Here is a 144,179-nt window from a genome sequence, read left to right on the forward strand (position 1 = left end):
TTCCGAAGAACGTGACGATGTTTGCCTAAGCATTGTTTCTGGTGTTTGGACAAAGGGATCGTGCCTTTCAAAACGTTCAAACAGCATTCGCACACGGTATCGATGACCTCTTTGGAGGCCGTTTGAATGAGTTTTTTTCGTAGGGGTGGAGAAGCTTTGGACAGGACAGATAACATGTCCCCATGTTTGGCTAAACGTGGTGGCAGTCCTTTCCTTTTCTTTCCTTGGGGTTTTCTGGAGGGTGACATTTTTGCTTGTGGGTTCCAGGACATTCACCGAACAGACACTAACGTCGATGACTTAACGCACACCCTTTTATCTTTTTTTTTGGGACTATCGCTTTGTCATAAAGGTGACAATATTTTTCCCAAAATCGCCAAGGAATCCTCCCCTTTGTTGACGCCTCTTTTTCTTGGAACGACTGTGTCTTTTCTTAGGGTAATGTCGATGCTTGGCTAAGCGCTTTGTCGGATGACGCGTCTGCCTTTGTCTCTTTCTTTTGTGGCTTCTTGGAGGTGACATCTTTTACAAGTTCACTGATACCCCGACTTGGTCACAGGTCTTTTTATACTGGAACGCGTCGCCACTGATTGTCTTTACGTCGTATCAGTTTGAGGACAGGCATGACACGTCGTGCAGGGGTACGCAACGGACTAAATCGAGCCAGTTCTTGCTTGGACAAATCCAGTAAACTTTGTAACATGCCCGATCTTTCATGGACTTTGATTTTGGGAGAAGGTACTTTGTGAGCAGCAGCCACTGCCGCTAAATTGGAAGGTCCTGCCACTGGGGAAGTTCTTTTGGGGGTCATCAACGGAGAAGTTCTTGGTGTGATCAACGTCTCCAAGTATTCTTCAGTTCCTGGTGACATCAACGGAGAAGTGGATAAACGTGAGGCTGCCGGAGACGCAGTCACCGCTGTGGCAGGTCGTGGTTTGCGAGTGTAAGGTTGCGTCCTGGCCGAAGTGCCTCTCTTGCGACTAGTTTTCTTCTGTGGACTTTTCTTTTTCTGGGGACTTTTTTCTGTTTCTTTTTCTGGGGGCTTCTTTTCTTTTTCCGGGGTGGTGTCTGGTAAGAGGAGGGTCCCGCCACTGGAGAAGTTCTTTTTGGGGACCTGGTCTTTTTCTTTTTCTTCTTGGGCCTTCGTTGGACTTTTGTCTTGGGGATAACTTTGGGGGCATTAGGATCCCATCTTAAGAGAGAGCGAATGATGACCCCTCCTAGAGTACCGCTCCCTCCAGGTTTCAAAATGATTTGTTTTTTGGTTTGAGTGTCGATGCGGGGATCGGCCAGTTGGACCAAAGCGACTTTGTTTCGATCGAAAAAGCGTTTGGTTTGATGAGGAATCTGAATGATTCCTTGGAGTAATTGACGTGCCGTCACCGTGAACCATCGTAAGACTTCTCTGAGACTAGCTTCTAAGACACGAGCTCGTGTTTGTGGATTTTTTTCTGGACTGATGCCATACAAGGCACGAATCAATTTGACGGGAAGATGCGACTGAAGGGACGTCATGTTCACACTGTGTGAGACAGACGAAAAAGGGTCTGAGGTTTTTATAGATTTTTTTTTATGGGGAGTGAAATGAAGTCGAGGACGGAGACGTGTACAGGACAGGCCCTCCGTCTTGGCACCAGTGGTGAAACAAGTGGGTACGAAATCGCAAATCCTCGGGGGTCGTAGGTTTCAAATCAACGAGTAAATAGGCGTGTGGCGTTTGAGTGGCATCGTCGTACGCCTGAGTCAGCCAAGGCGTTCCTAACTGTTTGGCTAAGACTTGCACTTGCGATTTATCTCGAGGGCTTTTAAACAAGACCACGCATTGAGACTGATGGTGCGATGGGCTTTACTTTGTTGAAACAAATTTTGGGTGATGTAAACGACACTGGCATTACGGTGATGCCCTTTGCGCGTGAACCACAATTTAATTTCTTCTTCGTCTTCTCCTAACATGTCGTCGAAAATGACCAAATGGGTTTGACGGGAGTCAGAAACGATGCCGTCGTCTTCTTTAGGAATGCCTTCCACAAACACGATGGAATCGCCTTGACTTTCTCGCAAGAGGCTGTACGCCGATTGCCACTCTTTGTAACACCACACGATTCGTTGAGGTGGCCGATCGATCAAATGATGTTTATGTTCGATCAAACGTTTGACGAATTCGGTTTTGCCTGAACCGCTAGGTCCAGCAATGAGCATGTTAAAGGGATGGCGAAGATACAAAGCCTCCCAACTGGCACGATCTAAGTGTTCGTCGATGACTTTGACAGTAGAGGAAGAGGGAGCAGAGACAGCAGAGGTAGCCATGGTGTGAGAAATGTCACTTGTGACACGAAAAACAAACAAGACAAGAGTTTATATACTTTTTTTCAGAACACGTTTATTGAATGTTTTTTTTTTCAAACATGAATACGAAAGACAAAAATACATAAAAGCCAAAGGCCTAAGTACAAGGATAAAAGGCACATGATAACTATGAACGTGGAATAAACACAAGTGTCTGTACAACATGTTTTGGGTAATGTTCTAACCAGTTCTATAGTAGGGGGTAAGGTCACACAAGTGTCCTCCCGAAAGGGTCTTTCAGGTCTGTCCACGACAGTCCTGTTCTGGGTGACGGGTTCTTCTGGCACCGTCACTAACACGGGTTGAAAAGTAACTTTTTTCCTTGAACAACTCTCGTGCATACTGGGCCACTTCTTGGGTCCAAGCCTCAAAACCCCATTCTTTCCAGGCACGGACATCTGTCCAATGGGGATGTAAGTCACAAGCTACACACACATCGTCATACACGTCTTGGGTAGCTAAAAGTTGACGAATCTTTTTTTCCTGTTGAGGTCGAGAAGTATCCAGATGAAAACGCAAGGCTTTGAGCAAAAGGAGTTTTTCGTGACCATTTAAGGCCATGGAGGTATGGTAAGTACTGATCGTAAAGAGTCCACAAAGAATCGGCTGGTAAACGAAATCCCAGAAAACAAGTCACTAAGACACACACCACTTGTCGTCCCAAATTGAATGGATAAAATTCTTGTAATAATCGATGGTAATGATCCACGGTTTGAATATGGTCATTGAGTTCCTTCCACGGAATCTGTTGAATGATATGTGACATAATCCGTGGCATGGCAACTTGATTTGATAGTGTCTTTGTTTCGGAAGCAATAAAGGTAATTTCTAACCAAACACGTTCGTTCTCCAGTAGGGAATTTAATTGTTACATACTGTAACTGAAACGTCAGAGTTTGTCTAGATGTTTCGTCTTTTTCTAAGCAAATTCCATGTAACAAATGTTGGTAATCCTTTAACTCGTCTTCCTCAATACGTTGCAGTAAGTGAATCTCGAAGTAACCAAAATTACGAACGTCTGGCCCATCATCATCATTCATATACTGAAAGTGTTCAACAAGGTCTGACCAGTGAAAAAATTTCTGACGAATCAGTCCTCTTATACCATTCAGGTACCAGTGGTTAAAGATCTGGTGACGTAACGGATGCAATTGTTCTTTACGTTTCGCTTGTATTTTCACCAGCTCTCGGTAAATCCTTTCTCTCAACTCCTCAGGCAAGCCCAAAATGTTCTCTTGTAAAGTATCCATAAGTATATACACTGTTTTTGGAATCGTTGGGTGGTGGCCAATAGCCTCGTTTAACTTTGTGCCTAATGTAATATCCACTCATAATCAGTCTTCTTGTACTTTGGAACATAGCATAATTTAAAAACGGACGAATCACTTTGAGTTTGCGTTTCACTTGTATTTTGATCAGTTCTCGGTAAATGCGTTCTCTCAACTCCACAGGCAAAGCACGAATGTTCTCTAGCAAAGTATCCATGAATAGGTCATACTAAATCCTCTTTGGTCTGACACAAGACATGTACTCTTTGCACAAACATGGTTTTACTTCAGTGTCGAATTTAAATCGTTGAGTCACTAATCTACACATTACAATTCGTTCAGAAGTTTCCTCTTTCACCAAGTTGACATTGTGTTCAAGATGTTGGTAATTCGTTAACTCTTCCTCTGGAATTCGATGCAGTACGTTTACAATGATGTAGGTAGAATCGTCCATACCAAACCAATCCTTTTTAAAACTAGAGGATCGTTCATCAATGTCTGTCCGATGGAACACTTTCAATTGAATCAATCCTTGTATAGCCTTCAGGTACCAGTGGTTCAAACACCGGTGACGTAACGGATGCAATTGTTCTTTACGTTTCACTTGTATTTTGACCAGCTCTCGGTAAATGCGTTCTCTCAACTCCACAGGCAAAGCACGAATGTTCTCTTGTAAAGTATCCATGAACAGATTATTATGGTAAGAAGTTACTTCAATGTCTCGGTCCCACTAAAGGTAAGTAATGACAATTCGGTGACCATCGAGCATGTTCTACGTAGGCCGAATCTTGCGGTTCCCAGTGGTGAAGTGACACACCGCAACTGAAGCACTTGACTTTATCTCCTTCGCCCAAGTAGAAAAATCCGGCTCTGGCTAATTCTTCGGGGGTCGGTCCTCCCAGATACTTAGGCCATTTTCCTTTGAACGATTGAAGACGATTTTCAAAGTCGCAGTATTCCGACAGGAAACGAATATTCGTTTTTCACAGGTTCGTTTCGATGAGGGTTGGGTGACAGGAACAGGAGTTTGCTCAGGGCTGAATGACATCCGTAGGGAGGTAAACGTGAAGGTGAACATTCCCCTTTAAAACGAAACCCAGTAAAATGTCCAAGAGGACGAGCGGCATCACTTTCGCATCCCTCAGGTTTGACACGCACAGCATCACTTTCCATGATAGGGGTAGGGACACTAAAGTTCCCATGATGCTTTACGGCATCGCTCAGGTCACAACGTACAGCATCGGTCCCATCGCAAGGCTCACAATCGCACTCGTCTGCAAACTCCGTTACGCAATTACAAAGGTAACCACATGGACAATCGCAGTTTCCTTCCGGACATTTTCCGTCGCAATGCCTGGGTCTTATCCATCCAGTATTAGTCACACTAGAGGAAGATACAACTTTTTTACAATCCCCAAACTGGAACGATGTCTCTTTCAAAGTATTCATCTTGTTCGCTCGGTCTTGGTAGTCCCAATGAACTATCGATCTTGCCTAGGGTTCCTTTTTATATACAGACCAATACCGACGTGACCGTACGGCAACGTAAAGTGATTGGGAAGTCGCACTCGCTTCTGGTATACAATTTGATAGACTTTTTCCAAGGGTCGACTGACGATGTGGTGAGTGGGTAAACGTACAATCTTGTTCGGTTGATAGGTCGTCACTTTAAAGTTTCCATCCTCTCCCGATTGCAAGGCTTCTTTCAATACCCCAAAATTGACCACTCGACTGGTACGATAATTCAGAGTCAGTCCTTTCACTTTGCACGTCGTGTGCACTTCTCCTTGTTTGTCCCGGTATTCGTAGCCGTAATTTTTGGGACCACCACTGACGAAACTTAGAATCTTGTCGTCGGGATGCTCGTCTGTCCAGGCTCCTAAACGGTCTCCTTCGATGTTAGGGTGATGTTGAATCGGGTGATGGATGTAAATGCAACTGTCCGTGTCAAAGTACAGGACGCGTTCCCCTAACAGTTCTAAAGCTTCATACAATTTTAAGCGAGCATGGGCTGTCACGTAAGCCGCAATGATGACATTTCCAAAAGGGTCGTCTTGTACAAAGTCCAGATCTTCTTCGTAATTGACCAAGATCAAATTCTCTCGAACGACGTCCACGTGTTTCATGTATTTGGTTTTATCGTGAATCATCTGGAAGTAGCGGGAAGGTTCTGTCAAATATTCCGTCTTGGGTAAACACGGTCGTTGTGCCATTTTACCCCACAAGCAATTTAACATCACTTTGGCAAACGATCGCCTGCCTTCGTTTTTCTCGATGTGGTCTAAAGTGATGCCTTCTTGTTCGTAGTATTTCTCTTTGAATTTTATTTGGTCTTGGGGAGTGTGACACCAGGAAGGATAGCCGCTGGCTTCTTGCTTCAGTTTCAAAAAGGCATCCACGTAGTCTGCGAAAATGCCTTTCTGAGTAGGGTCACCCTTGCGATATTGTTGTGTCTTGGGAAAGTGGCAAATTTCGTACACTTCTAACAGTTGGTATCCCATGTCCAGAGCTTTGAACAATTCTACGCTGACCCAGGTTCCCGTCAAGGCCCGTTCTTCCTGGCTGTGCTGACAAGGTTGGTCTTGGTTGCACGTTTCGGCACAAGTACGGCACAAGGGAAACATCAGTTTGCCTTGACAATGGTGAGGTAAGACGGGATGGTATAGGTTCGTGGGAGGCAAAACTTTGCACTTGATCAAGCCTTCGTATTGTCGAATGTTGACCAGGTCGATGTGTTCCGTCAGCAATTGCGGGTGCCCTACAGGAAAGCGACAATATTTGCACACGTAGGGATACAGCGAACACACGTCCAAGTATTTGATTTCTTCTCCTTTCTCTTCGTCGGCTTGGTACAGCAAACAGGTGGCATTGGTCCTTCCTCCGTACAAACTATCCCTCGGGTTCAGCGGGTCCATGAACTGGTAACTTTCCACGAGGTGTTTAAACTCGGGATCGGTTTTCATACGGTGATCGTACTCGTGTTCCCACATTTCCACCACTTGGTATCCTTGCTGTTCTAACTTTAGGCGCCGCTGACAAGTGTCCTGGTACAAGTCCTCCATGGTTCGTTGCAAAAACTGATTTTTAGTGCCACGGTCAGGGTAACAGACGGGACATCCGTGAAATAAGCAACCGTTAAACTCGTACACGATCTTGGGGTTTTCTAAGTCCCAGCCATCGACCGAATACGTTCCGATGGTCTTTTCACCCCCTCCGTTGCGGGCATGCTGAATCCACTTGTCTTCCTTGTCGCACAAGTAATGTAACCAACGTAGGGCTTTGACCGAGTATTGACGTTTGACATAGTGGGTCGTTTGAGGACTGATGACAGCCACGGTGTTTTCAGGCATGAATCGTTGTCGATACACTAAGGAACACGCTTTGGCAATGGTGCAAGCTTCTTTCAAAGGATCGACCCCTCCGTGTTCCATGAACAGTTGTCGAAATTTTCCACAACAACGCCGTAAAATGTCCACGTCGGAACGACAATACTTTAGCATTTCTTCCTGAAAGTGGAAAGGGTCCGAGGCGTGAGCCTGGTACCAAGCGTAGAAAGCTTCTCGTTGTTCGGTACGCATGTTGTCGGGGTCGTAATAGTGAGCCTCAGGTAAATGGGGTAGAACGACGTGTTGATTGGCTTCCGTATTGAAAAAGTGTGGAAAGTACCCTTTAGCCATTTCTGTCATTCCAAACGTTTTAGGCATTCGACTCAAAGGCATGGCCAAATAGCTCATCGAATCTTTAAACTGCACTTGTCCCACATGCATGAAAATGATTTTGGCTCCGTTCAAAGTCACTTTAGGACGCTCGGTGCCTTGTTCCGTATAGTATCTGAGAAGAAACTGTCCATCGTATCCGGAGAAATTGTGAGCCATCACCGTGGCATGACGATGACAATCTCCGTAACGTTCGATATCCTCTTGGCTCCACGTCTTGTCGACGGGGTCTAAAACCCATTGGGCAAAATCGGCTAACGTGTTCGGTCCTCGAAAGATTTTTTCACGCCCTCCGGGAATCTTGCTGCAGTGAGGGCAATGACTGGAGATAGGTTCTTGAATGCACTTCTCGCACGCTCGATGAGCCACGCAGAAATTAGGAATGTGAATGCCGGTCTCTTGCATGCATTCGAAATCGAAAAAGATGAAATTGCCTTTCTTCTTGTGACCGTCCTCTTTCTCTGGTGGGGGTTGGTATTTTTGCACGTAACATTGGTGTTCCAAGTCCACGATGTGGTGACAAATGTGACATTTTTTCTTTCCTGAACATACGTGTGCCTTGGTATTATTGGTACGTATGACTTGTTCACACGTAGAGCACAATCTCAGCAGTTGACAAGCGCATTTCTTCTGTGAACCTTGCGTTTTCAGATGTTGTTGGTAACAGGTAGGGCTGACAAACGTGCGCAGACAAGTTGAACAAGGCACTGGTTCTTCGCTCAGACAGGGTGAAGAGGCCAAACATCCTGTGCATTTCGATCCACAATGCTTGTGTTGCTCTCGATTGTTATAACCATGGTCACATTTCTCACAGTAATAACTGTATCCCAGGAATCCGGTGATACTGGTAATGGTATCGAAATGGTCATCGTGATAATAGACATGAATGTATTTTCCGTCCTTAAAGTCTTGCCCTCGAAACAACAGAGGTCCGCGCACTTCTTGAGGGTGCACTTTCAAGGTGTATCGTGGAGCTAGGACATCTTGCAATTTTTTCATTTCAGGAATGCCACAGGGTGTGTCTTTGGACAGGCCAGCTTGTTGCAACAGGAGTTCTGCTTCGTTTCGTTGTTTGGCTCGGTCCGATTGTTGAATAGTTTTCCAGGCTCTTTTCCATTCTGCCGTGTCGTTCTTGTTGGCATAGGTTCGTCCCACCACGATGGCTCGGGCTAAGCACATCTGGTCTTGAGGGTTGTTAATTTGGACGAGACTCTTTTTGGTGCTGCGAAGGTCGTTCACCAATAACATCTTTTTGTATCCAGTTCCTTGAGGAGGAGAGACGTGGGTCATGTCCAGTGTGGCTTTACCATCGGTGATGTCAAACTGATCATTAGATTGTTGTACGTGTTGAATCTTGTCCATGACTTTGGAAGCGGTCAATTCTGCAGGGGTGCTAAACTCGATCCAAACAGGGGATTTCAAACCGTCGTGTTGTATGGAAAGTCTCAAGCGATCGTCTTCTTTGGGTTGACATTGTTGCTTGAGTGCAGTGAGCAAAGAATCCCACACCCCAGTGATAAACACTTCTGCTTTCTCTAACGGCACTTCAGCCTTGAAATCTTTAAACTTCACCGTGTATTTGTAAGCCGTGGTTCTAAATTTTCTAGAGGAGCGCTTTTCCGTCTCTCGAATGGAATAGTATTTTTCAGGGTTGACTAAGGGTGGTGAACTTGGTTTAGAGGTTTCAAATTCTGGTTCACTCATGTCCTCTTCAAAATCACTGGCATGAATTTGTGCCAAGATTTCAGCCCTGGTACGAGGCGATAGATCACGTTTCTGCCTCTTACTTTCTTCTTCTTCTTTCTTCTCGAATGAATAGAATCGTTTCATCTTTAGTGAAAAACGTCAAATGACTCAAGTTTAAACACCATAGACTAATTTATAGTCATGGCAGACCAGCGTATATAAAAGGGTGTGTGTCTTGTCCTTTCACTATTCATTTCAGTCTCAAGCCGAGCACAACGATGGAAGAGACTAACCAGATGGAACGTTTCGTCAGAGCTTTGCGAGGGGTCATTAGAAAATTCTCTTCAGACCAGCCTACGGACTACTCTCCTTCCTTTAGAGATAAAAGACAGGATACTTGCTATATCTGTCAGAAGAAAGGGCATTGGTCTTCAGAATGTCCAGACCGTCAAAAAAGAAAAAAAAACAGGGGATAAAAAAGACAAAAGTCAAGATACCTGTTATTATTGTAAAGAAAAAGGACATTGGTCTCCTGATTGCCCAAAAAAGAAACAAGAGGAGTCAGAAGAAAAGAGGGATTCTTCAGAAGAAGAGAGGGATTCTTCGGAAGAAGAGAGGGATTCTTCAGAGGAAGAAGAGGAAGAAAGAAGACAATTCTATTTACAAGAGGCAAACAAACAGGAGAAGAAGAAAAGAAGAAGGGAAGAAAATGAGGAAAAGACGGTGAAGAAATGTAAAAAACAGAGAGACTAAACAGGGAGACAGAAGAAGTCAATGAACTTTTTTAAAATGTGTTGTGTTGTGAATTGTGAATTGGATTGTAAAAAATGGAGAAAAGAATAAATTAATGATAAAAGGTAAGTGTCTTTGAGCTGTGATTTTAAAATAAGAAGCTACACTCACGCAGTCATACAAAAAGACACGTACTATAAGGGTAAAATGGGTGGGGTTTTTTTTTTTTTGAGTTATTGGCAAATTGAAATTGTATTTCTTTTCGAGAAATGTGGGTGGCCCTGAAAAGGGCCTTTTTTCTTTATGGTGTAGGGGTGAGTTTAAGCAATCAACTTTAACTGCCTTAAGCCTTTGCCACGGCCAAGGCCTACTTCTGGACTGCGTAATGATGATTGGGTTGAAATCACTAAGGGTGGTACGGTAGGCTTAGTCACAGGGTTGACGTGTTTAGCTCGGGAAGGTCGTATTCTCTTCGGTCGTAATAAAGAAGTCTGATACATTTGTTTCAGACTTCTTAACTCCGCTAAAATGTCCAACAGTACCGTGACCATTTGATTTTCACCCTCTTGTTTCTTTGCTGCTACTTCTTCTTGCTGTTGTTTTTTTCTTACCTCTTCTTCTTGCTGCTGTTGCTGTAGGAGAAAAGCTTATTCCGCTTCCTTTTGTCGTTGCATAAATTTCTCCAATTCTTCTTTCTGTCTCTGTCTAAAATTCTCCACTTGCGGTAATGAAAAAGGTAACGAAGGTTCCGGAACAAATTCTTGCGAGGAGAGAAAATCCACAAAATCCCAATTCACCTCTTCTGAAAGTAAGTCCGGGTTCCCTTGGGCGGTCTCCCCTGTTGGTGCACCCCACTGAATCGTTTTCTGAGTTTCCGTCATGTTGAATCACTGTCGCATAGATTGACTGCACACAAGCGCTAGCGAATCTATATAGACTACGTGACGTCACAGACTGCTCTCTTCGGATTGGATGCGGGCTGACTGAATTTTGTAACGCGTGTTCGCATTGGTGAATGAACTCAATCCGTTTCAATCCTTCCTGTACCTATAAATAAGCGCAGTTCACTGCATTGATTCACCTGTTCTCGGCGCCTCAACATGTGGACCGATGTGCACTCTTCAACACTTGTGTCAACGATGATGTTCAGGACGGACATGCTCATGTATGTCCGATCGAAGTGGACCATTGTCCACAGGACAAACACCAGCCTGTGGATACGTAGGATCTACGTTGAAAGACAAGGATGCCTGAAAAGAGTGCTAATTTACGGGCCAACAGTGAGACGCAGCCTAAGGACAAGAAGAAGACCAATGCTGTGCCCTTTATGTTAATGAATACATTAACATAAACCCAAAGGCCCTTTTCAGGGCCAGCCATATTTCTCGAAAAGAGATAGCCTTTCAATTGCCTACCCCTTTTTTTTAAAAAAAAATTTTTTTTTAAAAAAAAATCCCATGTTCAATTTCCCTTGTACGTATATTAACCCACGATTTATTCCCATGTTAAATTTCCCTTGACGCTAATCTGACCCACGATTTTTTCTCCATGTTCAATTTCCCTTGACGCTAATCTGACCCACGATTTTTCTCCATGTTAAATTTCCCTTGACGCTAATCTGACCCAAGGGGGTCTGTAATGCTAATTCCCATTGACGCTAATCTCCCCCCCCCCTTCACTACTCGCGGAGCCCCCACGCATCATGATCAACTACGAACTTAAGATAGTCAGCCAGTTCACGTACCTCGGCTCTACCATCACCAACAACCTATCGCTCGATGCTGAGTTCAACAAGTGGATTGGAAAGTCATCAACAACTCTCTCCTCGTTGTCGTAGAGAATGTGGAACAAAAGCATCTCGACCCTGAACACTAAGATCTCCTTGTATCGTGCCTGCGTGTTAAGCACTTTCCTCTATGTCAGTCAAACCTGGACTCGGTATGCCTCCCAAGAGAAAAGACTAAGCGTCTTTCACATGCGATGTCTCTGACGCATACTTGGGATCACCTGGAGCGATCGAGTAACAAACAACGAGGTTCTTGAACGTGCCAAGATTCTCAGCAGGGCCACACTTCTCCGCCAATGTCGCATCAGATGGCTGGGCCATGTACGTCGAATGAGTGACGGACGGATCCCCAAAGACCTTCTTTATTCGGAACTTGCCTATGGCAAAAGGTCGATCGGACGCTCCACATCTCCGCTTCAAGATGTCTTCAAGCGCGACATGAAAGCCCTTGACATCGATGTCAAACCTGAGTATAGCTCGCTCTAGACAGGCCCAGCTGGAGACACGCCCTGATTACTGGTTTGAAAGCCGGCAAGGAAAAGCTACGCTTGCTAGCTGACGAAAGGCGATCTCAGAGGAAGAAGCAGCAGCTCCAACACACACCAGACCCAACCTTGAAGTACAGTAAGGACTGCCTCTCCCATGTTGGGCTACATAGTCACAACAGACGCTGGGCAACCACCAACCGGGACATCTCTCATGGGCGCACTTCCATCGTCTTTCGAGACTAACGGATGCCAGCACACAAGGAATGTTATTGTATCTTGAAGTGTTACGAGTTCGTGCCTGATGTATCTCAACAGAGGTTGAGAATAGCAAAATGGAAACTGGACCCATGTTGAATTTGCAGGAGAAAAAGAATAAATACTGGATTGGTGGTGATCGGCAAAGGTTAATTAACATTACGAGAATGGTGTCCATAGTGATGTCACGACCTACATTGTCGAGTAAAAGGTGGAAACTTTAGAAAATGCTTATACAGATGACAATTATTCCTCAACTCAGAAAGTTTCATTTGTCAATAAGACTTCCTCTCGGCAGTTTTCTGGTAAAAATCTTTTCAGTCTCGTATCAGTATTTTCAAGCCTCAATATGGCACATGATTTAGGAATCATACTTCTGACAAGACCAATCAGGAATCTTTATCTCATCCTATGTGCACTTATTGTAACAAGAAAAGGCATATTATTTCTGATTGCTACAGATTGAAAAATAAACAACATAACAGACCTGCCAACCCTGACGAGTTTGTCTCAGTAAGACAAGACGAATTTTTCCCTTAAGTTTGACCAGTTTTCAGTAAGGTTAACAAAATATCATAAAATCCTACTGTAAAGCTGGAAAATGAAACTAAAAGTTTGGTATTTGACACATGCAGCTCAATGGTTTGTTGATGTCTCTCAACTTGACGTAATTCTTTGAAATTCTTTTTTTCCATTTAACATGACGGTAATCACATCTCCTGCCACGAGTCATACTCAGATTGGCACGTGATGTCCAAGAAACGTAACTGTGTCCCTTCCGGCTTTTATTCACAACAATCTGAATACTTTATTCTTCTCTGTTGATTATTAACATTTTCAATAAGCTTATTTTTCTTTTGTCTTAAACATGCATCCCTTGCTGGACGCCATTGAACAAAAGTTATATAATCAACAGTTTGATCATGCAGACACTTTGCATTAGCAAATAGGTGCAATTTAAAGTATCTGAGGAACTGCTATAAAGTTAGTCTGGTTCCCTGACTAATTTCACTAATTCTAACATGAAACCCGGATCTTAATCAAACAAGGATAAACACAATTTCCGGATTTTTCTTTTATGCATAAGTCAGTATTTCATGGGTAATTTTCGTAAGACTTATGGCAAAATCGTAAGGGTTGGCAGGTCTGACATAATAAAGACAGACTTTTCAAATGCTCATATTTTAAGAGGTCAAAGTCACAGACCTGTATTGAAAGCAATAAATTTGTTGACTTTAACAAACCACTCTGATATTTTAATTGAAAATTATAAACCATTCATGTTGAAAGGTTCTATATCTCCTGTGGCAATTCTGATATGGCCACCTACCCAATCATGAAACCAAAGCATTAAAAGAAACAACAGTTTGAGAAGAAAAAGAAAACATTAAATATTTAAATTGCATTATAATTTAATTAAGCCTTCCAGATAAGCATGCATGAAAATGACACATATTTCACTTCATATAGTTAATGGCTGTATAATCATCTCCACAAAAATGTTTAATGTAAACAATGCAACCCAAAGAAAGTCATTTCAGTCAATTTGTATGTCATTATTGAATAAATACATGAAGTTGGCCACAGTCTGCATGTTGAATCCACTCATGAACTGTATTCAAAATGCTGGATACAATGGTATCAAAGTGAAAGAAGCACACAAAAGACTTTACCAATGAAGGTAATCTATGGCGTTGACAAATGAGCAAAAGGACTTAATCTTCCATTCAAGGGGGGCGGGTCATGACGAAAATGGCATCACAGGAACACATATGCAATACTAATGCGTTGTTACATGAAAACATAATCGTAGTTTGCATGAACAATCTCAATTATAATCAGACATGTTAGTTACTTCCAAATCTGATGAAATGTCAAATTGTCAATTTGTTTTTTGGAAGGAACATCAAGAAGTGAGACAATTTCATTTGTAAAGTATCAATGTATTTAAGTAATTCAAATAATTTCATCTTTACTTATTCAGTGAAAGAAGCAAACAAAATTTAAGTTAGCTGTACCATAATTCCAGTTAGATTTTTCGCTCAAGTCCAAACAGTGCAAAATACTAATAATAAATGAGCAGTGGGCAGCAGACTTTTGATTACACTCAAAACAGGTGCTAAAATGCAAGTCAAAAATGTAGATGTGGCATAATCTCATTGACTGACAAATACAACCGTTACATAAACAAATTCATCTGAAAGATGTTTAATAAGTTTTGCATTCAGAAAATTCAGACAAACTTAAGTTGGAGAAAAGAAATTTTACTGTACTTGCATTTACGGGATACAATATCCCATTTCAAAGTTGCTGTATATTTCTTACCAAAGTATACATGTCTCAACATAATGTGAGTAAAGAAGTTAAAATCCAAACTCCTTTAAAACTAATATGAAAAATATATACATAAAGAGCATATTTGTAATAAAAAAGCAAATTTTAACATCATGTTAAGAAACCACAATGAATAATTATACTGAAGTAATCATGACATCAGAGACAACACTATATTTACTGGGGCAATATTCAAATTTATATTTTTGAAACATGGTAACACTTTCAATGTTTTTTTTTAATTAGTGACAAAAATCAAAGAACTTCACAGCCTGGAAAATATACTTGCTTAAGAAAAATATAAAATATGCAAATAACAAAACTATAAATCTGAACACCAATTTAAACTTTCATGGCCTGGATGCAAATTAATCAAATGACCAAATTGAAATCTAAGAACACACTGTAAACACAACTGGAGAATCTACCCTATTTGTTGGCCTATGAGTCAGTGTGGAGTTAAGTCAAATTTGCAAATTTTGTACTGTTTCTATCCTTCATCCATATATAAGTAGATGCCAAGTATAAGACAAGGCCAGAGCAATACCTCAACTTTGTCTTTCTTACTACTGTTTGATACACACATCATGAATTTTATCATATCTATAACTCCATAAATTTACAGGTCAACACAATTAAATGTAGCTAAAAGTACCTAATTTGTTTCACACAAAATATCTAAAACAAATTAGGTACTTTAAGCCACAAATGACCTGAAAATTTACTGAGTTACAGATAGGATAAAATGTGTGATGCTGTGTGAAATGCACTATAGCAACTTCCATTTTCAGGAATATTAATGGCATTACTGTATGTATTTCAGATTATGGTAATAGGGAAATTGCATCATTGATGTTATAAAGCCTTTTCCAGAGTTTTGTTTGGAAGATATAGAGGCGTGTGCATTTCATCACATTTCATACTATTTCATACCTTACTGCCCTGTTCATCTGAAGTTTTCTTGAAAGAGGAAACAGTAATAAACTAAACAGTCAATGTAAATTTAAAAATACAAACCATAATCCTTCAGTTTCAGAGTTTAAATATTCACAATATTTATATTCATAAAAACTCAATTTCAATCCCGAAATGACCATTTAATCATATTGTGTAATTTTCTTTGTTTGCATAATGACCTCTCCATTCCCAACAAATAAGAGTATGTGCATGTACACTTCCTGTAGTTAGGCAGCATGTGGTTTTTATATTTGCTCATGTTAGTTGTTACTCTAAATGACACTTCTGTACAAAATGCGTCACTAGTTGAGAAACCTATGTGATTAAGCACCTGGCATTACATGGTACCATTTTCACAATACCCTATGGGTAGCCTCATTTCCCAATATGATCTGGTCTGCTGAACATTATGCTCAAACTGGTTTTAACTAGAATGACCTGACCCAAGCATTAGTGTATTTAATTAGCATGTGAATAACACTGCAAAGTGATTTTGTTTTTGAGACAATGTATATATAATTAAGACTGGAATGAATTGATGACATAATGATATCAATTGATAATGGAATGGTGCATTGCCTTTGTACAGGAGTATGATCACTATTGTCAACTAACCTAATAATACAGATTACAATTGCCCGGAAACCTCTCATATCAGGGCATATTATATCTGATCACCGGGTGCTTTTGTTGTTGTTGTTGTTGTATGGTTTAACGCCATTTTTCAGCACACAATAGGCTATACATGGTGGCCAGTATTAATGGTGAGGAAGAACTCGGGGAAAACCCCAGAAAGAACCACCAATCCACGAGAAGCTACTGGCAAGCTTTCTCACATACCCACATTGGCCGATCACCGGGCGCAAGAATAAAAATGGATGGAATACCTGTCTTTGTCATGGTTATTCATTTTCTAACTTCTCTATTCTAATGCACAAATATATAATCAAATTTAAACAACATATATTACTAGTACATGCTGCTTTAGAGCAATTACATATGATGCACATGAATTTAATACTGAAAATCATGTATATATTTCAAAATCCTTCTCAATGGCAGGTTCTAACTTTTTTGCAGATGACCTGTTCCCAAAATGATAATTATTTGTACACATATTTTGTATGTTTGGAAAAAAATACTTTTTATATAACAAAATATTAAACAATGAATGATAAAATGATTTGAAATTGTATGGCATATTCCATATACAAGTAGACTCATAGTATAAGACATAGCCCAGACTTTATGATCCAACAGTTTTGACTTATAGGCCAGCAAATATTTATTATCTGTATGAAATTTTTAGGCAACTGTTTTAGGTTTTAGTTTTAACATAGAAGATTTATATTTTGAATATTTTATAAAAAGTTTGATCTGGATCCATGGACACTTTGCCAGAATAGCCTCCTTTCTCTTTACCTCTTCACATGCTACTTTTCCTGGCAGTGAAGCTGTTCTGATGAATTGTCAAAGTTGTCTTTCTACAGATGCCTTCTCCTCCTTTGACCATGGTACTCTTGTTGTTTTCTTCTTCTCTGCTTTAACAATTAATTTGCAGCTTTTACCTATAAAAAATATTCCCTCTTACTTTCGGATGTTATATTCACCAAACACTGATACCATTTTAACTAGGAATTAGTGAACTGTTTATCTTGTAAGCAATGCAAAGAAACCAATACTGGCAATAGGAAACATTAAAATTAGGATCTGAAGTTCACACTGACAAATATATTATTTTAACATACTATTTAAGTTACTTGAACAGCAAAAGTGAATATCATCTACAAACATTAAGCAAACTTTTTAACCTCAGCATCATGGCAGTATAGTATATTAACTGTAGCCAGTAAAAGAAAGAAACAAGTTTAATTGTTAACATTCTCTAGGTACACATCAAAATCACAAAAGAATTACTGTGCCATTAACAAAATATTAATAAGATATACTGATACAATAAGTTTAGACATAAAATTACCAAAGTTAAATGTTCTGGGATCACCGATTTTATTAAACAATCTTTGCAGTACAGATATTAGCATTAACAATAATTTCTTTTATTTTCATACAAAAAACTTGTGATATTGTAAAAATATATTTCTGTCAGTGCTCTAATGCTCTGAAATATAGTTATTTTGATACCGCAAAAGGTCCAAGCAATCTAGTATGATACATTTAGATAACATGTTACACTCGTGTAATTTCAACTTATAGATATTACATAAGTGGATATCCTTAATATGCGAGCTCTATTGTTTCCCAATATGGACCACCACGGGATCTTGAAATTAGTTGTTTGTGGCAACCATAAAGACAGTGAATTCGTGGTCTTAGTGGATTTTCAGGATCACATCTGTTGTTTTTTGTTTGGTAAGCATTGCACATCGATTTATTTCCAGTGCTAAATTCCAAGGGTTACTCAAATGTAATACATTACCTTCACAAAATTCTGCCTTTTCTTTTTCTTCCTGCTCCTCCTCCCCTGAACAATCATCTTGAAGATCTTCGATAACATATGTAAAAATAATGTTCAAATATATTTTATATTACATGAAATATATGAACTGGATACTTGCCAATTGTTTTCATGAATAAAAATATTATAACAAGGTAACCAACCCTCGTATGTGTCTTATAGCTTACTATCTTCTGACCTTTAAACCTGGAACCTATCAAATATGTGACAATGTCCAGCTATCATTTACATTTGCGAATAGTTTCATCAGAATTCCTGAAGTTACGAAAGCTACATATCAAATACATGTACATATAATACATTACACAGACAATGTTTGCTCTACATGACATACTGTCTAGCTACGATATATATCTGGGTTAAATATCAGCAAAGGGACAAATCAATGGACAAACAACACTGCAGAATATTAGGACAGACTTTGGATAGCACATTGACAACATCATCCTTCCAGCTGTTTGTAATGATAATGACAAATACTGGATTGCAAAGGGAAGAGAAAATTAACGATTCATATGCAAAATTAGGTCAGTAAAATTAAAGTTATTATATTTAACCACTTATCTGGAAATTTAACAAGCTGAATGTCATCTATACGTAAACTTTTCGCTTTACGTCATTACATTATTATGAGGACTATTTATCAAGTCCAATGTTGAGAGGAGTCGTGATAATCAGTCTTTGGTTCTATCAACAACCCATTCACGATTTTACTATGCAACAGAAATTAGAAGCATTATAAAATAGCCCCACAACTACCGAAGTCCATCATACTAATTACACATAAAATATCAGGTGACAGAAATATTCCTTCTGAGTTATAGTTCAGGTGTATGTACAGAAGAGTCGTCGACTTTCTTTACATGTTTTGCAAAGTTTTGGTCACTGAATTACTGTAATATACAACTATTCACACTTGAAAAAATTCACAGTGACCTACCATCATTATCAATCTGTATCTCGTCTAGACTTTTTCCTCTGTATGCTTGGATGTTACCACTTTCCAGTTCCAGGAGAATCTTGCTAACTTTGTCTACCTGAATGGTGTCCTCAGGCAATCTATAGTATTGTCGATGAATTTGTTATGTCATGACCTAAGAATGATGCTAATGAATCTAGCTCATTTTCTTTCAGATTCAAGATCTGTGAAATAGTTGTGATATGCATCCTCAGTGAAGTTGATGTCAAAAACTCTGGCTGCGATGCATTACATTCTCCTGCATACTTTCTGAGTACATCAGAGCTGCGTAATGGTGTCAGTGCATTTCCTATTCTTGCAAATAAATAATCGTTTCCTTCACTGACTCCAACTGTATTCCTATATCTATTTAGACAGTCTATTCTTTTTCTGTGGCTTTCAGTCAAAATCACTGGTACACGTTGCCCTCTTTTTCCACGCATCTCCACCCAACCTAACTTTCTGGCCAATTTTTTATCAAAAGGGGTTAATGAGAGCACCACATCTTCCTGCATTGTTTTCCCAGAGTTGATTCCCTCAACATACTGGGAAATCTCCATTCTCTCAGTCTCTCCACCTCTTCTTTGGTTGAATAAGACAATCTTGGCCAAGACTACTTCAACCAATTCTCTCCATATAGTTGGATCAGGACTTTCCTCCGATGATTGATGAAGAAGAGAAGCTTTTCTCTCAAGATGTTGATTTAGTTTCTTTATATCTTCTGCCAGTGGAATCCTTTTTGGCTTGCTGAAAGTACTTGAATGAAGTGTCTGCATTGCAAACGTTGAAACTTCGCTGTTTGATTCTGTGGTATAAAGCTCAATGAAATCTAATACATTTTGTTTTATGACAGGGTCTTCTGCTTGTATGGCATGAGATTTAAGTAGTCCTGCACACTTCTTAAGTGAATGCCCAAGCTTCAGGGCCAAAGATGGCACTCCATATGTTCCATCCATTCCATCAAATTTGCATGTTTCTCTAGCGGCCTTAATGACATCTTTAAAAACTGAGGGATTGATACAGTCCTTCAGGCAGATGATACTTGTGTTAGTATCCCTTGCTACCAAAAGAAAACGTGCAAGTTCTCTCATTTTTTATTGAATATACTGGGATTGGTGGGGCTGTTTGGCACATTTTGCAAACATCTTTTCACCAAAATTTACTACTGTATCGTCCATCCTTGCAATAAATGAGATTGTATTGTGGGCCATGCTGCTAAGGATGCTAACTTTAAAGTTTTCCTGTGCCTCAAATGAAACTGGCAAGAGTAATGCACTAGCTGCTTGGTGCCTATGATGCCGAGACTTGCTTTCATCTGGTGAAGACTTTGCCCTCAGAGTGGAATTTTTAGCATGTCTCCAAAGATCAGTCTTCAGAAAGAATCCAAAACAGTGCTCACATGGTATATAACTGGTGGCATCAGCTTCTGTTGATGGCCTTTTGTATGGTATTAAAGTGCCAGTTCCTTCATTAAGAACCTGTCTGTTGTAATGGTAGTCCCCTCTATTCAAGAGTTCTTGCCAAATAGCTTTTCTGGCAGTTGATTTTTTGGGTAAACTCAATGCCTTTGAAACATCCAGTTCATCTTTATGCTTTTGTTCAAAATGACGAGCCAATTTTGGGGTATAGTTTTCCACAAAAGACACAGCTGTGTCGTTTGTCCCATATTATCTTTCCACAGTGCTTTTTTGACTTCATTACTTTCATACTTTTCTGGTCTTCTTTTGCTGCTGCTGCTGTTGGGTTGCTACTACTAGCAATAACTGCGATATCATTTATTTTATTAATACACATTTGATCATGCTGTTCTGACTTTGGAGAGAATGTAAATCTGCCTCCATTGGGATGAAATTGGAGGCACAACTGTCACTCCAGACACGTGCTCTTCTGCTTGAAGTGATAATAAATGTTGACTATGTGGTACCTGCAAAGCTGAATATTCATTTTCTGACATATTATCAGACTGACTGAATACATCTGACTCATGGGGGGAAAAATCTTGGTCATTTGGATCTTCAACATCAGCTTCATAGTCAGTTCTGTCTGACTCGGTCAGTTCAGTCCTGATACTCACTTGGACATCATTTTCATCTGTGTCATTAAAGCTCACATTCTCATCTTTTGTGGTAGCTTCTGTGACAGTACTGACTAGTCCATCAACAGCACTGAGGTCTTTTGCATGACCCTCTACAGCTAGTTAAACAAAAAAGTATGATCAGTATCAAATATATTCACGTCTTCAAATGAAGTAATTAGGCATCCACATTTTTTATGTCTATTCCATATAATATATGAAAAACTACCAGTAAAATCTTTCGTTTACCCATACAAGACTGCCTAATGAAAGTTTTTGACTCACAATTTGTTGCAGATTAAAACAAAGTAAGTAACAAAACAACTTTACAATCATAAAATACTTGGATGCATAAAGATCTGCAAACAAATTAATAACTTTTCTCCTCCAGAAAAACCTAGATACTTCATTTTAAAAAAAACTAAATGGAATCCATCTAAAACAAATCATGATATGTTTATTTTTGATCTGCCAAACTCATTACCATACCTTGCAATCCTAGGCTGCAATCTGAACCTTTGTTGTCATCTACTAATCTTCCTAAAATGTCTTACCACATATAATCACCCTCACTAATGAGTGTCAATGGAACTGATGTTACAAGGTGTCCGTACTACATATGACCCTTTATGCCTCATACCCACTGAGCTGCAACCAGGATCCTTTTGTTGTCATCTACTTGTCATCATAAATCATCATGCAGATGGCATGCACATTACAAGGATAACAAAGAAATGGACAAATGGATACAGTCCAGTAATTTTCCTCATTATATTGTATGGAGATTAGCCAAATGAAACATGAAAAACAGTTTACTATTGGATAAAATGACATGTATAGAGCTAGCTACTCTTCAGGACATGATTGTATGCTGTATATATGTGACTTCAAGATGGCTGTCCTAACCAGACTATAAGCACATGTTATGTGTCATTGCTTTTCGTGCTTAAACATACTTGATTGTGTGTCCTTAGCCTGTTCAAACTAACAATAATGGAACATGTGATGAAGCAGGAAAAATATAAATTGTGCAGTCCCCCCCCCCAAAAAAAAAAATGTAAAAATGTCAATTGTACAAAAATTACACCCACACCCACCACACCCATATATATATATATATATATATATATATATATATATATATATATATATATATATATATATATATATATATACATACATACATACATACATACACACACACTGATGTCGGGCATTTCTGCAAACCTAAGGTTTTCGTTTCCAATACTGAAGCAAAACGCATACCGAATTCGAGCGATTGACAAAAATAAAATACAGCTATGCTTACCATTTGAAAAGATGCATTTGTCACCAGAATATTCTGTTCAAAATAATTTTAATTTTGGACACAGGGGATACCACCGCCCTGTTTTCCTGACTCACGATATATCGGACTATTCTGCGCATAGCTTTCAAAAGATGTCATGTTTATCCATCTTGCTACAGAAATCAAATATATTACTTTGGACTGTTTCTGTCAGCAGTTCAGTCGAGTAATTAGGTCAGGTTTATAGCTAGTTTTACAAAATTCAACGTAAAAAAGCCAACAAATGGCAAGAGATATTAAACAAACCAAACCGATCTTGTAAAAAAGTTAGTAAAGTTCAACATTTTATGAAAAATAAGCTATTATGTGGAAGAGAAGCAACATTGAATAGGATGTAATGTCTTTACAACATCTTCTTGATGGGGAAAATTTACTACATAATTTAGAAACATACTATACGCCGGGGAATTTGTTGAGAATTTATATTCTAGAGGCAAGTAGACACGTTGGGTAGCAGACGATATTGTACGTGTGGGACAACTTCTTGCAAAATTGGAAACTTGGATTAACATTCAGTTTTGTTTTAAGGTACACATTTCCATCTTTTATGCAAAGTATTTATTTGTATGATTCTAAAAGATGCACAGTAAATCGAATTTTCTGGGTTACAGGTTCAAGAAGGTCATGGAGTGGGTCTTCACGTTGCCATTTAGAAATCACACTTTTATGTGCATTTCGAGTCTAAATGTAGGATATTTTTGTACACTTTATGAATATCACTTTTCTTAATTAATGTACGATTCTTCTTTCTGGATACAAAATGGATTTTTGACCCAAAATAGAACGTGATCAAATGTTTACAGAAATGACGTATCGTTGCGCAGAATTACCCGACACGCAGAATAGGCCCATATGGCCGGTTTATATATATATATATATATATATATATATATATATATATATATATATATATATACAGTGCCGTCTTAAGGCATGCACACTGGGCAGTTGCCCAGGGCCTCACGCTTCTAGGGGCATCATGCTGTCCATATTGTTAATGAATATTGAAAGATCTTTTGGCAATTTAATTTGCTTTAAAAGTGCAGTGGGAAACACGTTTCCTAATTTTATAAAATAGTGACATCTAGCGGAATTCCTGTGGGTGGGTAGGGCCGGTAGGGGGCCCTAGTGCATTGCTTTGCCCAGAGCCTACAATGTTAAGACGGCCCTCTATATATATATATATATATATATATATATATATATATATATATATATATATATATATATTCAAATTTTACCATTTTACTATTTGTCAGAACTGGACAACTCGACAATTAAATATGGAAAAGCATTAAATACATGCACACACGTATCTGAGAGAGAGAGAGAGAGCTCCTAAGGGAAACAACTGCTAAGTAAACAAATGCAACCTTTATGATACCTAATTCCTGCATGTATAGTGTGATCCGGAGTCCAACAATGTGAGAAACTGGGACATGATTTTTCGGGAAAGACTATTTTCTCTTTTGAGGATTCAACTACGAAAGGCAGAAAAATACACAACAATGGCCACACAGAAGGCGTATGTGCAAGGTTTGTACACGTTTATTAAAATGCAATGGTGATACGGCTAAATGTTTCCTATAAATAATACGTCCTATTCAGGTCGACTCTGTAGCAGTTTTTACCTGTCTGTATATAAATACATACGGTATAAATTTAGCATCAATCATCACTTTAATGTGCGTAAAACTGCGATGGAATTGTCGCGGTTCATGAACAACAGTAGTCCAGATCTTTGTTTCAATAAATCTGATCTTTCTCACCTTATTTCTATTCCGTCCTAAATCTTGACCTTTAGATGTGTACGGTTTAAGGACTTGTCGGAAACGTCTTAATACGGTGTTCTGGATAAGCACACCAGAGGATTTTCCCCTCCATCACAGGGTTATCAGAGTTTTCAAAATCGTCAGCTTAGTGCGACTAGTACGATAAAAAGACTGATTTATCAGATATTTAAAAAAAAAATTAACTTCTCATTTTAGCATGTGATTTACAATTTTTTATTTTTCATGCATTTTCTGTCAGAAAGAAATCAACTAGTCGTCAACTAAATAACTTGACAACAACATGTATTTAAAGAAATCTGGAAATTAAGGCGACATTATAATATTTCATAATATTTCTCGAAACGTTTGTGTTTGAGAATGTTCTTTCGTTCATATATTGCAAATACCCAGATTCTTCAGTAATATATCCTAAAGGGAAAAGTGAATTTGTCCCGATTATGAGGACGTAAAATTAAACACACATAAATATAACTACTCGATACCACAAGATTTGTACACAAAAGTGTAAAAATATAAGTACAGACTGATTTTATCTTTTGAATGAATGATAAACGCTATCTGTTGAGTCGTCGCTTTTAGCCATATAAAACATCTGTATAATTACATGTATTCTTCGTGATGCATTATTTTGTAATGTCAAGTAGTCATTCCATTAATCTTTACGCCTCGTCACTAATGTTCTACTATATTTTTCAGGTAGTAAATTTGTGGAACTGGAGCCCGGTACATTACGCTTGTACAGTATGCGTTTCTGTCCGTACGCTCAGCGTACCAGACTAGTACTGGAACACAAACGAATCCCGTATGTAATATTTTGACTGTCAGAAGTTATTTTATATATTTCATGTTATTGTACTGATTTTTAGTCTGACAAATATTATTTTCCCATGTACAGCGAACGTGCTGATGTATACAGTATCTGGAGTTAGTATGTAGATCTTCCATTCGGAAACGAGCGACTGCAGGTAGCTTTGGCTGCTTTGTGCTCTTTAATTACCCGTCGAACCTATATGGCAAGGCATCCAACAACACGTTTTCTAGATTGTATGAGAACATGTTTGTGTAATATCTAGAATATGAACGGGTTGTCAGAGTCAAGAATCCGCGTCAAAAAATGTTCGATTCTCAACGACTCTTCTTGCGCAAGTTCATTGGTAAGGCATAGGCTTGATCCCCCTCCCCCCGGGATTCCCCAAGATAATGTGATTATGTTATATACAGAATAATAAACTGTTTTCAGTTGTATCACCAGGAGCAATATTTAGAGGGGGGGGGGTGTCCGGAGCTTCTTCCTATAAAGCATTTTCTGGGCATGGCATATATTTAAATATATAATTGTAAAAAAAACTGCATCATGGAAAGGTACTGTTTTGTATTTTTCTTTACAGATATGAGACCGTAAACATTCACCTCAGAAAGAAGCCAGATTGGTTCCTTCAGAGAAATCCAATAGGACTTGTTCCCGTTCTAGAAAAGGATGACAAGATTGTGTACGAATCTGCGGTTTGCAACGACTATCTGGATGACGTATATCCGCAAAACAAGTTAAACCCCACCGACCCCTACCAAAAGGCCAGGGATAGACAACTTTATGAGACTTTTAGCAACGTAAGATCGTTTTGTTCTAGTTTGCATTCTAGTGTTTTTCGTGCGATTTATTTGAGGAAACATGTTGAGAATACAGATGACTCGCTATCCCATTACATTCTTACGCTGTGTAAAATATAAAACACGGAAGATGTTGATTGACAAGACCAATAATTTTTTTATTTATATCCACCGTGAAAGAAATGTGTTTCACTATGATATTTATTATATATATATATATATATATATATATATATATATATATATATATATATATATATATATATATATATTTTTTTTTAAATATTCCTCAAAACATTTGAAGAATGGACAGCGTGTCACTCAATCTCTCCATGCAAACTAGAGTTTGTGCGCACTTTAAATTGATCATTAGAGAGGATTCAATATTTAGTGGAGGTCAGGAGCGACGCAACTGCACTTCCCAACGCTGTAAATTTGGCGGTAAAATGTCACCTGGAGAAAACTGCACGCCTTAATAGCTGCATCGCACTCAATTTAAACTACATTTGCTGCGGTATTTCTCCGCAGTGGTTGTAGTACGCAATGGGAAGATGCAGCCAATTACACAGGAGGAAAAAGTAAGGAATTCTTTACTTGCAGTGATGGAGCACACAATTTATGATGTTACAAGGTATCACGCGGAGGGCGTCACAATATACAGATGACGTCGCAATAAAGCACAATGGACCGACTATACAAAGTCTGGTTCGTTTACGGTTGTTTATGGTTCGAAAAGAGAAGTAAGGTAAAATACAGTCTGTGTATTTATGTTCTAATGCGCGGAGACGATGTACCAAGGTTGGTTGACCAAGAGGCCAAAGCAGCCTTATGAAAGTGATATATTGTGAAAGGGTACGAGCTGTAATGAGCGTGGTCATATCGAAGTGCGGCTTTGTCGCCATAAATAGTCTGGTTACGATTCCTTCTTTTATGATTAGATTTTTGTTTTGAACATATTTTATTATCGCAATAGGATACATTGGGATTGGGCACAAGTTCTAACAACTTAAAATACGAACTATGATGAATATTGTCAGATCGAAGCACGCCTTGGCCGCCATAAATAATGTGGTTACATTTTCTTCGATTTTGTTTGGATTTTAATATGTATGAGAGAAGTAAGGAACGATTCAGTCAAATTGTTATTGTACAAATCGAGTTGGTGGACTAAGGCTTCGATGACTCAAGAGTCAGAACAGTCGTATTATAGCGATATCATCTCCAAGGAGATTAGCAGTAACCGCCTTAGCAAATGCGGGGCCCGATTCTGATCATTTTGGCGGGTTTCCCTTGGATTTACGCTCAGGGTCCCCTGTGAGCACGGCATTTGGAAATAAACTTTTAAGCAAGTTTTATATGATATTGAACGTAAAATTTTCTTTCATAGCTTTAAAATTACTTATTCTCTATTAATATATTTTTAAAAATTAATAACGCGTGGGCCCGTTTGAGCGCGGGGCATGATTGGGCCAAATCGGCCCAATCGGCCTAAGGCCGACCCTGGATATGAGGTTTGAGACACGTGCCTTTTTACTTGTTCCTAGCTGGATTTGAATTTATGATTAGTGAAGATAGGATAAAGCCACTGTGCTCGTGCACTAATACGCAGTGACTAAGGACTATGGTTTGGTTGAACCTGGGGTAAAACAAAAGTCTTCATGCAGCCATAATATCTGAAATAATATCGGCTAAGGGAAGGATTATTCATTGTCTGCCCACGATTTTACTCTCCCTACCGCCCAACTCCACAGCCCTCACCTTCCTCAGTGAATATTAACAATTTTATATTGTTTATAATCCGGGCTTGGAATTTGAAGTTATGTTGTACATCTCGCAACATCTCAAATATTTTCAGTGATGATGACGGAATACCTTTCTAATAAAAAATAATCAGTCTCCTTCATCTATGTTCGTCTTTGTGTGGGATCAAACATTTTGTTTCGTAAATTACTTTTGAAGAATTTTTAAATATAGTTGTGGCATTTATTTTACATTTTTTTGTTGTTGGAATTTTCAGGTAACATCTTTGTTCATGAAAATTGCAGTGACGCACGGGGAGAATCCAAAAGTCATCCAAAGGTTCCTTAAGGAACTCGATCGCTACGAAGTAGAACTAAAGAAACGAGGAAAATTCTTCGGAGGTAAAATACGCATCTGTATTTATTTAAAAAGCTTCGTCTGTTATCCCTTTTTTTCCACCGATGTCATTTATATTTTTTATTTATGTAAACTGTATCATGTTAGCAATAGTTCCTTCAATAAATACTTAATTTCTATCCAATTGTGTATCATCTAAATCAACCAAGAAAGGGGGCCCCGAGTGGCGGTGTGGTCTAAAACGCTCACCGTTACGGATCGCTGCCATCTCACCTCTGTCTGCGTGGGTTCGAGTCTCGGGCTGGGTCACTGTGGGTATGCGAGAAAGCTTGCCAGCAGCTTCTCGTGGGTCTTTGATTCTTTCTGGGCTTTTTCACAGGTTCTTCCTCCACCATTTATACTGGTCGCCATATATATAGCCTATATTGTGCTGAAAAATGGCGTTAAACACTACAATAAAAATAACACCCAAGAAAGATCAGTATTTTCTTTATTCTTTTTGTAAGATGTTAGCGGATTATTTAAATTCTAATAACGGAAGTAGAGCAAAGGGGATTATGTCAGTGTGTCGTCCTCATCGATTTCCAAAATTGACATATGTTCTGATTGACACCCTTAAAACTAAAGAAAAGTAAGAACTTTTGGAATACTAAGAATAATATTAATTGTACTACAAACTATTGTTTGCAGAGGAAACATTCCATTAATTATACCGTTTTAATAGCTTCGAAATTGCCATGTTATGCTTGATTATCATCTTCTTGTAATTTGTGTAGATTTACCGCTGTTCGAAAACTTAGTCTAACAAAATTTTGGGCAACTGCTTCATAAATCATTTCAACTGAATTTTGGAGTGATGGTCTTTCATATAGCATTTCTCTATGATGGAAGCTGTAAACATTGTATGCATTTCGAAGGATGAAAATTGTTTTAATCAAATCTTATTTCTCTTTTTGACAGGAGATAAAGTATGCATGGTGGATTTTATGATCTGGCCTTGGTTTGAGAGATTGCCTCTCCTCAATCAGGTCTTGCCAGAAACCCGTCTTTCTCAGGACCGCTTTCCCTCATTGCTGGCATGGACTCGGGAAATGTACCTCCTTCCAGCCGTCAAATCCACGATGTATGACTTTAAGACTCATCGCGCATTCATGGATGGTATTCGAGACGGAAACCCAGATTATGATTATGGACTGGCAGACTCTGCTTCATCTAAGTTGTAACGTTTCCTTTGCTTATCATCAGGAGTGGACGGTACCAGTGACCGAATCTATAGCCAGAGTCTACTGTTATGCTGAGAATTGGGAGTTGGGTGGGCATTTCTCACACCATTATACGGGGGGTGGGGGGGGTGGGGGGGTCTGAGCGTTCGTTCTCCGGACAAAAGTATTTCCATAAAATTGCCGCCGCATGTAGTTCCTCCAGTTGAAGCGCAGTACTTGCGACTATATTTCCTCAGTAAAAATTGTTTTGCTTACCTCTTATCACTCAGAACTTTGATATACATTAATTTCTTCTAAACACATGCCTATTTCGTATGAGTACAGATACATGCAACGACCTTGTACAGGCTTGTGTGAACGATATCAATTTGTCATTTGTATTATTGATAAGTTAATGCTATGAAAGAATAAATGTCATGTGCTCTCCTCTTTAGCAAAATTTGCGATTTCCTCAACATATACAACTATCTTAATGTACGGGTTCTGTACTGGCCACTCAATGGTTGCAATGTTGCTGCTCTGTTTATGTTGGACCATTTATCTAGAGTGGTAGGAGGACATTATCGTCCTGAAATATCCATGTGACCTGCGGAAATACCCTCGCGACAATGGGGCACAATTACTTACGCAAAACACTACGTATTTATTTATTATTATATATATATATATATATATATATATATATATATATATATATATATATATATATATATATATATATATATATATATATATATATATATATGTATGCATGGATCTTTCCGAGACATCGTGGGTCTCTGCACCAAATATACACCTTTTGTCTTTACCAACTACTGTGTGAGTTTTGTCTGAGAATATTAACTGTCTCCACCAATTACCCATACTTATATACAATTTAAATCGACACCAGTCCCTCTTAAGAATTTAATTTTACTTGTTATTACAATTGTCATATAGTTGCTATAATTCGTCTGTATTCATGAAATTGCAAACATGAATCGACAGTTTATTCAGATAATTTCAAATGTGTACTTCATTTAAAGGTATTCATAGTGACTTTGAAAGATATCCTGTGGTTGTCTGAAACAGCTGGCAGTCCGCTCTAACATCAGCTGTCCGAGGTCTCCCACTCTGTGATATATTTTCTGTTAAATTATTAGTGTTATACCTACTTAGAAATGTTGCCACATTCATCAGATTATATTCGCACAATTCTTGGCCGCTATTTCTCTCCCTGGATAACTGAACTATCCTTTCTTGAGCTCGTTGCTCAGTTCCTTTCCCTTTTTACCCTTGTTCGTAAAAATACAACATGCAAACAGAATGTACCTAATTCAAGTTCCTTTTTGCCAAGGGAAATCTGCCTGTAAAAAGCTGTCCAGGATTTTCATTTCCAGATATGTTTTTAATCGCCCGTAGAAAGTGCACATTGCTGAAACCATAAATTAAAGCCATTTTGTGGAAATATTTTTGACTTCCTGGTGTTTTAGGTTATTTAATGAGGAAATAAGGTTAGGGCTTCAAAATACGATAAACGATTTTTGCTCATTCGGTTGATTTTTCAGCATAATTATTTTTAAAAAAATTAAACTGGAATATCGCAATTGCGCAGTCTAGAATATCCATTGTTCAGTGTTTTTTAAATGACGAGCTGACCATTATGTTAAAGTTCGTTCTGGCTTTCAAATCCTACTTTAATTTCAACTACATATGAACGTGGATGTTCTAAATAGTTCTGTCTTATTTAAATCAGGCATTTCAGAGCCAAGACCAATCTTACACAAAATCACTAATAGTTTTTAGGGGTACCTTTCTGGACTAATATTCGTCTATTTTACATATTGCATTCTTTCACACGAATGTTTAACTTGCTTTTGAAGAATATAAGAAATAACGTCATAATGAAACTATATTCATAATGATCTATGGGTTATGAATGCTTGTTAATTGTTGCCAATTAAATATTACTAAAATAATATTTATCTGTATCGTTTGATCAGAATGAATTTGATTGGTTGCTACTACTTTACTAAAATGGTATGCTCTTTGTCTTATTTTACGCATTAAAGTAGAAGTATCCTTATAAATTGTCGACCAGTTTACGGAAGATTTTTACGAAAGTAATGAAATGAACTCATATACGTTGTGTAACCTTTAATTGCTGACAGAAAATAATTACACATCGGATCCAATCAAGAAATGTAACATTAACCTCTGTCAAACGTGATTCTAAGCGACCATGTCATTTTACTATATATGGACGAATTAGCCCACGTCTTCGTGTCTTTGAAATCAACGTGTCATTTTGGCACAAAAAGATGTCTATACGCAATTAAATTGAGGTAATACTTAGGAATATATCAAAATATGAGCAGCCTTCTGCCTTAGTTATTTGGGGGCTTTTCCTGTAAAAAGATGCATCGTGCGACCTAAAAGTAAGGCTGTAAAAAGATGCATCGTAAGACCTAAAAGTAAGGCTGTAAAAAGATGCATCGTATGACCTAAAAGTAAGGTTGTAAAAAGATGCATCGTAAGACCTAAAAGTAAGGCTGTAAAAAGATGCATCGTAAGACCTAAAAGTAAGGCTGTAAAAAGATGCAACGTAAGACCTAAAAGTAAGGCTGGTTTTTGCAAATTGTGTTTAGTTTCATTATATATGGTGAAAACGAATAAAGACGGAGCAATGAATCCAGCTGTAAATTCTTTGATACATATCACGAATTGTAATAAAATCAGTAATGAAGTGGGCAACTGCTAGAATAGCTATCACCTAAGCATGCCTCCAATGTATGAAGTATGGATTACTTCTCGACATCCTTGGAGGTCAGTATTGGAGGCTTCACATTTTGATACCATGATAGCAAGGACTTAGAGAGTTTGTTTAAGGGCTGTGAAACTAAGAGGTGATGGTGGGGTGGGGTGGAAGAAGCAGAATTACTATAGATGCCAATATAGTATTGTGTTGCTCCGACAGGAATCACTGCATCTGCCGATTATTCTGCTGTAAATCCTGCTATTAATACCGATGCATCAATGCTGTATTTATTTTTGAAATAAAATAGAATTAGTTAATAAACATGTGATTCTAAGCTATTTTGTCTTTTTCTTCTGTCTCTTCATTTTCCTGTTTGCCAGATGTTTGTAACAGCAACATGGTCATGCATATTTGTAAAACATGCACACACAGAGACATAATTAAATGCATCTTGGCTGAGGATGCTGCAGCTCAAAAGTAGATGTATCTCATTATCCATAACATTGATGGGTATCATTTACTTCAAAGAGGCACTATTCATATGTTACGACTTAGTGAATATTATTTACCTCAAAGGGTCACTATTCATAAGTTTCGACTTAGTGAATATAATTTACTTCAAAAAGGCACTGTTCATATGTTTCGACCGAATAAAGAGAAACCTTTGCATACTGTCTTTTCCTTCTTGACACGTTTTGAACTTCGAGCATTATCAAAAAAAAAAACAAAAGCACTATGTTTCATATAATTAGAATGTAACAACAACAGCAAATAAATACATGCAAATAGTTTTATTCAATGCGCACCGAAATATTCGTTTTTCTTCATCCTTGATATGATAACTTCTCATGCAGCACGTAGATACACTTTCGGCTGCCTGATACAAAGCGAAACGGCTCCAAGCCTGCAAGGCGTACAGCTTTTTGGAAGAAAGAGAGAGAGAGAGAGAGAGCATTCTCGCGAAGATGGTGTGTGAATGCGTAAAAAGGGTAAGATCTAAGAACTGCAAAAGGAAGTCAAATTCTAAATATAAATTGCGTTAAAAAAAACAATACTAAATAGAAAATAGTATATTTGAAGTTACACATTTTAGATAAAGGAATACACGCAAAATTATTCTACTTATTCTAAGCTTTCCGATTTCATACAATTCCTAAATTTCTGTCTTTTTAAACTATGACGTAAATAATTAAATATGAAATGAACAAAAAGATAGTCAAAATATACTTAAAATATGGTAATAATTCAATATTTCTAACTATTAACGAAATCATTTTATGGTAAAATAACAAATTATTTCATGTTAAACTTTAAATACCGAAATATAATTTTTTGTAACTAAAATGTATTTTATTTCTAAACTAATTACCACAGAGCATTAAGTTGGCAGCCAAGTCGTTTTAACAATAATGAAAAACTACCGTCACAGTACATATAAAGTCAAAGTGAAGTTCAATCAATCCATAAACACTTTCATGTTTTTCATAACTAATAGAATAATAACAAACACGTTTCAGGAAAGAATAAAATATTTCCAACAATAGTAAATGCGTTGAGGGACTAAGAGAAATCCTTAAACTATAATAATATGCATTTCTCTTACACAAAGGAGGAAGTCATCATTCAAATTTTTTATGGCGTAGCAATATTTGAACAAACTCACGGTGTGTGTGTGTGTGTGTGTGTGCTCTATATAAAGCTACAGCATAAGATACATAGTCTCAACCCCGTGCTCTGGAGTTGAGAAAGCTTCCGAGATCGCTACATAATGCATTCTTTTATCAACTATGGATTGCTTATTAGGTGAATCTCACGTCACTTGATTTCAGAGTTCATGACCTTGCTAACAATAACGTATGTTTTCAAGCTACATAACAGTGTGGAGAAATTTGCTAACGTATCTAATTTTCCTGAATTCTAATGTTGCTTACCTATCGTAGAATATAGCAGGAATCAATAAAGATTGCATTTTATGAAAATTCCTAGAAAATTCAATCTTAATATATATATATATATATATATATATATATATATATATATATATATATATATATATAATATCATATTATTCATATAAATGTTTGAATTTTACGAAGGTATTCTGTATGTATTTACATAAATTCTAATTCATATGTCATTTGATCTTTTTTCTGTATGTCTTAACCAGTGTTATGTATATTTGATTTAATTTATATTTGATTTCATTTAATTGTTTGTATGTTAGTTTTACATTTTTTTAATTCCATTACATGCTATTGTAATATAACTTTCTTTACCGGACTGGATATTGTCCAGAAAAGAGTTCAGTTCTGACTGATTTTTTTGTTATTTTTGACCTAAACAGCTAATAATAGAGACATTTTATCTAATTCTGACCTAGTTCCTGACTTTGATTCAGAAACAATGGCAGTTCTAGTAAACAACTTTTTAAAAACTCTTTCCAAGAGTAAGAAAATTGATTTCAGTTAAGGTCATACTGGGAGTACGTGATGTTAGGCATGTAAAAAGTTTTTTTTTTCTTTTTCTGGAAGGGTGACCATGTGACCCTCATACGGGAATCTGTTTTGACCCTCATACGGGAATCTGTTTTTCGTCTTAAATTAGTGCATAACTGTTTTCTGATTAGAATTTGGGCATTCGGGGTCTAAACCATTGACACTTAAAGGTGTTTTGTTGTGACCAGTTTGAGCTGACATTTTATTTTTTGAAATACAAGTTATTCTTTTCGCTGGAAATATACAAGTGCTCATACAGAAGTTTTGGACGAAGCTATTCGTTGAAATTTATTCGGAATTGAAAACTGGATAATTTTTTATGTGATTCAACAAGGAACTGTTGACACAACAGCACTTTGAAGGTTGCAACAGACATCATCACCTTCCATATGGATTTCATCAGGGCTCGAACGCAGGTTCATTTAGGAATTTTTAATTATAGGAACTTCTATTTCTTAATTCTTGGATTAATTTTAAATTTGATTCGTAAAACAGTAAGTTCTTTTTCTCATTTTTACCTTGTTTTTCGTTGGAAATAAAGAATTTGTTAATTTTACAAAGCTTGTTGTTTTCGCTCTTTTCTGTTACCTTTTGTAAGAACCCAGATACATAACACCAGTATTACGGTATTTTGAAATGGTAGCTATCATCGTCATAATTTGGTGTGAAAGGTGTGTCATTCGTGTGAACAGTGTTGAGTAAGTTGGCTATGCCACCAACAAAAGCGACATTTTCTAACAATTTGGCATCTTACCCATTCTTAATGAAGTTAAATATTGCATGTCTTGGTTATATAAAAAAATTTTAAAAAAGTATGCAGTGATTTAGCGCCAGAGTTTATGAAATCCTATACAGTTGAAGATCATGTTCCAATGGAAAACCATCAACCAGTTAGTCAAGAGTCGAAATAAGGAATGCCATTTGAAAAGAATTTGTAGACAAATTACTTCTTCAGACAGCTGGATGTCAAAATTTTGTACTATTTCTGTTGAAAACTTAAATAGCAATCAGTAATTCTAATCTACTGCATTTGTACCACCAACTAACATCCCACGGATATCAAGTTACAATTTTTATTTTGGTTTTGTTCTCTAGTTTTATTTTCTATCCAGTTTATGTCTTGTATGCAGTCTGTTTTTCTTTCTGTGAATCTGATATCTCGTGTGTACACTGTTATTATTTCTATGAATCATATATCTTGATGCATGGCAATTCATTTGACAGGACAAGTTTAAATGTTCGATATCTCTGTAGAAGGTTGATAATGTTTATCCATTTATTACCGACCAGTGTTTGTGTGCTTATTTGCAGGTACATGGGATGTGTGTGACTTTGGCTGTGCGTACATGAGTGTGTGTGTGTGTGTGTGAGAGAGAGAGAGAGAGAGAGCGAGAGAGAGAGAGATTTTACGTGTAATTTATTTTCCATACATACATGAATTATTACATTTTATATTGACTTATGAAATTGTCATCAATATAAACCTTGAATTTTTCCACCTAATATTCTCTCTCTCTCTCAAGTTAGCCTCGCGATCTCTCCCTCTCTCTCTCTCTCTCTCTCAAGTTAGCCTCGCGATCTATAGAATGCCAAGAATCCCCTTGGTAGGAAATGTCAGATTATTAAGGTTGATATTGGTGACTGACTCAGAATAGCATGGCGACCAGTTCTGGGCTGCGACACATGGGTTACGAACCACTGTTGTAGAAGAACACTGGCGATAGTGTCCCATCATTCTTTTGAAAACTGTTCAATATGTTGGTTTTAGATCTAAATATGTTATTTTTCTTATTTTGGCATCAGTTGGCTTATTATGTGCATTTTTTACATTAAAAAGTGTAATGAAAGCATCCAAAACGAATTTCTTTTTAAAATGCTCGTAAATTCATTGAAACGCAGTAAATAGCTTCTCCAGCAAAAAATATTAAAAATATAATTTCATTGCTTCTTTATGACGGCTCTAAATTGCCACGAGTCGTCTAAATGTCCTTAAATCGAATCACATTAGTAAATTTGACAGTAGGAATATTCTCATCACAATCCTTATTTTCTGCAGCATTTTTATTGACTCTGCCTTCTTTTTTTGTGTCGTTTGTACATGTATTGCTCAAGTGCCCATGGAGTATCACTAACAATGGATGCATTGGTATTAACAGCTTGATTTAAATCTAGTGCAAACGAGATTTCTTAAAAGTGTTGCTATATCTTAACATGTCACGTGGTAACAAGGGCATCCCCATCCAGACTCTGGTGGGCATTACATTTTTTTTCTTCAGATCTAGATTATTCGTATCTGTGTTATTGATTTTTTATTTGAATGTACCATTATCGGGTAAATATATTTTGCATTCAGAGAAGAGCTTTCGCATCTGCACCAACATATACAATTTCACTACTACGGGTATATTTAGGTCTAATAAATGCAAGTAGAAAAAGCGTCAACCAGACGTTGTCATCTAACGCACACTGCCCAGTTTAATGGATTCAGCCAAAATCGCATGTAGCACTGTATCCTGTATCTGATCACAGAGTGAATATTCTCAAATTATAAAGCATGGTAACCATGACTACAGAATAGCTTGTGTGTGAATAAAATTTCAGTTTGGTAATTTTTTCTTCTTAAATACATTTGCTATGCAAACTTTTTCATGGTGCGTTAGCCAAGTTAACTTAACAGTTTGAATGGCGGCTTAAAAACAAGGTTCTGTACATGTCTTCTGTTCCCGTTATCTACGTACAAAAGGTAGATATGTATTTCGCACGGTGTTTGAAGCTCGTCAACTACAGATGAAATGTGAACTCCAATCCTGACATAATATGCACAAATGAATTCATAATAGTTTGGCAATTCCATGATTGCAGGCTCGCTCGTGTCATGTATGACAGTGAGTCATCTGAATCAATCCCATTCACCAATGGAGTCATGCAAGGCTCTACGTGTTGGCCCAAACCTTCTTCGGTATGATATTCTTTGCCATGCTTACTGAGTCCTTTCATGACTATGACGCTAAGATTTATATCAGAGACCAGATTGACAGCAAGCTTTTCAATCTGAGGAGACTACAGGCAAAGATTAAATTACAGGAAGTGACTTTGTGCTCTCCTGTTTGCTGGTGACGGTTCCCTGGATGCCAAATCTGAGTCTGTCATGCAACAGTGTACAGGCCCTTTCTCTTCTACTTGTGACAATTATGGTCTCACAATGATGAAACCAATACCAGAATTTCAAAAGCAATTGTGATCTTTGGCAGACTATGTGCAAATGTGAGGGAATGCAGAGGCATCAGTCTGCAGACAAAACTGAAGATCTGCAACGTAATTGTGTTGACAACCCTACTGTATGCATGCAAGATATCAAAAAGATGAACCATTTGTATTTTCACATAGGCTGCCTGAAGAAGTTGATGAGGATATAATGACAGGATAGGGTCCCAGACATCGAGGATCTCACACAGGCAGGCATTCCAAGTACCCTCATTCTGCTGATGAAATCACAAATGAGATGTCATGTCGCCAGAATGTCAGAAGGTCAACTACCAAAGAGGATCCATGGTGAGCTGAAAGAGGTAATACTATCCCAGGAAGGTCAGATGAATGCTTCAAAGTTCCCTCAAGTCATCCTTGAAAGATTTCAATAATGACCCAAGTTTTGGGAAGATCTCGTACAGAATCACTCCACTGACACAGGCACATCCATACCAAAGCATGAGTAGCATAAATCTCAAAACTGTAGCATGTCCTAGATTGACCAAGCAACCCAAAGTGGCATCTCGAGTGCAATGTGCTGTATTTAGTTCAAAGCACAAATTCAGCCACTCATTTGATCACATAAACCAAAGCAGTAAATGTCATGGTCATCTTCCAACTTGAAGGGCTAACACAAAAACACATATTACAAAGCCTATAATGATGCTCGGTGCTTTCAAGTTTGTTCATGCTGAGGCAGATGTTACATTGCCCTCTGTGGTGGCACTTATACCTGGAACCTACAGACCTAAGATGTGCATGCATTTGAAACCTGAACGGAACAATATGAGCATAAAAGCAATGATATTATTGGTCTTGATTTATTAGATAGTAGATTCAGTTTTATCAGAAATTTGTTTATTTTTAGGTTTTTGATGCTGAGATGCATGTTTTAGTGGCTAAACTATAAGGTCCTGTGCTTGCTTGCCAATAGACTGATATATATACATGCATATATAATTTTTGTTTCTAAATATAAAGTACTAAAATGCATTTTCATTAACATATTAGATCATTTCAAATGCATACATTTTCAGTATGGTACTGAGCAGCATATTTCTCTCTCTTTGGTCATTTTATGTTCCAAGGTCAAATCTGCAAAGCCATATACTGAACAAAATGTTGAGATTTTTTTTTATTCCTTTCTATATGCAAAGGACAAATCTGCAAAGCCATACTCTGAACAAAATGTTGAGATTTTTTATTCCTTTCTATGTGCAAAGGACGAATCTGCAAAGCCATACAATGAACAAAATGTTGAGATTTTTTATTTCTTTCTACATCCAAAGGACAAATCTGCAAAGCCATACAATGAACAAAATGTTGAGATTTTTTATTCCTTTCTACGTCTAAAGGACGAATCTGCAAAGCCATATATTGAAATGTTGAGATTTTTATTCCTATGTGCCAAGTACAAATCTGCAAAGCCATACACTGAACACAATGTTGAGATTTTTATTCCTTTCTAATACTGAAAAATCAGAATTGATAGTTACATACATGTGTATACTGAATTCAGTTGCACCGGACCTATACATTTATGGCATTATTTACATTCTAAGCCTAGTTACATTTTTCTTGCATATTACAACTACCAATGAATAAATAATTTTAGACAAAAATAAACCTCGACAAAGTAATCCGGTCATATAATATGGTTCAATATAAAATCCTTAAGTTATCTTATATAGCTTTTAAGATACTTTTTTTAAGTTTATAAGCTATCTTTTAAATTGTATGTCTTATAAAATAAATACCGTATAAACATAATTAGTCGAGATACATTTTATCAACTTTAATAATCTTCGTTAATCTTCATTAAAATTGTATAGAAGACATTATATTACATATATTACTAACTTTATGTGATGTATTATAGAATTTATATCTTAATAAATGTGTGAGATATTTCATTAAGAATATGTTGTTTTGAAATATACAGGATATGTTATCAAATGTTTTTTTTAATATAATATCTTATAACACTGTCTTATGTGGAATTTTATAAAATATCTGGGGCCCTGAGTGGCCAAGACGTGGTCCGAAGTGCAGTCCATTACGGATTACTACCATCTCACCTCTGTCTGCGGGGGTTCGAGTCTCAGATTCAGCCAACGTGGGTATGTAAGAAAGCTTGCCAGTAGCTTCTCGTGGGTCAGTGATTCTTTCCGGGGTTTTCCCGGGTTCTTCCTCCACCATTAATACTGGCCGCCATATCGTGTGCTGAAAAATGGCGTTAAACCCTACAACAACAATAAAATATCTTATACAGTACATGAAACATCTAGTTTTTCCAAAAATACCAATTAGACATCTGTTAAGGATTACATGCAGTGTCAATATCAGACCATTTCAAGATACTTTATTAATAATAATTATAAATTTATTTAGGTAAGATAAGCAAATAACATAAGCATTAGCATGTGTAATAATTACAGATAGGTTACATTATATATATATATATATATATATATATATATATATATACACACACACACACACACACACACACACACACAACAGTTCTAATATTCTAATACAAACATAAACAAATACATGATCCACCAAGGATGACCCATAAAGGTTTTACAAATCTGTATTTAATGGGGTCCAGAGGGATCGTGATCTTGGGCAGGGAACATTTATTAATGCATTTTGCAAACTAAAATGATGTATTTACCTAAGCTAAGAATAACTATTAGGTATTAAAAACTTAAAAACATATTTTAGACCTGAAAATATCACTAATAACTAAATCAATCAAGCAAAGTATCATTGAGCTCTGTGCTGTTTTGAAAGGTATTTGTAACAGCCTATTTAAAAGTACCTGTGTCAGAAAAATTCTTGATAAAATTGAGTAATAGGTCCCAATCACATACCCCATTATACAAAAATGAAGTTGAAACTATTATATTAACAAATGGTGTAAAAAAATTAAATTGACTACTTCTAGTTAAAAAATGGTGATGGTCATTAATTTTGACAAATCTTTAGCTCATGTAAGATGGGCATTCGTTGCACATAAATTTATGAGTGTGATTTCAGTCTTACTTATCTAACTATATTCTCCATCTTTATTATTTCCATACTTTCAAAGTTTACTCTGTCTGATTCTTTATTTGGTTTCATGGTTACTTTTAATTCAAATCTTACAATTTTTTCTGTGCTCTTTGTAGCTTGCTGGTGTGACTTTTACCAATTCTGGCAGAGCATGAAAAACAGAAATAGTCAAAATTATACTGTATCAATCTTTTTCTTGTTTTTAGCAATAAACATTAACCTTTTCACACTTCAACCAGGCATTTACCTTTATAGTATACAACTAATTATGTTTTCACCTGAAAGTTAGTTATCTATATGGAGATACAATATGTAATACACTTTCCAAAACTGATTATGTAGTCATTAGAGGTTATTTTGAATTCTCTGCATTAATTTTTCCACTGTACACTTTTATCTAAATAGAATGCATTCTGTCTTACCTAAATGTAATGATAGCTATCTATCAGTGACCTAAATATTGCAGGAGTCTAGTTCTTTCCAAAGGTTTTTTAAAATTGCAGTCAAGATCCCGATATGAAAACATGATTAGCACTGTCGTCTGCATATGACAAAAACTTGCCATCAAAGCCTATTCTAGTTACACTATCATTCACATAACAAAACACGAAGAGGTCCTACAAAGATGTTACGTATATTTAATTTGTATTGTTTGTTTTCCTTTCTCCGTGATTATAAATTATGACAATTTGCGAGTTAATTCACAATACTGTAAGTTCTTTTTAAATTGTCACGTTGTATTCTTCGGAAAAAATAAATTGAAGTTGATATCGTAACTCTTGTCAAGTCCTCCACAACATATGCTATTATCTTTGCCATTTTATGTGTCTTTTGCAAATCTGCAAACTGACACAGCACGTGTGTTTCTATTCCAAATTTAAGAATAAAAATATAAAATTCAAAACAGTTCTGTTAAACCTACAGTTCCAGGCACGTGTACGAGTCAAATGACCTGCCGCCGACACGTGAATAAAGGGGAGATAATGGTACAACATAATAATTACCACCCCTTTATCGACAGCATTTCCGTTTGTTGTGGCTACCTCGGCCATTTGCATTTACACAGCGTGAAGCTTCAGAAATATATTTTGTTAATTAACAAACTCATCTGGAAAGAATATTGGTAAGATGTTGTTCTACATAAATACAGTTCAGTAAATAAGAAGAGGAAAATGCTGAGTATCACCACAGTAAACGCTCAGATAATAAAAAATGCTGTAATGCATGCGTCGGTATGATCAGGACTCAACCGGTGTTTCAGAGGACCATAGTTTTGACGCAAATTAGCGCCTGCCTTCGCCTTGTCAGAAATATACTCCACCTAAGTCTCAGACTCCTCCTGATTACATTTCAGATACAATTATTTTAGTAAATCATGTATAATAACTATGAGCGATAAGTCGCTTAAGTTATACTGTTAAAGGCAAGGTTACAACCACGTCACCCTCTCCCACTGAATCGTGCACATCGGACAGTATCGGTGTTTTACATTATAGGATTAGCTTATAGACCAACGAAATACATGTAATTAAGCGTTTCTAAGATCTCTGGAAAGATCAAAACACACGAAACAACTTCGCTTGGATGAAAGGCTTAAAAACATAGTCAAGAAGAATGTGTATCAGAGCAGTACATCTGAAAATCCTGTGGTTTCAACTTCAGGTACCCATGATGTCCCACCTGCAGCATCAGAAATCCATGGTGAAGCAACCAACTATGTAAGACAGTAATCCTGACAGCCCACAACTTTAGACTTTTGTCATTAACTCTACAGTTCCAGTAAAATTCTAAAATTTGCCACTTTGGAAGTGGTAGTACAGCAACATTCTTTGCAAGTACAGTAACTGATAAATCTGTTTCATTTATACCTGTATTGTTGAATTATTGTTAGGTGACCTCGGTTGGTCCGGCAAGGCTTTGGAACCAAGGATGCTGGAAAGTTGGTGGTTTACCTGTATCTGGAGTGATGAAACATGGCACAAGGGTGCATCTTGAAGAGGACTGCACTCAAAGGCAAATTTAAGATGGTCACATGCATTTCACAGACTTTGTTTCAGTTTTATGTTTTTACTATTCTGATTGTGATTGACAAACTAGGTGATTGTATGCATTTCTAGCACAGGTTAGCTTGTTACATTTAACTCATAACCACATCTGTTCTCCATGCACTTTATGCATTACTATCCTATATAAAATCAGGAAACTTGGGGATGCATTTTTATAACATTACTCCAGGAGACCCTCATTTTAGTAGTAGGTCAATAATGAATATAGTTTACTCTTCACTAGCTTGAATTAAAATTTGAGTTTGTTCATTTCTTGGCACTGTTAGTACTAGAATCATAAAATTGATAATGATACTCTGTTACTTTGACATTCTTTTGCAACAAAAGCTCATTGTGACCTGATTTTCATCTTTTAATGGCTTTGCTCTACTGTTTGTATTTTGCTCATGAGTACATGGGTTTTGGGTAGTTGTATGGATACTATCCTTTTTAGTGTCATGAAATTTGGTGAGTGGATGCATCTTGATGCATGGAACGTAATAACTGAAGACATCTCTGTTATTATTGCACACTTAAAATGAAACAGCACCACTATGGCCTTCATTTTACATTGATTTATCCATGCCAGATTTTTATACATCCTAGCCTACTCATAAGGCTCTCTCTGTCTAGTGGTTGGAAGTAGAGGAATAAATATGTTCATTCAGTAGTAAACTTTACATTTTAATGACTACATGTATACTGTGATATGTAACCCTCAGTTGGTTAACTTTGTATTATACATATGAATGCATATAGGAATTAGGTGTGTGGACTGCATGCTTTTCATGCAGGTCTCACTTTGTTTGGTTGATCAAGGTAATTATTGAACTATGCATGCTGGCTGTCGCTTAAGTATTACTCAAAGCTTGTGACCTTCACTGGTAAAATGTGGCTTCTAGGGGTGGACAATACTAATAACTTTTAAGAGATTGTAATATATACAGTTATAAGGAGATCTTAAAAATTTAATACAAAAGTAACATGATACTGTTTCCTATCAACTTATACCTGTACATTAAGTAATAAATAGAATTATGTTCTTTTTATTAATTTTTTTGTTGTCTTTGATGCTATCATCATAGGAAAGTTGGTGGGTGGGTAGGTATGTAGGTAGGTGGTTATGCAATCCCTATATAGTGCTAATTAATTGTTCAAATTTTAAATGTTTTAAAGTTCAGTTGTAAAGATAAATAATTGCCAGATTAATAATTGGTATGAAAAGGGTCTAAGATCATTTTGGTCTGAGTTTATTTTCTGCATGATAATGTTCATGATGATTATTGAAGACAAGTGAAAGTAGCAGTGAGCTATGTAAACACTGGTTACACTTAGGTCCATATTATATTTCATCTTGTCCCAGTATCCATAAAAGAAAAACTGAGTTTGTGTGTCGTCAGCACTAACCAGGGCCTATAAAGCTGTTGTAGAAGATAAAGTATATAAACTGAAAGGTTTCTTCCTTGCTCTGGATAGTTCATAGTCATTAGTAATTTCCCTTGCTCAGAGCATAAATATCTTAAGAGTTCAAAATTTTCGGCAATATCACACTACCTTCATCAGCAACATTTGTTGATCATGTGACATATAATGGCCACATGATACAAAGAGACTGGTATAGATGGGTGGTAATTCAAGCCCATCGTCCTTGTTTAATGTTGGCCTCTGCTGTCATATTTCAATTGCCTCCTTCACCTTCCTCTTCCATATATTGTCTTCTGATGTGATCAACTTGATTTGATGGAGGACGATGTAATGTCACTTAGTTGCTGACGAAGGCAGTGTGATATTGTCAGAATTTAAGAACTCTTAAGATATTTATGCTCTGCTGAAGGGAAATTACTAATGATCATAAAGTATGTCGTTATAGAGCAAGTAAAGAAGATGGTGTGCCACTTACTACACTTAGAGATAGGGTTGAGGAGCTTATCGCAATCAATGTCACCAATTCAGGTCCTGAGCCAGTTCTTTCTTAAATGATGGGAGCATAGCTTCTTGAGCATATGAAAGACTTATGCAGTCAGATATAGTGTTACTCAGGATGAAGTGATTGTAATGGTTATTGATTATGATGTGCATCTTGGGGAAATAAAAGAAGGATGACAAATGTTTCAGCATTAGATATTTGTACATCTTCACGGATTGCTGGCCTGTATTGCATTGTAAAACCATCCATTTGTCTAGTTAGTGGGTAGGATGTATATCATTGAAATCTATTTCCAACTGATTTTGAACATCATAGTGCACAAGCCTCAAAATATGTATGTCATGGACCTGAATGACATAAATACAGAATATAGGCCTCAGTCTGTGATTTGGATTTTTAAAATAGCTTTAACAATTTTTCCCTCATATCTCTGTGATGTCTGCAGTGTGGCAGTTTATAGTAATGTTTAGTACTGGGGCATCATGCTGCAGACATATAGCAACACGTCCCTCCCAGTCACATTATCCTAACACCAGGCTGATCAGTCCTAACACTAACCTCTTAATGCTGAGGACCAAGTGAGGCAGCTGTTAGTACCATTCTTTTATAACTCGTTGGTAAGATGAGGCCAGGATTTGAACCTGGGACCTCCTGCATCCGAGCCAGACACTCTAACCACTTAGGCCTAGAATGAGCAGTGTGCCTCCGTCTATAGTGGCATGTCAGGAATACTGTATATCTGACATCATGTCGGAGAGGGCCAAAACTGTGTCAATCATAGGGCACTTGAAATGCAAGGAGACGACAGCTCTGAAACCATATTAATTTTGTATGACATGCATAGGAGTTACATGTTATTTGACCTTGCCCTACTAACAACAACATCCTCTTTATTTTGCCTCACCACTGTTCTCATGTATTGCAGCCAGTGGACGTTGGGTGTTGCAGTCAGTTACAAATTGAGTACATGTACAAACAAGAATGCCACTCCTACAATACACCAATATCTACTGAAATGATGTGTATACTATAGCATACAAGGCTTATGCTGCATCTGTCACCCTGACTTCTTTAGAGAAAAGTTATAAGTCCAAAAATATGTTGTTGCTATTGCACTGGTTTAAAACTTGGCAGGTGTTTTTATTTAAAATATACCATACTGGTATATATTTTTAAAAAATTTTAATTTTTTTTTTAACCAAGAGGGGAAAAAGTATTAGGGTCAGCAGCAATGGGAAACAGGGATGGTCAGCTGACCAGAAACATGCTTTTTTTTATTTGGCTGAAAAGTGAATCGGAAACTTATGAAGACAAACCGGAAAGACATGAGAAAAAAATTATAACGGAAAGGTTTTAACAGCAGATAAAACAAACTGATGAATATGAAAGAATATCTTGAAACTTACAACAAAAGATATTCTGGAAAAGATCTAAGAGGAAAAAAGACCAACAGAATGGAAGAAAAAAATATTTAAAAAAAAAATCATGAAAATTCCAAATTAATCCAGGTATTAAAGTGACAATTTCAAAGGAAAGAAAGGGTGGAAAACAGCTGAAGATGTTCTAAAGTGCCAAGGTTCCCCACAGCCAGGACCCTCATACATCAGCCTTACATCCCATTTAAAGAGTAAGACATAGAAGATCAGAGAGAGTCACAAAGAACTGAAGAAGAAGTGCTGTTTACATAAAAAGTATTTTCCTCAATCTAACAAATACTATATCTCCATTTTCCACTGGTCCCAGTCTAATGAATGTGATCACTGAGTTAAATTATTCGACTGTATACATGTTGATGTGGTCAGACAAGACACTCCCATTTATTGACTTCCTTGTACAGTTTTAAATGAATTCAGTTTTACATGTCTAACGTTTTATTGGAGGTAGAGTTGCTTTTTATTATTACATTTACTCTCAACGTTTTGATAGCCATTTGATCATTTTTATTGATCATTTTAATTACATTCTCTTTTCTGTTCTAAAAAATTAAATATACCTGTGACCAGGAACACTCCTATATATGTTAAGTCAGTTGCCCATCAGGTGTATCAAAAGGCAAACACCACTGTGTTTCGGAAACAAACTAGGACAGAAAAAGAGAGGTGTGTCTTCTTGCTCCTGACAAAAATGGGATAAATTAGAGAGTGCATGCGAGAAGAGAGAAATGAATTGTTTATATAATTTTCATTTTAATTATTGAGTTCAAAAATAAAAGTTGTAACTACAATGCTTTACACTTATTTCAATGTGTATAAACACAGTACTTTTAAGTTTGTTGAAGAAGTACATTCCTGATGATGGTGAAAAACTGAAGTAATACAAGCAGTATCTACACATATGTGAAGTGTGTTTAAATGAAGCATTTTCATGAGACTTTACAAAAAGATTTTTTTAAAATTTGTTTTAAAATGTAACATTCTGGAAGCTCTCTGCATTGTTGATTCAAATAAAGTAATAAAGATGATAAGTGAGGTCTATGCTTATAAATTATGCCTTTATATTTGCAGATTTGTTTGGTCTTCTCAGGCTATAAGACTATAATACATAGGCAAAATGAACATTGTCTCAAAGTTGGGAGATAGTTTACATAGGTTTGCATTCTTACAGCCTTAATAGCCTGCTTTGTGAACAGGTCGACTGCTGTCATATAAACAGCTGAGCAGTATTAGAGCATCTTGGGCCTCGTATTAGTTAAGTATATATTAAGTCACAGTGACCTAGTTTCCAGGTAATGTTATGTTAAGATATCAAGATTTAATACTCGGATAATAACTATGCCCTGGAAAATGCACCAAAAATGATTATATAAATATTTATAATTATTTGTAACTGGAATACTTCACCACTTTGTTCAGTATTCTGGTCCAAAATTTGAATTTGAGTATCTGATAGTGAGCTGAACCGAATCCTAAATACTCATGCACCTGTTAATAAATAATCTAAACATCAATCAAATCAATTTCAGTGTGATCATAAGAACGGAACCATGGAGTCTGTTACAATAACCCCAGCCAAAGTGGTGAGTGTTGCAGAGGCAAATGAAGGGGGAGGAGATGGAAAGGCGCACTATGTGACAGTGAAAGGCCCAGATGATACTATGCAAGTTATCATGCTGACATTCAACGATGCAGGTATAAATTGCTAAATTTGAATTCTTCGCTCACCTTGATAATGTTGTATACCACTCCTACCCAGTCTATGGGCTGTGGATCCCCAGGGATCCAATGATTATTCCATGTGGTCCATGACTGACTGACTAAATATTGTCTCTCACATGTACTACTATTTTTCAGATGTATGTGTTGTTTGATTAATGAAATGTGAATTCACTTACAATGGTTACTGAGTTCTTAGTAGTTTTTGTCATTATGTAGAAAATAATTGAGGAAATCAATTAACAGAGCCAAAAAGTACACTGTTAGCATGTAGGGGTATGCAAAATTCTTTTAAGTTAAGAAGGCATCCTAATACTCGAAAATGTTGGGAACCACTGCCATTTACCATATATACTTACTTATCAGGTCCAACTGATAACAACATACACCCTGATCTGCTGTTGCTTAATATGTTGGTAGATCAGGGTCTGTGTTGTTTGTTTTTCTCATTACTTCTTTGTTGTTTATTCTGCTGATTATTCTTAACAAATTGCATTGACCCAGATTTGCCAGTGCATTATGCAGGAATGGTGGACTTGTATATTTGAGTTTTCAGAAGAAGGATGGCTCCTAGCCTTTCATTAGGATCCCCTGCCTTTGGGTATTCAATAAGTTAGTGAATGAAGTTTATGGCATCCTCCCCTATCCCAGATTTGTGTAATAAACCTTCAGGTGCTGAGGACAAGAAGATTTTTTCCATTCTAGAGAGGCTTCCTGGAGTCCTCTTATCCAGAGCTTCTGAGGAAAAGGCAGTGAACAACATGAGATGTGGTAATCTACTTCCAGAGTTCATGATGCAAAACAGAAACCCTTCTGTAATTGGTGCAATAGAAACTTGTTGATAATAGCTGTCCTCCTTTAAATGCAGTTGCAGACTTTTCTTCCGTTTCAAGGAAAGAGAATGGTGTGTCCTTTATTAAGAATCATATGGCAGTTCCTTCTTTCACTCTCAAGTTCTCTTGCGGTTTCTATTTTTTAGCTGGGCCATCATCTTGTTTCATCAGGTATTTTGAGCTTTAGAGACTGGTATTTCATTCACTAATGCCTAGATTGAATCTTTCATGTGTTCTTTAGGCATTGCCAAAACCCCTTGTGAAGTTTTGAGTAAAGTTTGTTTAGAGAACCTTGCCATTAAAAGGGAAAAGGGTTGTGTACAGTTTATTGGTAATGATTCAGTTTCTTTTCTTTGCCATCCTGGATCTCTGGCAAAAATTCAGCTACCTTCAGTAGTGCTTTCTATTGAGGTGGCGCTCACCAGATAATATGTACTTTTGAGAGAGTGACGTATGTAAGGTGAAGTAGTTCGCATTTAAAACATGCACAGTGGAGAGAATGTTTGCATACCTCTATGCTACATTAATGTAATGTGGATGATATTTCTTTTGGATATTGTACTTTTGGAAATTTTACATGATTTAAGTACACTGCTAACTAAAATGACTGCTCCCTTGTGTTAAAAAATCAGTCTGAATTAGTCTAAAGTACACTATACATAGCAGCTATTAAAATAGGGAAAATGAATTTTGCCAGACTAGACAATACCAGCTTCTGAAAGTGCAATGAATGAATTACCAATTATATAAAATGTAAAAAAAGTTATCGGCTCTTTTTTATACAAATGACCTCTGAAGTTCAGGAAGTGAAAATGACCAAGTAGAGCTAGCACTTTTTTGAAAGATGCACATTTGAAGTAAGGCCAAGCTGTATACTCTATAACCCATAGTACACCCATCAATCATACACCAAAATAAAGGGAATTAAAGGTTCTTTGCATTATACCTAAGATATACAAGGTCTTTTTTAAATAGCCAGTATAACCAGTGAGGAAAGCCGGGGACATTCTTTTTCTTTAAATTCCTAACCCTATGCAAAATGCGAAACTGTATAGCGCCACCTTAAAGAAAATAAAAAAATGTTTGCAATTATTTTTTTTTATTTTCATATAATTATGTATGATGTTCTGAATAAAATGGTACATTCATATTGCATTTAAGCATGAAAATAAACTAATTATGATCATTTTTCTCTTGCTTACATAATTTGCCATGAGGTATGTTTGTGTGAGTAGTGACCTTAATTATGGGGAAATTAGAAGACTTAGAATATAGGAATAGAGTCAACTTAAATTTAAAACTGTTGCAATAAGTGACAGAAATATATGGTGAAAATGTTTCTTTTCATTTATTTGCAATGAAATAAAAAAATAAATGATGAGAAAGTGAATTCGCTTCTTCCATATTAAACAATAGGCAAATATTTTACACTTTGACCTTTGACCTTTATGAAGCTGATGAGTTACCTCCCTTTTCTAATTGTAAAATTCATTGTTGATATCTCAGAAATAATTCTGGCTAGTTTCATGTTCCTATCATTCAGCATAACACTGGTTGCTATGTTTACAAAATGTAATGTGCATTCTTAAAATAGCTCACTTTTATCATGGGGGGGGGGAGGCTGGACTTGTTAGAGACTCTGACACTCATAAATACTGTTCTGTGGGGAAAAAAGCAGGAGAATTATTCATAAGGATTGTTTTGATGCTTGCGACTTAAATGTTTCAGCCATATAAACATAATTAAATCATAAAAAATAATACCTACATCTTCTTTATGGTGGCGCTCACCAGATAATATGTACTTTTGAGAGAGTGACGTATGTAAGGTGAAGTAGTTCGCATTTAAAACATGCACAGTGGAGAGAATGTTTGCATACCCCTATGCTACATTAATGTAATGTGGATGATATTTCTTTTGGATATTGTACTTTTGGAAATTTTACATGATTTAAGCACACTGCTAACTAAAATGACTGCTCCCTTGTGTTAAAAAATCAGTCTGAATTAGTCTAAAGTACACTATACATAGCAGCTATTAAAATAGGGAAAATGAATTTTGCCAGACTAGACAATACCAGCTTCTGAAAGTGCAATGAATGAATTACCAAATATATAAAATGTAAAAAAAAGTTATCGGCTCTTTTTTATACAAATGACCTCTGAAGTTCAGGAAGTGAAAATGACCAAGTAGAGCTAGCACTTTTTTGAAAGATGCACATTTGAAGTAAGGCCAAGCTGTATACTCTATAACCCATAGTACACCCATCAATCATACACCAAAATAAAGGGAATTAAAGGTTCTTTGCATTATACCTAAGATATACAAGGTCTTTTTTAAATAGCCAGTATAACCAGTGAGGAAAGCCGGGGACATTCTTTTTCTTTAAATTCCTAACCCTATGCAAAATGCGAAACTGTATAGCGCCACCTGAGTTCTGCTGTTTCAGTCGTTTCTTTGTTGGGGATGATAAAGATAGGCTCCTTTGCTCAGCTTGGGCTTCAGGGTTTATTTGGCTTCCTCCAGAGGGAGAAATAAGAGTCAGGATCATCTCTTTCAAGTTTGCAAGGGTTGTACTGTTAATGCAGCGGTCACAATTTTTAAGAGAACTTATCTAGAGAGAAACCTTTCTTACATGAGAATTTAAAGCCCATGAAGTTACTTTATCTTAGACCTGTTTAAATCACTGGTCTTTTAATGATGTTTTAAGACCCTTCTTCTTGTGGTCTCTTACTACCTTCTTCTCCTTTTACATTTTGATCCTTGGTGAATCAGAGCAAATGAATCTTTTTATTTGATTCTGTAGTGATGGCACAGCATGCTTCCCAACCATCTTCCAATAATGGTAAGCACTAACTGCAAGGATGAGTGCAGTTGCCAGATTGGTTGAGGGCATCAGCCACCCTCCTAACTGGTCCATAACTTGTCTCTCATACAATATCTACTTCCTTACCACTTTGTTATAGCAGACAGAATCATTGAAGATATATACCTTGTTAGTGGACCTGATCTATCCTTTATTACTTGAGAATATCAGAGATGGTAACAACACACAGTAGTTAAAAAGAAATAATCTTTAATCTTGGATTCCTGAAAATTCTTTTTTTGGCCATGGGAGAATCAGTCCTATAAAATGACTCTTGTTCATTCATGGTCTTAGAAGTGCATTCTGATTTTTCAGTTAACATTTCTATTCATTGTTTCTTTTCTATTTCTTTCATTTGGAATGCATTTACCAAAATTGGGATTTCCATTTTTGATGGCATTAAAAATGGAAAGAATAATTGCTTTCTTATCTTTTCTGATTAAAAGAATGCTTTAATAGAATATGTATAACGTGTAAAATTCAAAAGACATGGAATTTATGCTAAATAAAATATAACTGCAACTATAATAAGTGTACAATTCTAGATGTAGAATATTTTCAAATAAAAACTGTTCAGATAGAACTACCAGTGATGATGAAATCACATTAGTGGGCATTGTTTGAACATTTCACAGCATTTAAGTAACAACAGAGTGAAGAATCTGATTCCAGTTTATCATGCAATAGGGGCTTCAGTCTTAAAATCCAAGATAATCATGCAAAAGTGCTTTCAACCTTAGAATCCCAGATTATTGTGCAAAAGGGCTTTCAGCCTTAGAATCTCAGATTATCATGCAAAAGGGCCTTCTACCTTAGAATCCCAGATGATCATGCAAAAGTGTTTTCAACCTTAGAATCCCAGATTGTTATGCAAAAGGGCTTTCAGCCTTAGAATCCCAGATGATCATGCAAATGGGCTTTCAACCTTAGAACCCCATATTACTGTACAAATGTGCTTTCAACTTTAGAATCCCAGATGGTCATGCAACAGAGCTTTTGTAACCTTAAAATTCCAGATTGTCATACCAAAGGGTTTTGAACTTTAGAATCCCATATTATCACATAAAAGGGGTCTTAATCTTACAAATTAATTGGTAACTGGAAATATGTGTTGGTAAGCATATTTTCAAATCGGTTCATGAAATGCATTTGCCTTTCAATTGACTGTTGTTGTATCATTCATCGTTGTGTTCCATGTTTTGCATTTGCTTTGTCTTTTTCCTTCATATTTTATTCATTGTTTAGTTTGCATTTATTTGGCTTTCGTTTGCATTCATTCTGCATTCTGTTCATGTTTTATTTTTGTTTCACTGTTAACATGATCCATTTCATAGTCTATACCCGAAAGGAAGTGAACCAATGGGAATGGTAGATCTAGCATTTTCTTCCCACCCATAGAAGCAAGGAATATTTTCAATCAGGTTTTGTCATCCTGGGTTTGATTGGGTATCCGCTGCAATAACAAGGAACTGACCAGTTGAATTTTGTATGCTTCAGCTGAAGTTTGAGTGTTATCCACTAGCATAACATTTGAGCAAATGGACATCATCAAGGCATTGGGATGGAGTTCAGAGGTGGCATTTTCAGGCTTTTACCTGAAAGGCCTTTCACCCTGAAGGGCATACTTTATACTTTGAACTGTTGGGACCTATACTAGCAACACAACAGGCTACCTTTCCAGATTATTAAGTAGCTTTGTAAAGAATTGAGTTAGTCTGCTTCTGCGGGGGGTGGGGGTGGGACAGATTGGTCTAAAGAGCACTAGCCTTTACTGGTCACTATCATCTCACCTCAGTCCATGTGGGTTCAAGTTTTGGGCTCAGCCAGTGTGGGTATGGGAGAAAGCTTGCCAGTAGCTTCCTGTCAGTGGTGGTTTTTCCCAGGGTTTTCCTGAGTTCTTCCTCCACTAATTATACTGACTATCATATATAGCCTATTGTGTGCTGAAAAATAGCATTAAGCCCAGACAACAATTTCCAATGTGTTTGCATCTTTGCTAGCCAAGGTTCTAATACGCTAACCTGTTTAAACATTGGCTTATAGATCAGATGTTTCAGTGCTTCGGGTTTGATTTTCAGTGGATGCAGTGACAATCCACCACATCCAATCAAAATCAAGTGTACAAATTTGAACACTGTTCCTACATGATCGAGACAAATTAAGCTGGAATGGAATCCATGTTTGCACAAATACATTCTTTCCCTCAAATACACATGTAATGGCTTCTTTCTGGTATATGGCATCCTTTTGATGTTAAACTTACAAAAGATTATTTTGAAGTCATTTGCCTCCACCATTGTTGGCCTTTGTACAATGCACCGCTGTTTCATACATTTGGTTAGATGGCATTTTATACTGAGGGAGGCCACTCATGAAATCCAATAGATGTCACTAGAACAAAGCACTAAAATATCTAATTGATTCATTAAGGTTTAAGTAGTTTAACATCAAAAACCTTGACTAGCAAAGATGCTGCATACGTGGGAATGAACATATTTTTTTATCACTAGCAAAGATGCTGCATATGTGGGAATAATTATTTTTTTATCAACGTCCATGTATTTCAAAGCTATGTTCCTGCATGTCAAAGTCATGTCCATGCATGTCTTAATGCACAGGGTTGGTGCTGGCTTTAAAAAAAGTTGTCGTCAGAAGCTCACCAACTTCAATATTTTGTTGCCAATTTTTAAAAAATGTTGCCATTATCATAATACAGTACTATTCATTTATCTCAACATCCTCGGGACTAAGTTGATGTCAACATAAGTGGAGGTTTAGATAAGTTGTTGTTGTTGTTGTTGTGGGGTTTAACGCCATTTTTCAGCACGATAGGCTATACATGGCGGCCAGTATTAATGGTGGAGGAAGAACCTGGAAAACCCCGGAAAGAACCACCGACCCACGAGAAGCTAGGTTTAGATAAGTAAGGGTGGGGTTGCTAAAAATAAATTGAAATTGTGCATACAAGTGAAATTTTTAAGAAACAACCTGTTATCAGTGACTAGGATTTACACTGAGAGAAAAAAATGAAAATTTTCAGGGTTTTCAATAGAAGCATACCCATGGGTTTTGTGGAATTTAAAAATGACCCATTTTTTGAAACACAGAAGTTTTGACTTGTGCGTCTTTTTGACATACTTAGATTTTGGCTGGAACATCAATCTTAATTACTCCTGATTCTCTTCCAACTTAGTTTCTTACTAAGAGTACACTGTCCATAACAGATTTACTGTAGGAGGCACTGATTGACATCTTTTCGATAATAGTCTAGTCCTTGATGGACAGTAATATTGCACCAATAGAAGATAATACATGAACTGGGTCAAGATAACAGTTCACTGAAGTCAGGATTCAAATGACTTAGGTTTGGATTGTTTTGAGATTACGTTTGAAGTTTATGATGGAGGATGAGGAAACAGTTATGACATGAATGGACTGCCTTTTGATCAGATATCAGCATTGGTGTGTTTGGACATCAAATCATAATCAACTGGTCAAAACTGGAGCATATTATGGTGGCTTGCAAAGCCACCTGTCAGTGGAAGTGGACCAACTTCAATTGTTTTATTAGCAAGTTGCTTCATTTAGCAGGATGTTTAAAAGTTTGGAATCATTTATGACCTCGCTGTATTCATTTTTGATAAAATATCAGCATTTGTTTGATTGTGCTTTAAATTATAATCAGTTAGACAAAACAGGAAGATCTGGCTTCTCGCTAAGCTAGTTTTTGGCATGGAACTGTGTTTTATTGGCGATTAATTTGCTTAAATCGGCAAACGTTGAAAACCTTGAACATTTTAATTAATGGATCATTCAGCAAAAAAATTGAATGGATATAGCACTCAGTGTACATCTGAACTTTAAAATTACAATGGCACAAAATAGTAAATTTTCTTTTCTGTCTCTGTCTCGGAAACGACCAGGACCTGGTGGTGGTGAATTTTCTGACCCTGAGACTCCGAAGAAACAGAAAGGTAGTGTCAGCTCTGAGGAGAAGAAGAGTCAATCTCTGAAATTTGTAACAAAATTGAAGAATGAGTGGAAAAGTGAACTTACAATTCTGTGATGTACATTCTTGATATCTGAATAATATATAACCTTCATAGTTGTATGGGTATATTTTTGTGTATAAAATGATTTGAGCAGTTGAAAATAGCATATATTGAAAAGTTGAAAATATAATAAAGTATAAAATAATCCTGTGTCTGTTTCATATACAGAAAATTAAGTAATATATAGTTATAAAGAGAAACACGATTAATTTCCACCAATAACGAGGAATCACAGCCATGGGCTCATGACTGTCCAAAAGAGTTGACTCTCTAGATTTTAGTTTTGACTCGTGAGATTTTCATTTTGACTCCTGAAAGTTTGGGGTCAAGGGTCAACTGACTCTTCAGTTTGGAAATGTATTGAGAACCCTGATTGTGATTAAATGAATACAACTAGTCTGAAACACACTTGTATTGACAACTTACATTTGTGTAGTACACTCCACAGTGTGTTAGATAATATACATTTGTATGTTAGAAAATTCATTTATCAGACAAATCCTGTTTGAAAACGTATATGTAAAAAATGGTATACCTCATTTGGTCTATATCCTGTTGTCAACAAACGTTTTCCAAAACTATTCACTAATATTCATTATCCTAGTAGTAAGTAGCTGTATAGTTGTTTATATGCTACATATACATGTACTTAAATTGGCCTAGATTTTGGTCAGACAGAGACAACTACCATGATCCAGAGGCCACCAAAGGGATGAGGCTATTCATAGGGAAATGAAAATATGAACAGATTAAAAAGTTTAACATTCTTGTGAGATATCCCACCTTCATTTAACTTGATGGTCTGATATCTATTCTTTCATAATATTCAGACTTTCATTTGGGTTTTAAACCACCACTGGTAGTGATCGTAAGCATGAACTTTTTTGTTGCGAACAGGAAACTTTCACGGCACAATAAATATGTTCCAGTCACTATGAAAAATGAAACAGTGCTTTTATTTAAGTTTGCTGCCAACTTTCTTTGATCAGAGTTTGGCTTGCTTTGATGAAGGTTCATGTGTTTTTGAAGGCGTCGCAAAAGGCTCTCTTTGAAGGATGAAACAAATGCCTGTTATTGCTGCTGCAAAATCAAACAATTTTAAAACATTGATGGAGAATTGTTACTTTTTTCATTTGCTTAATATATTTACAGAATGATCAGTGCTTCAAAGGTAATCAGTTTTCTTTGAAGTTTCAATAAATTATTTTTTTTCTGGTACATTTTTTAAAAAGGAAAACACTCCTGTTCCTGCTTTCAGAGCTGGTCGATTGTAGCTAGTCAGGTAGCATGACTATATTACAGGACAGATTACTAAGGCTGGACATCAGCGTAAGCAGATTATGATATAACAATGCCATGTAGGGTGGTTTGTCAGCATGAACAATGGATTTGTTTATGAAACAATAGATTCTAGTGCAATTTTATATGCAGGTTTGCGGCTTCCTGTCATGGTGGCTTTGAAGTTCTCAACTCCAAACCGAAGACTGTATATACAGTTTTTAACAGCCAAAATTGTTGTTACCAAAAAGATTGCCAGATGGTATATTTTGTTGCCATTAAGGAAAAAATATTGCAATTTGTGACATTGGTGAAGCCCAGTGCGATCACTGAATGCACATTCAGAGATTGGAGACAGAGTTAACTCTGGGGTTAAGGGATATAGCTCTCTTCCTTGCTTAATCTCCTAACATATTCTGATTGGGTTACATATATGAAGAATGTTAGAGTAAAATGTTTCTCCATTAGTTAATGCTTGTCCAGTCACAATACAGGCACATACTGCAAGATACCTCTGCAGTTACTATCCTGGAAGAATGTGCACATCTGCTCCAGTAGTAACTGAAGATTGAGAAGATTTGAGTTGTGGCACAAGTTTCTCAGTCCAAGGGTAAACAGTTTGTCAGACTCTTACCTTGGCAAAAGATATGATAACTGTTGGGTTGGTTTTTTTTAGCTTGGGTGGGCAGCATTTGTGAGGTAGAGCGTGTACCCTTAATATTTTTAAGATTGGGTAAGTATTGTTGAAGAAACATTCTACCTGTGGGTTTGGTTTCTGCTTGAAATTTATGTAAGAGATAATTAAGTAAAATATATATTTAACACTTATCTTTATGCACAAATAATCATAACTCAGGCAAAACACATTTGAAATTGTTTCACACATATTTCTTTTTATGTGTCCTCTCCAAATTGGCAAAACTTTTATTATTAAATTGGGTAACTTATAACGGTCTGTGTTGACTATTTGATTTTGTTTCAGATAATGTCGATGGATCTGATGAACAGTTGTGTACAGTGGCCAACATAGAGCCACAAACAGAGGAACAACTTCAGAAGAATAACATCTCTGCGGTCCCAAACATGGATAAAGGCATACAGACAGAGTCCATGTTCAGTCTCAGGGACCCATCAATTGTAAGCAGTATAGTCGGTAACCGCATTAAATCCTCTAATCTCGATGCTACTCAGTCCGTGATAAATGGTATATTCACCTGTGGTCTGTGTGCAAAAGTGTATCGTAACAAATCCAGCTGGCAGAGTCATCTCCAAACTCATGCTGGGAAGGATATTTTAATGTGTGGAATCTGTGGAAGATTTTTCAGTGATAAATCTGTCCTGGCCTACCACTTAGAAAACCATAGTGTACATACAAGGAAGAATAGCAAATCCTTGAAGAATCGTGACACCGAGATCACACTTCGAGTTGGGAGGGTGGTTATGCCAGGTGATGATGTAATGAAAAAGGAGGCACCAGATCCCACTTCCTTCGTCAACCCCCCTTCTATATCAGAGGAAGCAGAAATAATATCAGCTGAGGATCAGACAGATAGTACAACTTATGTCTATGCATGCAACATATGTGGCCAGCAGTATAATACAAAGGGCGAATGTGAACACCATTTGAGGGTTCATGGAGAAATCAGTTTTACCGAGGAAGAAGACGAAAAACTATTACAAAACCAAACGGGAGAAGATTTGGAAAAAGAGAAGAAAAGCTCCACTCATGATCTGCTCAAAACTTCAGCATCAAAACCTTCAGCTTTTTCCTCATCAACATCTTTTATCTATGCCTGCAATGTTTGTGGTAAGCAGTACACCAACAAGAGCAACTGTAAGAGGCACATGCGGATTCATACAGGGGAAGAAAAAACATTTGAGTGTACACACTGTCACAAAAAGTTTGCCATGAAGTATGAGCTACGCATGCACTCCAGGATACATACTGGTGAAAAGCCATTCGAGTGTGCTGTATGTGGGAAGACATTTGTAGAACGAGGAAACTGGAAACGGCACACAAAAATTCATCTACGTGAACAAGAAGATGCACCCTACAGATGTGCACTTTGCTCAAAAGGTTTTTTTTATGCAGAGAAACTGCAGGTTCATCTTCAGATTCACTCAGGACAAAGGCCGTATGTATGTACTGTTTGTGGGAGAGAGGCAAAGAAAATTGGAGATATGTACCGCCATTTACGTACACACACGGGAGAAAAACCCTATGAATGTCAGGTGTGTGGCAAAGGATTTACACAGAATGGAAATTTGAAAGACCACATGAAAACTCACACAGGACCAAAAGTATTACACTGCAGTAAATGTGGGGAACAGTTTTTTCGCAAAGTTCATCTTCAGGAACATATGAAGAAAATGCATAGACAGAAGCCTTTGTCAATAGAGATAAAGGATGCTGATGGAGAGAAAGAAAACAGCAATAATGATGATGAAGAAATATGGACTGCTATAGATGGGTTGGAGGAAGTGGAAGAAGATGATAAAATTACCTTGAAGTGGGTAAACCAAGTGGCTGCAATGGTCAACAAAATGGCAGGAAATAAACTTGGTAAACAGATAAGTTTGAAGGTGTCCAAGTCTGGTGGAGAGTCAGTGAAGGTAGTAAACTTGCGAAGAATCAGTGTGAAAAGAAATGCGCAGAAAACAAATGGAAATGATGAAGTCAGAGCTAAAGATGACGATGCAACAGTTCATAAAATTACCAGAACAGATGACGTCAAGGAAGGACATGAGACATCTGACAAAGTACCAGAAGTGAGTACAGATGAAATAGAAGCAGAAAAGGGAAACCCAAAGGAAGACAATACCACTTGTGACATGGCCACAAAATTAGAGGATGCATCAAATAAAGGGGTTGACAATATGGAAGTAGATAATGTGACAAACTGATAAGTTTAGATCAAGTAGTTATGAAACTCATAATATTGTTGAGTCATTAAATTTTCATGAATTTTATTATTTCTAAATATTAGTGACATAGCATTTGGGGATCTGCTTCATACAACCCTGAAAAATCTGAGCATGAGGGGTTAGTTGAAAACTCCATGGAGTTTAAAATGTTGGTTTTGTCCTTGAAAAGTCCTTGAATTTGGTGAGAACTTCTTAATTATACCAAAAACTGTGGACTACAAAATGTTGAAATGAATAACTATGTACCTTTTTAAAATTCAAACATTTAGAATTTTTGTTATTTACATATTTATAAAATAGCCCAAATAACTAAAATGTGATAAAATTTGGAGCATGAAATGGCTCAAGACTTGTGGTTTACCAATTATGGTTTTATTTAAATAAGACAAAATATTATTTCAAAATGTTTGAAAGTCCTGGAAAAGGCCTTGTAAAATCTCCTACAGGGCTCTGTGAACCATGTGCTTATTTGCATTTGTATTGCATGAAAAATGTAAATATATTGTTATTAAAATGTTAAAATTAATAAACTTTGTTAAATCACTACATTCACCAAAAAATATATTTTCAGTAATTAGGGAAAATTGACGTTATTTGTTTAGAAAATTAATTCCAGATGGGCAAATTATAGGCAAATTTACGTTTTGTCAGTTTTTTTTTAAATTTAAATTTCATACTGATGCATTATAATTTTTACGAGTTTGTACATTTTCCAGTGTTTAAATTCTTTTGACACATTTAACTTTTTGCATTTTGTGGCTACCTGGCAAAAATAAATGAGACTACACAGAAATTTACCTAGGTCATGGATGTCACTGATTTCAAATATCTTTTTAAAAAATCATCCCAGTTTGATGCAGTATGATAAAGATAAATGATTATCAACGAGGGCTACATAATATCTGGGACATTTGTTGACATTTCAAATCTTTTGTCACTGACATCAGTGCATATAGGATAAGACAAAGAAAACACTTTTTGAAATGTTTCTTTAAGATTTTTAGGAATGAACCCATATATCCTACAGATAATGTTCTTTTGTATGGTTATTTTTAAGTTAGTTACAAAGACTTACATCAGGTCTTAACCATGTTACCTGATAATTATTTTTATAGTTCCACTGGTTGAAGACCACAAGAGTGATAATTATTTTTATAGTTCCACTGGTTGAAGACCACAAGAGTGTATGTTGGTTTATTATCTGCTTTTCAAGAGATTCTGAAGTTGTTATGGCTTTGCCTCCTAAACTACTTGGAGGAAATGTTTCAAAATTTGGTACAATTTTATCTTGAGGTGTAATTGGTCCTCAATCAAAATGGTACCCCTTGAAAATCCAAGATGGCCATTATGACAGCCATCTTGAAAGTTGCTAGTCATATTGACTTAAGATTTCCACTGAAAGTCTTGTGATAGGTAGGTGAAAACAAATATTCTGTATTCCCATAATAGGTTGACTATTAGATTAGGGAACCATCCCAAGGTCACCTTACAACTGACATGGCCTAGGGACAATATATATAATATAGTATAGGAGAAAGAAAGAAAAAAACATACATACACACATTCATGTATTACACAGTCTCTTATTTAACAATTATAAATATACAGTATCTAGGTGACACACTGTACACAATAACATGATACTATTAAAAATGTATTATGCTTACTGTGGAATAATGGTTCCCACTGTTCCCAAATCAACATAAATGCTTATTTCCTCTCAGATTTTATTGCAATGTATTTTTCCAGATTATAGTGATCTTTAAAAAAAAACTTTCAAACCATCCAATCTAGATAGGTGAAAAGGGTGCTAAACTAATATCCAATATGGCTTCTCCAGAATATCTGGTCTTTTTAACATTTGGTTTTCATTTAAAGACTTATTGTGACATGGAAATGTTCCTAATGAAAATGTTGCCATTCTGACATGGTGACCATTTTGAAATTCTTCTTATCAGTAATCTTAAAGAATGATTGGTCATATCAACATTAGTTTTTGACTAAAAGACTTCTTTTAATAACTAGTTGGTCCTAAATGAAAATGGCATCATTCTGATCACCAAGATAACCACCATTTTAGCTCTCTTTAAACTTTTGTTACTGCTACTCTTCCTGAACAGATGGCAACATCGACAATGAGTTTTTAGTGCAACATGTATTACTACATGCATATGTTGTTGGTCTTATCTTAAAGTGTTGCCATTTAGACCTTACAAAATGGCTGCAGCAGAAGCCTTTTTGAAAATCTTGTTTTCATGACTCATTGGGAAATTATTTTTATTGACATGGGATTCCGACTGAAACATTTCTAATACATTTTCCATCCAAAATGAAATAGTACTTATTTGACCTCACAAAATAGCTGGAATGACAGTTGGCTTTAAATGGTATTCTTGCATCACTTAAGCAGGTAGTTGTTTAAACAGGTTTTTTTAATAAAGTGTTTTTTGTAATAAGTGTTTGTCCTACATGAAAATGGGCCAGTGCAACCTCTCAACATGGCTGTCACAGTGGACATAATGAAAATGTTATTGTGACATTATGACTACTCTGCCTTCATGCATGGTCTATTGACATTGGGTTTTCACTACAATGCTTCTTGCAGTATGTCATTGTTTTTAAGTGGGGTTTGTTAATGATATGGCTGCATTGGCGGCCATCATAGCATTTTTGTATGTTTATTTCAACTGAATGGATAATCTTATGAACCTAAGATTTTCACTTAAACACTCCAACGATACATAGCTGGTCTTTAACGAAAATAGTGCTCATGTAGCTAGTACTGACCTGACCACCAGTGTCTGTTCTGTGGTAAGCAAGTTTAAAAGCCACCCCATCTTGTCCTTGGAATCATGTGATCAAGTCAGGTAGGCATAATGGCCATATAAGAGCCTGTTGTCACTACTCAGCTTGAAGGGATGGTGGCATTGACATGAGGCTTTCACTAAAACACCTTCTTGAAATATGTGATTGGTCCTGAATGCAAAGGTACATATCTGACTGCCTTGTATGTGCTGTTTCTAACACGTTTGAAAACCAGATTTTCTTGACCCTGGGTCATGTCAAAAGGTTTGGGTCAATACTTCCATTTTGTACACACCGGCCATAATGTGAATACTATCAGATGTTGTAATTTTGTCCATTCATCAGTCCTTCATTACATTCATTGTTCCGTTTCATTTCTCCACAATAACTAGTTTTCCAGCAACTACCGTGATTATGAAACTTGCATTTCATAGTTTGCTTGTAAGCCATGAAATGCATGTATCAGTTTAGCAGTCAATAGATCCAAGGTCAAAGACACTGTGGCAAAAAAATTAAAAATGGTTTCTGCTTCCAAGAAGTTTCAGCTCTTGACCATATATCTTCAGCAAAGTTTGTGGATGGTTACATATGGGTAAGAGGTATGGGTATGTTTATTTTGGGGTCATTAATCAAGTTCACTGCATTTTTGGGGTCACTGGTAATGATCAGTGTGTTTAAAAGAAAAATGGTGCTCACATAACCTAAGTTCTTGACATTTGCCTAGGGCTTTCACTGGTGATAATGAAGAAATCTATTGATTTGGGGATCAGAAGAAAGGTCAAGGTCATTGTGACTCGAAGTAAAATGGGATTTGCATACAAGTTTTGTTCTAAAGTTATTTCCTTAACCTGACATTCTGAATGGCTTGTACTTAGGGTGAAAAAGAAATCTAAAGATTTTGGGGCTTACAAGTCAAAGATAATGTCACAGCCAGTCTAAGAAAATAATGATTTTTGCACACAGTAAGTTTTCTTGAAGACCAAATATTCAAGTCACTGAGACCCTTTGGTCCATATTCTCCAGAGAGAAACATAGGAATATTAAACATGGAGTGGGCATACAATGTACCTTTGATGATACACTTGCTGTGGTTCAATGAGCACAGTGATTCAAGTTGTAGATATGAATGTTGACTAGACTTTGTATTCAGCGTTTTTCATTGAACAAAATACTGATTTCAGGATCAAATGTCTTAATACACGTTATTTGTAGTGGCTTGAGCATGTTGACACAAATAAGTACGAATTTATTGATTCTATATCAAATCCAGATTGTGGATATATTTGTTGTTGTTGTTATGGGGCTTAATGCCATTTTTGAGCACACGATAGGCTATTCATGGCGGCCAGTATTAATGGTGGAGGAAGAACCCGGGAAAACTTCGGGAAGAACCACCGACTCACGAGAAGCTACTGGCAAGCTTTCTCACATGCCCACATTGGCTGAATCCTAGACTCGAACCCACGCAGACGGAGGTGAGATGGCAGTGATCCGTAACGGAGAGCGCTTTAGACCACTCGGGGCCCCTTGGATATATTTGAAGAATCCCTTAAATAATGCCATTTTATTAACTCTTCTTTATTTCAAAATAAAATATTTATGAACAATCAAATCAAACATTGCACGGAAGTGTCTTGATAGAATCCGAGGCAGATTCAGTTTTCTATCCCTGATATCAAGTAATAAAAATAATGGTGATAATAATAATAATAATAAAAATAATAATAATTGATATAAAGAGTTAAGGAATAGTTACTTTAAGTAAATATTGTTGCAAGAATTGCATACAGGAAGTAAAACTGATGACTGTCTAAACTTGAACAAGATTGCATTGGGAATTTTTTTTTATTAGTTTAGTGCGATGAAATGGAGAAGAAAAAAAATCTCGTTTTGTAAACATTCTTTATTTTTTTGCCACATGTTTAAGAACGGTAAATATAACAGTATCTTTCATTATCAGATTTTTTGTCGTTATATGTTTAACTTGAAGTCCCATGAGGGCATAGGGATGTGGTCTATTGGTTGTCAAAAGGCGACAAATGGAGACGGGAGTCATGGTGGTATATTGGTAAGCGTGCTGAACTCAAAGGGTGTGGGTGATATTACACCACTGGATTATCCTTAGTTGAATCCCAGTTGTCCTTGGGCAAGTCACACTCCTCCAATTAGTTCATCTCTTAATAACTTGTGTTGCAGTGCCATACGACACAAAAACAAACATCCAAAATAATGCAAAAAGAAAATGGCATCTTGCATTATTTGTTGTAGTCTGTGTAATTTGGCATTGTATTATACATACATATATTGGTCTTGTATTTCTCAGACAGTTTTCAATCATCTTTATTTGAATGGGGCCCTCACATTAATGTACTTCACTTATTTTACTTTTATGTGAATTACTGTATTCTTTTTGGCTAGTAGAGCATTAGTTCTTTCGAGGGACTTTTGTTGATTTGAAATTGGTATTAAAACAAGTTTATATTTATTAATTTAGATTTTGTGGTTATATTAATTTACTGCAGGTCTTTAATTAATGTTTGACTGCACACAAACATCTCTGCAGTAATAACAGTGAACATATAGAAAACAAAGCTCTGGTTTATGGTTGAAATAAATGGGGTTGAGAGAGGTGGTGGAGAAATGTAAAACTTTACCCTTTATGGATTTCCTGGGATGAATCATTATGAAGGCAGCATAATTCATTCAGTGGCATGCATGGTTACCCCATTGGCCTTGGGATTAAGGTCACAGAAGATTTGTTTTGAGGTTTTTGTTCAGATTTTATTATTTGATTATCTCCTAATCTCATTGATGGATTGTCTTCACACTTTGATGGATTAGATGAATCATCATGAAGCTAAGACAATTCATTCTACAGCATGCTTGCTCCACTTTTTTATTTAGGTGTCAAGGTCACATATTTGCAACCATGATTTGATCTTAGACTTGACCTGCAGCTCTAAGGATTCTACCATTTCAACACCATGTTCTTTAATCTATTACACAAGCACATGACATGCATGCCTCCACAGCTAACAGCAGGTATATCTTAGTTTTTCCCAATCATTCCATCTATCCATGAATGTTTGCTATTATGATTAGGCAAAATCCACTTAACAGAAAAATGTTTCTGTTCCTATGTTGATGACCATATTATTGCTTCATGCTATTTGAAATATTTTAGCAGGGGTTTTGAGGTTTTTACACACCCTACATCTCAGTATGACAGTGGTATGGTCATATAGTTACAATTGTACATCCATCACACCCTGGTTATGTTTTTTAACCTGTTAGTTTAAAAACTGGTGGGGGATCCATGATCGATGAGCACGTTTTCTGGTAGGGGGAAAGGTTGTTTTAATATTTTCTTAGAATTGGACTTTTTCAATGTAAACCATAAATGTTAGCATAATTGAACAGGAACGACTTAATACGTAAATAGGCAAAATTATATTTGCAAGGCTTCTTTAGATCCATGAGCAGATGACCTGACTGTAATTTCATACTCTTGAAATGATTTTGTTTAGAAAAAGTTTATGTTTAAACTTTTTTCTTTGTAAACAAGATAGTTTGATTAATTGGACTTGGATTCTTTGGTACAGAGTTTGTTAGCATGGTTATGGCCGAACCATTTGACCAGGCAAATAAAATTCATAAGGCATACCCTAAAATTCTAAAAATATGACAGGTGTGATAATAAAATGACATGAAATACAAGATGCCCAATTTTCAGGTATGTCTTATATACTGGAATTTGTACATGCAGACAACAAAATGGGTCCAAAATTAAACATTTCTTAAATTTTACAAAATTCCCAAATACCCAAAAATAATGAAGAATGAGAAGTTAAAAATACAAATAGTGGATTTAAAATTTAAGTCCATCTTCTGTGTACAATTCTTCAGTTTAACAGGTTTGGATAAATATCATACAGAGTGATCTCAAGGGACTTCAGTTTGCTGCCTGAGAATTGTGTACAGTGAAAAAGCATGTTGCCATCTTCAGAATGGAGACAATTCATAATTCCTGACAAAAGTTAATAAAATTGCTGCCTTAAAAATATAATGATCTTGAAAAGTAGCCTCTGAAATCTTATCAAAAGATAAAATATGATTTTGTTTATTTTTTAGATCTTAAAACGTATGTGTTTGTATATTTCTGACCCAATCTGATTTTCACATACTGTTTAAACAATATTAACTGTACTGGTCATAGACAAGAAGAGCTTTCAGGATGACCTGTTGTCCATCCATCCGTTAGCACAAGTTTTTTTATGATTAATCCTCCTTAACTAATTAGAGGATTGCCATGAAACTGTACACACGTTCATCCCAGTTTCTCCTAAATAAAATAGTGCCATTTGGACATACCATATGGCTGCCATAGTGTCCGTCTTGAAAGTCTTGTTTGCTGCTCTTTTGATAGTCGTATCAACATGGGGGTTTCACTGAAAGACTTCATATGATGTCTAGCTGATCTCGGAGGAAAATGGTACCAATCTGATGTCTAATATAGACACCACAGTTGGCATGTTGAAAATCTTGTTATTGCTATTTTTCATGAATGGATAGTCATATCAGCATGGGGTTTTCATAAAAGACTAATGATCTCTAGTTGTCCTAAATGAAAATGCTGCTGATCTGATATCCAGTATAGCCACTATAATGTCAGTCTAGAAAATCCTGTTATTGCTACTCCTGATCAAAATGTAATATTGCATATGTCCATCTTGAAAATCTTATATGTCTTACGAATGGATGGTTGTATGAACATGTTGCTTTTATTAAATGCCTTCTTATGATGTTTATTTGATCCTAAATCAACCCTTTAACAAAGCAAGTTCAAAATATCAGCTAGCCTTTGGTGGAATTGCAGTCAGGAAAAAAAAAGCCCAATATTCCTCATGAACAGCCAGATACAATGATGTTGGTATGAGGTGGTGAAGTAAACCCCAAAACCAATGCAGCAGCTAGAACTATGGATCAAATCTAGGGTGGCAGTTTCGTCCACAATCCATTCAGGATGTTGTAAAGACCACAAAAAAATTAGCTTGCCTGCATGAAATACCAAACTTACACTGAAAGTGGTGCCAGGATCATCTGCTGCAGTAAGGTTAACCCCAGCAGTAAGGTTTTCTCCTAGCAAATCTTCAAATGTAGACATGTGTAGTGAAACTTACTCAAGAACATCCTAATGGGAAATTAGCATATATGATGGTCATAGTGTCATATTTTTCTTACACTGATTACCTTTTTTGATTATATGCAGGTTAATCCCTATTATGAAGTTGTAGTTTTATGGACTGTTCTAGACATTGTTTCTACACATGTAACTAGGTTACAAAAAATTTTCACTAAACTGACAACTACCTGTATTGCACAGGTAAATTTGTCACAGTGACATACAGTACTTGTTGTGCATTATTGATTTCAAGGTTAACCCCAATTGTAAAGTTTTGTCTTCATGTCCAGGCATCTCCAGCTGTCAGCAGTGTATGTTCATGAACCAGGATCATATCCTATGGAAAAGTGGAGCACAGTGACCCGACAGTTCCATCACTAATGAATGTTATGTAACAGTTAACATTAACATATGGGTTAAAGTTATGTTTATTTTGCCAGTCAAGTTAAGCTCATTGCAGGGTATCTACTGTAAACTTGCTAGTGTATTCCTTGCATCATACTACCAATCCCCCGAGGAAAACAAAATCAGTGATATAATTTGCTTCCACTAATGACTTTGTTCATCATAGCTGTACTATACATTTTTGTTAATTCTGCAATAATTTCATCTGTAGGCATTTTAAAAAATGAGAATTTGATGTTTTATGCATGGTTGAGAACTTGTCCAGAGGAAAGGAAAAAGGTAACAGTGATCCACTTTTAATGCATAAATCGTTTAACTTTTTTGTTTTTTGCTTAATCTCAGTGTTAAAGATTTGCTTTTACTGGGGCCCCAGGTGGACAAGTGGTCTAAATAAAGTCTGTGCTTGCCTTTACTGGTCACTGCCATTTCAACTCTGTCTGCATGGGTTTGAGTCTTGGGCTTGTCCAGTGTGGGTATGTAAGCTTGACAGTTGCTTCCCATGGGTCAGTGGTTCTTACTGGGGTTGTCCCGGGTTCTTCCTCCACCAGCTATGCTGGCTGCCATGTATAGCCAGCCTATCTTGTGCTGAAAAGTGGTGCTAAACTCGACAACAAAGGTTTGCTTTTCCTCTTAGAGCCCTAAGTGTAGGCCTGTGACTTTAAATGCTCATTTATTGATAGCTACATGTACATATACATGCGCAAATGGACATAGGTTTTTGCATCATCCCCACTGAAAGCAAAGAACAGCAATAACAATCAATATCAGGCAAACTTTGCTGTCTCTGTCACAGCTCTTGTTTTGCCAGACAACTTTATCAGTAAGCCGGACATCAGGATATAGAATTATACCTGAAATTTGCCCATTTCCCCATTGCCAATCTTGAGGTTTATATTTTTCCAGATATTTGGAGTTTACGTTTTCAGGTACCGTTACAGTATCAGTTTTATGGGTTTTCCGGTTTAACAGACTAACATGAAGTAATGAGGGTACAATTATTGCTAGAACAAAAGTCCTGTTAAAAAAGGCTGATTATAATGTAAACATTAATAACAATATACCAGCTATTTTTCTCACAGAAGACTAATGTTGTTTATTTTGATTATTTCTGTACAAGGCCACTCCTGTGGCTTAGTGGTTGGAGTGTTTGCCTTGGATGCAGGAGGTTGCAGGTTCAAACCCGTCGAGTCATACCAAAGACTTACAAAAATGGTATTTACATCTGCCTCGCTAGGCACTCAGCATTGAGGGTTTAGTGTTAGGACTGGTAAGCCTGTAGTCAGGATGTGACTAGGTGGGACATGATGCTACATGACTGCAGCATGATGCCCCAGTGTTTGCCATGACTATAAACTGCCATGCTGTAGACATCATAGCGATATGACTGATTTTTTTTTTTAAGCTATGTAAAAAAAAACAACACAAATCACACACACACCATTTTGATCAAAGCCAGCATGTTTAGGAATGAGAAACTCTTAGTCCAGCTCATGAACTTGGATTTAAGACTAACCTACAATGCCCAACACACTAAGTATGGCAGACACATCCTGCAACAATACAAACATACAGATGTAATGAACCTTGACCAGTGAGAATAAAACCAATCAATTAAAAGCAAAATGATGAGATGGTGAGGGTGATGTATGAAGTTTATCAATCAGCTGGTAATGTAAATGGTGCATGTCAGTGAACCTCAATAAAAGTATTCAGGATGAATGACAGTAAATATATTGAATAAAAAATACTCAAAAGTGGTTGACAAATAGTTACATAGGTATCACTTTTCCAACGTTACTGACATTTGATTTTCACTTAGCATCAACAGTAAATTTTTGCATTTGACTTTATCTGACCTTATTGCAGGTACAGTTATAAAATTAACTTTATATTCATCTTAGAGGGTAGTGCTCACCATGGATATTTATCTTGGAGGGTACTGCTTGCCAAGGACAAAAATCACAAATTCCCACACTTATGACTCCATATTCCAATTCTTAAATCCCTCCCCTCTTGAAAACTAGAAAATGACTTAGAGTTTTAAAATATCACAGTAACTTAAATATTTGTTCATTCAACCTTTGATTCCATCCCACAGACTCCATATACAGGTGCCTGTAACAGCCTCTTTTAGATACCACTAAAATGCACCTACAAAGTTTGGCAAGAAAAATAGTTTTAAATATCACTGTAACTATAATTTTTGTATATTTTACCTGTAACCACAACAAAGGGACCCAAAGGGATGTACCCAGTAATCACAACCCTCCCACAAATGGGATCCACATGAGCAACCAGTGTACCAAGCTTAGTCAATTTCCATCCAGCAGTTTAGAAGCAGCTATTAACAGAGATTGACACTGACAGAGAGATGGACACAGAATGAGTAAGATAACATCCCCAATGCTTTTTGTACCAAAGCAACTTATGCTAATTTTACCTATTTTGCTTTATCCTGAATAAAAATTATTCTGAAAGATAATGGCATTATTAATATTAAGTCCTCTTGCTCATAATCAAAGTCATCCAAAATCTTCAGACTTGATGACATGAACCCATGTTTGAAGTTTTATAACTACTAAATGTGGAATAGGGCCTCTGGATCTAAAACATTATCAAGCAAAACCAATCATATGTAAGATATCTCATTAATATGCACATAATCCAGTCTCCTGAGTCATAACAAGCTTAACCAATCTGACACAAAATTATCTCATTAATATGCATAAATATTGCTCATAATCACACTCATCCAAAAACCTAGATAATCTAAGACTTTGTAAAAGGTTTAGAAATCTGCTTAGAAATACTGTTGTTAGAATGTTGGCACCTTGGTCAATCTGGTGCAAGGTACTTCAGTAAAATCCTGATAACAGGCCTATTTACCAAATTTGAACAAAATCCTATCAAAATTAAAGTCTTGAGTCGTAGAATTACTTAAACCAATTAGATGCACAATCAGGTCATAAATATGCATAGAACATGCCCGTAAATAAAACTCGTCCAACAACTTAACAATATTAGCCTATTTAGCAAGTACAGTAGCAGAGTCAGTAATAGTTTCAAGTGGTATCTATCTCAGTCAATCATGCGTAAAATGACCTTATTAATAAGCATAGATCTTGATAATAATAATAATACAGATTATATATTGATAATAAAAGCCTATTTATTAAGTTTCTAAAAAATATGACCAGAAAGAGAGTCACTATAGTGTCGAAAAACTCCACCAATCACATGCAGAATCAATATGCACGGATCTTGCTCATAATTGTACTTATCCAAGATCTAAATGATTTAAGCCTATTTACCAAGTTTGATCAAAATCATCAGACCAGAAAAATCACGTTTTTTAAAGTGGTAACAAGCTAAGCCAATCACATGCTGGTTCACCTCTTTATTATGCATTGATCTAACTTGCTACCAAACTCATCCAAAATCTTCATCATATGAGACTACATTTGAAGTTTCGCCAAAATTGTATCAGAATTGTGCCTTCCTGTGGTAACAAGCTCTGTCAACCTTGTGCAAGATCACTTTTTTAATATGCATGGATCCCATTCATTATCAAACATGCCTCTTTTCCAAGTTTGATCAAAATTAGAGCAGAATTGTCGCTTCTCGTCATAAACTCAGCCACTCAGATGCAATATCACGTCACTAATATCTGTGGATTTTGCTGATTATCAAAACTGTCCCTGACCTAGATCAGAAATATGGCTTCTAGGCTGATAACAAACTCAGTCAATGAGATGCAAGATTACACCATTAATATCATTAATACATGTCAATCTCAATATCAAACCAACTCAAGGTCTTGATTATATTCCAAAATTTCAAGTTTGATCAAACATTGGATCAGAAATGTGACTTCCAGAGATTGAAATTAAGCCAGAAATATGGCCTCATAGATGGTAACAAGTAACTGTTGGCACATGGCATCCATGAGATTGTATCTTAAACATTAAAAGATAGAATGGACAATAATAAAAATTGTTAACGCAGAGTGACTTGTCAATATCTACATCTTCAGGCTTTGACCATAATATTTTACCAAGTGTCATGACAATCCATAAAAACGGCAGTCTTGCTGACATTGAAATTGTGTCATGTACTGCAGCAATACAAATTTACCCCAAAATCAATCACTTTATTACCCAACATGCCAGTCATACACAAGCTCTAGTGAAGACAATTTGTTAAGAACTAAAACTTCTGTGCAGAAACCATTTTGCCCTCTTTCAGCCAGTGACCTTGACCATTTGACCCCAAAACTTACAGGCAAGAAGAACTTGCCTATAAAGTTTGGTAACAGTAGATTCTGTATAACTGAGGTCATCACATGGAAAAGGAAATGTTGATGAAGAAAAGGCAGATGTATAAAAACGGTAAGCTAATTACATGAGATAAAAGAGATAATTTGCACACAAGCTAATTGTTCAGATTAATTTTACGTCTCTGTACAGTTATTAACATACGAGAATACTGCATTTTGTCTTAGCTAGACGACTATTTATGCTATACGAAAGATGTTTTTGATCAATAACTGGAACACAAGTTAAATAATTAAAACAACGAAAATGCTTAACCACTTCTCATACCACCACAAATCCAAGACAGAGTTGCTGAATGTGTTTTTTATGTAGATTTTTAACATGGCTTTAACAATTTTTCAGTCATATGGCTACCAAATCTGCAGTGTGGCAGATTAAAGTGACGTCTAGCACTGGGGCAACATGTAGCATGATGTTCTACCCAGTAACATTATCCTGACACCAGGTTGACCAGTTCTAACACAAACTTCTTAATGCTGAGCACCTAGCAAGGCAGCTGTTGGTACTATTTTTATAAGTCTTTGGTATGACTCGGCTGGGGTTCAAACCCACGACCTCCCGCATCTGGGTCGGACACTCTGATCAACATGATTTTAGTATTTAACTTCAGATCTTATTTAAATTCTAAAATGTAAAATGCATGTCTAACAATATCATCAAGATTGTTCCACTGTGCACACATTTACTAAAAAAGGTAATTATATTCTTTCATAGGCTAGATTTTGCAACTAATTTCTTTCTACAATTAGTAAGATAATTCCTGATAATAGCTGCAAACCAAAAATTCAAAGACCCAGTTTATGAATAATCCTTCTGTCGAGATTAAATGTAAATGCCATTTTCGTAAAACCACAAAAATGGGGATGGGAACAAAGAAAAATATGAATTCACAGTTTGTGACAAACATAAAATGTGTTTGGTAATGTTAAACCACAATATAACTGGTTTTCACAGGAGCTAAAAATCAAATTAAAAAATGGGTAGAAATAACAATCACCTTATATACTCCTCACAAGTCTAATACAACTGCAAACTACAAAGAACCAGTTTGCTGTTGCATTGTGTCAGCAAATCTAGGTCTGTGCAGCTTGATAGGAATAATCAGTAGAAAAAAACAACACTGACTGTGAACTGCCAGTAAATTATGTGATTATAGATCAGGGTCTATTTTTATTGCAGTTGAACTTGCAAACAATTATACAATGAATTAAACCTGATAAATGGGATCCACAGACTTGTCTGCATTATATGAGGAGCAGTGTTTAACTATGGGACAAATGTATTGAGAAAGCTGATAGTTTCAAAACACAAGTTGTAACATCAGCCTCCGGATCCTTGTACCATATGCTGCAATCTAATAATTAATAGATACTAACCACTAATTAATCATGGAAATGCTAAAACTTGGGAAAAAAATTCTTCAAAACACAAGAAATCAAAATAATGATTTACTCTGTCCATGCACACATGGTTTCCTGGAACAATTTACAAAAAGTGTCATGCATAACCAAGCTTAAGCAAACCCAAAGCTTTACAAAAATCTTTGGATGAAATAATGTGTCATGTCTGATGAGAATAGAAAGTGTCAAGGCACTTGACCGACTTCAAATATTTCATTAACAAGTCCCATGACTTCATGTGCATCCTTTAAACTGCTGGCCTTCTTTTTGTAACATCACTCTGATAATGCCCCAATGAAAGAAACTCTTCAAAATTCAAAATTTCTGGAAACAGAGTTTTGAACAAGTCATTGCAAGCCTTAAAAATACTTGATTACAGATGTGTTTTTTAAAGCCTTGAAAATGAATATTTTTGCCAAAAACCCCATAGTTTCTTATAACAGAAAGTCAATGACACAACAGATATGATGTGCTGTCATTCATGGTGCGAATTATTTGGTCTGAAAAATCCTGATTACTATTGAGGATGAACTAAAAATAGGCACACAATGATTTCTTGACCAGGTTACCTCTAACTGCATTGTGTTCTTCCATATAAAAGATTACTCCATGGATACATGTTCTGAAACATTCTTTTTTTAACTTCCTGTAAATATCTCTGCTTCTTGAAATAGATAACATCAATTTTTTTAAACTTTTTTTAGCTTTGTCATTAGTTCAATAATGTAAATCAAGAGCTCTGATGATGTTACATTACTATCTAAATATTTTGCAACTAAATACATTCAACATTGTTCAACTCAATAAAGAGGGGTTTGATTTGAGGCATATTTTATTAATTGGCCTTCAAAATACATAGAATGTGTGTTTTTAATGACCACTGGCTTGATATAAGGGAGTATATATCATGGATTTTGCCTTCTCGATTGTCACCTCCAACTACAATGAAATATTTCATGGCAACTGATCAGACTGTAGTAGTGGAATGTTTGGTTATCAGACTCATCACAAACAATTTCTTCACTATGTTTGGTAATCACAGCAATTACATCTCACTGTGGTTGGCAATCACAGTGATTACAACTCACTATGTTTGGCAATCACAGTTATTACAACTATGTTTGGCAATCACAGTTATTACAACTCACTATGTTTGGCAATTACAGTTATTACAACTCACTATGTTTGGCAATCAAAGCAATTACATTTGATAAAACTATTTGCTTGATGATACTTTTGGGGTTATACATAAGAAATTACTTGCATTAGGCTCATATTATTCACAAGACATTGGAATCAGTTATTTTAATCATTATTTTAAAGAAACTGCTTATTTATTACTCAGTGAAATGTATTTCGATTTATTAGAATATACAATAAATGAAACTACTAACCACCTCTTGAACTATGAATTTTATCCTTGAAAAAAAAACACATTTGTCATCGATAGTGCTTGAATTCTTGGAATTTTCAGCTCTTGAAGCCATGGGAACTCTGTAGAAAACTTTAAATTAGCCCTCATTTTAAAACATAATTTTCAAGCTTAGATGTGTAAAGAATTTTATGAAACAAATATGTACACTGAGCAACTATTTTGAGCTAGTAATTACTGACAATGCACATGGTCATATGATACTGAGAGGAAATCGAATGACTGTATATGCATTGTAAAAATCAGAATTCTAACTCTTAACAGATGCTGATATGACTGTTATCTGAAATGTTTTTTCCTGATCCCTCAGCTGTCTACATCCATATGCTGTTCCTCACCATTGGCTGCAATAACTGTAATAGTGAATTTGTCATCTCCATCAATAACTGTCAAACTCCCCTCAGGCCCAAGACCAATGTCCTTCAGGGCTGCCTCAAGGTCAGGATCTTTTAATGATGCCCTTGCCGCACCATCTGTCTCCACTTTATGATGCGTGACCATATGCTGACGAAGGAGAACTTTACGCGAGAATCGCTGTTCACACTGAGGACACTTAAACATTTTCTCACCTGTGTGTTTTTTCATATGGTCCTTCAAGTTTCCATTTTGAGCAAATCCTTTCCCACAAACTTGACATTCATATGGTTTCTCCCCAGTATGGATTCGAAGATGTCGGTACATGTCCCCAATCTTTTTAGACTTCTTTCCACAAACAGTACATACATATGGCCTTTGACCTGAGTGAATCTGAAGATGCACTTGCAGTTTCTCTGCATAGAAAAAGCCTTTTGAGCAAAGTCCACATCTGTAGGGTGCATCTTCTTGCTCACGTAGATGAATTTTTGTGTGCCGTTTCCAGTTTCCTCGTTCTACAAATGTCTTCCCACATACAGCACACTCGAATGGCTTTTCACCAGTATGTATCCTGGAGTGCATGCGTAGCTCATACTTCATGGCAAACTTTTTGTGACAGTGTGTACACTCAAATGTCTTTTCTTCCCCCGTATGAATCCGCATGTGTCTCTTACAGTTGCTCTTGTTGGTGTACTGCTTACCACAAACATTGCAGGCATAAATAAATGATGTTGATGATACTGCTGATGAATTTGAGGCAGATTTTGCCACAAGAGAGTTGAGCTGCTGATTTCTCCTTGGTGATTTTCTTTCATTCTCTATATCCAGACTTGTCTGTTTTGGCAATTCCTTTGTACCTTCTTGCTCTTCATCTTCTTCTTCATCATGATCATGATCATCATTTTCATTTTCAACACTCCCTCCGTGAATCTTCAAATGTTTCTCACATTCCTTCTTAGTGTTGTACTGTACACCACAAATGTTACAGGCATATATGTATGTAGTACTGTCAGTAGGTTCTTCAATTGGGGGAATCTCTAACTCTTCACTAACTGGAGGTGGATTCACAAATGATGAAGTAACTGGTGCAACTTCCTCTGGTTGCTTCTGGATCTTACTTACAGTTTGGTCTTCTTCGTTTAATGGTGATATAATTAATCTTTGCGTCTCTTCTCGATGGTTATCCAAATGCGATTTTAAAAGGACCCTGTCGCTGAAAAATCTGCCACACACGCCACAGATAGAAATCTCTTGCCCACTGTGCGTGCGCAGGTGATTTTGCCAAGTAGATTTGTTGCGATAAACTTTAGCACAAAGACTACATGAAAATGTTCCATTTGAACCTGGAGAACTATTATCTGCATTTGGTTTACTATACTGATTGTTGACAATATCATTGATGACTGACATATCCTTTACACTGAAGACCGTCTCAGTCTGAATGGCCCTATCAATTGTGGGGCCAGTGTAATGGTCAATCCTGCCAACAGCATTTGGCAGGGGCTGAATATTTGCCGCATTGGTCACACAATTTATGGGGTGGGAAATGGCTGTTTCATCTGCATCTGATGGAAGAAAAAAAGGAAAAAAATACACAATTTTACTGTGGGATAGATATTTAAGACTAACTCTAATATTCAAAATAATTATATTTAATATTCTTGAAATGCTTCCAGGTCCCCAGCATATTCTAAATTAGTTTTTGATCAACTCCTTGCTTTCTTTTCTTTTAATTTCTCCTTCTGCATTTATTTCTATTGAGAAGAATATAGTGTCATGTTCTGCCCCCCCCCAGCATAGATTAGACTCTCCCACAGATCACAAATTTTATTTATAGTCCAGGTTTTGTAAAATCTACTCATCCTGACAAGTGATGGGTGAAGCCAATGTTTTTTCTGGACAAAATGGCATAAAATCGAAGTCCTTTTAAAAGCTTACTGTTTGCTAAGTAGCAATTTCACCATTACTTTTTTTTTTAGCTATGCACTCAACAACTCTGGAATTCTATGTAGTGTACCAATATATTTTAACCAAGCTGTTACTTTATTATTGTGGCCTTAACACAATTTTTCAGCACATGGTGGTCATTATATCTGGTGAAGTAAGAACCCGGGGAAAACCCCAGAAGAACCACTGACTCATGGGAACCTAATGACAAGCTTTCTCACGTACGCATATTGGTCGAGCTACAGACTCAAACCCACATGGACAGAGGTGTGATATCAGTAATATGTAAAGGCAACCACCTTTGATCACAATTGTCACCTTGCAACAAGGAGACCTTGGTCAATCTGCATTGTCAATTTTAGACCTAGAATCCCTATGACATGCTTACATGTGTGGATAAGACAAACCATATCCATGAATCTTGGGAATTTTAATATACCCAAGAAACCTATATGACTATGCGAAGCCCAGTTCTCGATAGCCAACAAATGTTTCCATCAGTAGCACAAAATATATTTAGCATGAAAGGAATATGATACACCTTTGCAAAGTATAACAGTCCTCTATACAGTCTAAACATTTTCTGCACAACTCATTTTTCTTCTTTCAGTCACAATGACCCTGACCTTTGATGTTTTGACAAAAATTCAATAGAATTATTCTGTACTCCAAGTGCAAGTCATCCACAGAAGTTTGATACAGGTATGTAATGCAGAACTAATGTTATTGTGTGAAAACCAATTTTCTTGTTTCAGTCACTGAGACCTTGACTTTTGACATTTTGAACCCAAACCTTATAGAGTTTTTCCTTCCTCCAAGTGCAAGCTATCCATAAAGTTTGTAAACTGCACATGGGGAGAACTCGAGCTGTTATCCCGAAATTTTTTTTCTACTTTTACTCACCAATTTTACCTTTGGGATTTTGGTACCAAAACTGACAATGTTCTTTTCCTCACCCCAAGAACATCCAAAAAGTTTAGTAACTGTAGCTGGTGCACAATCTGAGTTACTGTGCAGAAATGATAAGGGCAACAGACAGAGGGATGGCTGGACAAAATCCCAACATGATAAACAATGCTTAATGGGAGGCATATAAAAATGTAATACTTTGTTTCATGCATCCATGACTGGATCCCCTAACAGTCAGAATTTGCCTGGGACTCCAACTGTTTTAATAAACATGTTATAGAGCAAAAAATGGAACTCTAAAGACTAAAATGTTTTTAAAAAGCTCTGGACTTTGATCCCTGAATGTTTACAAGCATGTCATAACATTGTCTTCTCCTAGTCCTGATCTATTGGTAATTTTCTTGACTAATTTGAGAAAATACTCTTCTTAGGACTGTCAATACTGCATATACCGGACCTCAAAATGGCTTAAGGAACCTGTTGGGGCCCCATACCTGGGGGCTCATCAAATGCAAGCATGATGACCTGCATCGTTTCATCCGTGCCCTTGACCTCCACTAGCTGGGCAGCCTGATTCAATATCTCTACCGCATCCTCCTTGGACACTGTAACAGCCGTCTCCATTTTAGTTTGTGGACCACTGGTCAGAATAAGTATAAATAAATTATTTTCATAAAGTTTTAAATATAAGATATTATTTGAGTGCTAATTCTGAAATTATAAAATTCACTTCAATGCGCTGAGAATTGTGAAAAGTAAATATAGTATCATTCCATTTTTTATACATTTTAAATAACACAAATATAAATGTATATGTAAGATGATGTTTATTATATGATATACCTGTGATGTTATTAACCCTTTACCTCACAGAGCATAGTGACAAAGTGCAGCGGGCTATAAATAGAACACCTGTTACCTAGTCAACAGCATACGCATAGCCCTGCCTGTGAACTGTTAAGCAATGCAGTGTATGTTACGTTTAACAACAGTTTTAACCAATTTACTTTTTTGGTACACATTTATTATATGTGGAAAAATTTAAGAGTAAAGTCCGATTGTTATAGCTGTGTAATTATTTTTCACAGAAGAATTTTTTATGTGCTTTAAAATCGAAAGAGAACTCGTTCACTGTCATGTCAGTGAGGCCATGTGGCCAACCATAGCTGCCATTTCCCATACTCGAAATTTACATGTTTTTCGTCTGCATCCACATCACTAAGTCATCTGAATTTGATAATCAAAAAAACTAATTGCTGCCTACATAAATATCAGAGCCTTTACCTAAGTTATTGAATCTTTCATGGCTGTGATTCTAATCGTGAAAACTTCGTACGTACTGAATGAAATCCGCGACTGCCATTTTGGAGAGTGGAGATTACGACCTAGTTACTTTAAATAGCAGATATCGACCAGTGCATAAATAGTGACCACATAATCCGACGTAATTGTCATTCGCAGAAATGAAGGTAGTATCTAATGGGGGGGTTTTCCCCGAAGGTGGTGCTACGAAAACCAGCTCAAAATGGCTGATGTTTACAGCAGGCATCAAAAGACACTTCCATGAGGTAAAGGGTTCAATCAGTTACCAGGGATCGTCCTGGGCTTCGCCAATGTCGCAAATTGTGATTTTTTTTCCTTATTGGCGACAAAAATATCCCATCTGGCGATTTTTTTGGCGACAGACTTTTTGGTTATTTAATTTGTACATACAATCATGGATTTGGACTGGATAAATTAAAAGGGAGAACGAAAGGAAGCCACAAACTTGACTAAGCAATGCATTGGAATCAATCTGTTACACAAACAATCCTTTGTTCATATCGACAACCCCATCTTTACAGTGCATTGTTACATCATAATCGGCTTATGCAGACATCTGGGCTGAGTACCGTATGCTGTGATACAGTCAATCATACTACCGAACTACACCTACAACTGACCGACTTCTGAAGACGCGACTAGAACAGATACAATTAATTGAATGGCTAATCCTTCTGTTGCTTTTTTTACATATACCAATACAATAGTTTTGCTGAACCTTCATAGAAAACTGATAACCTTTGAAGTACCGACTACTGTGTATAAATACAAAGCAAATGGAAAAAATCTCAATCATAATTATATCTGTCGCCAGTGCAACATTAACATGAGCAAACGGAAGTTAGACATTGCGTGTTCATCATCTCATCCTAAGTTACAAAAATTAACAGCGTTTGGATTTAGTGCAAATTCATCAGACAATACAGTCACTGAACCCGATGATAAACCTTGCAGTCCAACATCATCTACATGTAGTGCTTCAAGTGCAACACCACATTACGATGAACGGGGCAAAAATTCCCGAAAATTTCTAGACAGTTGGAAACTTGGGCGTCAGTGGCTGAGATATGATAAAAAGTTAAAACAGATGTTCTGTGATGTATGTATCAAGGCAAAGTTCATCAATTCATTTACAACTGGCTGTGATATTTTGAAGAAGGAGTGTGTCACCAAACATGAATCCAGGCAGGGTAAGTAATATTTGTGCATTTTACTCATTGATCTTTTCCTTTTGCCATCAATCCCGTGTTACGGCTGCAGACTTAAACTCCGCAACAAGAAATAGCAAAAAAACAAGTTTTGCGTAATTAAAAATAATTATTTATTTCTCAAAATACAGGAGTGAAAGAATCCCTAACTTGGGTGTGAATTTATGCTTATATATACGGTCCAATATTGCCAGGTGTTGATGCGTGTAAGTTTCATTCGTGGGAATGGAGATCCTATTTTGCTTGTCGAGAATTATACAGCATTCAGTGATCATTCTTGGGATTTAGGAAGCAATTCACTATAAGCTATGTGAAGCTAGCCATGGGCGGGGGGGCATTTAATTACGGAATGCATGCAATCGACAGTCGCATTATACGTCACTTATCTTACATTGCAATGTAAGATCATAGGGTTTTATTATTATTAAAATGTCAACTAAAGTTGATAATGCATTTTTTTTTTCAGGTAACAACAATCATACATGTGCACAAACGGTGATGCGGGATGCCAATACCATGGAAGATGCCAATACCATGGAAGCAGCGAAGATCACTGCCATAAGTAAGAGCAAAAATGCTATTATTAGTGCTATGCGGAACACTTTTTTTGCGGCTTACTACAACCTGGCTAATACAACTGTCCCAAAGCTGCACCAGTTGTGTATCACACAGGTATTGAGAATATTATATTATAGCTTGTTCACAGTAATATTCTATGGATTTAAATGACAGTAACAAAGGGAAAAACATGTGTACAACCTTAATATATTCAATGTGATATTACTGTAGTACACCGTGATTGTTGTATAAATGCCAATTTTTTGCTAATCATATATATATATATATATATATATATATATATATATATATCAGAACATGTATAATTATAAATGAAATACTTATGGCATACAAAATTAATGATTATTTCTATTTCAGGGCATCACCCAACTCTCAGACCTCAAAGTAGATAAGCACACATCGTACGACAGTCACAAAAGCACAAGTGAGTTTCAGCAGTCGTTGGCCGATGTAATAGTTGATGAGATGGTTACCGAGGTCAAGGAATCTCGTGTTTACAGTGTCATGCTTGATGAGAACACAGATGTTTCAGTACATCAGAATTTGATTGTTTATGTTAAGTACTTAACTAGTTTGGTTGGCAGTGTTGAACCAGTGACACAATTTCTAGGTATTCGTCAGCTTCAAACCGCAAACGCAGAATCTATATATTCAGAGTTGTTAGGTTTAATTAAGTCATTTGGTTTTAGTCTGGACAATCTGATTGGTGTATCAACGGATGGTGCTGCAGTCATGTTGGGTTGCAAGAGTGGTGTTGTTACCAGGTTGAAGGAGGTTACTAAAGGTTTGCTTGCAACTCACTGCATTGCACATAGGTTAGCTCTGGGTACAGGTGCTGCAGCTGACGAGGTTAGATACATGGTCAAGTTTCAAGATATACTGAATAATATGTACAAGTATTTTGCATATTTCCCCCGTAATATGTGTAGGCTTGAGGCAATTCAGTCAGTGTTGGAGTCTTCTCACACTCGCTTGCATCAGGTATTCCACACAAGGTGGCTGAGTTTTGAAGGTAGTGTACAGGCAGTTGTTGATAATTTTCAAGCTCTAGTTAGTGTCTTCTTGGAAGACAAGTCTGCAAAGGCTCTTGCACTGTATAAGCCTATTGCTTGTTTCAAATTTGTTTATACAGCACACTATATGGCTGACATTCTGAGGCCTTTGGCAGTTCTGTGTCAAGCTTATCAGAGATCTGATATTGACTTTACCGAGGTTAATCCCCTTCTCCACTCCACTGTTGAGCTTCTTGAAAGTCTGAGGTTCGAGTCTGGTAGTAACATTTCTAGGTTTCTTTCTAAGATTCCAGCAGAACCAAGTTTAGATTCATCAGGTTTGTGTACTTTTGAGTACAAAGGCCATACAATTAGCGATGGTGCTAAGCAAAGGTCGGAGGCTGCATCATCTTGTGCAAAATTTATAGATATTGTTATAGACAATCTAAAAGCAAGGTTCACGGAGGAGGGTGATTCGATAGTTTTGAGTGCTCTAACCAAGTTGTTTGATCCCTATTTGTATGGTTCACAGGCTAACAGTTCCATTCTTTCAGAGGTTTCAGGTATTGTTTCAGATTACTTGTCTACATGTGGGTTAGGTAATCAGTCAGAGGTTAGTCAGGAGTTGGCTGGCTTTGTGGCTTATGCTAGGGTTCAAGTTCTCAGGAATGGTAAGGTGTATAGGGGTGTTAAGGACTTGATTCAGTTGGCAGTGAGATCCAGGGCAACATACCCTTGCGCAACTGCGGCTGCTGAGAGACTACTGGTGTCACCTGTCAGCACTGTAGACTGTGAACGTGGATTCAGTAAGATGAACCTCATAAAAACTGATATCAGAAATAAACTCTGCATCTCATCTCTCGAGAATTTAATGAGAATCAGCATGTACAGATGTGAAAAATTAGACTTTGAAACTGCATTCAACAAGTGGGCAGCCCTAAAATCGCGACAGATCTTCATGTAACACTTTGTAACATTTTGTTAATGCTTGTTGTAATTAAAGTATTACCTAACCCATCTTTTGTAATTTTCATTGCCTGTTACATTAATAGACTAAATTAACACTTGGAAAAATGTACACTACTTGTTCTGGCGACACTTTTTGAAAATTGGCGACAAAATATTGAGGTTGGCGATTTTTTGGGCGACAGCTTTTTAAAAGCCAGGACCGTCCCTGAGTTACTCCATAATCAGAAACTAATGGTTTGAAGTAGGAATAAATTTTGATGATCCATACTCAACCTTATTATTATGCAATTGTTAAACACTGAAAACATATTAATATAAGTTTTACTATGAGACGCTAGGTTCAGTATACAACATTATGAAATATCACATGCATACAAATAATACAGGGATACTCAGGGAGTAACAATTCCATTTTCAACCAACCTGCCAGGAACAGATAATGCACATGCACAGAAAATTACATTTCTATTTTCTATCTGAAAATTAGGCTACTTACATGAAATTTCACTGGCCCAACAATATTCAGTCATCTGGGTTAGCTGGACTAGGAAGTTTCTATCTCCTGATGCTGAAAGAAATTTGAGATGTGACTGACAATTACATTAAAACTGGGCTCCTAATCAATACACTAAATGCATGTCAGAAATGGTTGCATGTATTCAAAAACATTAGTTTATATATATATATATAACCACTACAACGGTCACATAGCCATAGATGAATTCACAATAATCATATGTTGAATGATAATGCACTAACCATAACCTTTTCTACATGAAACTAAAAACATTTCTTTTTTAAAAAACTTTAATCTAAATTTCTGATTTAAAATTACAGTACACTGCAAAAACCAAGACATGTATGTTATGGTTATTACCTATAGACAGGTGGAGCACATAACCACCGGACTACATACCTGGCTTAAAAAAAACGGCAGAAAGAGCAAGTCATGACTGACTGGTGATGATTTTGGAGCCATTTACAGGATCAAAGTAGATGATAATGTCAAAGTTGTGTGAACAGTACAATTATGGGCTAGATTCAAAAAAAGAACAAGTAAAATCACCAAATATTTTCTGTACCTGTACAACATTGTTATGTCTTGCACCAAGTACATTCTAGAGCAGATTACTTAGGAAATCACAATGCTGTTCTTCGTCTCACTTTTGCCTGATCATGATCATCATCATTGGCGACTCGGTCTCGAAATACCATGCGAATAGCGCCCTTGGGGTGTTGCCTGTCTCTGTTGGCAACGTCTGCTGTGGCTGTGCAGGCCTATACGTGAGTGACAGTCCCTACTGCAGTTGGTGCAGACATACTGGGAAGTCTGCATTACTGTGGTTGCTGTTGCGTTCTTCTTTCTCTTACGTTTCTCTGCCACCAACTGGCCTCTCCTCGCATCAGCGACTGATATGCCATTGTTTACCACCAGTCTCCAGGTGCCTCGGTCCTCAGCCAGCTCTTCCCAGCCATCGGGTGAAATGTTGCATGCCTTCATGTCCCTCTTGCACACATCTTTGAAATGGAGTGAGGGGCGTCCGACTCTTCTCATGCCAGTGGCCAGCTGTCCATATAAGATGTCCTTTGGCAGCCTTCCATCCTCCATGCGTCGGACGTGACCCAGCCATCGAAGGCGGCGTTTAATTAGCAGGGACAAAAACAGTAGGGAACTGTGACCTACTTTAAAGGTGTAAATATGAGTTCTTGATGTGCATTCTTAAATTCAGACAATTTCACTTCAAAGACCATCCATAGATCCAAATATTGGATTTCACTTTTCCTTCCAGGTAAATCAAGGAGTTTGAGACCATCAGGGAGACTTAATAAATTTCCACATTGACACCAAAGCCATGCATTTGACTTCTGAATAAATATAGATTTAGAAGCAGTGCTTGCATTTGCGGCTGCAACTACTGTGGTTATTATTTAATAATGATATGACTATATCAAGAAGAACTTCAATCTGATTCACTTTAGGTTTATGACCAAAAATAAGAGAACCTGATGAATTCCAAAATAGACTTGTGACATTTTTAATGTCTGACCAATAAAATAAATAATTTGCCTTATTTTAAAATTGATAAAAGTTTCAAAAAGTTATATATTTGATTAAATTTATATTTGATTTAATTGTTTGTTTGTCAGTTTTTTTTTAAAAAAAATCCATTATATGCAAGTTGCAATGTAACTTTATTTACTGGATATGACATTTTCCAGAAATTCAGTTTGACCTGAATCTTTTTCGTAAACACTTAGTAATAGAAACTTTGTATCTAATGCTGACCTAGTTCCTGACCTTGATTCAGAATAGTAAGAGTTGAAGCAACAACTATTTTTTTAATATTTGTTAAAATTCTTTCCCAGGGTAAAAATCAGTAGATTTAGTCAAGACCATACTGGGAGTATGTGATGTTAGGCTTGTAAAAAGCTTTAATGTTGTTCTTGAACTGTGGTCATGTGACCCTCATACTGGAATCTGTTTTGCACCTTAGTGTATAACTGTTTTCTATAGAGAATTTAGTCAGTTGGGCTTTAAACCACTGACATTTAAAGGTGTTTTGTTGTCACCAGTTTGAGTTGAATTTTTAATTTTTCTTCAAATTATTTGGATTCCAAGAGATTATTTTCCCTGGAAATACTTGTGCTCTAAATTAATACTTGGACAAATACAGTTACAGAAATGTATAGAATTCAAATTGAAATATTATTTTCTGTGATTCAACAAATAACTGTTGAGACATCAGTACGATGCTGACCACATCACCTTCTACTTTGGATTTCATCATGATTTTAACTCAGTTTCATTAGGACTTTTTGTTTTAGGACTTCTATTTTTTATTTTTTTATTCTTCGATTATTTCTGGATTTGATTTGTAGAACTGTAAGGTCTTTTTCTCATTGTTACCTTGTTTATCAAGGGAAATATATTGTTAAATTTTACAAAGCTTGTTGACTTCACTCCTTAGTTGTTACAGTTTTAAAGAGCCTAAAACTTAACAATATATATATATATATATATATATATCCCCATATTTCAATATTTCTAGTATGTATTAATTTCAAAAGACAGGCCCTGAAAATGTTGCTTTTGACTCACTTATGGAGGACCAGGAGCACCTTACACTGCCCAGGTCCACATTGGCCAAGGACTGGTCCAACAGCCAAGTTCAACTTAATCAATATTTACAATAGTGCATTAATAATAATAAAAATGAAGGGAAAAAATAAAATTAATGCAAATTGAAAATTCTGATAATTACTTTATTGCTTATTCAATCATACCAGTCTATTTGACTAACTATAACATATTCAAAATTTTCAAACCACATGTTCATGCCCTCTATGATTGATCTTCTTTGATTATTCATATTGTAAATAAAGTTCTCAATATCAAATGAAAAACAAAATCTGGTACAGCAAATGGGAAAACTACTTATAAAGTCAGTTTATATCCATGCTTTACCTCAGACAAACTCTTCCGAGGACCTGGGAGTATATTTTTCAATGCAAAGTTTTCTCTGAAGAAAGCAACCAGTGGACAATGTCTTTGAATGTCCTCATCAGGACAGAAACTAGTTCTGGTCCCTCTAGTTCATTTGCCCAGCCTGCACACCAAGTCCCTTGTTAGTATCAAATTTGTATGCTTATCTTATTCGTGATACATGTGGCCCGTGTGAAGTACATTAATATAAAAAATCTGGCATGCCACAGCAGATGAGTGTGACAATTCTGCTTCAACATGCTGAATAACCAGTTGTGAAAATTCTCTAGGAGTCAAGGAGGTCCTCAAGTTAGGGTTGACATAGTTCATTGATACTGATGAATATATGAGTCTCATGTTCATTAAAATGTGCCATTTGCTACATGCAAATCTTTCCTGATCAAATCTGCATACACTTTAAACATGTACTGGTAACTGGTGATAGCCATATCTACTGCCAGATTAAAAATGGCCACTGGACAGATGGTTATGCTATTCCACATTGATTTACAAGTCACCAAACACAGGATTTGCTCTGGAAACATAATGCACATGTCACTAAAAGAACCCTTCAACAGACGGTACCTCCACAGCCATGAAAAATACTGGTAAGTGTATAAAATGTACACAGATGTGTGCAGCCAAAATTTTCTGCAAATTTTTGCAGCTTTGAATGAGTAGGCGATATCAGCCCCTAAACCAAATATCAATATTGTCACAGGGAATTGCCGATTTATCGGCCTAGTCTTTACACAACTGGCCTTCCAGAATAAATGACTCACATGCATTAGCAGATGGGGACGATGATGAGGTATTCAGTCAATTTGGGTCAGGAAACATCCCCCCTCTCATTACTAAGCAATAACATAATAACCAGAGGGTTGACCCTTAGGGACATGACATACAGTTTAAATACAAGCCAGTCATTGTCCAGGATTATCAGCTTGTCCTTCTCTTCAATGTAAGCACCCACCACAGAGTCATACAACAGTGCTTTAAATCTTCTTTGCCACAATGACAGCTGTTTGATTGTTTTCTCTTTCAGATTTGAAAATCTATCTGGAATAAATCAGACAGTACTGTTTAACATTCCATTAACTTGCTTACAAATCTCTAAAGTGACAGGTCTTCAAAAACCCTTCACTAAGTGAGACCTTACCAAAACCTTCAGCTACAGGGTCACTGTGCAGCAATACTTTCAGGGTGGTCTTGAGAACAATATATTACACTAGACTCGACTCTACCATCTTAGGTAATTCAAACAAAAAAATATGATTTTCACTCTGGAAAACCTTGGGCAAGCTACCTATAATATGCAAATAGACAAGCATAAAATACAACCTTCGTAAGAAGGTCACAGATGTTAAGTCATTGAGATGGCCTTTGGGTTTGTTTCAGAATGGTTGCCAGCATGTTCAAGGTGTTTAAGAACTGCATTCAAGCAAACACAGAGCTCTTTCCTTACTTGTCAGCTACTGAACCTGTCTGATGGAGCTAAATGTGCCAGATCAATTTTAATTATGTACACTTGCAATTCAGAACTTCTTTTGGTTGAGAAATGGTAAAACCCAAATGTGCCCTTAATGGTACCATATAATGCAGCCAGTTCTAATTTATGAGCCAAGCATAGTATAGCAATAATATCTTTTACATCATTGTTCTAACATTTGCCAAATGCCGTCCTTTGATCTAAAATTTACATACACTCCATCAAAATTGGAGCCCAGCGTGACCAAGTGGTCTAAGACATGGTCCTCCTTTAAAAATCACTGACGTCTCAACTGTCTGTGTGGGTTCAAGTCTTGGGCTCTGCCAGCAATGGGTATGTAAGAAAGCTTGCTAGCAGGTTCCTGTTGGGTGGTGCTTCTTTCCAGGTTCTTCATCCAATAGATATACTGGCCACCATGTATAGCCTATCATGTGCTGAAAAATGGCACTGAATCCACCAAAAGGAAAACAAAATCAATCAAAATTTTCAACAAGCGCAGAATGAGTCACAAATTCTTCTGGATTTGACTTTAAAAAATCTAATTTATATCCTGTTTTTTCTATGGCAACCTCTGTGCAGCTTAAACTCCATCTGCTTTGGCAGTGTCCAGTGGAAAAATAGACATCATTCTGGTAATTAGCACCTTGTCTACCTTTGCAATAGGACTCTATTATCAGACTTTGTATCTTCTGGAAATAAACTCTGGAGTTGAGGAATGATGTATGGCCATGACTGATAATTTTGTCTCAAATTTACACCACTCTTTTAGTGAATGTAACAAGCCAACTAAAAATCAGAAAAAAGTTTAATCAGCTTTAAATACCCCATACAGTGTTGACAAGATAGTGAAGCCTTTTCATCTGATCTGCATTTAGTTTTCTAAAGGCTTGGACAACAGGGGTCTTGATGATGAAGAGGGTATCTTGGATTACTAGCAATAACTTTCTGGTCCAAGTAATAAGCTCTTTGCTTCTTTTATGTGCTATCAATGGGTCAGTTCAAAACAAGACACATTATACTTTTGAATAAGGCACTTAAGCAATTAGCTGACCAAGGTTATGCCATACATGCTGAACAAAATACAAGTCTATTGATATTAGAAAGTTTAAATTTGTTTATTTTTCATCATAGAGTGCATCCTTTTGAACCAGAGACGTTCATGGTCCTGTAGAGCAATAAATATTGAAGAATATAAATTTTGTAACAGCTTACCATATCTTTTTATAGGTTCAATTTTTCAGACTAGATGCAAAATTTGTACCTATATTCTGATATGATTCAGCTAATATTCTAAGGGAGAAGTCAATATCAGTTTCAGGAGATCTGAATACATCTTAAGTCTAACTAAGAAACTTTCTTCTCAGGATGAAATTAGCCTCGAGATGAAATGGAGACCAATCAGCAACCTTAAAAACCCAGCCAAAGGAGAATTTAAGTTTGAAATTTCCTGCAGGCTGAGTTATGCTGTTTTGTTAATGCCACATTCTAATGCTGATACAAACATGACATTTTCAATTCTTCACAAAATAAAAGTGATTCAAGGGAAATTTGGGCCAGAGAACTGTCAAAAGCATGTTATGTGTGAAACTTAATAAACACAATTAATGGTCACCAGTCCATGAACTTGTGAATAAAACCAAAACCGTCCATGGATTTTTATCTACAACAAAAATTCTTGTTGGGATCTTATTATCATCAATGTGATACACTACTTTTCATTTAACTCCTCATCCAATGAAACATATTAATTATTATTGTAACATTTTCCACCATAATACTGTCATATTCAAAACTTGCTGTTTTACTACAGTATGAACAGAATAGAGATTTTGGTAAAACATGTACCCATTTCACTTTGAACATTAAGATATGTAAACTTTATGTTGACAAGAAAGCTATTGGTTAGAAGCTAATTTAATGCTCAAAATTTATAACTACTGGTCTGATGTCCTGGTTCTGTCACATGTATTATTGCTTCAAATACATTTTGAAAATAGTTGAAAGGTTATTTCATTGGTGCTATCTAAGATGTGATATTCCAGAAGGAAAATGTTTATTGCACACCATTTAAAAGTTATTCATAAATCTGAATTGAGGCTAATGTTAGATTAATCTGACTTTCTTCTGACCTTTCCCACCCAATTTGTTATATTGAACTTTTATGTTGGGGTTTAATGCCAAAGCCATTTCCCAATCTAAAAGTTTAAAGTTGTTGTTGTTGTAGGGTTTAACGCCATTTTTCAGCACATGATAGACTATACATGGCGGCCAGTATTAATGGTGGAGGAAGAACTCGGGGAAAACCCTGGAAAGAACCACCAACCCACGAGAAGCTACTGCTAAGCCAAATCCAAGACTCGAACCCACGCAGAGAGAGGTGAGATGGCAGTGATCCGTAACAAAGAGCGCTTTAGACTACTCGGCCACTCGGGGCCCCAAAAAGTTGAAAGTAACAATGCTGTGCAGTGTTGGCATAGAGTAGCCACTTATTAACTGGCCTAGCAAACCTGACTGACATTACATCAAGCCAAACCTGAATAAACTCGACAGGATGATGATTTATCTTCTCAGAAATTACAATTATAACACTCGTTATGTCTTTATTCTGCTGACAAAGGAGACGAAATTAATGTTGATGAAATTCGACCTGGATCTTGCCATGTGCATTGCTAGCCACATGACTCGACAAATCTCGCAACTTATATGTCGACAATAAACCAATAAACGCTACAAAATGCAATTATTTGAACAGTAAGAGGTCGACCAAAAACAAATATCAGGGTCGACGTTTTACATTGTAAAAATAGACTCCATGTAACTTTTTGTTTAAGGTCGTTAAAGATTGCTTGGCTGTCTAGTAAACGGCTGTGATATGTCGACACTGCAGGGCGAATTCCAACTTTTCGATAGGCAAATGGTTCTGTCCATACACCCCAACATAAATGTCCAATTAGGATTTGAAAGAGCAGAAAACTCGGACTAAACCAAGACCAGGTGAGAAAATTCGCACCTCGCCCATGACAAACACGTTTTTTCTGGTCTTGGGTTGTTTCCATGTCCTGTGTCCCAGACAAACAGAGACAAAAAGAACGTAATTTCAAATAATGCATTGCTCTGCTTTTCTTTAGTCCCATCTCTATCTGTCTCTCTTGGTTAATACTAGGCATCCGGATCCCGGCTGGAACCGTAATCTTCAGGGACTTGCATGCAAGCTCCACATAGATTTGAATCAAAAATTCAAGATCGCCTCGACGCATGCAGCGTGTCCGTTTCAGTGATTTAGCTGAAAAATTGTCGCTTCATTGTTTGATACTTATATAAATCGCCACCAACGATATGAGAGCTTTTCTTGGAATCTGAAAGTATTAGAAAAACTGTAAGTTTTAATGATTTACTTACACTGCGCAACGGTAGAAATTGCAAATGGCTGAGCGCCAAAACGAAACGGAAGTTATCGCACCAAAGGGAATGAATCCACCTTAGTTTTGTTATTACCTCCCATTGACTGCTTTTTCTTTTGGGCAAATGCGTGAAAATTTAACCATCGCTCATGTATGTTAGTTCTTTAACTCTGAAAACAAATTAAATATAATATATTATATGAGGAATGAATACACTCTGACAGAAATACTTTTATTCTGCCGAATTATAATGTAAACGTTGAACTTTTGACTAATCAGGGGAGCAGCAGAGGGGGTGAACAGACCGAAACTAAAATAGTACTGAATAGACAAAAACAGTTTCGGTTTACTTATTTCGACGATAAACCTTTCCATGACGACCACAGAATAAAAAAAAAAATATCCCTGAACGTCGAATAATTTCTCTCGGAGAGACTCTTCGACGACCGGGGAAATGCAATAACATCCGCGCGCTGACGTTCTTGGTTTACTTCAATAAATCTGAAACTATTCCCCCGCGGGTCATCATTGACACGGTCGGTCGGTCCAGCCCCCCCCCCCCCCCCCTCTGCTGCTCTACGAAATGAGTTTCCAAGGAAAAACATTTTTATGTTAACCATACAATGTATCAAGTCCGATACGGTATCGTGTCCGCGGGTCGTGTAAATTTATTGTCACAAATCCGTGCTGGTTTCTTTGAGCGTGACTAAAGAAATTCTTAAACTTATTAATATCCATATCGCCGCTACACCAGGTTTGATGAATATTTCTCAGCGTATGAACATCAACTCCATTAAACACAGCAAGAAGATTACAGTTATCCCTGATTACTTTTGGTATTTGTGTGTAACGTTGAGTAATATAAATGACATCGGTGTTTTTATGACGACCCCGGGAAAATATTCTTGCAGGATTTTTTTGCTTGTCCAGCATCACATCATCATACACTACTAGGTTATTTATTTCCCCGTTAAGGTCTTCAACGCTGGGAGCTTCTTCGATATCAGTGATAAATTCAACTACTTCCTCGCCGTCTTCACTCAGCGCTTTTGCACTCTCATTAAAATCTTTTATAACATTATAGCATCGCTGATCATCTACAGATGGTGCTACCAAATACAGCTTATCCCACTTCATCCACTTCATTATCATGTTCAACAGCAGTTGCGTTTTACCCGATCCTGACGGTCCTATGATGATCATTCTGATAGAGTTTGGTAGCACTGAATTATGCTTAACTGGCTCCTTTCTTCGCGTCGCAGAAAAATCTGTAATTTCCATTTGTATATAAAGAATAATAATTATGGATCTATATTGTGTGAAGTGTAAGGCACGAACCCCTACGAATGATCTAACAACCATTACAACAAAAAATAACAGACAAGCACTTTCTGGTAAGTGTACGCGATGTGGCACAAAAAAATTTAGATTTCAAAAAAAAAGCGAGAATTTAGCGGAGGTGACATTGCAGCCAAACTTGGAAAGCTCCCCGGAACTCCCTGGGCAAAGTATCCCGGAGAAAAACATCTCCCAGGATACAATTACTGCGGTCCAGGGACACGACTAGATATCAGACTTGATGAACAGTCTAAACCAAAACCGGGAGAGTATCCGATAAACGCTATCGACGCAGCGTGTCACATACATGATGTTGCTTATCGAAGTAAAGATCTACAAGACAGGCATATCGCGGATGTGAAATTAATTCATGCACTAAGCGCCATAAAAAATAAATCATTTAAGGAGTCACTCGCTAATTGGTTAATAAGATCAGCGATGAAATCTAAATTAGCATTAGGCGCTGGATAATTAATAACAATGGAAGCGATTTATTATTCCCCAATCGGATACTGGAGAGGTAACTCAGCAATTAATAAACTCGCCAACGCGGCATCAGTAACACGCGAGGTTGCCAAAAATTGGCTATCAAAACAAGCAATATGGCAAATCTACTTACCACCACCTCGACAAATCAACTTTGCACATTTTGATGTTAGTACCCCCAATGAAGTTCATCAGGCTGACATACTATTCCTGCCTCATGATACTGTCCGTAGAAAAACATACAAATACGCGCTAACAGTAGTTGATGTTGCCAGTAGATACAAAGAAGCAGAACCGTTAGCGACTAAAACAGCCACTGAAGTTGCCTCTGCGTTTAAACGAATTTATCAGCGAGGACCTCTAAACTGGCCACGATTATTACAAGTTGATCCTGGCAAGGAATTTCAGGGCGCGGTGTCATCACTGACAAAGCAGCATAACGTTGTTATACGACGAGGACATACTGAAATTCATCGGGATCAGGCAATTGTTGAGCGATTTAATAGAACACTCGCTGAGAGATTATTCGGATACCAGTACGCGAGGGAATTCATTTACGATACGAGATCTCGTGAATGGGTTGCAAGACTGCCAAACGTGATAGCCGCACTGAATAATGAAATTACCAGAACAACAAACATGAGACCTGTAAATGCAATCACAAAAAAATATATACCCCGCGTCAGTGAACGCGGACAACAGCAACAAAATGTTTCAACGCAGCCAGGGACGCTAGCGTCCCCACTGCTGGGTAATGTCACCGTTAGGTATTTATACGAACCAGGCGAACTAGAAGGAGGAAAAAAAAGAGCAACCGATCCCACATGGAGTGTTACTACACATAAGATATCCAGCATAACCAGATCAACTGGGAGAAACGCAATCTACAGATTAGATTCGACTGCTCCTCAACGCGGATTTAAACGCGAGCAACTTCAGGTGATTCCCGAGGATACACAATTACCACCCCGATCACTAAAGTGATCCGCACTGAAGTGATTCAATCATTTAAATAACTGCAGCAACTCCTCTGCGTCGGTTACACTCAAGACAGGTCAACATCACATTTTCACGTGTATGACCGCGACTGCTATCTATTCTATCTACGGTGAATTGCCTTGGGTCGTTTTTCGAATACTGCCACAGCAATAAACAATTACAACTCGCACAGTGATTATTCTGCTGTTGTTGTAATTGTATTACAAATTCAACATCCAAACTTTGTTTGGGATCAAACTCTCTACCATTTTTTTTGTCGCTCTGTTTGTAACCGGCTAATTTCTTTCTTATTGTGTCATCAGCGATTGAGCTGTCGTTGACAACATCATCTAATACAATTCTTCGTAACTGACCTATCCTTCTTACTCTTGACACGGCTAAATAAACTAAATTTGACCACTCGATGCGATCATCAACAATCCAAACTGTTGTATCTGAAATAGTTAGTCCCTGCGAACTGTGGATGGTCATAGCGTATCCTAGCGTCCACGGGGATTTGCTCATTTTCAGTGCCTGTTCAACAGCATCAACATCAACTGTGACAATATCATTTAATACTAAATTCTGTTTCTCCGGACCCGACGCAGTCAGGCGCCCTGGAATATCAACATCAATATTCTGCAATCGCGTATCAGCTGGTCTATAACACAACGGCACTGGCAACATGGGAAATTTCTTCTGATGTAACTGAAATAACCGCTGCTGAAGTGTGTCCCTGACTATCTTTCTACTTGCCACAATTAAATCACCTGGTTTCCACGTTTCCCAAAAGTCGCTCAGCGAAGTCTCTGGAATTATTTCACGCATTATCTCACACTGGACTTTATTGGTTTGTAGCCTGATCAGTGCCTTAAACTCTTTCAGCGTTTCATCGAGTGCTCTAACATCGTTAGTTATTTCCTCATAATAATCTACAAAAGTTTTCAGCCACTCGTGTGGAGATTCACCTGTAAATGGGGGTGGTTGACCATGATCGCCGCACATCACCACTGCGGTATTTTTCTTTAGCAGCCAATCCAGAAACTGTTTTAATGTATCCAACGGCACAGTGTCTATCTCATCCCAGATGATTTTCTCGGGAATATATTTCGTTCCCATTCGTTCAGGTGTCCACGTGCCGCCGCTGTATTTGAAAAAACTGTGATACGTGCACGCGTTAACATCCCGTTGTCTCATCTCCCTGGCAAGTCTGTGTGTGGGTGTTAGCACAATCATGTCAGAGTTTCTAAATAATTCAATCGCTCGAGTTGTTTTACCAGAACCACCAGGACCGTTCAGATAAACTGTTTTGTGTCTTGTAACAGGATCGTGCACCGGCGGCAACAACGAAGTTGCCCCCGACGAAACCATCGAAGATATTTCTGCGCTGCGATACTCATCCTCGATTTCAACATCAGCCGATTTACAATATCCGTGTAACATTTCATTCTTTATTCTCCACGAGCCCCACGATGGATCATCCGATATAACATTATCCAACAGCGCTGAGTGTTTTTTATCAATATAAAATGAATCCGTTGCAACTCTCACTGCGGCAACAGGGAATCTATTGATCATCGACAACAAATTTATGGATACATAAGCCAGCATCGAAGATCTCAAATGTATGTACTGAGATGATTCTCCGTCAATATAACTAAAAACAGTCCCTAGTTTTTCCCCGTTTGACAGAAACACATCTTTGCGGTTACAGAACATGTTGTTCGTGGCTGCATCAGCGACAATAAGATCCAATTCAGTCTTGTCCATGATTAATCGACTGTGATGTTGTTTATGATCATACGCTCCACCTTGAGTGAATTTCCCTATTATTCTTCGTCCTAGATCTTTTGCTGTGCTTTCATCATTTCTGAGTTTGCTTTTAAGTACTTCAGGAGCTTTCTTGATGATAGCGTCGATAGAAGTTTCTGGATATTCTCGTGACCAATCTTCGATGACTTCTTCTAACGTAACCGGCGTTGGAGTTGGCAACCAAACTTCGGTTTGACGACAATAACATATAATCGCTTCGCTGACCGTCAGCGACAACAGTATTCGACTGTCAAGCATGTATCGCAATAACACTATCGGTGCCCATCGCTTCTCAACGAAATGTCTGCCAAACCAAACATAACACACAGGATGTAAATCCTTAGCGAATTTAAACGACGACACACAAGCAAATCCGGTCAAGTCAAAATCGGGTAAAACACCGTTGACAGCTACTCTTGTCATGGTATTGCCAGCGTGGCCAAATCGTTTAAAATATTCGCTGCATTCTCCACGCCCAAGGAAACTTCCTGGATAACACGCCGTCATGTCCACGGATATCATACCGCGGTGATCATACTGAGTATTCCACAAACCGCCGTGTCCGTATTCGACACAGCTCTGCTGGATATCAGCAAGAAAACTTTTCGGAGTTGGTCTCCATGAATTTCGTTCCCGGGCTACATGCGCGACAACACCCGGGACAGTAAAACAGTGTGTCAGTAACGTATCAGTGTTGCCAGCATGATATTTTTCTGCGAGTTTTTTCATTTCCTGCTGTAACGCCATTGTTCTGTATATTTCCCCGTTGGGTCTCACAAACTGATCATATTCTCCATCTTCGCTACTTCTGAATAACCACACAGACACTGGATCGGTTTTACTTATCTGATAAATAAAATCAAACATGCTCCCAGAATTGCTTTGCAATTCCGGATAATACTTCACAACACGGTCTCGCGGGAATATCCTAACCGAGTCAGTCCAGGCGTGACTGTTATGATCGATAATAGTTATTGGTGTTCCACGGGAATTGTATTTACACTCATACAATACCTCACCGGTTAACGATGAAACCGTTATAGGAAATTTTAGTAATCGCTCTAGCTCAGCAACATCATTTATTGACGCTCCTTTATCCGCTACTCGTGTCGCCCACGCTGTTATTTTAGTTTGTCTTAGCGGTGTTAGGCCGTTTCCTCGCATTGCATTTTTAAAATGTTCCATTACTCGCTCAGCTACACAATTCATCCTTGACTCTGTCAACGGCGACACCTTCATCGGTTTGAGTTTATCAACGCGTGGTTTCTTCATCGGATAAATTCCATAAACAACTGCGGTCACAGGATACGCTCTGGCATAATATGGTATATCAATCCCAACAAGTACTCCCGGTTTTGAGTCTTTACTTAACAGAACGGTTTTTCCACGAACGCCTCTGGCATCAAGAACAGGGTCTAGTTTGTCTCTGATAATCCACGTTCCCTCGCCGACTCCAACAATAAATTTTATCTGTACGAAATATCTTCTATCGTCGAGATACCCAATTATGTTACGCGCGATTGTATCGTTCATGGTAGCATCAATGATACGGTCACGAGAAATGCTTTGCATTTCCCGAGAAACGCTCGCGTTTCCGAGGATAATTTTATACGAAGACCACGTGTGTGCGGCACCATCACGACGAAACTCTTCTTTGGCATTCTTGATAACACCAATTACCTCTGCTAACTCTCTTCGTCGTGGATCAGCGGTTAACCGGTCAAGATCGAATCTAGAACCTGATATGGGTTTTATTCTGGATAGTCTTTCAAAACCCATTATTATAATTAAGACAAATATTTAAATAGACAAATATATTATATGATGAACCAATGCAAGTGGATCAAACTAAATTCATCAGCGCCGTGTAGCAAACCCTGCAGAGGCGAATACTGTGGACAACATGCTCAACAGGTCCGCGGTGGGAGTCTAGGACCGATACCGTGTATCAGATGCGGCATTGGAGTACGAGGAAAAACGCAATTATGTTCAGCGTGTGGGGGAAAACGCTATCGAGAACTAAAACGGTATTATGATAAAAAAAATCCAGACTGTGATAACGCTCTCTCGGAGCGTGATTACATAAATAAGTTTTCAGACAAATTATGAATTAGACAAATGATTTGCTTATAGTATAATGAATCAAGAATTCGTCCGACATCCAACTATTCCAAATTATGAGGCAAACCGAGATGGCATAGTACGACACTGCACGCGAAGACGACCAGTTGGTGGAGTTGATAATGGTGGTTATTCAAGATTTACTGCCACGTGCGGAAAGAGGTATTTATGTCATCGTTTTATTTACGAATGTTTCTTTGGAGTGATCCCTAAGGGTTTTGTCATTGATCACATTAACGGTAACATACTTGATAACTCTATAAACAATCTTCGCGTGGTCACTCAGAGCAAGAACTGCCTACTGGGTAACACAGGGCGTTGTAAAACAGTTGCAAGAAGAGCTATTAAATCTATAAACGCAATTACAGGTGAAGAAATTGTATTCCAGTCAATAAACGCCGCCGGTAGGTATTTCGGTATTTGTCCACCTTCTGTACAGCATGTCGCAGATGGGATCTACAAAACAGCATTTTCAAAGAAGCTCAAACAGAAGATTTCATTCTGTTATATAACTCTTATCGTTGACACAAACGACGATAACTCCTCCCAGAGTGTGTAACGCTTTGCAGAGTTGTCGTTGCTGGTCAGAGGATTTGCTCCCCCTAAGAAAGCCACCTTGATAAAATATTTTATCGAGTTCATAACATGTAATCATTTATTTACCGTAGAATATATATTTTTTTACAAACAATATCCTCGTTTTACTGAATATATCCGACTGTTTTGCTCTTCTGTGCTTGTTATATGACCGCGCTTAAGAAAACATACAATTAAAATATTTTAAACAAGTCCCGCCCACTGCTAGAGCGAATTTCCAACTCGCAAGTAACAGTTGGGTTATATACGAAATCGCTCCCTAAGACCTTTGGGTCGATCGAAAGTCAGCACGCGCAAGCAAAACCATAAATTTAATCCGCCAATGGCGGGTGTCTTTTGTGCACCATCCAATGGTCGATTCAATGGATGGTTTTGCTCTGCTGCTGACCGTAGAAAATGACCCACCTGTGTATGTTTGTGTCGTCATAGGATAAGGTCTTAGGATAAGTTAGGATAAGATTACATGTTCATTGTGCCTTTACTTGCTGTCATACTCGAATCAGAGGTAAAGGTTGTCTGTTCTGTACCGTCTCTTAGGATAAGATTACATGTTCATTGTACCTTTGCTTGCTGTGATACTCGAATCAGAGGTAAAGGTTGTTTGTGTTGTCAAATAAATGTTTGCCGGGCCTGCTAGAGAACTCGATCCTAGAAGCCAGGGCTGTCTCGTCTTGTAAATAAATGTGCCTCTGAGTCACTTGGCAGTCAGAGGGGTCCGTCCTTAGGATAAGTTACGTGTTATATGTTTGTCCTTGTCAATTCACTAAACACGTCTTCTTGAGCCTATAGAACGTTATTTGACGATCTAGAGGCTCTTGCAGGGGATAAAGTGTTTGGTGTTACATGTTGTATTGTCATGTCGGAAGCAGTCCTCGTGGGGTTCTAGAACGTTATTTGACGATCTAGGCCCTTGCAGGGGATAAATGTTTCCGACTGTCTCGTTTTGTTTTGGAAAGCTAGCGTTTTTTATGCAAAGTGTTTGTATTAAAAATATAAAAATATATAATAATATGAATCACGAAAATATAAATACCATACTTGTTGAAATTAAAGAATTACAACAGCGAGGTTTTAATATTTTACTAGACACTGAAACAATTATGTCAGATTTTGAATCCTTGAATGAGCTATCACGCTTGGGGAAGAACAATCTCCCTGCTCGTTATAGGTTCATTAAGGGTTTGCAAGATCGTGTTTACAGATCACTTGCCGGGATAACTGAAAATCAGGTATCTGAATTTATTCCACTGTGCCGTGCAGTTGAGAAGATTCGTCTTGGATTGTCACAAGAGTATGAGACTCGAAAATTAATTAGCACCAGGGTGAGACGGTTAAAAGGTTATATAAAGAATCTAGACACGGAAATGCCTTGCATTTCTGACAAAAATACTAGTGTTTCTGACTACGAGGCCGACAAGGAAGTATAAACCTAGCATAGCGTGTGACTCACAGCACAAAGTGAAAGTAGAACCTGAGAACGCTAGCGCCCCCCCCCCCGCTTGGAGTGTAAAGCACATTTCCACGGGTAAAAAAAAAAGTATTATTTTTTTTGCCCTTGGAAACTCAAAGAGTTTCTCAAGTGAAGGGCGCTTTCAGATTTTCAGGATTTGCTTAAGCGTTTCAACATCAATACAGGAATGAGAATAGTTCATAATCTGTTCTCGTTGACACCAAACTATGATCATATGATTTTGCTGTAGCTCTGTTAATTGTGACGGAGTTAACAAGAAGTCTTCGTCACCATACACGTCAATAACTATTTTAACGGGGTAATACTGTTCTGGGAATGTCTGTATTTGAAATGCGGTTTTTATTGCCTCGTAAAGAATTTGCTTATCATGAATATGAACTCGTGCATGAATGTACTCGGGTTGATACATTATACACAACCGTTTTTTTTTAAATGCGTGCTAGCACTTTCAACGATAACTTATGCTGGTTTTGATAGGGTATTTGCACGATAAAATGACGAAAATGGATCAGTGCAGAAAAAAAAACTATTATAAATATTATGGATCCCTTGACTTAGGACTTCACCAGTAAGTTTATACTAACAGTCTCGTCACGCAGGTCCAACAAATTCCTCCTCTGGTCGGTGAGTTTGAAATTTATCGTTGACAACCACGGGTTATGACACCGTAGATAGACCGGATTGATTGGTTCTTGCACAATCAGAAAACCAGGGGGGTCTCTTGGTGTGAACGTATACAGGATAAACCCCTGTTGTGCCGTCGTAGTATCTGATGCGCTGTAACTGCCATCGATGACGTCACATACAAGATTGACCGCAATAACATCTGTGATATTTACGATCCCGGGTGAGATGTGTCTGCCATCGGATGCTGTACTGTTGTCGTGCTTGAGAATAACAGGTTGTGGTTTTATTCGTTCGTACGCGGCAAGAATATCTTCGAAAGATTGATCGATGAGATCAGAGACTGATTTTCTCAGCTCGGGCACGTTATATCCAGGAAATTTAAAATCTGAAATATCATTCACTTGAATACCATATTTAATTGCAAAATCTGCTCTGGCTATCTGTCTATAATTATCATCGATATAGTCTTTAAGATCCAGTAAAGCCTGAATTATTCTTAGATTTATAGTTTCCATGGCCGATGCGAGTTTGTTTAGTTTTTCTATGGTTGTGATAATATTATCACGCGGACTTGTTAAATCAGAAATATAATCTTGGAAATATACTCGCAGGAGTTGTAGCTGTTGTTTATGTACTAGATTGATCGGAATAAATAATTCAGATTCTATATCATCTAGACGGTAAACACGGAGCTCCTGCCCCCCCTTAACACGTGGAGCTTCTATACTCCAAGTATCGGGCATTAAAGTACTTTTTCTTGCTAGTAATTGATCTGCAAGGAGTAAATAATAATTGTACTCGAGGTCGTGTAGTGCTTCTTTATAGGTCATAAAATCCGATTTTTCAGGTTTTGGTGGACGAGGTTTAACCTCGGGGGCCTTTGGCCATCCTAATAATGTTCGGATTGAGCTGTTATAAATATCCACGGCGTATCCTGGCGTTGAGATTTCAATGACCGCAGACAGCGTTGGTTCATGAGCTGTTATAGATATTTTGGCTTCCTTGCCGGTGATTCGTTTTATTTGGCGTTGTATCTCATTATTGATTTCTTCGATCTGATAACTCCCAGTGGGAAGTGTAATTGTATTCCAGTCAAGTTCACCCTGTTCGCCGGAGTCGGCTTTGCTTTTCCCGAACACGAATGAATTATTTGGCTGCAGACCACCAAATGATGCCGACCTAACATTGGGCCAGCTGTGATACACACTGAGCTTTGCTAACGCGATTTCACTCACTGGAATTGGAGTTCGAAAATTAATACCGAATTCTGGTGTCGTCGAGGACACTGAGATCATTGTGGTCCTTACCGGTGTTGTGTTTGTGACTATTTGTTGAAGCAGTTCTATTGACATTATTTATTTGTTTAGTTTTCAAATAGTCATTGTACGCATCTGACATTAGTTTGAATTCAGAATCTGATATCGTAGCGTCGCTACTTTGCACGTCTAACGATGATGATATCAGCGATGATAATTTCTGATATGCGGTCGTGGCTGTATTTAATTTTGTCGTGTAATCGTGTAATTTTGTGTTAGCACATGATGATATTTTTTTTGCTATGATGCCGAAAACTCCAGCTGTTGTTGTGGCCGCGGAAACACAGATCGTGGCGGCGACTGCTGCAGTTACCGGAGTGACCGCTGATAGTATTGCTCCGGCAGATGCAACAACGGCAGATACTGAATAAACCATAATATCCAGCACTGTTATGCGGCGCTTGTATTTTTTTACTTTTTGACTAGTTACTTCGATGACAGTTTTTAACTCAGATTGCCACTCACGGACTTGATTGTATCGATATTGTTGAGCATCTGGCGTCGTTGACATTATTCAATTACGCGGTAACCAATTGAGGCGTTGCAGCGACGAATTCCAAACAAAACCAGTAAGATGTTGCTGTTAAACTATCGTCCTCGGCTTCAAGCATAAATGTTTCCTCGGTTCCGCTGTTTAGTATTACAGTGCAAACCCCGGAATACTTATCGGTGGAATGTCTCCAAGGATATGTTGTGAAGATTTCAAATTTAGCGGCTGAAAACACAGACAACCTGTAAACACCGGTGGCTGTTGCTGTATATTTGATAGTGTTATTTTGTCGTGACCATGTTGCGAATCCCGATGATACCGTGAATACGATGTTGGTGATATGCCCCGGAGTAACTCCAGTGGGAACTTTAATCAAACTGGTTTTGTTAACGATATCAGGAATACCCGATACGATATCCTGCTGTGTTTGTTTGATCGTGTTAATGTCGGTCTTTACATCAGCGAGTTTTACATCGACGACTGGAGGAGTCCCAAAGAACTTATCCACGACCTCATCAGTTTTTACGAAGTTTCTTCGAAATCTTGTAAACGCGCCCACGTGAACATCATGCTCTGCACGCAGCGTATTTAGTTTACCGTTGACGATGTCCACGTATTGTTTGTTTGACGCATCCTGGTCGGATTCGGGATTCGCTAACGCGGTTATTTTGTTGCCGCTCATGCTGAGTTCGCCTGTCATCGTGTCACCGGCTTTTTTCACACATTTATCAACACCTTTATCAATACTGTCTTTGATGCTTGCGATTGATATATTCGAGTCCTTGATCCGGCCGCCATCACTAAATGCAACGAAGTTATCCTTGGTAGCTCCAAGAACTCTGCGAATTATATCATTCCACTTAATGTTGCTCGTTCTTAGTTTTCCTTGCCTGTCTTGGAAAATAGCAACTTCATCTGGGTCAACTCCAGCTATATTCAAAAGATTATCGACTTCATCTTTGGTCGCATATTTTGAGAGATCAGCATCTGTGCTTGGTTTACCTCCTCGTGTGAAAGGTCTTCCGTAAATATCCACCATTATTCTTATTGCTGTTTTTCAAATGCTAGCATTTCTCGATGCGGTATATTCATACACTACTTTATGAGGAGGAGTTGCTGGATTTCTTGAGATTGCATCAAGAACATTTAAAACCTCCCTCCCACAAATGGGCGGATCAATTAATGTTTGTGTTGGTAACGTCGACTGCCACACTGGAACATTAGAAAATCTGCTGACATACTTGAGAAACTCAACTGGCGGTGCTAAACCGTACGAATCAAAATAGATAATTCCACGTGGATCGATCGCGTAAGCAACCCAGTGAGTTCCCGGACCATCTTTGTTGTCGAGATTGATAATGCCAGTTTCTGGATTATTCGGTCGTTGCGGTAATTGATCTCGCATAAATACGCCTCTGAAATGTTTTACACGCAATTTTTTAACAGCATCGAGTAAATCAAAATTGCTCAACGGCGTTAGAATTTTTTTGGATACCATGATGGTGGAGTTCCTGGTAGTCTTAGACCGCGTCCCTTTTTTTTCTTGTATCCTTTTCCCGTTGCCTTTTTTAGTGCCATTCCAGCTGCAGTTCCAACTGCACCGAGTGCTGCGGCTTTTGCTACGGCTGGTGCTGCCGCGGCAATCAACGCCGGTATTGCTGCGAGAAGAGGAAATATTCCACCGGTTTTAGTCATGTCCTTGATAGCTGCAGCAGAGAAATCAAGTCGGACACCGGTTTTTGCTGTTAGTGCCTTATTAAAATGTTTAAGCTGAGTATTAGTCAACGACAATTTGTTTGGACCACCAGTAATCTGATCTCGTTTTAGTGTTATTGATGTCCCGCACGTGCTTGCGTTCTTTGATTGCAATTTCTTCGTTTGACCGGAAGTCAAGGTGACATTAACATGACTGTATGACATTATATCCTAAGTTTGATTTTAATTGCGTTACATATTCTCGATTGGAGCGTCGATGACCCTCATTCGTCCGCCAACACCTTCAAGCAGCATTGCTTTATCGGAGAGTATGACAGCAATCGCTCTGTAACCACCAGCAGGAACACCTACACGAGCTCGGAAATGTAGGTCGACAACAGATTGTTTAACCAGATCAAGATGTTCCAGCGAAAAGTAATAAATCGGATATAAACTCATAAAGTCTCGCTGTGATATTTGCAGGCCAGTGTCTACATTAAGGTCGCGCCCCATAAATGACATCAGACGATGATACGCGCGTGCGACACGATGATGTTCGAAATCTATTAATATATCCTCAGATGGCTCCTGATGCCCATTTATTCTCAACGAAACTTCAGAAACTCCAAGTGTATCAAATACCATTGGATTTCTTTCCTGGCTATCTGTTCTAGCACGGTATTGAAATGCAATGAAAATATGTCGTGGTGCTGATACTCCTTGTTGCGATGATATATGCCATGTAAACAACCCACCATTATCACCCTGAATAACGTCTGTGGTTGTTGTTTTCCAGGATAGCAGTGATTTACCGCCCGTGTCCATGAAAGACAACAGTCGTTGTTCTTCGGTGATTGACGGAGACAACACTGGCATCCACAACCACAGTTTAGTTAGTATTACCTGACCAGGGGCAACAGCAGCATCTCGCCAGATAGCGTCATTATCATCAGGTTTTCGCACAAGTACAACTGTGTGTTTGGCACCGAATATGACCTTGTGGACATCTCTGCAGAATCCAAAGATGTGAGACAATGGAATCACACCTGAGAACTCTTCATCTCCACTTAACATCGATCTACGTGTTGCAAAACCCAAATTAAAATTTTCGTTCATCGATGCAACTGCGTCACCGGCATTATTCATTGTTACATTCCTGTTCTCGGGGCTGTCGGTTATATCCTTTGCAAACATCATTGATGGTCCGGCTGATCTGGTGTAATCATCCGAGTATCTCGCCAACCCGAGAATTGTTGTGGCAACGTCGACGTTATCATGAATTGTTTCAATTTCTTTTCCATCTATCATGTAAATAGCGGATTTAAATAACGCCATGATGCCGTTGTTAACAAATCCAACTCGGTCGCCGATTCCGTAGTTAGTGTTATCATTCTTTAAAAGCCTACCTTCAACTTCGATGAAGGCCTCAGCGGGCAAGAAGTATCTACTTGTATCCTGGACCTGTAGTTCAATTCTTCCGCGTTGGTTAGGATCACGTGCTTCATAAGAATAATATTGAAAATCACGTACAGAATCATCTTTAAGTACTGGTTTGGACATATCAAACGCGTCATTGGATTTTCGTGCAAACATTATTATTATTTGTGATGATCTAATTAAAATGTTATCGTCACCGGAAACCACTACCAGCTATCAAATTAGCAGTTACACTATCTTGCAACGCTTTGGAGGTAATTCCTGCTGTTGCGATCTCAGCTAATTTCTGATTTACGGCCTTATTTACTACGCTACTAACATTTGCCGGCATAGCTTCAGTGGATGGTAGTTTTACTGGCACCAACCTCTCGACTGGGTTTTTTTTTCGTATCAGCTGTGCTAGTCGATCCTTGATTGATTGAAATGCTTTCCCGGCAAGACTACCAACAGTGCCAATGGCTTTATCCTTGACAACATCAGCGGCTTTCATCGCGAATTGTTTTGCTAACGGTCCAGCTTTCGGAGCGATTCTTGTGACTAAATCCCTAACAACATCACCGACTCCATCTCCGTAAACAACCTCGTATACTGGTAATCGTGAGTTTACTACTCTGACACTTCTTGGTCTGCGAAAAGAATCGTGTAGTATCATTTTATTTAATTATTGTTTATCTAACTGAATTTGCTAGCAAATTTAATTATTAGTCGCTGTGGTAACCGTCTGCGAGTTCATCAATGAGCCCCCGGTAGATGCTGATATCCATGATGCCACGCTGAAATAGTCTCTGACAGATATCTGCGGCTTCATTTATAATTTCCGGAGAATTGTTTCCGGCACGTCTTCCTCCGATGAGAACTTCCAACCGTGATACATCATCGATGATATTATTAGGGCAGGCAATAAAACCGGATCCTAAACCCTCCCCTGTTGATGGTACAATTCTTGGGGATAAAATGTCTTGAGGCAAACTTTCAGAAGATGTTGTTAAGCTAATTATCGGCGACCTAGTTTGTTTGAATTTTTGGCCCCGCGGACTTCCTTCAGATGCAGCCTCGTATTCACTTAACGGAGTTAGGTCAGGATCTATTGCTCTTCGCCGTGAAGGATATTGTTGTCGTTCTGTGTGTTGCAACGGTGATTTTTCTTCTTGAGGTTGCGATGGTGGAATTTCAAGTTTACGTATAGCATCTACAAGTCTATCGTATTTTGTATCGTCCCTGCTGATTTGTTTTTTATTTTCACGTATACGATACGAATATTTGATAAAATTATCATCTGTCATAGAACCGTGTTCTGGGTTTAAAGACACATCTCTTCTAATCAATCCTAACAGTATTGTCTCAGGTAATTTCTCTTCTGGTACATTTTTAAGAAGTTCAATATAATCCGGCGTAAATCTTTTGGCGGGGTCAGTAATTCTCCCTGTTACTCGCTTACCAGCAGGTACTGACACAACAACTTCATCGGGTGGAGGCGGGGGTTTAAGTCCAGCTGAAATATCCTGTAAAATTTTCCTTTGCTCTATTAAAGCCTCTTTGGTAACAGCTGCGGATTTTTCAGTAGCTTTGGTCACGGGTTTAAATAATTCCTCCGTAGTCTCTGCAAAGCCTTCCCGTGCTTGCTGTCTTAGTTGTAATTTTTGTCTGACACTATCACGGACAGGAAGAAATTTCTGAATTGCTTCGAGACGTTCTCGAGCTAATCTAGTCGTATGTGCTTCTCCAATATTTGCCATTATTTATTTGTCAATGATTTAATTCCGCTAACATAAAAATGTTTTTCCTTGGAAACTCATTTCGTAGAGCAGCAGAGGGGGGGGGGGCTGGACCGACCGACCGTGTCAATGATGACCCGCGGGGGAATAGTTTCAGATTTATTGAAGTAAACCAAGAACGTCAGCGCGCGGATGTTATTGCATTTCCCCGGTCGTCGAAGAGTCTCTCCGAGAGAAATTATTCGACGTTCAGGGATATTTTTTTTTTATTCTGTGGTCGTCATGGAAAGGTTTATCGTCGAAATAAGTAAACCGAAACTGTTTTTGTCTATTCAGTACTATTTTAGTTTCGGTCTGTTCACCCCCTCTGCTGCTAGGGGCGACAATTCCAATTTCAACTCAACAGGAGAGCAAGGATGAGTAATAACACTTTACTCCTATTTCGTAGACGGTGTACTAATAGGACTCGATATGTATCAACGGAGCAGCCGGGTGTGATACACACAAGCGCCTTTTTGGCCTAATTATAAAATCTGGGACATGTTCCTTACATTTACTGAAAAAGATTTAAATAGACCCCTCATGTAATACCGGGATTGCTGCAAATAATTGTGAAAATAACTGTAAAATATCGTTTACCTTCTTTATCCGATAGTTTCTTTGGGATTGTCCGCCCATTTAGTTCAACTAATAACTACTTCCGTTTCAGCCTCTTTTTTCATGTGCCATATAAAGACATTACATCCTTATTTGGAAACGTAAACGGATCGTAGTAAATATGGTATTCATTGAATAACATAACGCATAATATCCAAATATGACATAGCAAGCCTTATTTGGAAAATGAATTACCGCGAGAATCTCGTGTTATCTATCATGGCGTACAAAGTACTGTTAGCACAAACATACCAATATAACTTACATGATATAGGCTTACTAACTTTATCATAAGCTAAACTTTCGATAAAGAAAAAGAAACTCTACATAGGTAGTAGATTTTAACTACAGTCATTTTTGTGTCTGTGACAATAGTTTTATTTGCTTTTTTGCAACGAATAGGATTGGGTTGATATGACGATGATCTAATCCTACAATGTAAGACCTCGACCCTGATTTTTATGTTTTGTTTCTCAGGGTCTATCGAGGCCTTACATTGTAGGACTAGGCCGTGATCGCGCATGTTTAATATGCAAGGAAAAAGAGCTAGATGGAATAATGTCCTCTTAATGGTCGACTGAAAATAAATTTATCAGTAGGCATAATTCGGCATTTTCCATCGACCATTGAAAGTTAAGTATTCAATTCAGCTTGTTGCACATGGATTTTAAGCGGGCAAGATCATGGCCATATCGAACGGTAGCGTGGGATTATGATCTGGCATTCCTTAAAACTATGATAATAAGTCAAACTTTATGTAATTATACGAATCTGAATGCCTGAGCTAATCATCATAGTTTCACCTGATATTTTCGTGACCCATTCGAATTAATACATGGCATATTTGACCGAAATAGTTGTTGACTTGACCTTAGCGATCGGCCTTGGTTTATGAATGAGATTCATGTAACGTAGTTTGCACGTAATTTTACTATACCACTAGTCAACCACTGAATTAAAGAATTTTGAACATAACTGTCATAAAACCCAAATAAGTTAAATTAAAACTATATTAAAATATTTCATAGATAATGCAGATATCTGTAACAAAAGAAAATATTAAAAATCAGGTAAGTAATTTAAAAACTAGAAGACTCAGAGATAGAGGATATAGAGCGCATGTATCACGAAGAGTTACATCTATACGACAAAACTATACGACACACAAAACTGACAAGATTTCAAAGCTAAAGAATGAACGGTTAAAGGTATATACATGTAAAGTGGAGAAGATTTGATGAATCGTTTAGCAGCTACTAACCAGTAGAAAATATTATTCCATTAAAATAAACATATCTCACCTGAAGAAGACAAAAAGCAATACGCACATAGCGATACTAATGAGCATGATAACTATAGAATCTAACTGCTCATTCAGAATGATTTTTCGGGAGACAGGCACATCAAAAGAATTAGTAGTGATTACAAAAGCAGAGAGCAGAAGGAAAGTACATCTGAAGGCATCACAGTTAAGCAATATAATGGTACAAAAAACAAACTAGAAGATATTTCGACTACAATGTAGGCAATATCTTAGCATGGATTAAGTGATATGAAAGAAGAAATTCAAAGAGATACCATTACGAAGTATGAAATTGATTACAATAATAGTTAAATGCTGAAGAACAAACACAATGCAAAGTATTACAGTCTGGTCTACGAGATTTTAAAGAATATAACACATGAAAATCACATTGACGTTGGTGCAAGCATGGGGACATCTAACGATCTTTTAAATTTATTTCAAAGAAGGCAAAGCAGCAATTCGCACAACTTAGTTAACAGTACAAATTTCCTGCACAAGTTTTATCACGTGCAATTTCAACGCATCCATAAAACTGACGATGACAAACATATACCACAAAATTGATCAAAGTCAGTTCGCATGGGAATAATTTTTATAATATCTGGATGCAAAAAGGCCCAGTGCACCTTTCACAAAATTACTTGACTCGATGGCGGTCATAGTGGATGTAGTCATAGAAAGTTTAGAAATCTTGACACTTGAAGGTATTGTTCCTTCCTTTGAGGAAGTCTGAAAACATTCTGTCAGATACTTCATATCCACGGAGTTTTGTTTTCACTATCTTCCTTCTGCCATTTACAATTCAAAATTTTCTCTTCTCTTTCTTTCTTCTATTGTTATTGCCGCTATTATTCAATAAATACTTCTGCTTCGTTATCTCGTTTGAAGTACTTCTCCAACTGCTCTTTATGTTTCTTTCTAAACTCATCAACATAGTGATAATGATGGAGAAGGATGTGAAGGTAGTATTACCGACTCAGGCAGACATTCATGAGCAGACAACAAGAAATCAGTCAAAGCTAACCTGATGTCATCGTCTTCTACATGGTATATGCAAGCGCATTGTCCCATTGTTTCACCTTTTCTCAAGACAACCGGACAAGATGTGGGTAACCTTCTTTTCAAACATTCTGCGTAACACAGACTCTTAGTCTATGTTTAGGGATCATGGACTATCACCAAGATCACAGCCACGGTTATCTGGAAGAGAAAAGAAGCATAATATTTATACTTTATCAACACTTCCACCTTTTCGTTAGAGTGTATGTGTGTGCATTTGGTTAGTAATCAAAAAGTGGTTGCAATATATTATATGTGATGCGTTGGATTTTAGGTAACAAAAACTTAGCATATTAAATTCTTTTTGATCCAGAGAGATCCATAATGTCAATTTCTCTGGACCCCGTAGAGGATATGCCTGTTAAGTTCCAGTTAGAACACAGAGCGACTCTTACTTTTAAATTTCCAGTTTGACCGCAAAGACGTCCGTTTGTTTCTTTCCTTACTTCTTCCAGTCTGTCACTAATTAATTGACCATGATCAGTATTTATTTCTTAACCCATTAGTTCATATATCATTCATAGTTTCTTCTATGTATTGTCCGCATCCTGTATTTTAAATGTACTGCATTTGTAATACATAAGGTTCAGCAGAATATTTACACTGCGTCTTTGACGTTGGACTTTCTGCCTTTTGACTGCTCATCTGTGTCTAAACTGTCTTAATGTGTCCTAAAACTTTGCTATCGAAGAAGGTTGAAGGTGTCGATATGCAAACTCCTTATCGTTTCGTTAACAAAACTCGATCCTCCAATTATTTTCTCTACTGAACTAGCTTTCGACAAGTATTCTAAAACCATATTTGGTGATTCTCAAATACACGTGACCATACTATTTTTTTATATGGTCTTGGTAATATCTCATATCTATTTACATATTGCTTGCACACTTGCGGAGTCTAATTTATAACCTAAACTTCCTCATAGTCTTCCAATTTAATTTCGTTTTGTTTTATAGATCCATGTCAAATACTTTGCATTGAAAGACCACTGCTAAGATTTCCAATATCGTCAAGTGAATTTAATATTGTGCTGGTTTAGTATGAGTATCATCATTGTAAGGAGTATTTCCAAATGATTTCAAAATAACCACAACATGTAGCCTTTTTTTTTTTTATATATATTATTTTTTTTTTTTTGTTGCTCTTTAATTACCAAAGATATGGGCAAAGTCACACTTGAAAACAATTGAAATTTAAAGACAATAAAAATACAAAAAGCACTGTTTCTGCAGACACTGAAGATGAAGACGAAACATGCAAAAGAAGACACAAAGACAGCCTGTGAATTGTGAAGGACAATAGCGAAAAAAATGGATTAGAAACAAATCAAGAAAGCGTATGAATTATGAAGCTTTGTGAATGTTAGAGCTGTAAAAGTGTCCGAAGTTTTGTCAGATGGCGTAATTTACAATAAATGGTCGTCATGAATTAGCACATTTCTTCCATTAGCACATTTCTTTCAATCCACAATTTACTTTACAGAATGTACTAAAAGATGATTAAGTCACATCAAACATAATTAGACACTTTGCGCCATGATAGTAAGACAAGTAATATAAAAGAGTGAGAATCAAAACGCTATGTAAAATTCAACAAATAATTTATTTCTCTTGAATACAAAGTGAAAATGTAAAACAAAATGAACTTATGAGGTTCACAACCGACGTGTTGTTTTATCATTTGATATTTTTAAAACAAATTAAAATGGAAGAATATTATCTGGAAAAGAACAGATTTTAAGTATTATTTTTGAAGGACACAAAGCGTTTAATTGGCGTTTGGCAGCATTATGGTTATGTTACTAATAAAAGATGCATAATAAAATGACAACATCGACAGTTAAGATTGTAGGAGTAATAGCTAATGGCCATTAAACAGAAACTAACTATCTGTTCAAGTTCTTCTGTCCTAATGGTTGTGACCTTGAAAGAATTAGATGTCATGAAACATCTGAAGAATACCAGACAGATTGAGAAACCGACAGATTGAATCGAAAAGCTTGTTTCTTTAGCTTTGTTTCAAAGTGACTGTAATCTCATTTTTTGCATCATCTTGCCCATGACTTTTTCCTCTTTCTGAGGCAGACGATTCTAAAAATGGTGTAATTATTTTTAAAATCTTAGATTACAACGTTGTTCTTTTGTACGATTAACCAAACAGATATCTGAAAATGTTAGTCACTAAAAGTTAATATGGCTAGATTAGTTGCGTTCTCTTTTACGTCGTCAAGATTCCTACAATGATTAATTTAAAACAACCATCAATCACTTTTTTAATTTATCTTGTAGAGTCACAACTACCTTTTCATCTTTAATTAACCACTTTCTGTTGTTGCACAGAACAGTTGTACCGGCTATATCGATGTAATGGAAAGAGTCTTTGAAATTCACTATCTGTAAGATTTAGTATAAATGATGTTATCCTATATTTGTTCACTCCACAAACAATCCAGCAAAGAGTCTTTATTTTTTTGCAAATAAATTTAATGATGCCAAAACATTTAATGTTTTTTAAACAATAAGCCAAGCATCATAAACGAAATAAATGTGCATTTATTGAGAATGTACTCTATTTTACCTATTGATTTTCATATAGGAAATTTAGTGTAAGTTGTCAAATTTAATATAGCTACTATGTAATATGTTGTCCTGTGTTCCTGACGAATCAAGCCATATACAAGGATTGTTGAGTTAAACGTTAGCACCTACATTGCTAATTTCTTGCAAAATAATTAATACCTTCTGAAAACTGTTGTCTCAAATGGAAAACCGGGAGAAAAAAACAATATTCGATTGTCATTTTGTAGTCCTTTCTATATAACGTTCTTCAATCTTTTTGTGTCCCTTGCGGGTTAAGGATCGTAAACTGGGCCCGATACACTTTTCTGCATGTCCCAAGAAATAACTAACACAGATAACATTGTAACCCTGTGATGATGTTCCAGTGGAGAAGATCTTGGATTTGATCAAAGAACAAGGTTTAATCAGAAACTGGTATCTGGTATTTTACGAATTTTGCACTTATTTTCTTTAATTTTGATTTGTTTAATATCTAACTTACTCAAGGCTTCATAGCCGGGAGTGTGCTGATGACATGCCACTAGGCCCCATATGATATACACGTACATGGTTCATATATAGATGAATACATACATACATACATACATACATACATACATACATACCACTCTTCTTACGCAGTATCAAAACATCTTTTAAGCTCATCCAGGAAGATTTAAGCATGAAATTCTTGTAAGATGTACTGCTTTTTTTGTCCATCATGAATGCGTTCAACACCGACTATTTCAATCATGGGTGTCAATTTTTATAATTTGATTCTAAAAAACCTTTTAGTGGCAAGTATTCACTTCATTTGGATTCTTAAACATCCGTCTGGACGTTTCTTAATGACAGTTAAGGTGCAGAACATTCAATAATCAAGACTGAATAGACTTTGGTTACAGAAAATTAGTGTTAAATTTTAAGAACAATTTATATTTAATTTAAGATTAGTGAATACGCATACATGACCCGTGTGACTTGTTACCATAACACAGTACAACTACATTACTTCGGTATGTTTAGCTTGATTCCCAGATGGAGCTGCCCCAATTCATCGTCAAGTTTTCTCTTGCCGAGTGAAATAATGTTTCACATAATTGCTTTTTGTTGTTGTTGCAATGTACATGTGCCGTTGTGATCATCGGTCTTCATTTGCAAGGGAAACAAATAATTTTAGTCTGAAACAAAGTGTTCAACGGTTGCCCTTCTTTAACAAGATAACGAAGATGTAATGAAATATAAAACAGCTACTTCTAATACAGACCATTTCACGGCTATTATCTCCCCTTGAAAAGACGAGAGGGCGTCTCGGTGCAACTCACTTCCGGATAGTTCAATAAATAAAAATGGCAGATGTATAACAAGAAAATGTGACAGAACGCTCACATTCCGCAAGCAAGCTCGATATCTCACTATCATAAAAAGAAATTCTATCAACATTTGATCAATTTATTTTACATCTTTTATTTTTTTCACTAACTTGCTCTGTTCCCAGCTTTCAAGTAAATGTTCTCTGCCCATTTCAAAACTTCATTATCTTTCCATTACTACCTCATGCTCTAGTTTTTATTATATGATTGTGCGAAAGTGTATCGCTGTGTAAAAAGATTGTTATTGCAAATTATCTCGCTTGAAGAATAAGGCAAAATATGTAGATTTTTTACAGCTTTAATTATTGCAGTTACTGGAGATTGAACGACAACGAGAAACAAATTCTAACTTCTTAAGTTTTTTTATTATTGATTTAGACTATTGCATTTCTATTAATGTTCATTATATTTTTCATGAAATAACTTGATTTATATCTAGGAGGGATATTATTTTTATAAAAATGCACAAGTGTCATTCACTCTTGAACAGACAGGCGCACGTACGAGTCTCCTCGGTGATTATTTTAATTTTATTTCCTTGCACGGTTGGAATTTTTAGAGTATACAGTTTGGAGAAATATTGATGTTAGACACACTATGCATGTATAGGACATTTGTGGTTCTCACCTATCTGCCTGTATGTCTGTATGTCTTTCTGTCTCATTTCATCTGGTGATTTAGTATGTATATGCTTGAATGAATGTGTGTTGGCATACGTATATTACATAAACATACTTTAGTTAAAAACTGGTGTATAATGGTGCTAAGATGGAAAGAGTCACTGATAGATAAAGACAACAAAAATGAATATTTGTGATTATCCATTTATTACTGACTTGAAGAGCATGTTCTTACAAACAGCCTCTTTTTTATATCATACTGTCTGCAATTTTACAGCCGGTAACGTGGATTAATATTGATTTAAAAGGCGAACCAAAGTAATAGAACGGAATCTGTGAAATAATTGGATCTTTTAAACATACATATTTGATGCAGGGAAAGTTAAACAGAATTAAACTAATTTTAAGAAGGCTGTTCCAGATGACCCCGCAAATCTGTGAGTTATTACAACGTGTCAGCATTAGCAAAGAAAAATCATGCTAAAAGTTATTGCATGCACCGTCCGATACTTGATGTTATTGCATGCACCGTCTGATACTTGATGTTATTGCGTGTACCGTCCGATACTTGATGGTTCAGGTTTTGAGAAAACCAGCAAAAACTGTAAATAATTAAATATTAGGTTGACTGAATACATGGCTATATTTGACTGGACAGAGCAAGAACAAATATGTATATGATGAAAGGCTCCCCTCCCACCAAAAAGAAAAATAAAACAATTAAACATCATCGGGCATGTTAATTAATCTGAATATTGTACGATATTTACACCCAAATATGAATAAATATTCCATCTGCATTAATTACACTCCCTTATGTTATGATAACTAATGTAATTATTGCTTTGTTAAGTTTCTCTAAATACATTATACTATTCGTGCTATAACTTTCTTAACTCGTATTATAAACAAACTATTAGCCTTGAGAAAATAACTGACAAGGAAGGATTTATCAACGTATGAAAAATGTAAATTGTTGAGATGGTTTGCATTAATGTTATGCAGTCAAAAATGTGCAATAAATGTTTAAAATCGGAGAGCAAAGTGAAATGTTCATACAAATGTATCTGAAATTATGGATAATGAATCTATATTATCTGGTATAATATAGATATTGACAGTGTATTTAATTGAATTATTTGATATCATTTAAGAATGGGCAGTAAATGTTATTTAATTATCAGATATAATGTTAGTCTGGACACCGAATCTAATTATCTGATGTAATGTCTATAATTATTCTCCATGTATGAACAAAAGATGTTAGACATATGTAATTTATTCATTGGTTTAACCATAATGATCTGTAACTACAGCTAAGATTCATTCCTTTGTTGACTTTATGTTTCGCTAACCAAGCATAAAACGGTCCGAAGTTCTGAACCATCCGGAACTAGAAATTTTGTGCGGGCATGCGCATTGGTGCTAAGAGAGGTAATTGTAAGCGCTACGATCAGTAACTCCTTTGCAACCGTGAAACTCTCTATACAACCAGTGTGATACTGGTGATTTAGCGTTCTTATAATCATTTTTATCGGGTATTCTGAACAAATTTCTTCTATCCGTCAAAAAAAGTATTATCATTTACCAATCTAATGATTTACCGCCACGTTTTGACTCATTGCCCATACATAACGATTAGTAGTATATAGGTACATTATATTATGATTTGGGATTTTGCCGACGAATTCTATGTCATGTTTTGGCTAAGTATCTTCGTCTGCATAGCAAAAGATATACTGATTCAGCAAAAGCTCAAATGTCAAAGAGTTTGTGAATATAAACATTACAGAAAAATTATTTTCTTCTACTGAATCTAGTTTGCAATTTTATAATTAGCGCATACATGTATAGAATCAATATTTGCAAAGAGAATACGAAAACATTAGAATTTGTAATGACTGAATTCATTATGATCCAGTTCCAAGTCGTCATATTTGTCTTAGAGACTTCTGATATTTTTGTTTCTTTCTCTAAAACCGCTCAGGTGGCCTAGTGGTTAGAACGTCCGCCTCGGATGCGGGAGGTCGTGGGTGGGATCCCCGGCCAAGTCATATCAAAGACTTAAAAAAATGGTACTAACAGCTGCCTCGCTGCCGCTCAGCATTAAGAGGTTAGTGTTATTATTTGTCGGCCTGGTGTCAGGATAATGTGACTGGGTTGGACATCATGCTACATGTTTGCGGCATGATACCCCAGCGCTAGACATCACTATAAACTGTCACACTGTAGACATCGTAGCTTAATGACTGAAAAATTGTTAAATATACTTTAAAAATCCAAATCACACACACACAGACACACACACACTTTCTCCAACACATAGAAATGGTCCAGAAATGGAGCAATACAAAAATTGAAAACGCAATATTCGTCGAGTATTTTAAATATACATAATACTTTCACCAAATCTAAATGTCATTTATTTATCCTCATTTGTATTTATTCACAATTTGCACCTCGCTATGTAGAGACTGAAAGTAACAGATGAGACTCCATGGGTAATATTCCTCCTGAGCGTCACATTGGTGTGTTATTTTTTAAATTTATTTACTTATTTATTTATTGAATTTATATTATAAGGCATTCTATTTCTTTTGAAAAAAGTAATAAAAAAATGAGAAGTGACGAATGCGAATATTTTTACCCTCCGTTTTCTTTTCATTGTGGCTGATATGCATGTATGTAGAAAAATATAATTAATTTTATTTTGCTTTGAACTCAAAAAGTACTTATGTTATTTATTGAATGTTTGAATGTCGTATTAAATCGGAAATCATTTTATAGAATTTGTAATGCTCTTGTATTATGTTTTTATGTGTTGACCTTGTACTATATGATTAATTGTTCCTATTCCAATTCAATAAAAACAATTTGCATTTCTCGAACTTTTGCTTAGTAAAGGCATTCTTATTACAGCTTTGTTTGGTACAATATACCAGTTGCTTACTACATCTCACTGCCTGCACTATTTACAGTTTTGATTTACAGATATACAATGTTATGCTAACTGTTTTTTGTTGTATATTCTAATTTAGGGGAAATATTTTATATCAGACAGCTTACCAACATGTCAACATTTTTGTTTCGTCTTTTCTCCATATTGTTCCTATTAGTCTCTGAGTAGTCGATTTATCTTACATGTGTATCGTTGTACAATTTGCAGCCATAACCATAGTTCAAAGCTATGAAAAAGTTAAATAGACATTTGCTAGTATTGACGATGTTGATAACACTGAAGATTATGACTATAAATTGATACAGGCTTAATTTTGCATGACACAGTCAAATATGTTATTTTATTACACGTTCATTAACAACGAATTTGTCTTTAAAGGGTTCACTAGTACAGAGTAATCTTTTGTAAAGGTCGTTAGACTAGTTTAATGAGTCAAATTATAAGCTGAAAAGCTAGGGAACGTGAAGATTAAATCAGGTATTTGCTGTATAAGGGTGTGAAAACGCATTTGAATAGTGGACTACTTTAATTCTTTAATTATACTCCAGTCACAAACTGCTACGGAAACTTCACGAGACCACACAAACGGCAATGTCATCTCCGTCTAGTGGATGGGTTAAAGTTACGTTGTAGCAATTTTAATATCTACCAAAACAAAATTGTCAGAGAGGAAACGAGGAAGAGCTGCCAGAGAAGCCAAATGGAATCCATCAACAATTCTTCTTGAGAAATAGTTTGTTCTTTGGATAACATTGCTTGAAGAAGTAGAACTGCCACCCAAGATTGAAACAGCGAAGTTGATGCAGGACAGGTTGACACGTGTCTACATAGAAAGTTTTCTTCGCTTGTCATATTTTCTGTTCTTATGTATGAAAGCTACATTTTTATTCTAATTTGAACAACAATTTGGTTTAACCTACTTTTATAGGTTAGAAGGAAATAAATGGACTTTATTGATATATCTGGCAGATGCGAATATGCGTCTATAACTCTGACAGAAAGAACTTACTTCCATTAATCTGATCGACTTATTTCTGATCTAAAAATCGTAAACGCGATTTCTTTAATATTTTTTTCGTAACAGTTTTGAAGACTGTATTTGTTATAGTAACCCGGTGAAAATAACACAGAATGTGCTGTGCTTTGTTCGTAAATGAGATTCGATTATTTGCGAACAATTACCAAAAGAAACGTTTAAAAACGTAAACATTTTTGTAAAATAGTAATAATAATAATTATAATTATAATTATTATAAATAAGAATAATTGCTGATTTAAGTTTAGTTGAGGTTTTAAGACTTGGCTTGATCTGGTCTAGTCTAGTCAGATTCTGCCTCTTTTGTTTGTTTGTTTTGCTTGCTTTGTGTTTTGCCATCTGCTCTGATTCATTTTTATGTCGATTTTTAGCATCCGCATCCAAGTATAATTCTACCTGAACTTTGCCCTCCTTCCTACCTTCTCTGAGTGCATGTTATATATCACACATCCAAATTATATTTTTATATAGCTGTATCATTTACTCATAAATTTATCATTTCCTCTTGGATCCGATATATCACATGATAGCTAGTGGCTCCCCGTTGCCAACCTTTTCATCCTGTGTTTCAAAACGATCCTATTAATAATTCATCGATCTCTTACGATAATCTTCAAGGTTCAATCAACATAATTGTCTGTGAGAAAATTGAATCTGCTTTATGTCGAACTTGCTTTTTATCTCTAATGCTCAAGCTGATTAAACGTAATTTAGATTTATAGAAACACTTTATTCAAATTCCTACATTTGAAATACACACCACGTACAACTCATAAAATAATATTTATTATTTAAAGGAGTTCTTAATGTTACAGGAGTTACATAGTTCGCTAGTAATTGGAATTGTTTTAGTTGATCATGTGAAGAATCATTCAGCTGCACGAGTGTCATGCAGAAAAACAATGCAATGGTTAAATGCAGAGATGATTATATTCATTTGACAAAATAGTAATAAAATAAATGTGGTGTTTTAACTGATGAAAAACATTGATGATGGCTTCATTGTTCATACTGAATGAAGTAATTTTATATTTTATAATAATTGTACAATTTATGAACATTCTTTATTGCCGTTTTTTGTGAGCTATTTGTGTTTGTCCACCATCGTGCTGGCACAAAGAGGCACTGTGATTTCATTTGACAGCAAGCGGAAAATGAAATATTTAAATTAAAAAAATTACATTTCTGTCACTTTCTGTTCACTCACCTTGTGTCACTCTTCATTGTTCTTTTTCTCCAGCGCAAATGTACTTAATACATATCAAATTCGAGTCCTTCTTTCTCCGGCGACTTTGAAGCGTTGTCTGAAAGGTCATCAATATCCAGGTACATTTAAATAAATTCTGTTTTGTAAACTAAATTAATATACTAATTAACCTGTTTTCTAAACTGCCATCAGTTTTCATAGATTTTATTTTCCCAGATGTGATTGTTTAAAACAGATTTAGCTGTAATTTGCGCATATATTATCTAAGCATAAACATATGCCTGTACACGCTTGTATATGTAGTTCAAGATATGTTTGAAGAACAAATATTTAATAACAGAATTTTATTAGTCATGAGGGAATTGGGAATGAGAGGGCAAGATGGAGGGGGACGAGAGAGATCTGAGCATGCCACTAACCATAAAGTCTTTGCAGCAAGAAATAAAAAGTACAGTATACAAAATATACCTGTTAAATGTAATTTTAGGTCAGAATCAAAAGAAAACAAAAGAAATACCCACAAAAACAAATGTTGGAGGATTACTCTTTGCAGAGAAACAAACATACATTTGATGTGCATCATTCATTTAAGCTTTCTTTTCTTACGAAACTAGCGTATGCATAAGACCAGACTTTGTTTGATTCTGTCTCTTAAGGGACGAGCGTATGAATAAGGCCAAACTTTGTTTGATTCATTCTCTTACGGAACTAGCGTGTGAATAAGACCCGACCTTGTTTGATTCTATCTCTTACGGAACTAGCGTGTGAACAAGACCAGACTTTGTTTGATTCTATCTCTTACGGAACTAGTTAGTGCATAAGACCAAACTTTGTTTGATTCTATATAAAACAGCTCTTAGTTATTTATTGACAATTCCGCTGTAGTGGTATACTATGAATTTGTGTGAAATCAATGGCATATGTGTATTTCAGTGTGTTCATTATTTCCATACTTTATTTTTATATAGGGATTATTTCGATTGCTTAAATCTGCTATCAAATGTCATTAACTAATCATTATAACTGTTTTTTCTTACTTTACTTGTCTTCATCGTTTCAAAGGGAATATATTTCATTTTTGTTGTCCGTCTTCATCTTAAAAAAATAACATTTTCCCATGCTAAGGAAAGGATGTAAAATGACTTCGAACCACATTAGTTCATATTGATTCACAAAATGTAAATACAATACGTTAAATAACAAGATGTTTGCTCATAAACACGAATCCATCTCTTTCATGTAGGCGACCAACTACCAGGAAGCGCTGATTCTACGAAAACGGAATCTGGCCCTGGTTGTTCTGAAAAGGATTCAAACCCGTTAACTACTGTATATGAACCTAAGCTATTTTGGTAAATCTGTTTCGGTACCTAAATTTTATTATAATGGTTGCTATTGACAGCGTTTACAATTAATTATGATAGACGTCTGAACGTTAAAAATAAATGACTGTATCAAACAAATGGCTACAAATATTAAAATAGTGACTTTCTTGAAAAGTATGTCACAGTGAGTTTACTTTAGTATGGTTGAGTTATTCCATTGACGATGCATTCAAATATTAACTTTCACTTGTGCAAGTGGAATAGCATGTAATATATTAAGGGTATAATAAACAGATAGCTGAAACTTCAAATGTTACTCAACCGTAAAAATCAAGCAACGTGTCATAATTTAAGTATGGCTGAGTTACACTCTTTACGATACACTCTCACATAAATTTATGAGTGTAGATTAAATCGGATTAGGTATGGCTGAGTTACTCTCTTTAAAATGCACTATTACATAAATTTTAGTCACTCAACCGTAAAAATCAAGCACAATTCCATAATTTAAGTATGACTGAGTTACACTCTTTACGATGCACTCACATAAATGTATGAGTGTAGATTAAATCTGATTAAGTATAGCTGAGTTACTCTCTTTAAAATGCACTATTGCATAAATGTTTGTTTTTGTAATCATATCATTATTTGTTTTTTATCTTATAGGTGTTGTCTAATGCTGTAAAGCGCTTAGAGCTTCTAAAGATTAGGCGCTATACAAAGTCCTCATTATTATTATTATTATTATTATCATAGATTACATCTGATTCTATATATTGTGGTTGCATCAAGCGAAAGCTGGTGACAAAAGTGTCATCATGCATGCAGGTTAGATCCGAAAGAAGGTAATTACATATCGGTGGTTTGCTCTTCTTTCGGTAAAGCCACCTACCATTTGTCATGACTTCCATGAAGCGCTGATGATAAGACAACGGGAGCCGGTCCTTGCTGGTTTGTAAATGAATCGAACCCATTAACAACTGTTTGTGAATCTAAGCTAAGCTATTAAATCTGTTTCGGTACCTACATTTTATTCTGATGTTTGTTATTGACAACGTTTACATTTGATTAGGATAGACGCTTGATTCATTGATTACTAGGATTTACGTCACGTGCGTCCAAAAGGGCATTTGCGACAGGTTTGTTCCCGCACAGCTGGATGCTAAATGTTCCTGGGGGAAGGAATTAGTGCCACGTCCCCCAGACATTTATGTGTCCAATGATCATTGCTAATTTAGCCGTCAGGTCCTAGGACTACATGTCTCTAACGACCTGAATGAAGGGTTTTCATGAGTGGGAATGGGCCCAACACACATTCATGTTAACAAAAAGTTGAGTTCAGTCCGTTATTGACTGTACTAGGTGTCGACCCGAGCAGTATATAACGCCCGTTGCGATTGGTCGCAACGATAACGTCATATCGGGACACCTAGCTTTAGGCCGGTGGAAAGTGTTCCACATTCCCGCCGTTATACGATGTTCGAGAGTTGTTGTTCTTGTGGGGTTTAACGCCATTTTTCAGCACGATAGGCTATACATGGCGGCCAGAATTAATGGTGGAGGAAGAACCCGGAAAACCCCGGAAAGAACCACCGACCCACGAGAAACTACTGGCAAGCTTTCTCACATGCCCACATTGGTTGAATCGATGTTCGAGAGAGGCAAGAGGGCAAGGAACTCGGCAAGCCAGCCATGGATGTCGTGCACTCCCAAGAACTCCAGCCCGTACTTAGTCGATTTAGTCTAGTTGTACTAATAGACAATAAAAAATGCCAATAATGTGTTAGCCACCTGTGCAATTGGGTCAAATCAAAACAAGTTGTAACATTTTCCGACGTCCTCACAATCGTAAAAATTCTAGTACATCATGTACGTTGTAGATGCCCTACAAATTTTAATAACTAATATGTCTGAGCGACATATAAAAAGTTTGGACACTGTTATGTCATAAAAGGTTTGAATTTTGAAACGGTGGATTGAAGGATCAAGTTAGTGTACATAATAGTTTTATCGAAACGGGTTACCAAGCCAAAATGGTTCCCTGAATAAGAGGCAATATTGGTAGCCCTTAGAAGGGCTTTTTGCGCAAAAGTTTCCTCTGCTTCTTTACATTTCTCCGCAGTCCTTTTTCCTCTCAGGTAATTTCGGGGAAATGGTAGCTGTGTAGTGTAAGCATGTAGTTGGCTGCTTCTACTGGGTAGTTCTGTAGGCCTCTTGATAGTATTGTGTATGGATTCTGATACCATAGTGCCACTCGCTATTAATTTATTTTTGCTTAAATTTATATTAGGTATTTCATGCGTGCGTTGCACGCTTATTTGTGTCCGACTGAGGCAAGGGAGGTAGTGACCAGGAAGGCAGGAGACCATCTGCAGGCAGGAGTCCGCTCATTCCAGGGTACTGGTCTAAATGGATGTACTTGCACGAATTTTGAGTATTTGGTTCTTGTGTCTGATATTTGTTCTAAAATGAGCTGGGTTGCAATGGATGGAAAACGCTGTGCTGCTTTAGTGTTAGTATGGTCTGTATCACGGAAGTAGGCCGCATTATTACCTTGGCTGTCTTTCATGTTAGGGCTAGGAAGAGAGCAGAGAAGAAGATTTTTTTTATAAAATATTATTTTTGTTGATTTTTAAAGATTCAATTTGGATTCAAGAAGACGGGAACCTTTGTTAAGTATTTAGGTCCCTAGGGGCGTATCAAAAGCGCCCGTCTATGTATATTAATCTGGTTTTAGAGAGTATTTGGGTGGGTTATGTATGTTTTACAGGTTGTTTGTTTTAAGCAAGAGGGACACCCTTGCTAACTACTCAAAGGTGCCCATTTTCTAGTGGAAATTTATTTTTAAGTGAGGTCGGGTTGTTTTTTTATGTTTCAGGGTGTTTTATATTTTTTCTTTAAGCTTGGAAGTGTCTAGGAATTTAAATATGTTTTGGTAGGTCATATTTATGTTGGGGTTGTTATTTTTAATGAAATCTAGGTAATTGGTAGGGGATCCAATATCTTTTTTTTGGGGGGAGGGGCTTTTTGAAATTCCATTCTAGCCTCCTGATATATTGAGCAGCTACTGAATATATGTGGCAGGTCTTTAATGGTTTTGCAGTGATATCAATTGATATTTGCAGGCTTGGGTCGTAGATGTTTGCCAAAACTTCCTGCTAATTTTTTTTTCTTCCGGTTACGATGCGGTTGATAAATGTTTGGTCCAGGCTGTTCACTTTGGATGGTTTGATGGACCTATTGGTTTCTTTTATAATGGAGTAGAGTATGCTGCCTTTGGCAGTGGAGTTCCAGTGCTCCTGTCATTTCTTGTTAATATCGTTTCTTGTTATGCGTTGGGCTTCTGTTATGCTGAGTGGGGCAAGGTTAGGATTCCCCTTGTCGGCTAGCTCATTACCAGTGATTCCTATATGCGAGGGTATCCACATGAATTCAACTATCTGATCTGCTGTTGATAATTCCTTAAGCAAATAGAAAGATCTAACCAAGAATAGTTCTCTTGATTTGGTGCTGTGAGATTTAATGGATTCTATTGCACTAAGTGAGTCGCTGATGACAACTGCTTTCGGAAGTTTTTGGTCTTTAATCCATTTTAATGATTCTATTATTGCCCAGATCTCTGTGGTGAAAGTTGAGCAGTGGTCTGGTAATCTGGATCCCATTTGTATGTTGAATTGGGGAATAACCACTGCAGCTGCTGTTCTGGCGGGTACAGTTGTTTTGGATCCGTCAGTGAAAACTTTTACGAAACCAGAGTAGGTGTCTTGTATTTCCATTGTTACGATGGTTTTGAGTTTAGATTCTTGTTTCAATTTGTTTCCATAATTGGTGACTCTAGTGTTGATCCTAGGGATAGGGTTTGTCCAAGGGGCGGGGTCAGGGGAGTTAGTGTATTCTTCTTGTAGAGCAAGGGTTGGCAGCTTTGCCCTTAGTTCTAGGATTTGTTTGCCACCTGGAGGGTTAGGAACTAGTTTGCGGCTAAACGATTTGTTGCATTTGCCAATGGTTACTTTTGTAGTATGCGAGTCGGGGTGATTTGTAAATCGATCTGAGTATCAAATGTCTTCTTATTTTGAATGGCAGTTCACCGGTGAGGACTTGAAGTTCGTCCAATGATGTCAATGGTAGAGTGCCAGTGCAAACAGATAATGCTTTCCTTTGGATGGTATCCAGTTTGTTCAGTAATGTTTGTTTCGCTGAGTTATAAACTTGGCATCCGTAATCTAGCTTTGACCTTATAAGTGATCTATAGATGGTTAATAATGTTTCTTGATTGGATCCCCAGGTGGTCCCTTTAAGATTTCTTAAGAGATTAAATTATTAATTGCAATTTTGAATTAGTTGTTCAATCTGGTGTTTCCAAGTTAGATGATTATCGAAGAACATACCTAGGAATGTTACTACCTAATCATATTTGATTAACTGGTTTTGAATATAGAAGCTGGGGTAAATTATCTGATTATTGCGTAATGGGGAGAAGATTATTGCTACCGTTTTTTAATGTGTGATGTTAAAACGCCATTTATCCTTATGTTATCTAGGTTTTTCTGGATTTCTTTGACTACTTGATTGCTAGCAGGGTTTCCTGCCCTCCACATGCCGCTGTTGTCAGCAAAATGGGAAATGTTAACCCGTTTTGTCGCTAGGTTGAGGTCAAGGTCGTTAGTCATGATGTTGAATGGCCTAAGACTGAGTACACACCCTTGTGCGGTATCGTATTCAAAGGGGTATTCTTTTGAGGTGGTGTTTCCTACTCTAGTGATTATTCTGCGACCTGTTAGGAAGTTTTCGATCCAGTTAAACATACGTGCAGTAATTCCAAAGTGGCTGAGTTTTGCAGTCAATCCTTTCGTCCAGACAAGATCAAACGCTTTTTCAAGGTCAAGGAAGACTGCTTTAAGTTGTCTGTCTGATTTTCTTTTGGAGCTGAAGTTAGTTTGATATCCGCTTCTAGTCTTAAAAGTTGATCTGTGGTGGAGCGCCTGTTATGGAAGCCACATTGGTTTTCTGATAGGAGTTTGCTACTTTCTAGGTGGTGTTTTAATCTGTTGGCTAGGACTGTTTCCATCATTTTACATATGTTATTGGTGAGGGAGATGGGACGATACGGGTTAATATTATTAGGGTCTTTACCTGGTTTAAGGATTGGGATGACAATTGCTTGTTTCCAGCTGAGTGGTAGTTTTCTACTTCGCCAAATTTGGTTGAGCAGTTTTATAATGGTTGTTGTAATGTTGTTTGGAAGATTTTTGTGTATCATATATCCAATTTGATCTTTTCCAGGTGAGGTTTCTATTTTAGACCCTAGGGCTATTATCCATTCGTATAGGGTGATTTCGGAATTTAAATATGTGTTCTTGAACCCTAGGTATTTTAAGAGTTTGGGAAGTGTGGTTTCAGCTTTCTGTCTGTGTTCTTGGAAGTTCCTAGTGTGATTGGTATTACTGCTCATGGCCGAGAAATGGTTAGCAAGTAGGTCAACTTTGTCATGGTTGGTTGTAGCATTTTTCAACTTAGGTTTTAATTTGATATCTTTCCCCCGGATAGATTTATTTTGTACCATACTTTTTTAGAGTCAGACTTGAGGTTCAATTTGGAGCAGAAGTGTTGCCATGTTTTTTTTTTGGCTAGTTATATGATCCCTTTAAGGTGTTTTTCTTTGTCTTTATATTGGATGAAATCTATTGAGTCTCTTGTTCGCTTATATTTGTTAATTGCTTTTATTTATCTCTATGTGGTACTGATTGTTTAGTTTGAGTGTTTCTTCGGGGAATATTTAGGGTAGCTGCATTAATTATAGTATTAATTACATTGTCATGGGATATTGTTATATCTGGGTCTTCGAACTCTTTGGTATTAATAGCGGCTAGGATGTGTCTAACGTTATCTCAATCAGCTTTATCATATCTCCATTTGGGTGGGGCTTCATGGGGGTTGTGCAGAACTGATATTTGGAATGAGATTATGGTGGGGAAATGGTCGTTACCTAATGTATTATCTTGATCAACCCACCAGTTCGTAAGTTGGGCTAGTTTGGGTGCGCATATAGTAAGATCGATTGCTGAGAGGGAGCCATCCTCAGGATTAAGTCGAGTTTTAGACCCATCATTGAGTATGGTTAGGTTGGATTCAGCAATCCATTCTTCAATTAATTTGCCTCTTTTATCCTTTCTAATTTCTCCCCATAGTTCACTGTGAGCATTGAAGGCACCACAAATGATTAGGTTTCCATACTGGTTAGTGGAGATTTGTTGATAAGATTCTAAGTTGATTGGGTTGTCATTGCCCCCTAGGTCATATATATTAGTTATTATTATATTATTCGATACAATGTTGACTAATACAGTTTGAATTTCAATTTTGTTATTTATGTATATTGGCATTGGGATCGTTAATATTTCAGAGTAGGGAAGGGATTCAATTAGAAATATTACAAGTCCTCCTACCATTTTCCCATTGCTACGACTTTTGAATATGCCTGGTGAGTATCCGAATATTTTGGTATATGTTTCGGATTCTCTGGTAAGTGTATTTCCTCAAGGCAGAATATGTAAGGTTTATTGATTGCGTTAATGATTTTGTGTATTAGTTCAGGTAGGTTTCTAGATATGCCCATTTAATTCCATTGCCAGATAGTAAGTTTTTGCTTTTAGTTGTGTTCTCCATTGAGACTGGTGGTTGTGATCATGATGGTGGTCTGAGGAGTAATTGTGAGTTTAGCATGATAATGTTTGGTAACACTTGAGTTTATGTGTTCTATTATGTTTTCTAATGTGGGGGTTCTGGTGCTGTTAGAGTTAATCATCTCGTTGAACAGTTCAATCCGAATCTGCCAGGTAATGATGTTTTGATAACCTTGGCGGGGGTTTGTATGACTGTTATTTTTCTGTATTGTTATGGCTTTGGTTTTTTCCTGATTGCATTCCTGCTGATTTGGTTTCAGATTTTGGTACCGTTTGGGGTGGATTAGTGTTTTGTGCAGGTGGATTTGTTTGTTCTTGTGGTTGGAGTTGAGAGGTTAGGTGACTTCCTTTGCTCCAATTTGATAAATGTTGTGTTGCTGTTATTTTTTTGTTGTTGTTGATATTGCTGCCTGATACGTCAAATGTTCGGCATTCATGAAGTTAATTATTTGATGTTTTTTGATAGTATTGAGGCATTCAGATGCTATGGTGTGGTGTGGGTCTCTGCAGTTGGGGCATTTGATAATTCTCTTTTTACATGCCTCTCTATGTTGGCCCCCGCAGCGGCCGCATCTATATCTGTATCGACATTTGTTGGCATAGTGTCCAAAGTGTTGACAGCTGGTACAGAATCGGGGTTTGTTGAAAAAGGTTCCAGTCTGTGTCTTACTCCGGAGGAACCTAATTTTATCAAGGTTGTAATTGGTTCTTTTGATATTATAAGTACTTTTGTGGTGGGTAGTCCTTTACGATTTTTAAGTCGGTATGCTTTTTCTATTTTGCACCATTCTCATTGAGTTTTTTAAGCAGTGTTTGGTCATTTAGATCATTATTATATCCTTTGATGGTTAGTACTGCTTTGAAGTTCGTATTTAGGAGTGGTTTGGTAGTTTTGTTGTCTGTTTTGTATTCAGAGGTGGTTTTGCTGTCAGGTTTAGTAGGTTTATTTTGTATTTTGTGGTGCCTTTCGAGTTTAACTATAATGTGGCATAGGATTTCCAGTTGCAGGAATTTTTCCACTTGGTTGGGCGTGCTGCAGTGAAGAATTAGGTAGTCAGATATTGGTCTAAAGAACCTAAATTTTGCCCAAGGTGTGCTTGGGAAAGGGCGCCTATAATGATGTTGTTGCTTAGGTGGAGCAGTTGCTTGTCCCTACTGCTTATGTATAACGTATGTTCCAGTGAATGAAATATTGGTTTTACTTCCTGATTGTTGCCTGGGGAAGAGGGTTTGTTAGTACTTGTATCCTGGTTCTCAGTTTGGGTTGGAGTGGTGGTGGGGTTTTTTCTGCATAGGAAGCTTTCCTTTACCTAAATAGGTTACTTGTTCCCTGGTGCTGTCTATAGTAGAAGGGTAGGTGGATTTAGGGGGGTTATTTTTAGGTGGTTGGCTTTTGGTTTTGTTACCTTGATTGATCCCTGAGGGGCATTGGGTTTGGCTGTTGTGAATATTTTCTTTTGTTTGGTTTATTCTTTGAGACACCCTGTTTTCCATTATTGTTGGATTTTGCTGTGTTGAGTATGGATGGGCGGGTAGTAGTTTGCTGTGTGGTTGTAGTTGGAGCTGTTACGTTTAGATTGGTTGCTGGATCGTTTACATTAGTTTGGTTTAGCTGTGGTTTCGGTGGGCTAATAGTGGTTTTGGGTTCTTTGCTTATCAGGATGCCAATTGGTGTTTTGGATTGGGGAATTTCAAGTAGTTTGTATGTTGGTAGTGTTATTTTGACATCTAAGTGTTGGTCCAATGGCGGGGGGGGGGGGTGTGTGCAATTATGAGTATTACGTATAGTGTGGGTATTGTGTCGTCTAATTCCTCATATTCGTATGTCTGATCAGGGCGCTTGAAGTTTATAGGTGAGGTTGGGTCAAGATCGTTTATTGCTGCGATTAACATATTGTGTGGGGAGCTGGTAGTGAATGTTAGATTTTTTGTTGGATTTGTTTTATTGAAGGGCTCAAGATAATTTCTAGTTGTCTTTTTGTATTGGGGAATTGTTTTCTGTTTGGTTGTTGAGTGACATTTTTCTGTTATGGTTAAGTTGCCTATCTTGGTTTTTTATGGCGTTGAGCTCCATTTCGTTTGTACACTTGTTTTGAACCATATTGTCTACTTTTTTGACTAAGTGGGAATATTAATTTGTTATTATTAAGTTGAGACCTTTCTTTTGTAAATTCCTTAGGTTTGCATATTTATAGCTTTAGGTTTAGTTAACTTTGTGTATAGATTGATTTCAATTGATGGTTATTATTGTAAATTTTGGTTTTATGGTATTGTGTTATTTAATTTCCTATGTAAGTTGGATTGCTTATTAATACTGTAGTAAGGTAGAGCTATCAGTTATATGATGTAGGTATTGATTGAATTTTGTTTATTTAATAAGATTTTAATTCTTGATTAAATAGTTTAATTTTGCTTAATGGAGATCAGAAAAAGTGGACTTGTTTTACTTGTTTTATGATAATGGCGCCAATAGAATAATATTGTTATTGTTAGTTAAGAGAAAATAGAAATATATAAGGGTAGTGTTAACACTAATGAGTTTAAATACTTCAAAACAGCACAGAGAATGCAATCGTCCGCAGGCTTAAATTATTTTACTATATTACGATCTTACTGCGTGTTCCTATCGTTCCTTTGTTCGAGAGTACCTTTGTTCTGTGCACTTCCTTTGTTCACGGCTTGGCGGATGCTATTCTTTTCCTCTTCTTAGTATTATGTCTTTGTTCCTGTTTTCCTGTTCCTTTGTTGTTTGGTAATTGTTGACTGTGGTAGCCACACTCAGTAGAACTTTTAACATTATACACCAAGCCGGTTTTACACAGTAAACAAATCAAGCAAATTCAGAGACAGTTTTCAAACTTAACATTTTGGGAATGACGACACTAAAATAACCAAAATTAGTTTTCATATGATAGTTTGTCATTCTATAATTCTGAATATGTTTAAAGGATATTTACACAATCGTCACAAAAACCTCATACAATTCTCTCTCGGCAACATGGTGTAATATTCCGTAACAGAACTCTATCCATTTGTGAAGAAACTTCAATAAAATTTGCAAAAATATCAGAGCTAAAATGTACGTTTGTTCGCTGTGACGTCAATGCACGTTGTTAGGATAGACGTTTAAACGGTTAAAATAGAGGACTGTATCAAACTAATGTCTAGGAGAAATAGGGTCAACTATATTTTGAGTTTAACGAACGGATAGCTGAAAATAACAAAGTAACTCGGGTATAGAAATTAGGTCACGATGTTTAAGATGGATCAGTTACTCTTCCAGGGATGCCACAGGTGGTCAAGTGGTCCAAAGCTCTCGCCTTTACATATCACTGACATCTCACTTATGTCCACTTGCATTCGAGTTTCGGCTCGACTAGGCCAGCGTGAGCATGTGAGAAAGCTTGCGATAACTTCAGGCGGGTCTTTGTTCCTTTCTGGGGGTTTGGCGATTCTTCCGTGTGAAACAAAACCGTTGTCATGTATAGTCTTTTAAGTGCTGAAAATTGGTCTTAAATCCACAAAACACAAACGCCAAGGGATGCATCTCCATAATGAATGAACATACAAACAAAATACAGACTCACTCAGACATTTGTTGTTGTTGAGTTTAATTATATAGGCGTGCGCACAATTGTGCATGTGTCACTTTTTTCTGACTGCACCGCAGCCTGCTAGTTGTTCCTGGGGAAGGGAATGGTGCCACCTACCCCAGGTTTTTATGGGTTCAAGGAACCCTGATAATTTGGCCTCAATCTGTGGGTCCATAAAGGTCTCTTACAGTTGAATGGTTGGCTGTCATTAGTGGGAAGGAGAGCTCGGAAACGGTCCTGGTTGCTTCATATTGAAGGTTTCTTGTTGCATTTACCTGGTGTTTCTTGTTTTGTTTTGTTTTTTCGTTTTTTTTTTCTTCTTCAAAATGTTCTAAAAATGGGGGTGGGGTGTTCTGTGTTCTTTATAGAGGTTGTTAGTAGAAATCATGTATGAAGAGAGATTTTCAAGGTTATTATGGTATTACTAGTCGAGGCGTTTAGGGTGTGCTTCCTACGTTATGTTATTTATAAGTTTTTAGATATTGCCTCTTTAAGTTATTTATTTATTAATGTTTTTAGAGAATGAATGTTATTTATACTTTATTTAGCAAGAGACCGGAGTCCTAGCCGATTACACGGTTCGTTAAGGACATCTAGGACCGGAGTCCTAGCTGATTACTCGGTTCGTTCAGGACATCTAGGACATCCGATTTTGCGGTTTCCTTAGTTTTTGATAGGTTCTTCGTAAGTGAATTATTTATTAATATTTTTATAAAATTGAATGATATGTTATGGGTTTTTATGGGTTTTTATGTGGGGGCTTCTAAATTTATTTAGCTAGTTACTGGGTCTTTTGGTTTTGTGAGGATAGTAATTATATTTTGTTCCTAAGTCCTGCTGAGTCTATGAATTTATTTATATTGTATATGCTGATTGTTTATTTTTATTAGAGTCCATAAGTAACTCTGGGTATGTGTGTGGTGATCCAATCTCTTTTTGGTTTTTGATAAATATTTTCCAAGCGGGTTGATATTTTGGGCATATATTGAATACGTGGTGTAGATCTTCGGTGGTGTCGCAGTTAAAGCAGTTAATGGTTGCTGGTTTGGGTTCTATAAACCTTCCAAAACTGCTTGCTAGTTTAGTTTTTCCAGTTATTATCCTGTTTATGGTTTTCTGTTCTAAATAGGTACTCTTAGGTAGCTGTATGTTCCTATCTACGGTTTTGTGGGTTTCATGGTGCTTTTTACCTTTTGTGGAGGAGTTCCAAAAATCTTGCCATGTTTGGTCTATATATGTTTGTGCGAAGCTTAGTGCTTCTGTAGAGCTATAGTTAAGCATGATAGAGTTTTGATCTCCTAGTTTGGTTTGTGCAACTTTGTCTGCTGTTTCGTTGCCAGAGATTCCAGTGTGCGACGGTATCCACATGAGCTCGACTAATTGATGTGCTGTGGTGATATCGTCGATTAATTGGCATGCTCTGTCGAGGAATTGTTCCCTAGAGTGTGTATTGCGATTTTGGATCGATTTGATAACGCTTCGGGAATCGCTTATAATGACTGCTTTAGGTATTTGGTTGTCTTTGATCTATTCTAGTGATTCAAGTATAGCCCAGAATTCAGTTGTATAAATGGAGCAATAGTCAGGCAATCTGGATCCCGTTTGTATATTGAATTCAGGGATGACTATTGCTACTGCTGTTCTTGGTGGTTGTTTGTTTTTGGTCCATCGGTATATATTTTAACATAGTCCGGATATTTTTGGTTGATTTCGTTTACCAGTACAGGTTTTAGTAAGTTTTCTTGTCGTTCTTTATTGCTTAATTTTGTAGCTTCATTGTTAATCCTTGGTGGCTTTTGTAACCATGGTGATTTGTTCTGGTCTGTATTGTTTGTTACCAGTTTTTTTTAAGTAGAGATATCTTTTCTCTTAGTTCAGGATTACTTCGCCACTTGGTGTGGTGGGTATGATTTTGGGTTTGAAGACAACTTTACACTTGTTTATAGCTATGGTTGTCTGGGTGGATATCTAATCGAATGCACTATTGGAGGATCAGTTCCTGCCCACGTAATTTTAAGGGTATTTCTCCTGTTAGTGTTTGTAGTTCTTCTAATGATGTTGAGGGGAGTGTTCCTGTGCATAATATTCAGGCTTTTCTCTGGATAGTGTCAAGTTTTTGTAGTACAGGTTGTTTAGCCGAGTTATATGCTTGGCAACCGTAATCCAGTTTTGATCTAATTAGGGTTTTATATAGCGTGAGGAGGGTTTCCTGGTTGGATCCCCAGTCAGTCCCTGTGATGTTCCTGAGTAAATTGAGATCTTTGTTACAATTCTGGGTGAGTTGCTCAATGTGCTGTTTCCATATGAGGTGGTTGTCAAAGAACATTCCTAGGAATTTTACTACTGTTACGTATTTGATTAATTGATTTTGTATATAGAAGTTTGGATAGACTAGGTTGTTATTTCGTTTGGGGGTGAATATGATTGCCACAGTTTTTTCATGAGATATTTTGAAACCCCATTTGTCCGCCCATCTCCCTATGTTGTCTAGGCTCTGATGGATTTCTTTAACTACTGTTTTATTGGCAGGATTTCCATTCCTCTATATGCCACAATCCTCTGCAAATTGTGACAAGTTTATTTTTGTGAAGGCTGCATTGACGTCAAGGTCGTTTACTATTAGGTTAAATATATGGGGACTTATTACACTGCCTTGCGGTGTTCCATTTTCAAGTGAAAATTCTTCCGAATGGGTGTTGCCTATTCTTGTGGTAATTTTCCGGCTGTGAGGAAGTCGCCAATCCAGTTGAACAAGCGTCCAGTTATTCCAAATTGGTTTAATTTGGCCATTAGTCCATTGGTCCATACTAGGTCGAACGCTTTTTCTAGGTCTAGAAAAACCGCTATGAGGTTGCGATCGGTTTTCCTATGTGCGTTAAAAGCGAGTTTGATGTCTGTTTCCAATCTGAGAAGTTGGTCAGTGGTGGACCGTTTGTTCCGAAAGCCACATTGATTTATGGAGAGTAGGTTATTGGTTTCTAGGTGGTCTTTTAACCTATTTGCGATTATTATCTCCATTATTTTGCAAATATTGTTTGTAAGGGAGATGGGTCGGTACAAATTTATGTTGTTGGGATCTTTACCTAGCTTGGGGACTGGTATTACTATGGCCTGTTTCCATTTGGTGGGTAGTTGGCCTTTATCCCATATCCTTTTAAACAGTTTGATTATGGCTATTGTTATATTGATAGGTAGTTTTTTTTATAGATAATGTAACCTAACTGATCATTACCAGTGGATGTTTCGTTTTTGGATCGTAGGGCTATCTCCCATTCATGTACTGTGATGTCGCCATTTAGATTCTTTTGTTCCTTGGTCTTGAAACATTTGAGGCTGGGTTTCCTCCATTAGTGTTTTGTGTTCCTGAAAGTTTCTGGTGTGGTTATTGTTGCTACTCATGTTCGAAAAATGCTTAGCTAGGAGGTCTGCCTTATCTTTATTAGTTATGGCATTTTTAATTTTTGGGTAGTTGCTTTCCCTTTTATGGCTTTTATCTTGTCCCATATTTGTTTTGAGTTTGATTTTAGACTCAGTTTAGAGCAAAATGTTTGCAATTGATCAATTTTAGCAGTTTTTATAGTTTGTTTTAGTGCTTTTTGTTTATCTTTATATTGATGGAAGTAGATAGACTTTTTGTTGCGTTTATATTTAAGCCCCTTTTTTGTCTTTATGTGCTATAGTGCACTGTTTAGTTCACCATGGTACTGGGTTTTTATTTTGGACATAGTTGTCTTTGGGATGCATCGGTTAGCTGCCTCTATAATTGTGTCTGTTATGTTATCATAATACATGTCAATACCTGGGCTTTCTAAGTTATCTGGATTTACTCTAGCTAGTAATAATTGGAATTGGTCCAAGTCTGCCTGTTGGTACCTCCATTTAGGTTGTGTTTCGTTTGGAATGTATTGAGGTTTTGTTTGAATATTGATTGTGATGGGGAAATGGTCACTTCCTAACGTATCTTCTTGATCCACCCACCAATTTGTGATTTGAGCCAATTTTGGGGTAGTGATGGTTAGGTCTATGGCTGAGAGAGTGCCAGCCTCAGGGTTTAATCTAGTGTTCGACCCGTCTTTTAAGATGACCAGATTGTTCTCAGTTATCCATTTTTCAAGCCATTTTCCCTCTTTGATCTTTCTTTTTACCTCCCCATAATTCACTGTGTGCATTGAAGTCGCCACAGATAATTAGATTTTTGTTATTGTTATTAGTGATTGCCCTTAGTGAGATTAGGTTGGTAGGGCAGAAGGTACCCCCGGGTAGTATGCATTTATTATTTGAATATTTTTGGTTCCTATATGTATCATTACTGACATTATTTCGATGCTATTATTGATGTTTAGGTTAGGGGGTACTTCTATTATTTCATAGTAGATTAGTGTATCTATCAAAAAAATTGCTAGTCCACCCCCTTTCTGCCTCTTGGGTCTGTTTTTAAAGGTTCCCTAGGTAAAGCCTTGTAGACATAAAGATTAGCTCACCGTGACATATTTTTGTGGGCAAGTTACTTGACTTGAGATGCATCCACATGCTGCTATTACTGTGGGTGAAAGACGTAAATTACATAAAGTTATCACCAATGAAGAGCTAAAAGTAAAAATCACTCAATCGTGAAAACTGGATTCAATGAACTGACGCAGTTATTTTTACATACCAGTTTTCATGACTTTAGGTCCGAAATACTGCTGGCGTAATGAACCAAAGAGTACACGAACGTAAACAAATGAACAAATGGCAACGAGTTATATTCCTGTTTAGGCGACAATAAGCAAATTTGGAAAATTGCACCACGCATAAATATATCACAGAATGGCGATAAGACTGTCACCATCACAATAACGTTTATTAAATGTTTACAATGAATTTGCTTTATTGACATAATTTTAGGGTTAAATGCATCAAATGAATGGTCAGTTAAAAATGTAGGGATTTTAATATTCCAAAGTATAAACAAACAAATGATGTTTTCCGTCATAAACTTAAAACATTTAAAGCATGTTCTGCAAACACGAATGGAGGAATTGTTTTAATAGTTAATCATGGTAAGATAAATGTGTACAATAATGTAAATTGTAAGCAAACAATGATGGCTTTACGTGATTGCTTTTGTCACTTATGACATTATGTAAAAATCCAGCGGTATCACTCTGAATTGGCTGTATGATTCATTGGACGGATGTGTAAATTAGTAGGGACCAAATTAAAACAAAACAAAAAACAGAGAAGACGACTATGTATCAGATAAATCGTTTCTAACCATCTTCGTCTGCGTAGCAAAATATTTACTGAATTAGCTATAGCTCGTGTGAGTTTGTGAATACAAACATTACAGAATAGTTGTTGTCTTTTACTGATCTGGTTTTATAATTAGCGCATGCACGTATAAAATCAATATTTGCGAAGAGAATACGAAAATATTAGAATTTCTTTTGAATGAATTCACTATGATCTAGTTCCAAGATGTTACGGTTGTCTTAGAGACTTCTGATATTTTTGTTTCATTCTCTAAAACATAGGAATGGTCCAGAAATGGAGCAATACAACAATTTTAAATGCAATATTGGTCGAGTATTCTAAATATACACAACACCTTCACCAACTCTAAATGTCAATATTTTTTCCTCACTTGTATTTATTCACAGTTTTCACCTCGTTATTTAAAGACTGAAAGTAACAGATGAGACTCCATGGGTAATATTCCTCCTGGACAAACGGGTGTCACACTGGTGTGTTATTTTTTAGTTTATTTATCTATTTATTTATGTCTTTATTTATTGAATTAAGGTTATAAGGCATTCTATTTCTTTCGATAAAAACGTAATCAAAAAATGAGAAGTGACGAATGCTAATATTTTTACCGTCCGTTTTCTTTTCATTGCGGCTGACATGCATTTATTTAGAAAAATGTAATTAATTTTAATTTGCTTTGAAACCAAAATGCACTTATGTTATTTGTTGAATGTTTTAATGTCGCATTAAATCGGGAATCATTTTATAGAACTTGTAATGCCCTTGTTTAATGTTTTCATATATTGACATACTGCTATATAATTCGCTATTCCAATTCAATAAAAACAAATTCCATTTGTCGAATGTTTGCTTAGTAAAGGCATTCTTATTACAGCTTCGTTTGGTACAATATACTAGTTGCTTACGACATGTCACTGCCAGCACCATTTATAGTTTTGATCTATAGATATACAATGTTATGTTCGATAACTCTTTTTGTTGTATATTCAAATTTAGGGGAAATATTTTATATTATATCAAACAGCTTCCCAACATGTCAACGTTTTCGTTTCGTCTTTCCGCCATAATGTCTCTGAGTAGTAGATTTATCTTACATGTGTATCATTGTAAAATTTGCAACCATAACCATAGTTCAAAGCTGTGTAAAAGTCAAATAGACATTTGCTAGTTTTGACGATGTTGATAACACTGAAGATGATGACTATAAATTGATACAGGCTTAATTTTGCATGACACAGTCAAATATGGCATTTTATTACATGTTCATTGACAACGAATTTGTCTTCAAAAGGTACACTAGTACAGAGTAATCTTTTGTAAAGTTCGTTAGACTAATTTATTGAGTCAAATTATAAGCTGAAAAGCTAGGGAACGTGAAGATTAAATCAGGTATTTGCTGTATAAGAGTGTGAAAACGCATTTGAATAGTGGACTACTTTAATTCTTTAATTATACTCCAGTCACAAACTGCTACGGAAACTTCACGAGACCACACAAACGGCAATGTCATCTCCGTCTAGTGGATGGGTTAAAGTTACGTTGTAGCAATTTTAATATCTACCAAAACAAAATTGTCAGAGAGGAAACGAGGAAGAGCTGCCAGAGAAGCCAAATGGAATCCATCAACAATTCTTCTTGAGAAATAGTTTGTTCGTTGGATAACATTGCTTGAAGAAGTAGAACTTAGAACTGCCACCCAAGATTGAAACAGCGAAGTTGATGCAGGACAGGTTGACACGTGTCTACATAGAAAGTTTTCTTCGCTTGTCATATTTTCTGTTCTTATGTATGAAAGCTACATTTTTATTCTAATTTGAACAACAATTTGGTTTAACCTACTTTTATAGGTTAGAAGGAAATAAATGGACTTTATTGATATATCTGGCAGATGCGAATATGCGTCTATAACTCTGACAGAAAGAACTTACTTCCATTAATCTGATCGACTTATTTCTGATCTAAAAATCGTAAACGCGATTTCTTTAATATTTTTTTCGTAACAGTTTTGAAGACTGTATTTGTTATAGTAACCCGGTGAAAATAACACAGAATGTGCTGTGCTTTGTTCGTAAATGTGATTCGATTATTTGCGAACAATTACCAAAAGAAACGTTTAAAAACGTAAATATTTTTGTAAAATAGTAATAATAATAATTATAATTATAATTATTATAAATAAGAATAATTGCTGATTTAAGTTTAGTTGAGGTTTTAAGACTTGGCTTGATCTGGTCTAGTCTAGTCAGATTCTGCCTCTTTTGTTTGTTTGTTTTGCTTGCTTTGTGTTTTGCCATCTGCTCTGATTCATTTTTATGTCGATTTTTAGCATCCGCATCCAAGTATAATTCTACCTGAACTTTGCCCTCCTTCCTACCTTCTCTGAGTGCATGTTATATATCACACATCCAAATTATATTTTTATATAGCTGTATCATTTACTCATAAATTTATCATTTCCTCTTGGATCCAATATATCACATGATAGCTAGTGGCTCCCCGTTGCCAACCTTTTCATCCTGTGTTTCAAAACGATCCTATTAATAATTCATCATTCTCTTACGATAATCTTCAAGGTTCAATCAACATAATTGTCTGTGAGAAAATTGAATCTGCTTTATGTCGAACTTGCTTTTTATCTCTAATGCTCAAGTTGATTAAACGTAATTTAGATTTATAGAAACACTTTATTCAAATTCCTACATTTGAAATACACACCACGTACAACTCATAAAATAATATTTATTATTTAAAGGAGTTCTTAATGTTACAGGAGTTACATAGTTCGCTAGTAATTGGAATTGTTTTAGTTGATCATGTGAAGAATCATTCAGCTGCACGAGTGTCATGCAGAAAAACAATGCAATGGTTAAATGCAGAGATGATTATATTCATTTGACAAAATAGTAATAAAATAAATGTGGTGTTTTAACTGATGAAAAACATTGATGATGGCTTCATTGTTCATACTGAATGAAGTAATTTTATATTTTATAATAATTGTACAATTTATGAACATTCTTTATTGCCGTTTTTTGTGAGCTATTTGTGTTTGACCACCATCGTGCTGGCACAAAGAGGCACTGTGATTTCATTTGACAGCAAGCGGAAAATGAAATATTTAAATTAAAAAAATTACATTTCTGTCACTTTCTGTTCACTCACCTTGTGTCACTCTTCATTGTTCTTTTTCTCCAGCGCAAATGTACTTAATACATATCAAATTCGAGTCCTTCTTTCTCCGGCGACTTTGAAGCGTTGTCTGAAAGGTCATCAATATCCAGGTACATTTAAATAAATTCTGTTTTGTAAACTAAATTAATATACTAATTAACCTGTTTTCTAAACTGCCATCAGTTTTCATAGATTTTATTTTCCCAGATGTGATTGTTTAAAACAGATTTAGCTGTAATTTGCGCATATATTATCTAAGCATAAACATATGCCTGTACACGCTTGTATATGTAGTTCAAGATATGTTTGAAGAACAAATATTTAATAACAGAATTTTATTAGTCATGACGGAATTGGGAATGAGAGGGCAAGATGGAGGGGGACGAGAGAGATCTGAGCATGCCACTAACCATAAAGTCTTTGCAGCAAGAAATAAAAAGTACAGTATACAAAATATACCTGTTAAATGTAATTTTAGGTCAGAATCAAAAGAAAACAAAAGAAATACCCACAAAAACAAATGTTGGAGGATTACTCTTTGCAGAGAAACAAACATACATTTGATGTGCATCATTCATTTAAGCTTTCTTTTCTTACGAAACTAGCGTATGCATAAGACCAGACTTTGTTTGATTCTGTCTCTTAAAGGACGAGCGTATGAATAAGGCCAAACTTTGTTTGATTCATTCTCTTACGGAACTAGCGTGTGAATAAGACCCGACCTTGTTTGATTCTATCTCTTACGGAACTAGCGTGTGAACAAGACCAGACTTTGTTTGATTCTATCTCTTACGGAACTAGTTAGTGCATAAGACCAAACTTTGTTTGATTCTATATAAAACAGCTCTTAGTTATTTATTGACAATTCCGCTGTAGTGGTATACTATGAATTTGTGTGAAATCAATGGCATATGTGTATTTCAGTGTGTTCATTATTTCCATACTTTATTTTTATATAGGGATTATTTCTATTGCTTAAATCTGCTATCAAATGTCATTAACTAATCATTATAACTGTTTTTTCTTACTTTACTTGTCTTCATCGTTTCAAAGGGAATATATTTCATTTTTGTTGTCCGTCTTCATCTTAAAAAAATAACATTTTCCCATGCTAAGGAAAGGATGTAAAATGACTTCGAACCACATTAGTTCATATTGATTCACAAAATGTAAATACAATACGTTAAATAACAAGATGTTTGCTCATAAACACGAATCCATCTCTTTTATGTAGGCGACCAACTACCATGAAGCGCTGATTCTACGAAAACGGAATCTGGCCCTGGTTGTTCTGAAAAGGATTCAAACCCGTTAACTACTGTATATGAACCTAAGCTAGATTGGTAAATCTGTTTCGGTTCCTAAATTTTATTATAATGGTTGCTATTGACAGCGTTTACAATTAATTATGATAGACGTCTGAACGTTAAAAATAAATGACTGTATCAAACAAATGGCTACAAATATTAAAATAGTGACTTTCTTGAAAAGTATGTCACAGTGAGTTTACTTTAGTATGGTTGAGTTATTCCATTGACGATGCATTCAAATATTAACTTTCACTTGTGCAAGTGGAATAGCATGTAATATATTAAGGGTATAATAAACAGATAGCTGAAACTTCAAATGTTACTCAACCGTAAAAATCAAGCAACGTGTCATAATTTAAGTATGGCTGAGTTACACTCTTTACGATACACTCTCACATAAATTTATGAGTGTAGATTAAATCGGATTAGGTATGGCTGAGTTACTCTCTTTAAAATGCACTATTACATAAATTTTAGTCACTCAACCGTAAAAATCAAGCACAATTCCATAATTTAAGTATGACTGAGTTACACTCTTTACGATGCACTCACATAAATGTATGAGTGTAGATTAAATCTGATTAAGTATAGCTGAGTTACTCTCTTTAAAATGCACTATTGCATAAATGTTTGTTTTTGTAATCATATCATTATTTGTTTTTTATCTTATAGGTGTTGTCTAATGCTGTAAAGCGCTTAGAGCTTCTAAAGATTAGGCGCTATACAAAGTCCTCATTATTATTATTATTATTATTATTATCATAGATTACATCTGATTCTATATATTGTGGTTGCATCAAGCGAAAGCTGGTGACAAAAGTGTCATCATGCATGCAGGTTAGATCCGAAAGAAGGTAATTACATATCGGTGGTTTGCTCTTCTTTCGGTAAAGCCACCTACCATTTGTCATGACTTCCATGAAGCGCTGATGATAAGACAACGGGAGCCGGTCCTTGCTGGTTTGTAAATGAATCGAACCCATTAACAACTGTTTGTGAATCTAAGCTAAGCTATTAAATCTGTTTCGGTACCTACATTTTATTCTGATGTTTGTTATTGACAACGTTTACATTTGATTAGGATAGACGCTTGATTCATTGATTACTAGGATTTACGTCACGTGCGTCCAAAAGGGCATTTGCGACAGGTTTGTTCCCGCACAGCTGGATGCTAAATGTTCCTGGGGGAAGGAATTAGTGCCACGTCCCCCAGACATTTATGTGTCCAATGATCATTGCTAATTTAGCCGTCAGGTCCTAGGACTACATGTCTCTAACGACCTGAATGAAGGGTTTTCATGAGTGGGAATGGGCCCAACACACATTCATGTTAACAAAAAGTTGAGTTCAGTCCGTTATTGACTGTACTAGGTGTCGACCCGAGCAGTATATAACGCCCGTTGCGATTGGTCGCAACGATAACGTCATATCGGGACACCTAGCTTTAGGCCGGTGGAAAGTGTTCCACATTCCCGCCGTTATACGATGTTCGAGAGTTGTTGTTCTTGTGGGGTTTAACGCCATTTTTCAGCACGATAGGCTATACATGGCGGCCAGTATTAATGGTGGAGGAAGAACCCGGAAAACCCCGGAAAGAACCACCGACCCACGAGAAACTACTGGCAAGCTTTCTCACATGCCCACATTGGTTGAATCGATGTTCGAGAGAGGCAAGAGGGCAAGGAACTCGGCAAGCCAGCCATGGATGTCGTGCACTCCCAAGAACTCCAGCCCGTACTTAGTCGATTTAGTCTAGTTGTACTAATAGACAATAAAAAATGCCAATAATGTGTTAGCCACCTGTGCAATTGGGTCAAATCAAAACAAGTTGTAAAATTTTCCGACGTCCTCACAATCGTAAAAATTCTAGTACATCATGTACGTTGTAGATGCCCTACAAATTTTTAATAACTAATATGTCTGAGCGACATATAAAAAGTTTGGACACTGTTAGGTCATAAAAGGTTTGAATTTTGAAACGGTGGATTGAAGGATCAAGTTAGTGTACATAATAG

General features: G+C 36.9%; 4 protein-coding genes and 1 pseudogene across 8 annotated transcripts; 2 read left to right on the plus strand and 3 right to left on the minus strand.

The window, feature by feature from the left end:
- Positions 1-14,525: 14,525 nt before the first annotated feature.
- On the minus strand, positions 14,526-23,755 carry LOC149780488 (uncharacterized; annotated as a pseudogene). The gene is made up of 4 exons (XR_016415094.1): positions 23,666-23,755; positions 18,985-21,195; positions 18,006-18,071; positions 14,526-17,136 (listed from the first exon to the last, which is right to left on the minus strand). The product of XR_016415094.1 is annotated as an uncharacterized LOC149780488 (transcript).
- A 24-nt stretch (positions 23,756-23,779) lies between these two features.
- Positions 23,780-32,220, plus strand: LOC149780489 (glutathione S-transferase omega-1-like). Its single transcript, XM_089937449.1, has 5 exons — positions 23,780-23,960; positions 24,914-25,019; positions 25,606-25,825; positions 27,843-27,966; positions 28,883-32,220. Exons 1-5 carry the CDS (start codon positions 23,864-23,866, stop codon positions 29,143-29,145), a joined length of 810 nt encoding a protein of 269 aa, XP_089793575.1. The 5' UTR covers positions 23,780-23,863; the 3' UTR covers positions 29,146-32,220.
- Positions 32,221-41,650: 9,430 nt separating this feature from the next.
- Positions 41,651-67,369, plus strand: LOC149780490 (uncharacterized). 3 transcript variants are annotated; one of them, XM_089937450.1, is made up of 3 exons: positions 41,651-41,806; positions 47,618-47,783; positions 57,819-67,369. In XM_089937450.1, exons 2-3 carry the CDS (start codon positions 47,639-47,641, stop codon positions 59,738-59,740), a joined length of 2,067 nt encoding a protein of 688 aa, XP_089793576.1. In that variant the 5' UTR covers positions 41,651-41,806; positions 47,618-47,638; the 3' UTR covers positions 59,741-67,369. The 3 variants fall into 3 exon arrangements, with proteins under 3 accessions (XP_089793576.1, XP_089793578.1, XP_089793577.1); XM_089937452.1 differs by lacking the exon at positions 41,651-41,806 and adding an exon at positions 41,944-42,401; XM_089937451.1 differs by lacking the exon at positions 41,651-41,806 and adding an exon at positions 42,433-42,696.
- Positions 67,370-73,922: 6,553 nt separating this feature from the next.
- Positions 73,923-92,063, minus strand: LOC149780491 (uncharacterized). Of its 2 annotated transcripts, none has more exons than XM_089937453.1 (4): positions 91,973-92,063; positions 84,097-84,168; positions 79,024-79,169; positions 73,923-77,238 (listed from the first exon to the last, which is right to left on the minus strand). In XM_089937453.1, exons 3-4 carry the CDS (start codon positions 79,151-79,153, stop codon positions 75,626-75,628), a joined length of 1,743 nt encoding a protein of 580 aa, XP_089793579.1. In that variant the 5' UTR covers positions 79,154-79,169; positions 84,097-84,168; positions 91,973-92,063; the 3' UTR covers positions 73,923-75,625. The 2 variants fall into 2 exon arrangements, with proteins under 2 accessions (XP_089793579.1, XP_089793580.1); XM_089937454.1 differs by lacking the exon at positions 91,973-92,063 and adding an exon at positions 91,584-91,765.
- A 33,396-nt stretch (positions 92,064-125,459) lies between these two features.
- Positions 125,460-125,933, minus strand: LOC149780492 (ribonuclease H1-like). The gene has a single exon (XM_089936211.1). It carries the CDS (start codon positions 125,931-125,933, stop codon positions 125,460-125,462), a length of 474 nt encoding a protein of 157 aa, XP_089792337.1.
- Positions 125,934-144,179: the final 18,246 nt, after the last annotated feature.

The sequence above is a fragment of the Sinohyriopsis cumingii genome, chromosome 16 (assembly GCF_028554795.1).
Source record: "Sinohyriopsis cumingii isolate HCF-2022 chromosome 16, ASM2855479v2, whole genome shotgun sequence".
Classification (NCBI taxonomy): Eukaryota; Metazoa; Mollusca; class Bivalvia; order Unionida; family Unionidae; genus Sinohyriopsis; species Sinohyriopsis cumingii.

Coding starts and splice junctions, on each gene's coding strand:
- LOC149780489 (XM_089937449.1), top strand. CDS start 23,864: ATGATTTTTCGGGAAAGACTATTTTCTCTTTTGAGGATTCAACTACGA. Junction 25,020..25,605: donor CTGGAACACAAACGAATCCC/GTATGTAATATT, acceptor TTTTCTTTACAG/ATATGAGACCGTAAACATTC. Junction 27,967..28,882: donor ACGAGGAAAATTCTTCGGAG/GTAAAATACGCA, acceptor TCTTTTTGACAG/GAGATAAAGTATGCATGGTG.
- LOC149780490 (XM_089937450.1), top strand. CDS start 47,639: ATGGAGTCTGTTACAATAACCCCAGCCAAAGTGGTGAGTGTTGCAGAG. Junction 47,784..57,818: donor GCTGACATTCAACGATGCAG/GTATAAATTGCT, acceptor ATTTTGTTTCAG/ATAATGTCGATGGATCTGAT.
- LOC149780491 (XM_089937453.1), bottom strand. CDS start 79,153: ATGGAGACGGCTGTTACAGTGTCCAAGGAGGATGCGGTAGAGATATTG. Junction 77,239..79,023: donor TGCATTTGATGAGCCCCCAG/GTATGGGGCCCC, acceptor TTCTTCCATCAG/ATGCAGATGAAACAGCCATT.
- LOC149780492 (XM_089936211.1), bottom strand. CDS start 125,933: ATGGAAATACAAGACACCTACTCTGGTTTCGTAAAAGTTTTCACTGAC.